Genomic DNA, 144,179 nt, shown 5'->3' with positions numbered 1-144,179 from the left:
CACTTACGTGGTAGTGAGTAGAGGGTCCCTAAAACCAAACCGAAGTGTCCCGAGGTCTTCATGTGGTCGGATACAGAGTCCAGAATGAATTTAATCAAGCCAACCTTTCCGGAAATGTGTCTGCTGCAGCTGCCGCTACAGACCGTGGTGAAGTTGGTTTGATATTGGATATTCGACAGATATTCACAATAAGGAAATAAGGTGTCTTTTTTTTAAACCAATATCAAACCAACTGATCTACAATCACCAGAATATATTCATAGCCGCCTTTACGCTTGTCAAGATGGAGGAAGTCCACTGACACTAGTTCAAAGGGCTGGGTTGTGACAATGTTCATAAGAGGGGCCCTTGTCTCACGGCAAGGTTTTTTTTTGTTTCAGACAAGTACAGCTCATTACATATTGCTCTGTTTCACGCTGCATGTATGGCCAGAAAAAGCGATCTCTGATCAGTGAAACCGTCCTGTCAGTGCCTTGGTGCCCCATCTGGTTGTGCAGCTCCTTTAACGCTGTCATTTTGTGTTTTTCCGGCAATACAAGTTGTTTTCTGTGAACTGTCTTTCTCCACAAGATTCCACTTTCATCTGCTTCCAGTTTATCCCATTCCCGGAGGAGACAACAGCTCTGTATGTTGAATTTTTCTTTTTCTTGATGCAAGGGCCTCACTCCAGACAATTTGCATTGCAAAACTGGTCCAATATACGAGTCGTCTTTCTGATCCTGCTGCATCTGTGCTGGTGTTAACGACACAACTGAGGTACCTTGATCATTGAACAGACTATTTACAGAGATGGCCATTTACCATGAGGCATTTGACTCCAGCTGTGTTTCTACTGCCTGAGCAGTTGTTCCCACTGCATCATAAGACATCTCCTCCGTGCACTCATCCATCAGTCTCTCAACATCCACTGGCATTCTAGATAAACTGTCAGCATCGATGTTCTCTTTGCCAGGGCGGTATTTGATGGTGAAGTTAAAGTCTGCTAGTTCTGCGACCCATCTACTCCCTGTGGCATTCAACTTAGCAGTGGACAGTACATAAGTCAAGGGGTTGTTGTCGCTGTAAACTGTGAAAAAGGGGGCATAATACAGGTAGTCGCGGAACTTTTCTGTAATCGCCCACTTAAAGGCCTACAGAAAGCTGACACTACACCCAATACATAATGATAATACATACACAGAGGAACAATAATGATCATTGGACCCTACACCAAAACATTTCATAAACGCATGAAATTTGCGATTTTGAATTTGCCGCTTTGAAATCCTTCCTGGAATTCCAGACTGGGGGCGGGGCTTCCGTGTGACATCACATGTGCCATGGTTTTTCCTGGCTGCCGCTATTGTAGTATGCTTGTTGAGTGGTGAAGGCAATAAAACGTTGGGTTCAGTGCAGTTTTTATTGCGAGTAGATGTACGAAGTGCTGTGGGTGCGTGTGTTGCCCTCAGCACCAGCAGCTCACACCACCGGGGACAGAGGAAGCAGAGAGACATGCGGTCGGAACTTGTGTCTGTGCCTCCCTGTCCGCCTGCCTCCTCTCTGGTGAAACCAGCCGGAGCGCATCCCGCCGTGTTCAGCTCCCTGCGGTGCGGACACTCAGGGGGAATCCACCTGGCGGAGAGTGTGAACACTAGGGTGTCATCTAAATATGGGACACACACATTGTCTTGGATGCCCTCTAGACACTCCTCCATACAGCGTTGAAAAGCCGCCGGAGCATTCATGAGTCCGAATGGGATCCTGGCCCATTCATACAAACCTCACAGTGTCACAAAAGCTGTCAAGTGCTTGCTGTCTTTTGCTATGAACCCCTGATGGTACGCCTTTCCCTGATCTAGAAGTGAAAACATGGTGTTTCCTCCAAGGCCATCCATAATATCTTGGACTCTGGGGATTGGCTGCCTGTCAGGATGAGTCTTGCGGTTCAACTCTCGATCTATACACAGACGTAAAGAGCCACATTTCGTCCTTACACAAACAATGGGCGAAGCATAGGAAGAGTGGGATTTCTTTATCCAGCCTTGCGCAATCAAGTCTGTTAAATAGTCCTTCATTTCCTCATATAAGGGCTTGGGGACAGACATATAGGTTCATGCTACAGGCTCAGGATCTTTCAATGAAATTTTCAACTGCAGCTTTTCAATACAACCTATGTCACTATCTGATCGGGAGAATGAGTCTGACTCCTCCCTCAGCATCTCACAAACAACCTGTCTCTGACTTTCATCTAGATGGCTGAGGTTAATGGGCGGGTCCCAGGGCTCTGTACTCGTTTCCTTGTCTTTGGTATGTTGAGCTTGAATGTTATTTACATCAACAGCTGAGTGTGCTTCCTTAGCAGTACTGAGTGGATACACGGATGTGACTGACTGTGCTGTACCAATAACTACCTTTCCTGTCAACATGACATCATGGTCAGTGGGATTTTGCACACTAAGGAGGATATTTGTTTGTTCCCTTTTTCTCACCTGAACAAGTGTGTCACAGAATTCAAGTCCCTCTGGCCACTGGGGATTGTCATCAGGCTCAAAGACTAATGTGGTGTCCTCTTTAAAAGGTTTGACATGCACTCTACATTTTATTTGGACAACACTATGACTTGGTATGCTCATCTTCTGACAGGCTGTTCTCACCAGATACTCCCTTGTTCGCTCAACACTAACTGCTTTGATAAATGCCTTGGCTGTATTTTTCTTTAACTTTGGGAAGGCCATCTTAACTGTGTTTATCAGTTTCTCTGCCTCTGCATCATTTGTCTGTTTTTTCTGGCTGTTAATAACAACACGCTCAATAACATTGAAGCCAATGATTGGGCGGGGCTGCTGGCTGCCTTTCAGAACAAGTATGGGGACAAAGAACTCCACAGCACCAGCAGCTAGCCTAAAGATCACTTCTACCCACCCCACATATGGCATCTCAGTACCATTAGCAGCTTCAATCTGCAAGGGATCATCTGGATCAACTATCTCTGCTATGTCCCTCAGTTTAATGTCAGGAAGATGGTCTGCTTTCCATACCTCATCAATTGCACACACCTGTGAGCCAGAATCCCAGAGCACTTCAGTTCTCTTCCCTTGTAGGTAGCAGTTGAGGAGACATTTTTTCCCACCAGTTCTGTCACTGTTGAATGTTTTTTTGTCAGGATGTTTCTTTTCTTGTCAGTCATAGTCTTGCAAGAGTGTGTCTGTCGTGTCTTTGGTTTGTGGGGAGTGAAAGGTTTACAGTTTTCTTTATGTTCCGGCCAGTGATTATGCTGACATTTCTCAGAACAGTAAAGTGTTGTTTTACACACTGAGCATTGTTGAAACTTCTGATGTTTCTCCATTTCTCCACAGTTAGTGCATTTTTGGGACACCATGGCTGATCTGGTCACTCCCTGTCCCTCGGGGGCAACCATTCCTCGTTTAAATGAGTCTCTCTTGCAGCGCTGGGTAGTCCTCTGTATCCTCTGCAGCCTGCACGGAAGTGTTCACTACTCCCGCACCTGGTGCAATGCTGGCAGTATTCTTCTCCTCGCTGCTGGCACACAAAACATCTCGGTCGGGGACGTGACACTGGATATCTCTGTGGTGCAAACCCCTGCTGAAACTGGGCGGTTCCTGGCATGAACCTTGGGTGACCAGCAGCTCGGTTCTCCTGCACTGGTACACCTGGCTGATGGAAAGCTGGTACTCTCTCTTTGTTCCAGGCCATGAACTGTGGCTGGTCATAAGCTGGATGGTTGAGTGCCCCATAGTCTGTCCCTTTGCAAGCAGGAGGATGTGGCTTTGGTACAGCTTCTGTCTTATGAATGCACTCTCTGATCTGTGATACCTCTGCCTTGAGATCTTTCAACAGCACTAGATCTGCTTTGATTTCCTTCAGGTCTGACAGAACATCTGAAGGTAATGTGGTGATGTTTTGTCGAGCCGGACATTTCTTTTCTCCACTTGCATCGCTGGACTGAACAGCGTGGACACCTGTGTGTCGCTGTGGTGCCGTCTGTCTCTTTTTATCTCATCTCTCTTTCTCATTTGCGCATGCCATATTTAACCTCTCCAAAAGCAACTCGTCAGGTGTTGTGGGCTGCAGCAGATAAGGTTGGAGATCAGTTTTGATGTTGTCATTTTGTAAGCCTGTGAGTACAGTGTGCATGAACATGTTCTGCACTAGTGCAGGGTCATACTTGAGGCTAGACTCAGCGTCCTGTGATGCAAACAATATTTTCTGTCTTAGATCCATTGCTCTGATTAAAAAGTTCTGTGGAACTTCTTTATTGCTCTGAACTTCTGTGGTGAGCTGTTTGTATAACTCAGTTGCGCTCATCTCTTGATAGTGCGAGCGGAGGATCCTTCTAAGGTTAGGCAGAGACAGATCACTTTTACCCTCAAGATAGCTGCGCAGCTGCAGGCCAGGTACAATGGCTCTGATAACAGCGTCCACTATGTCTGATTCAGGGTACCCTTTACTAGTGTTGTGACGTTCGCGAATGAGCCGGATCTTTTGAACGGCTCTTTGATATGAACGAAGGGAGCCGAGTCGCGGCGGCGCGGGAGCCGTTCTATTTCTCGTTCTTTTTTTTTTTTTATTGTCATGCGTGTTTCACGCAGCTCCCAGGGGACATCTAGTTGCGGATTCCCCCCACATAGGACAACTACGACTAGGGGGGGGTAGGGGGCGCAGGCAGCTTGCACGTGCCCTTCACATGAGCAGTGAGTGTCTGAGTGAGCAGTGGTTATTTACAATGCGTGCATCGCCATTTACTGGCTACTGGTGCCTCCCAGTGGAAGTCAAGGGAAACTTGGCTTTCTCAGAATTCTATAAAATGGCAATAACAAACGAACCATATTCATTGATCAAATACTGCAACTTAACATCCAAGATTCTACATACTATGTTTTCAAGCATGCTACATTTGATTTCAAATGGAGATGGCGTGTTAAAATTACAGTTCTTCTAATATGTATGATTTCTGCCGCATTCCCAGATGTGTGCAGGACTTTGCGTTTGTGGAGTAACCAGAGACGGTCAAATAGGACTAAGAAAATCTTTGGAGTAACCATGGGTACGAGCGGACATGGCGGAAATTGATTATAAGCCTAAAATACTTTAAAAAAAAAAAAAAAAAAAAGAGCCAAATGAGCCAGTTTTTTGAACGGCTCTTTGAAAGGAACGAGCCATAAAGAGCCGGATCCCCCAAAAGAGCCATAAATCCCATCTCTACCCTTTACTGAGACCGTTCTCAATTTGGCGAGCCAAGCTGGAGAAGGTAAGTCTGTCCTTTTGTCCAGGTTCGCCAATCTGACCTGAAATTTTATAGTCTTTGCGCCATGGTGGACTGTTTGCGCAGGCAGAGGCATTGTGAACTCGGACAAATTCACTGTTCACTGTACTCTGTGCATTTTTGTTAGCTTGTTCTTGCATTTGCATTTCAGTCTCCTTCTGTTGTACCATAAGTTTTAGCTGCTCTAGTTCTCTCATTAATTTCTCTTGTTCCCCATTTCCTCTTGCTTTTCCTGGCGTGTAGTCTTTTCTAGCTTCTCGCAAGGTGTTTATCATGTCCCCAATGCACAACAGTTCTGACATACCTTCGTCTTCCAGTTCACTCAGCGAATCACGTTCAATATATTTGATGATGTGGGACACAAGAGCATTTCTAGTTTTGCCAATAATGTTTTCTTGGTCCTGATATTTTCAAAAAGTCACTGATTTGCATTAGCTGGTCTGTTGTAAGTTGAAAAAGAGTTCCTTTCACCTCAAACCGAAGGTTCTCCACCTCTGGGTCCATTTTGACAGGTGAGTGATGTGAACAGTTGCGGGATCCCTACTAACAATTTTTCGTTCCGAGAATGTTCCTGGAACGTTAGCCCTTGGTTGTTTTTAGGTTCTGAGTACGTTGATTTATTTATTTTTTTTTTCAGTTCTAATTTGGTTAGCAGGAAAGTTTAATTTTGGTTCCCAGAACGTTATGTGTGTGGTTCCCATTACGTTCCCTTGCCGTTCCCATATGGTTCCCACAACGTTGTTGGTTAGATATTTGGTTCCCTAGACGTTCTCATGAGGTTCCCCCAACCTTGTTTATTATGTGTTGGTTCCCCTATACAACCAAAGGGAACGTTTTTAAGTAGTAGATTTTGGTTTGGTTATAACCAAACCTTTAGAGAACCAAAGTCAAACGTTTTATTTCCGTTCTCTGTAACAAGGTTACTAGAATGTATGTACATTCTAGTAACCTTGTTGATTACATATTTGGGTTCTTTCCCACAATGTTGTCGTATTTCTAGTTTGTAAAAATGCACAACAACTATTTACTTCAGAGTAGGGGTGTGACGATACACTCATCTCACGAGACGATACGATACACGATATTGGGTTCACGAGATCGATACGATACGATATTTTAAGAAAACTAAAATGACAAATTATGACTGGATAACAGACTTTTATTTAACTGAGTTGCACATGCATTTATAACTCTTAACAACATGCATGATGTAAGCATGAACTTTGAAACTTCTTCCTCTACAAATTGAAATAAAAATAAAAATGTATAAAAGTTCAAATAAAATAAATAAAATTAATTATTTCTCCTTTTTTCAAGTGCAAACAATATTATATGCAAAACAAAAAGTTATTCTCTGTCAATACAGAGTGCAAATAGTGCAAACAGAACCTGAACAAGTATGTCACTGACTGTCAATTTGCTGCAACTACACAGCCATGTTCTTTTTTAAGAATATTAGCATGTCCACATTCTCTGGCTGGATAACAGACTATTATTTAAATGAGTTGCACATGCATGTATAACTCTTAACAACATTTGTAGTGTAGGCCTAATCAAAGATTTTCTTAGTTTTCACCGTCTCTGGTGTAATGAAAATAAATAAATAAGTGATCAAGCAAAAAAAAAATCACGATACAGATTTTTGAAGCGACGAGAAATATCGCAGAGTTTAATATCGCGAGATCTCGTGCCACGAGATCTCGTCACACCCCTACTTCAGAGCTAAGCAGTGATGGCAAATGTTGCAGGACGAGAATGTTTAATACCAAATCAATACAGTTAAATACAAGAATAAACATCAAAAATGGGTGTGGGTGCATGGTTTTATTTGAATAAAACAACTGTAATAAAATATAAACAAAAAAAACAATATGAATAAAATACAATTAACTACAAGAATAAAAAACTTCAAAAATGGGTGTGGGTGCTGGTGCTGGTGCTGGTGGTGGTATTTGGTGTGTGGTTCAGTCTGTGGTTCCGTCTTGAGGAGCTGGCCTAAAAAGAATATGAAACGGTTTAATCCAACTTAGTACCAATATTTCATTTCATTAATGTGACTATTCAGAGATTGATATGACAGACTAAAGTTTACATTTACCTTCTGTGCAAACTTCAGTGCATGGCTAATGCACTCCTCAATGTCAGCGACCTTCATTAGCGGGTAGTTCTGCATGCAGGCCTCTACAAATGAAATGAAATGAAGTTAAATGAAAGTTAAAAAAAAGTTACACATTTAAACCTCAATCAAACTTGGCATAACACTGAATTGGAAAAAATACCTGTTAAACTTACCGGTAATAACGTTGCACAGGGCCAGGCCCTGGAAGGGCTTTTTTGCCCTCCTCCCCCTCAGGCTGTACTCCCCCAGGACCTGATTAGTTGCCACCTGGCGTAAAATGCGCCGAACGGCGGCCCCCGGATTCGCCCCACCCAGGCTTCCCAGGAAACGTTTCTAGAAAAAGACAAAACAAATTAAATGAAGTGAAAACAAATGCAGCGCTTATGTGGTCTACTTTCATTATTCAAATTAAACACATTACATGCATACATCTTCATATATAATTATAACCAATTAATTACCATTTGGTTCTTTCTCTCTGGTTGGGCCAGACTCCTGTCTAGCTCCTCCAGCTCCTCCACTGTTTGACATTGACTCAGCAGGACCTCTTCCTGCTGAGGAGGCTGATGCTGAGGCGGGTTGGAGATAACAGCAGCCTCCAACGTGTCCGACTTCTTCTCCAAACCCTCAATCCTCCTCTCGATAGCCTCCATCCTTCTGGTCACACGCCCCATGTGCTCTTCCATTGCTAGGTGTATTTATTATAGAATTGATATTATTTTTTTTAAATTAATATACTTGTTATATGTGAAAATGTGTGCATGTAGTACTTACTTCTTCTTGTTTGAAACTGGATGGCCTTCTGTTCCTTCATAACTAAAGGTAGAATTGAGATGAAATTCATTGTAGTTTTACACTCAAAACACTTTTGCTGTGTGAACATCAATTGTGTATCAAGTGCTTACGCTTTATTAGGACAGCCATGCCTGATGCCCCCCGCTCATCGCCATGGGTCATTCCTGAAGTTTTTGAAAAGAAAATTGTTAGCTTGCTTTCTTGGTTAGGAGCTTGTAATCAGATAGTATAAATATATAATTCAAAGCAAATATACCCTCGACTTCCGGGAATAGTGATTGTTCCTCAATATCCGAGTCTTCACCCGTCTGACAGCTGGGTGCATGGCTGGAGGGACTGGCGGCTACACGGCTCTGAGGCCCTGCATAGAAAGATGACACAGATGTCAATTATGTTATGGCGAGATTCTTATGAATGTAATTTGAAAACAGAAGCCTATGCCAATACATCACACAATTGGGAAAACGCTTACATGATGATGGTGAAGGAATGTGTTGTTCTGAAAAGAAAAAAAGAACCAATTAGATTAGTCACATAACATGTAATGGGTGATTTCTGTGATGTTGGCACCAAGATACGCAAAATTATTTGACAAACTTACCAACTGGGCTTTCACATCGACCCACATTCCTGGCCTGCTTCCTTGGCTGAAGAGCTGACTCATCTGCAACGAAAGACCATCATTTGTACTGACAGGGAAACATTTATTTAATTTTGTACATAATTCAGTCTGTACTGAAGAGGCCTTACCCTCACTGGAGGAATATCCCCGGGGGGGCCTGCGCACTCTTTTCTGGTTAATGGCTGTGCCATCATCTGTCTCTGTGCAGGAATTGACCATATATTGCTCATATTTCTTCTCTGCCAGCTTGTAGTTATCTGTGTGAGGAGATGATTTTTCAGCAAGTAGAACAAAACTGTATTTCCATGCATAGAAAAAATATGAACCGTTTCAATATAGTGCATAGCAAATAGTGTATAGCTCACCTAACAATGGAACTCATTATCAATAGGCCCTTGACTTACTTGAGTGTGTCTGCATTTAACTGAATTTAAAACAACAACTTATTTTATTGTAGCCTATTTTACTTATTCCATTTCATCTTTGGTTCAAATGATATGCTATATAAACAATGAATGGAGAAACAATGAATGAAAGCTGCACTAATAAAGTGGTATGCTTAGTCCAAGAGATTAGGAGAACACATATTTCACTGATTTTGAAGAAGAAAAAAAACGCCTTTACTGCCATCCTACATAGTGCAACTTTAACTAGTCAACAAAAATGAATGTTACCTTTTCAAGAGTGAATCACAGGTCCTCAAGCAGAATCCAAAAGGTGCCCAGCTGCGTCCAAAGGGAATGATCCTGTTCACTGCGCTCGCAACCTGGTGGCCAATCAGCAGACTATTTGGAATTCAAACTGAGTAGGGCGGTCCAGAGCCATAGATAGATGGCTCCAGGGCGGTCTTTGCGATAGCTTACTATCTAAACTTTAGATGGTAAAGTCTTTAAAATGACTAAAATAGATAAATAAAACCATGTTTTAAAAATACATTTTAATGTTCTATCCACATACAGTAGCCATAAAGTTTGCAACAACAACCTTTTATTCTAGTAAATAGAGACGTATCCCTTATGTGAATGTTTTCCTACAGGCAGGACGGCAGTGTTCCCTGTCCACAAAATTGCTTTCTGCATTAAAGTACAGAGCTGTTGTAGTAAGCTTATGCTCTTTATTTGAATCCAAACTATAGCATTTACTTCTATTGTAGGCTACTACTATGTCGTGCGTTCGCGCCAAAAACGCGAACCTAAAAACATCCATAAAACTTATATTAACGGTAAAAAAGTAACAGAAGACCTTGACTTACTAAAGCAGCTTCATAACAAAAAAGGTGCCACAATACAAATATCAAATACAGTGCTATTAAATTAAAGTATAAAACTATGAAGGATAAAAAACATGTGAACAACACAAGTTTTGAACCACTAAAGATGAAGAACTCACTGTATTAAATCACTCAAAGACGATTGGCGTTGAGAAACACCAGGTGTTTAAGCTTTTTGTTTTTAAGTTTTTAAGTTTTAAGGTGTTTAAGGGAGGGAGAGGGAGAGTGAGGGGGGCAGCGAAGCGCAACGACAGGGAGGCGGAGAGACAGCGAGTTACTGAAAGAAAAAAGAAAAAACGGCTCCCAAATAGGATCCCAAAACGGCTCCCATTGTGGAGCCGGTTCCTGTCGTTCACTTCAAAGAGCCGGCTCTTAGAGCCGGATCGTTCGCGACCGACACATCACTAGTTTCAAGGCCATTTACAAACTATTTAGACAATTTGGAGACTGAACAAGTTTGGCTTATTTGAAAGGATTGCCTGGAGAAAGCCTCTTTGCTCTAAAAGAAAAAAAAAAAAACCTGGCAACACGGCTTTGGTTTGCAAAGTTGTATCTGAACAAACCCAACCTCTCTGGAACAATTTCCTTCAGACAGACGAGGCTAAAGTGAAGATGTTCTGCCAAAACTTGGCTGAAATTGGAATGACTGAAAAAAAGAAAAGAGTCTAGATGTTGCAACAGTCCAGTCAAAAACAAATGCCCACAAACCGCAAAAAACTCAGGCAGCATTGTAACAAAGTCGGGCCAAAATTCCTCCGCAACAACGTGAGAGACTGATAAGTTATTGCTGCTAAAGTTGGTCCTACAAGCTTTAGATAAGAGCCTCACTTTAGGGCCTTTAAAACAGCTTCCGTGTCAGTTTTTGTTGAATAAACAATGACACGGTGTCTGTTGTTGTTCATCAGCGGTTGTATTTACCTCATTTCGATACCTGTGTTTACAGCAGGATTCTTTATTCCACCTTCATAAAACCTCAGAATGAAAAGAACATGTTTATTTTTCACATGCACACCCACAGAGCAGAAAGTGTGCTACATTGACGTTGTGGACTCAGCATTTTAAAGACAGTCTGTCACTGAGATAAATTAGAAATAGGCTTTGTTTATAGTTTTAAGTCTATGTGGTCCATTAAATACCCATCTTGCCTTTACTTTAAATTAATAAGTAATTAATAAATAATTATTTAAATTTAAATGACTGTGACATGGAAAATGTCAAATAAGTTTTTCTGAGAAACATCCTGAAAAGCAGTCAGCAATAGCTCCACAACTTTAAGACCATCAAAAATAATGTTGGTTCCATATCTTTTACATAGATTTGGGAATATACCAGGAATATTTCATATATTCTAATCTTTTATCCACTTTATATGACGCTGACAGTATCTGTAATCCAGATTTGACAGTATACTCACCGTGGCTTTCTGTTCTACTTATCTTTGTGACTTCTTCCCACATCAATGAGGGAGAGATGGAGATGATTTGTGCATATTTCCATCCAAAATATCTTCAGTGATTCCAAATTATGTATGAGAAATGATTCAATCAGATTTCTTTGTTGTTTTTTTTATTAATTTGCAGTATGTAAATGTCCGGTTAGAACAGCTAGAAGACAACAAAACTGTTGAATAAAAGCACAAAAAACAACTTCTAATATTTCTGTAGGATTCACTTTTGCTTATTGATGTGTATTTACACATAATGGTCAAAGTATTTCCCCCCTATTATGTTGTAGAGCAAACTTTAACATAACAGCTCCATCTAGTGGTGGATGTTGTTAACCTTGAACCAACACGAAAGGTTGCTGTATCAGAGCATGAGATGGAAAACTAGAAAAATAAACCAAGCTTTAAAAAAAGAAATCAAAGCTAAAAGACTCATTTTTGACCAAATGAACCACTTTTAATGCTTTCTTACAGTATGCAGAGTATGATGAGTGGTCTGTCTGAGAGGGTTATTTTAAAGTGTGATAGTGACATGGGGTGCCCGAACACTTCTATGAGAATAAATGTTCATAAATCAATCACATCAAAACACACCAATTGAGAACAAAACAGAAGGGTAACAGTGTGCAAATTTCCGAGCCTTTCAAAAGCAGCATATTCACAATCGAGCTGAGAGCGGAAATCTCTCCAGCAAGGCCTCTTCAGTTTGAGCTCACCAAAAGGCCACATGTGGCACAAGCTCTTTACCCTGAGAATACCATCCTCTGAATAAAGCTTTGGGATGGTAGAATCTGTGTGGGTGTGTTGTGAAAATGTTGCCATAATGAAAGGAATGATGGATGGTGCAAAAAAAAAAAATGTGCAAATGTTTCAGTCCTCCTAAAATTAAGACTGGAATGAAGTTTTAGTGTCCAGTGGTCCTGTCAGGCCCAGAGAATGGAGGACGCAGGAGCAGGAGATGTTTAATCCACAAGCTTTTATTGGAGGAGCAGGAGTTCACAAAACTCTCCAAGAGAGAACAAAGCAGCCACAGAGATTTGGATGAGGTTATATAGACTATATGTTTGCACCTTGATGCGTTGTTTAAGGAAGAAACACACATTTAACCACCTCCAGGGTTGAGGTTGTTCGGAACAAAGCAATCTACTTTATGCCTGCCACCAGTTGGCCTGCACAGTCCAGCCCTTCTCCTCGCACTCAGAGATCTGTTGAGGAAAATGCCCCCTGGCCTCAGCCTCATTCTGTTCCTCCCGCAGGTAGCGCATGTCCTCTGCAGCACTCAGCTCTGGTATGCCTGTGAGCAGCATGAGGGAGAAAAGAGTGATCAGCAGATGAGAGTGGGCGCGCAGTGACAGGTATGCTTGGGTGCAAGTATCCTGAAAAGGGCAGGCGTTGAGAGCAATAAATAGCAGACAGAACAAAGATAAAAACAACAAATTAGTGTCACTAATTTAGAAAATAAGACTAAACTTGTATTTACATGACGAGCAGAATAAATGGGAATCTGCTAGTTCACATTCATGTTCATTTGTCTATGCAAATCATTTAATTCAGAAGCCCAAACATCCATTTCATGAGTCTTGAGTTTATTTCTTCATTAATCACACAATAAAGAATGAAGGTTTTCAAGTTAAGTCCGCCGTGGGCAATACTGAAGTCACTATTGCATACAGTGCACCTCGCCACGGTGTCATCATTCTTCACCTTCACTACACATGGATATACTTTAGTATATTCTGCTGTAAAATGAGTCTTATATTTTCGTTTTTCACTCGAGGATTCACCCTCTGCCATTTCGCAGGATGCACAGTTTTGAGCGGTAACTTAGGTGACTGTCAGAGAGTAAATCGAAGCCCTCCCACACCGAACGTTATTGGCTTATTTTGCTGACCAATCAGCGCGCCCCCTGACAAGCAGTCGCCTTGAACGCTCGTTGAACAGAGCATCGCTTTGGACAGATACGCACAGGTTTCACTAGCAATCTCTCTCTCTCTCTCTCTCTCTCTCTCTCTCTCTCTCTCTCTCTCTCTCTCTCTCTCTCTCTCTCTCTCTCTCTCTCTCTCTCTCTCTCTCTCTCTCTCTCTCTCTCTCTCTCTCTCTCTCTCTCTCTCTCTCGTGCCTGCGCAGTCGAAACTAGCATGGTGCACGGGTAGGCGTCCACTATTCCGGCACGTCAAGCCGTATCCAACGCATTCAATTCATTTTCAATGAAATCCGGCCGATCGTTGTCGCCGTGCTCGCAAAGCATGCTGGGATTCCGGCACGGCGAGCGGCGGACCTGCGGCAAGTCAAAAAGTTGGGCTCGGCCAAACTTTATGCAAATTTGCCACGGCACACGGAGTGCGTTATCCAATGGCAGTAGATCATGTGATCTCCTGTGTCTCAGCAGCAGCAGCAGCACAGCAGCTCTCCTCGCTCGCAGATCCGGATCCATGGTACAATATGAAATAATGTTCCATTGCTGACGATTTATACACATTCATTTCCCTCCAAAACTCAAATTTTTAGAGGGAGAAACTTCGGTTGGTTAAAATCACAAGTTATTTACTTTCCCCCGGAGCCATTTCACACGCCCCTCTGTACACACCCACTGTAGTAGCAACACGGCGACAACTAGGCATCCAATCCGGCGAGTTACGTTGACGTGCCGGAATAGTGGACGCCTAATTGTATTGCCTGCACGCTCTCACTCGCATTACTCACTCCCAGAGTAGGCCTACAACGCGACTACCGGGAGAACTCGAGTGTTTTTAAACATGGCAGAAGCAAAGAAAGGACCACACAAATGTAAGTAGCTCTATTTTTTTTGCCATAATTTAACTGTTTTAACCGTTTTAGGTTGTGATAACTGGTGTATTGTGTGAGTTTAACATGGTGGCAATGTGTAGTTATTTTCTGTTATAAACGCATGGGAAAAGTCGCTATTTACATGGAGTAATCGGTCAATGCATGTGAAGGTGCTGCGAAAGAGTTGTCGTTTTTTAAATTGTAACTCGACTATTTACAAGCAATGCCTTTGGTTAACCACAGAGAAGTTCCTTTTGAGTGACGTGTGCGTCATTTCGCTACCTATTATCACAAGTATTCATATACGTGACTGTGATTCACAGGGACTCAAGCACAAACAAAGAGCCTGATCAGGTTTAGCGCCGAAAACGAAGATCGGTTTCTAAAGTCATCCCCATCCCCAAAAAGAAGTAGGAAGTCCAATCCCATAATGGATTACCTGATACAGGAGAGCCTGAAGGAGCAGAAGCGCCACGAGGAGACGGAGCAGAAGACGGAGCGCTTTTTAGCTCGGTTTGAGCGCATGATGGACAAACTTTAAGGTGAGTTGATGCGCCATGCACCTATTGTACACACAGCCACCACTACCGCATTCTGAAACACCTTTTTTTTCTTTTTTTTTTTACAATGGATGAAAGTGCATGCTATAATGTCATGTCGTGTCTTGTTCCCCCAGAACATCACTGAGTGAGCACCTCCGATGTGCCATGCACCTTCGCTGTTCCTGCTCCGGTCATCTTGTTCTCGATGATTGCACTGTTGCCCGTTTATGTTCATATTGTTTATATTCATACTGTTTATTGTCCATATTTGCACCACACACTTTACAGCAGACACTTTAAGCTGTTATTTGCGCTATTTCTGAAAATAAGCTGCCTTACCAGTCTGTAATGTGAGTAGCCTAATAAAAGAAATTAAGGACAAAAGGTTTGTGAGCATGATTATCACATCACACCGACGTGTTTCTTTTTCAAATTTAACATTCTGCAGTTTGACACCGATTTCGGATTGTTTTGCATTTGATTTGATCTTAAAACGATATTAACAATAATTATCCATTAAATCATCAGTTGGTATTTTTTCACTGGGGTGGCAGACCCCTTTTCAGGGGTGGCGGCTGCCCCCCTGGTAGTGCTTCCTCCCACTGTCCAAAAACATGCATGTTAGGTTAATTAGTGTCTCTAAAAAATGGTCCCTATGAGTGAGTGTGAGCGTGTGCGGTTGTTCGTCTCGTTTGTCTCTGTGTGGCCCTGTGATGGACTGGCGATCTGTCCAGGGTGCACCCCGCCTCTCGCCCGATGACCGCTGGGATAGGAACATTTTTGGCGAGTGAAAAAGCCCATTTTCTGTTCTTGTTTGAAAACAAATCACATGTAAGCTGAAAATTAAAGGTAAAAATATCATGAAAGAGCTGTAAAGAAATATGACTTACTGTTTTCATGAAAGTAACGCTTCAACATATTTTCAGATGGTCAGTGCAGATGTCCTGTTCTGTTTTTTTAGTTCATATTGCAGTTCGTGTTGCTTCCTATTATGCTAATCTGTTGTGTCTTTGTAAAGCTTACTTCTTGTTGTTGTTTTACCCCTAAATTCATTTAGCGAATCATCACCTGACTTCTGTTGGACGTCTACTCCCTTGAGTTTTGATTTCTTGTTCATTCTTGATAATTAGTGCTGTTCTTTTCTTGCTCTAGCAGTGCTAGTTGGTTCGACCAATAAAGTCCCTGTTTTCTTCACCGACCTGTCAGGAGCCTCATGGATGTCGGCTTTTGGGTCCTTTCCCTCCTTCTGCCACAGCCATGAATTTCATGAAAATCAGTTGATTTTGTAGAGTAATACAGGTCCAGTACTTTTGAGAGCTTGATACAAAATACAAAACAGTTACCACACAAAGTGACAGGTATCGACTTTATTTTGATTGGCTTTCATAGCTCTTTTAACACAAAGTGTTAACAAACAATCAAGTTTTTCATACATTTACTGGACAGATACAAGAAACAAAATCATTTTCTTTAGTAATATGTTAAAACCTCAGCAGTCAGGGACTGCCTCAGACCCAAATACATCAGGATGCACTGCATCTTCTCTGGTGATGCTCTCCCAGGTCTTCACTGCAGTCCCTCAGACTTCAACTAAATCAGCTGTCCGGCTCAAACAGTCTCAGATAAACCAGGTCCTTATCTCAATATGTTTTTTGTTTTAGCATCTTTATTACTCTTTCACTTACATTGTCATCTATTCACTTCCCATGTTGACAGACAAATCTGACTTTTTATCCTAGGCACAGGTGAGTTTGTGCATCCTTATTTTCAGAAACACTTTTCATCAGCGGAAATGTAGAGAATATGCTGCGTGATTTTAGGGCTGTTTTTGAAATTCACAAAAAGTAACCAATTAGACAATGCAGTTTTTCTAAGTCTCAATTATTTAATTTAGAATTAAACCTCTAACACTGCCCAAAACAAAAACTGGACCACAAATCCGTAACTCCACTTTTGGCATCTATGCTTCTGAAAATAAAGCAAAAGTCAAAGGTTCACACAAAAGCAATGTACCGACAACAACTTATGGCACAACATTGTTGTTTTTTTTAAATTTTTTTGGTTCTTTTTATTTTCATTTTGGTTTTTATGTATAAAAACTGGATAAACCAGGACAACTCATCTGTTTTATCACATTTCAATGTACTGGCTGTACAAATGCTGAAGAACACTTAGGTAGCAGTTTTACATTATTTTTCTTGCATATTCAAAACTGAACAAAACAACACTTAAACAGCACATCTGAATCAGAGGCATTTTCTTCTGAAAGATGTGTTCCAACACATTATATACAAGGTGTCTCAAGGGTTTGCACAGTATGGATTTCAATTTGTCCAAAAAACTAACCAAACTAATAAACGTAAACAGGTAATATATCGACTTTCGACTAAACATGGAGAAGCAGTATTTAGCTGTTATGCTGCAAACAAGTGGAACAAACTGCCAAATGTAGACATTTTTAAATCCAGGTTAAAAACATTTCTTTTCTCATGTGTCTATATATGAAATCTGCACGATATATTTTAATTTATCTGGACTGTTGCTTGTTTTTAAATTCATTTAAATGATTTTATCTGTTTCTTTTTATATTCTTTTATGTATTTTAATGCTTCTCCCACTCCCTGCTGCAATGCTTTTATTTTATGTAAAGCACTTTGAATTGTTTTGTACATGAAATTTGCTATACAAATAAATCTGATTTTGATTTTGATATATGCCTCAACCTCCTCTGCTTTTCCTGATTCCAGCCACTTTGGATCACTGCCAAAATAGTCGTGTTGACGAGGTAAACAGTGACTTAATGGCATGGAAATTGCAGAGAATAAAGAAGGCTAATGCTTTTTCTTGCCTCAGTGTAAGGCATCAACCTGGTTTTGATTTACTATGTATCTCATTCTTATTCTCTCCAACGGGAGCTCGACCCTGTTGTCTGCCCGCCACCGGAACAGGTTGGTCAGCGCCTGCCTCATCTCCCTGACCCTATCCTCTGCCGGCCACCGGAACAGGTTGGTCAGCGCCTGCCTCATCTCCCTGACCCTATCCTCTGCCGGCCACCGGAACAGGTTGGTCAGCGCCTGCCTCATCTCCCTGACCCTATCCTCTGCCGGCCACCGGAACAGGTTGGTCAGCGCCTGCCTTATCTCCCTGACCCTATCTTCTGCCGGCCACCGGAACAGGTTGGTCAGCGCCTGCCTTATCTCCACGTTTCTCACTCCGTAGACCAGCGGGTTGATGCATGATGGAACCAAATTCATGATCAGCTGGGCCACGTGAAGCGCGGCTGCTGTTGGGGTCAGCTTAAGTTTGCAGTATGATAAGTCAATCATACTGTTGTCCTGAAACTCCCACAGCACGTCCAAACTGACTTTAAACAGCAGCGGCAGCAGCTGCACGAACAGCATGCCACAGTAAAACAGCACCGTCTTACGCGCTTTGTCGCTGTCCGCGTTGAAGTTCCGCGCGGTTCTGTACATCTTGTAGTAGGAGAAGGCGTGTGCCAGCAGGCACATCAGCAGAGTGATGGAACCAACGACTTTACGGAATATGACAAGAGCACGAGGGGAACCTACGTGTATTTCTGTTATGTCCGGTTCACACAGAAGCCCCAAAGTGACCAGTCCATTCTTCTGTTCCCTCTGGTTGTACAGCAGCGGGGTCATGCTGATGATGGCGATAAAGATGGAATAAACCCAAATCAGTGTGAGCACCTGTCGCAGGCGTTTCTCAGTGAGGATTACGGGGTATTGCAAAGCATAGCATATGAACACGTATCGCTCCAGCGCCATGAAGGTGATGGTGACGAGGCTCGAGAAAACACTCACTGCCCCAAAAAAGATCTGAATGTAACACCAGTGACTGAACGCCATCGTCCGGCGTTGGACGAGTGAGTGGATGACAGCCGGACCTATGATGACTGTCTGTATGAGATCGCTGAGGATCAGGTTGATAAAGAGGACAAAGCGCGGCTGACAGGAGATGTCGTCGGACCGTCCGACGCAGAACAGACTTGGCACGTTTATAAGAAATGAGAGGAGAGTCAGCAAAACAAAAACGACAATCAGCGCTGGAACTACCTGTCCATCAGGCAGTACTGAGTGAAAGATTTGAGCAGCATCGTCCAGTTGCGCGTAAAGGCGCGTGTGGTTGTCTCCGCACCCTCGAGTGATGTTGTCCGCAAACGGGATCACTCCTGGCATTTTCACCTTTGTGGATTCAATAGACTGTACTGTTCCAGCCTTCTGCCACGAATGATGCGCCGTGAGCTTCAGCGTGCACCTTTTAACAGCTTCCCTCCTCCTTCATGAGTCCGCCCACAGCCCGCCCACAGAAAGCTCAGACGCACACATCTCTCTTTGGCAAACTCTTATTAAGCCTTAAGATAACTTAAGGCTTAATAATGAAACTGCATGAAAAATATTTGTATTGTGGGCATCAATTAACTTTTAAAAAGAGCTGCGTCCACATCAGTGCAATTAAATGCTACTAGTGAAGTGTTTCAATAAGTAAATGTTGCTTTTGCTTTTAAAAAAAGTTTCACCTGTGGTAATAATGAAGTAACACATGCAATATTCTTCATCCATCCCTCTTTTCCATTTTTCAAGAAGCCCTGCCTACATTGACAATGACATGAAAAAAAACCGGAGTGTCTGATGTGATTTAATTATTTTTTGTTAATTAAAGGCTCACTCCTCAGTTGGTATAAAGGGAAATAATCCCATTAGTATGGCGTGTTCTTTGTGCCACCAGGTTGAGCGCGCAGTGACACTGATTTGAGGGCACAGATCTACAATAATTTTAAGCGTGTGCGTATGAATCTCACACACGCTCGCTCATAGGTGCTCGGACACGCGCTCAACTCTGACAAACTGCTCGCTCGCGGCTCTGTCTCTGCGCTGGCAACTCTAAGTTGTATGTAAATGAGCCACGCCACCAGCCAATCACTGCAGAGTCTGCAGTGCAGACTCAATTGAACTTCTACCATCACCCTAAAGGAATTAAACTAGATGTTATATTTTTTTGTCAAACCAGCAACCATTACAGATTAAACCAATATAACAATTGATCAGTTTAAAGTTTAAAAGTTTAAAAAACCCCACTGTGGGTCAGCTGCTATAGTTCATAACTTACTAGGTAAAAACAACCACTTCAATACTTCAAACATTTAATTTCCTAAGCTGGTGTAGTTTTATTTTTCTACCATTTTAGATTTTGATCAAATCAAAGTCAAATCAAATTTATTTGTATAGCACATTTCATGTACAAAACAATTCAAAGTGCTTTACATAAAATAAAAGCATTGCAGCAGGGAGTGGAAGAAGCATTAAAAATACATAAAAGAATATAAAGAGAACCAAATAAAAAAGTTGATGTTAGGTTTCTTTCTCTAAAATATTTGTGACCTATCCCTGACACCCTACAACAGTAATCAGTAACTAGCTGGCACCCAACTAACATGATTATTACAATTCTTCCTCTTTATTTTTTTATTATTTATCACACAAGTACCCGTCTGTGAAAACTACCAGTCTGTGATTGGCTGGTGGCATGGCTCATTTACATACAACTTAGAGTTGCGAGCAGAGAGATAGAGCCGCAGAGACAGAGCACCTATGAGGGAGCGTGTGTGAGATGGCTATGTAGCTACACACGTAGCCGGGTATTTTTAAAACCGAATATTTCCCCCCCCCTCCGTTTATAAAATAATTTGTATCCACATTACCTCGTTTTCGAAAAAAACAGCTTCCACACAGGACCGAACATCTGCGTTTTCACCTGTCTTGACAACCCAAATGCATTTGCTGTTTTGCGCCATCTGCCCTCGTCAGCTAAATAATAAAGTGTGCATGACACTGGACTGCCCCTCGATATGAGGACGTAATAATTCCGACAGCGACAAATTCTGTTCCCCCGTGAAAATCTGTTCCCCCTGTGTCTGGAGCGCGAGGTGAAGTTGGTTTCATACTTCTGAACAACGGCAGCCAGAGCGCTTAGGGACCGTCGCAAAAGTGCAACGCCTTTTTTTGTTCTCACTGGATATTCAACCAATGAACACCAAACCACTTCTGATTGGTTTGTGAACTCACTATAAAGCTTTCACAGCCTTTTAGTTTCCAGAAAAATCATTTTAGGTAGAACATTTACTCAGTGTGCATAGTTAATTCCATTTTAGACTTTTATTTTATTATCTCTTGTTTTTATAGATATCAACACCAAACCACTTCTGATGTGTTCATGAACTCATTGTGTACTTCCCACATCCTTTATTATCAAGGAAAACCTTTTCCAGTTTCTAAAAAAGGCACAAGTATTCAGTGTACACATGGAAGGGGCAGAAACGACATCATAATGCGGACATCCTTAATTTTGTCACCTGAAAGTGTCTACTTTGTATTTCGATGATAAAACAGATGGCCACAGACGTGGTGGAGGCTTTTCCTGTTGTCCCCCAGGAAATAGAAATAGCCACATCACGAAAGGACTTAAAAGACTTGAGGATCACCATGACAAAAACCATACTGCAGTGCTCTGGTTTGTTGAATGAAGAATGATAACAACAACTTGTACCGTAGAGTAACTCCCTAAAAAAACAGTTATATTATTATTAGTCTTAGTAATAATCCATTTAATTTGATTTGTTACACTATCCACCAATATGAAGGGAGCAGGATCAATGACATGTGATAGGGAGTTGGCTTGGCATCTATGTCTCGTGCATTCAGTGGTATCTACTTCTGTGGATATCATTTTACTTGGCTAGACATGCATATTTGTGTTGATATCCATTATTGACCCCACCTTTAATCTACAGTGAACGTATAATTTGTAAAGTCCCTATATTTTAGTCTTCAGTGAAACAGACCATTGCTCCAGTTGTGCCAGGGAGAATCCCACTGAACAGAAAGGAAACACAAAATGGGTAATTTATCAATTTAATATTAAGTTCAGTTAGACTTTTTAAGATGCAGAGTAGCACTGTAAAATTGCCCCTGCAATGGGTACAGTTTTTATAAAACATATGATATCACATATACAATTAGCAGTTTGCTGGAAAGCCTGATCCAATGATGTTCAAAATGTATTTCAGATTGAATGCACTAAATGCAGGAGGTGGTACCATATGACCTGCGTATACATGTCAGATGAAGATTGGGAGAAAGAAAAAGAGGGAGTCACATCGACATGGATCTGTGGCCTTTGCTGACTTCACATATAAGGTGGCTACGTCATGTAAGTAACTTTGAATGTGTCTGTTATGTGTGTAATCTAAAAAAAACATTGTAAATTTCAGAAAGCATTCCTTCCAATGTCTCACCAATCTTAAGATTCCACTGTAAGCCAATAAATGCAGCCCAATCTATATGTGACTACTATTCTAACAAAAGACAAAAACTGCTCTTAGTTTTTTAACTCCTCACTGCAATTACTACAATGCTTATTACAAATGTTCTCAATTTTATGTTTTGAAAATTTTTGGTAAATAACTTTGCTTTTCAAACTCACAATTAATGTTAAACTGACAGAAAGGTTGTATGTTTCATGCATGAATAACAATTTGCATGTTTGATCTGAATTATCAGCAGCAATTTGGAAGAAAAAGAAGAGTGAAGAACAGTGATGAACAAAATAAAATTGTGAAATAAAAACAAATGATGCTCAGTGTTATTATTCTCTCTAAGAACATTATGCGGTCTTTAAGAAAAGCAAGAAGCTGTGAAGTCTTCATAGTGAGTCCATGAACACATCAGAAGTGTTTTGAGGTCGATATGTAGAAAAACAAGTGAGTTATTACAAAATAAAAGCCATAAATATGACTGAATCATATACAGTGATTACTTATGCCTTTTTTAACAACTGGAAAGGTTTTCCTTGATAACAAAGGGTGTGGGAAGTACACAATGAGTTTATGAATACACCAGAAGTGGTTTTGTGTTCATATCTTTAAAAACAAGAGAGCTATTACAAAATAAAAGCCATAAATATGAATGGATCATATACAGTGATTACTTATGCCTTTTTTTAAAAATTAAAAATGTTTTCCTCAATAATAAAGGGTTGTGGGAAGTACACAATGAGTTCAGGTACATACCAGAAGTGGTTTGGTTTTGATATCTTTAAAAACAAGAGAGCTTTTACAAAATAAAAGCCATAATTATGACTGAATTATATACAATGATTACTTATGCCTTTTTTTAAATACAATTTAAAAGGTTTTCCTTGATAATAAAGGGTGTGGGAAGTACACAATGAGTCCACGAACACATCAGAAGTGGTTTGGTGTTCATTGGTTGAATATCCAGTGAGTTATTGAAAAAAAAAAAAAAAGGCGTTGCACTTTTGCGACGGTCCCTAAGCGCTCTGGCTGCCTTTGTTCACTTGGAAGTATATTCGGCGCGGTTACTCTGATCTTTCGCCAGACTTGCTTACTTTGGTGAGTTGATAAAGCCTGTGGTATGTTAGTCTTAGTTTTCTGTACAAATTAATACCATCCTTATGCTAATTGGTGCTGTTTTCGTGACGCTATTACAATTACACCGGCCGAAAATAGGCGAATGTCGAATATAAAACCAACTTCACCCCGCTTGGAGAGCGGCGCGCTTTGCAGCCAGAGAGGCGGATCCGACCATATTTGCGGCGCTTCTCATCGATTTCTCAGTTAAACGACTCTCGTAATCATGTTGTAACTTTCAGTTTAATCGACGGTTTCTGTAAAAAAGAAAAACAAACCTGTAAAATAAACTACAAATAAACCTACTTGTGTGTGAGTTCTTCTGACACGTTTTTTTAATCGCAAAGAGAATCAGTCTTTTTCCATCTTTTGTCATGTTCACTTTTGCCTGACAAATATCAGTCAGCCAGCAAACACCAAATATTTCAGCTGCCTGAAATAATCTGTTCCCCCTACCATGTTATGTAGGGGGAACAGATTATTTCAGGCAGCTGAAATATTTGGTTCCCCCCTGGTAACTTTGGCAAATAAAGAGCAAATGTTTTCAAATTCTCAAGGATAGTTGTGTATGATGGTATAATTGAACGACCTAAATCTCCAGATGATTAGTTAATCCCTGCCCATGAGGTAACAAAACAGTACAAGGTATGAGCTTCAGGCTTAAACATTGTATTTGATGTTTCTAAAAGCAGTTTTTGTCCTTTGAAAATAGAAGAGGTATGTCCTCATACATTACAGAATAATAGAGAAATATTTTAAGATATTTATTATAAATGCTAGAGCTTATTATCTAATTTTTTGTGTCCTGCTAACAGCTAGCTTCCATCCTTTTACATCATCAATAAAAATAATAAATACACACAATGTGTTGGAAGACAGTGTTTGCTGGCTGACTGATATTTGTCAGGCAAAAGTGAACATGACAAAAGATGGAAAAAGACTGATTCTCTTTGCGATTAAAAAAACGTGTCTGAAGAACTCACACACAAGTAGGTTTATTTGTAGTTTATTTTACAGGTTTGTTTTTCTTTTTTACATAAACTGTCGATTAAACTGAAAGTTACAACATGATTACGAGAGTCGTTTAACTGAGAAATCGATGAGAAGCGCCGCAAAAATGGTCGGATCCACCTCTCTGGCTGCAAAGCGCGCTCCCGACACAGGGGGAACAGATTCTCACGGTCACGCCATTCCTCTGGGAGTACGACTTGGGCGTGTAAAATCAAGGCAGTAAACAGCGCCTGCACAATAATAACCACCACAGTTCTCAAGGCATCCATGCTTCTTCAGTAAACAAAGGTCGCACTTTAGACTTTAAAGCAGATTTGTTGTTGTTTTGGCGCATATTGTGACGTTAGAAAACGCAAAACTCCGGTTATCTCTGTCTACACGCAAATGCATAAACGGAGTTTTCAAAAGTCTAATTTGCCCGGAGTTTTTAAAAACATTCGTTTACGATGCGTTTTTATGCGTTTTCATGTGGATGACAGGTCCAAACGTAGAAAAATATATTCGTTTGAGCAGATACCCGGCTATGGGGCCTCACGCACACGCTTAAAATTATTGTTCCTTCAGATAGATCTGTGCCCTCAAATCAGTGTCACTGCGCGCTCAACCTGGTGGCACAAAGATCACGCCATACATTAGTAGCAATGGTGCATATTTTATTGCATGGCTGTTCATTTGTTGGCAGTGAGATGCAGTTATTCGTGGTTTTCAGGGAGTTATTCCTGTGATGTAACACATTTAAGAAGTTAAACTTCTACTTTTATCCAAAAAAAAAAACTATTCCCTATGTTTATAAATATCTTTTATGATACATATAATTTGTCAGAGTTCAATTAATTTAAGATGAACACAGTTTTATTTTATTTTTAAAAGCTAAATCACTGAAAAATGTCATACAAAGGCATTTAAATGGGGAAGTAATTCTCTGGTTGCATGAGCTTGAAAGGTAAAAGCTCACAAACATTGGTTAGGCTTTGAGAGGGAGATACATGCATGTGTTGCATCAGGTCTGAGTGGGTTGAAGGGGAGAAGACTATGGAGGTAGATTTGTTTCTTTATTATTCAATCAAAAAAAAGGTTGCTTCAATCAAAAAATATATTTTCAATCAAAAAAACCCGTTTCAATCAAAGAAAAAAAGTGTTTGAATGCAAAAATATATTTGAGACTCAAAAAAATGCATTTGAACACTATTTTTTTTTGCTTGAAAATGTTTTTTTTGATAGAAGTGAAGGTTTTTTTGTTTGAAGCAACTTTTTTGATTGAAGTATTGTTGTTTTGTGTTTGGGCCATATTATGGGTAGGACATTTGTGTCTTTATAATTCAATCAAAAAAGAAGTTGCTTCAAACAAACAAAAAATATTTTCAATAAAAAAATCACTTCAATCAAAAAATAAACCTTTTCAATCATAGAAAAAATGTTTTTGAATGCAAAAAAATATTTGAGACTCGAAAAATTGCACTTGAACACTTTTTTTTTGATTGAAAATGTTTTCTTTGATTGAAGTAATCTTTTTTGTGTTTGGACCATGTTATGGGTAGGACATTTGTGTCTTAATTATTCAATCCCAAAAAAGTTGCTTCAATCAAAAAAAAAACATTTTCAATCAAAAAAAAATATTTTCAATCAAAGAAAAAACTGTTTAAATGCAAAAAAAAAAAAAATCATTTGAAGTGTTTTTTTTTTTGATTGAACTTTCTTTTTTTTTGAATGAAGTGAAAAAAGTTTTGAAGTCGTTTTTTTTTTTAAATCATTTTGACACAAACGTACCGCAGTGGGCGGGTGCTTCCCCATTGGTCAGACATGTTTGAGTGACAAGTGTCTACACCAACGACGTCTTTCTGACAAGCAAGTCATGGTCGCCACTCGCCAGCGAGCCAGGAAGCAGTGGTCAGGCAGTGGTGGAGTTGTTGTTAAGTAGATAAAACCGTATTAAAATGATTGGTGTCACGTTATTAGCCTACTCTGTTTGATATTTCGATTAAACATACAGCTTGCTAACTTAGCTCACGTTGACTAATTTGTGTGATTGTGTTAGATATCTGACGCCTCATATTGTCAGGCAGGCTAGCAGGGTGCGCTAACGGCTAATTGAATTGTTTATTTCACTTAAGTAACGTTACAGAGGCTTGCTATGTGCTAGTGCTATATTGTGTTATAATACGTAACGTCATTAGTGGTCAAACAACAGTCCACAGGCCAACTGTTGCCCACAGCGCTGCCTGTTTAGCAGCAACAGGTCATGCAGAGCCTGAGTCTATCTTCTCACACAGCCCACAGGATTACACGACGCTGAAGTTGGCATCCGATTCGCCAGCCTCCGATTCGCGCATTAAAGGGGTGGGCATAAAGGGCCATTTCACTGCTTTTTTGCATTTTGATCGACCAAAACAAGGTCCTATATGGAAACTACAAAAGTTACACTGCTCAAATCTGGATGGAATTATTCTAAAGAGGCTATAGATTCATTAAAATCTTGTTTGGGATTTGTGAAACCTTTTTCTGATTTGTAAAAATACAGAACAGGGCCATTTCACTTCTTTTTTGTTATTCTGATCACCCTGAACTGGGTCCTGTATGGAAACTACATTACTTAGACAGCTCAAATCTTGATATAATTATTCTAAAGAGGCTATAGATTCATTAAAACCTTGTTTGGGATTTGTGAAACCTTTTTCTGATTTGTGAAAATACAGAACAGGGCCATTTCACTGCTTTTTTGTTATTCTGATCACCCTGAACTGGGTCCTGTATGGAAACTATATTACTTAGACAGCTCAAATCTTGATATAATTATTCTAAAGAGGCTATAGATTCATTAAAACCTTGTTTGGGATTTGTGAAACCTTTTTCTGATTTGTGAAAATGCAGAATAGGGCCATTTCACTGCTTTTTTGGTATTCTGATCACCCTGAACTTGGTCCTGTATGGAAACTACATTACTTAGACTGCTCAAATCTGGATGGAATTATTCTAAAGAGGCTATAGATTCATTAAAACCTTGTTTGGGATTTGTGAAACCTTTTTCTGATTTGTGAAAATAAAGAACAGGGCCATTTCACTGCTTTTTTGGTATTCTGATCACCCTGAACTGGGTCCTGTATGGAAACTATATTACTTAGACTGCTCAAATCTTGATATAATTATTCTAAAGAGGCTATAGATTCATTAAAACCTTGTTTGGGATTTGTGAAACCTTTTTCTGATTTGTGAAAATACAGAACAGGGCCATTTCACTGCTTTTTTGGTATTCTGATCACCCTGAACTGGATCCTGTATGGAAACTATATTACTTAGACTGCTCAAATCTGGATAGAATTATTCTAAAGAGGGTACAGAGTCTTTAAAACACATTTTATTATTTGTGAAAACTTTATTTGGTCATTGAAAATTCAAAAAGTTCCTCTGAGCTTTCTTTCTTCTTTTCATTTGGACCATCCAAAACCAGAACCTGTATGAAAAATGATTAAATATGGGTTTAATCATTGATCACATGATATAAATGATATCAAACACACTTTAGAATTTGTGAAACCTTTCTTTGTCCCAAAATTCACAGGAGTCCTCGCCTCTCCATGTTCATTTTAATTTCCATGAGGATCTCCTGTCTTTCACTACATAGGAAAAAGAAAAAGTTCATGCATTTTACGTCACTAACTACTTACAAGAGTCTTCTTTACTTGTTGACTTTATTATCATGTTCTTTTATCTAGAAACAATGACTTCTCTCACCTTTCTTCCATCTGCCCGTGGTCAACCTCTGCCACCGATTCAATCCGTTTCATTTTTCTGACTACTTCCAGAGCCTTTATTGTTGCCTGCATCAGACATCCCATAGTCCAACCATTAATATGCTCTATTCTGTATTGGATGCTTTGATGAAATCTGCATCACACATTTATTGCTGTCATCTCATGAATCTTTCCACTAACATGTGCTATCATTTCAGACCCTGCTTGTCTTCTCCTGCTCCCATCATAGTCATCTTACCTCCCATCTGAGTGCAGACAGGACCTTCTTCATCCCATTATTAACACTATCTTAGATACTGTACCACAACTTCCTGATTATATCGTCTATCAAACCTGTAGTATTTTGCCATTATGTGTTATGTGCACTGATGAATTGGATATTAAACATTACATTTTGCTGTTAGAGTTCACCCTATACCAGACAATTTGTGAATGTAAGGTTGAAATACATTTACTTAATCAAGATTTGTCTTTCTGGAATGTTGAAGATGTCTTTTGGGTTAAACTATTTCTTCATATCTCCAAGTGGTTGCCAGTGAGAAATAAACTTCTTGTTAAGTTGTTGTAATATAGATAGAACAGTGTGTAGTTTGGTCAGTTAAAAATGTGTAGTGTTGTTGTGGCTCCAGAGTAGAGTAAAATAAATTACAATGGGAAAATGGGCTACTGTAATGAAGGTAATCTTCATTACTGACTTTTGGTCTTTGAGGTCACATGAGTAGTATTTTTAATAATGTGGCATAAATAAATTGTCAAATGTTTTATTGAATGTGTATATTAACAACAGGTGGGTGTGCAGGTCCTGTGTTGCCCTCAGCGGGGAGTGAGGGGGGACCAGGCCTGTAAAGGGAAACATCCAGTCAGTTAGTAGCCTGAAATGCTCTGTGATAAGGATACGTGTAGCTAAAGGATGTGATAAACTGTGAGGTGACTATGCTGTTTGGAATTGTGAATTCTGAAATTTGTGTGTAAAGTCATTCACCTATGTCTCCTCTCCAGGGTGCTCAGTCAAAAGAGTCCCTACATTCAGTCTGCAGCGTTTGAAGGTTCCGGGTCGTACCATGTGCTGATTAGTGTAGGGGGGAGTGCACCAGAATCAGTTAGGGGAAGTCTTTGGTAGATTTGGTACTTTTGTTTAGACATGCTAGGAATTGATTGATTTTATAATAGAGGGTAAATGTATTTTAAGGTTTTTGTGTGTTGTTGTTATGGGGATGTGTAATGGGAGGAGCAGAATCCCCTACGGGTTTGGTTGGTGGAGCCAGAGTAGGATATAAGGCTGCCAGTTGGACCACGTGAGAGAGTTGGTCCTGTTACTACGAATGCTGCTAGGACCACAGTGCTCCTGGTCCGCAGTATGTGTCCATGTTAAAGTGTATGATTGATGTAAATGTTGGTGAATAAAACACCCGGTTGGTTCATCACTACCTCTGCCTCAAGCCTCCTACCTTGCGTATCCAGCTGCTACATGGCCATCCTAACAGATACATATGTCCATGTACAGTATTCTAAATCATGTAAGCACAACCTAATGATTACTGTTGGTCTTAACCACCCATTATTTTACATTAAATATGTCAAATAAAATTAATTTTTATTTTCTTGACGTGTCTTGTAAAATGGCAACTGGAAACAAACTTTAGCCAAATAGACAGTTTTTAATCTCATTATTACAATGGCAGGTTATCACATTCACAAATAGGCTAAAGGGCTGCAAGGCAAAGACAATGTTGAACAGTTGTTTTACAGACATCTAAGATAGTGTTAATAATGGGATGAAGAAGGTCCTGTCTGCACTCAGATGGGAGGTAAGATGACTATGATGGGAGCAGGAGAAGACAAGCAGGGTCTGAAATGATAGCACATGTTAGTGGAAAGATTCATGAGATGACAGCAATAAATGTGTGATGCAGATTTCATCAAAGCATCCAATACAGAATAGAGCATATTAATGGTTGGACTATGGGATGTCTGATGCAGGCAACAATAAAGGCTCTGGAAGTAGTCAGAAAAATGAAACGGATTGAATCGGTGGCAGAGGTTGACCACGGGCAGATGGAAGAAAGGTGAGAGAAGTCATTGTTTCTAGATAAAAGAACATGATAATAAAGTCAACAAGTAAAGAAGACTCTTGTAAGTAGTTAGTGACGTAAAATGCATGAACTTTTTCTTTTTCCTATGTAGTGAAAGACAGGAGATCCTCATGGAAATTAAAATGAACATGGAGAGGCGAGGACTCCAGTGAATTTTGGGACAAAGAAAGGTTTCACAAATTCTAAAGTGTGTTTGATATCATTTATATCATGTGATCAATGATTAAACCCATATTTAATCATTTTTCATACAGGTTCTGGTTTTGGATGGTCCAAATGAAAAGAAGAAAGAAAGCTCAGAGGAACTTTTTGAATTTTCAATGACCAAATAAAGTTTTCACAAATAATAAAATGTGTTTTAAAGACTCTGTACCCTCTTTAGAATAATTCTATCCAGATTTGAGCTGTCTAAGTAATGTAGTTTCCATACAGGACCCAGTTCAGGGTGATCAGAATAACAAAAAAGCAGTGAAATGGCCCTGTTCTGTATTTTCACAAATCAGAAAAAGGTTTCACAAATCCCAAACAAGATTTTAATGAATCTACAACCTCTTTAGAATAATTCCATCCAGATTTGATCAGTGTAACTTTTGTAGTTTCCATACAGGACCTTGTTTTGGTCGATCAAAATGCAAAAAAAGCAGTGAAATGGCCCTGTTCTGTATTTTCACAAATCAGAAAAAGGTTTCACAAATCCCAAACAAGGTTTTAATGAATCTATAGCCTCTTTAGAATAATTATATCAAGATTTGAGCTGTCTAAGTAATGTAGTTTCCATACAGGACCCAGTTCAGGGTGATCAGAATAACAAAAAAGAAGTGAAATGGCCCTGTTCTGTATTTTTACAAATCAGAAAAAGGTTTCACAAATCCCAAACAAGATTTTAATGAATCTATAGCCTCTTTAGAATAATTCCATCCAGATTTGAGCAGTGTAACTTTTGTAGCTTCCATATAGGACCTTGTTTTGGTCGATCAAAATGCAAAAAAGCAGTGAAATGGCCCTTTATGCCCACCCCTTTAATGCGCGAATCGGAGGCTGGCGAATCGGATGCCAACTTCAGCGTCGTGTAATCCTGTGGGCTGTGTGAGAAGATAGACTCAGGCTCTGCATGACCTGTTGCTGCTAAACAGGCAGCGCTGTGGGCAACAGTTGGCCTGTGGACTGTTGTTTGACCACTAATGACGTTACGTATTATAACACAATATAGCACTAGCACATAGCAAGCCTCTGTAACGTTACTTAAGTGAAATAAACAATTCAATTAGCCGTTAGCGCACCCTGCTAGCCTGCCTGACAATATGAGGCGTCAGATATCTAACACAATCACACAAATTAGTCAACGTGAGCTAAGTTAGCAAGCTGTATGTTTAATCGAAATATCAAACAGAGTAGGCTAATAACGTGACACCAATCATTTTAATACGGTTTTATCTACTTAACAACAACTCCACCACTGCCTGACCACTGCTTCCTGGCTCGCTGGCGAGTGGCGACCATGACTTGCTTGTCAGAAAGACGTCGTTGGTGTAGACACTTGTCACTCAAACATGTCTGACCAATGGGGAAGCACCCGCCCACTGCGGTACGTTTGTGTCAAAATGATTTAAAAAAAAAACGACTTCAAAACTTTTTTCACTTCATTCAAAAAAAAAGAAAGTTCAATCAAAAAAAAAAACACTTCAAATGATTTTTTTTTTTTTTGCATTTAAACAGTTTTTTCTTTGATTGAAAATATTTTTTTTTGATTGAAAATGTTTTTTTTTTGATTGAAGCAACTTTTTTGGGATTGAATAATTAAGACACAAATGTCCTACCCATAACATGGTCCAAACACAAAAAAGATTACTTCAATCAAAGAAAACATTTTCAATCAAAAAAAAAGTGTTCAAGTGCAATTTTTCGAGTCTCAAATATTTTTTTGCATTCAAAAACATTTTTTCTATGATTGAAAAGGTTTATTTTTTGATTGAAGTGATTTTTTTATTGAAAATATTTTTTGTTTGTTTGAAGCAACTTCTTTTTTGATTGAATTATAAAGACACAAATGTCCTACCCATAATATGGCCCAAACACAAAACAACAATACTTCAATCAAAAAAGTTGCTTCAAACAAAAAAACCTTCACTTCTATCAAAAAAAACATTTTCAAGCAAAAAAAAATAGTGTTCAAATGCATTTTTTTGAGTCTCAAATATATTTTTGCATTCAAACACTTTTTTTCTTTGATTGAAACGGGTTTTTTTGATTGAAAATATATTTTTTGATTGAAGCAACCTTTTTTTTGATTGAATAATAAAGAAACAAATCTACCTCCATAGAAGACTCCCCCCTGTTGCTGAAGACTGATAACTGCAGTAGATGGTTCAGTTCTGTCATCTATGGCAGGACTCTGGCAGCATGGGGCCATTTCAGCCACTGAAACAGAAAACATCATGTTGCAGATACATGATGTAAACATAAATGTTTATTCTGCATGAACATTTGCAACTAAATTTAAAAAAGCTGTGAATAATATACTGATAAAACCATATAAGCCAAACCTTGAATAGTTGCACACCAGACTGTGCATCATATATAATTCCAGATTGTTTAGCATTAACAAAATTATGTCTTTTTTTCCACGATTCTCCCATATCACATTCTACTTTCTGGATCTGGATCAAGAAAAGATTTCCCTCACCTCTGTAACCCTGACTGTTGATCAAGGTGAAACACTCACCCTAAACTGGATTAAGCAGGTAGAAAAGGAATGAATGGATGTATGGTTGGAATGAGGGGATCCAGAGTAAATGCTGATAATTAGATGTGAAAAACTGTGGGTCTGGAGTCCGGAAAAGACCATTTCAAATCAATCATTTTGTTGAAAGGAGAATTATTTACAAGTTATGTAGACTTTAACTGATTAAAGGCAAGTTTAGCCCAAGAGCTTTTAATGCACAATATGGAGAGAATTTAGTCACAAAATAGTCACAACTCTGTGTTACATTTACAAATATGTCCCAAAATGTACTCATCTCTTCTTTATTTTTTTTTTTCACTTTACAATGCAATTTAAATTTATAAGTGTTTTTATTTCTGGTTTATTCCCCTTTTTCTCTCCATATTTATTTCCCCGAGCAATAACTCCAGGAAAGAGACACAAAATTATTGACTACAATGTCTTTAAGATACAATAATACCACCCAAGCTTTAGTTTGATTAAACATAGCTTAAAGGCTATAGCATAGCCTTTAAGCTATGTTTAATTTTTAAAAATTAAAAAAATTAACGTTTTAATTTTGTTTGTTCTTCTGTTGACATTTGAAAATAATGCTAGCTTGAGAGGCAACTTTAATGTTTTTGTGGGGTAAAGGCCTTTAAATTAAAAAAGGAATCAAAGTCATTTTCATAAATGGGATAAGAAAAATTAATGGTATAGAAAGTGTAATACCAAAGTCATTGTATGCCCCTTTTAGACATGAAACCATTTCTGTTTGATGGCAACCAAACATTGGAGTTTCATGTATTTCCAACGTTTTTCATACCACTTAGGCTAAATGAAATCATCCATCATGCAGTGCCAGGAGCTGAAAGAGCTTTGGGGATGAGTCTTGTGGTTGAATGAGTCTTAGACAGCTTGAGAAAACTAAATGGAAGTCAAAGATTTACAATGGTACTGGGGTTTCCATCTTGTTCATCACCGTATGAAGATCTAAACGACTACTTTCTCACCTGAAAATGTTTCAAATGTTGCTAAAGTTTACAGAGTTTAGAGCTTAAGCTTAAAGCTTTGAACATTTGCCGCGATTCAGTGTATTCAAGGTGGCTGAAGCCCCGGTTCATGTCCCCGTTCTGCACGTATTATACGTTACGAACGGCTCTCGTTTCTTGATATTCAGAGTTTTGGATTATTCTGTCATGGAGCAACCATCGAGGAAGCGTTCCCAAGTGTGGGAATATTTTGAGCCAAACAGTTCCTGGTCACACCAGCCTCCTCTGTTCCCTGTGAAAGAGTATTTTCCAAAGCTGGAGAAATTGTCTAAAAAAAAAGAAACCGTTTGAGCTCTTCTACTTTACAAAAACTACTTTTCTTGAATAAAAACACCTGAAGTAACACAAGCACCCTCTTTATTACACCAAGCACACTCCCAAAGAAAATATGAATGACAAACCAAAAATTTTCACATTGTTTTTAAATTATTATTGTTTCAGGGGTAAAATCAATCTTTAATGAGGTACTAAAAACACATATGTGCAACACACATACATACATAAGTGTTATTATAGTGTTATTATATACACAAGAGATGCATCACATTCGCAGGGTTTCGTATGGTGCAGCAATCGCTACTGCCAGTAGATGTCACCCAAGGGAATTGAAGGAAGCTTCGGGTAGTGAACCACTTTATGACACAATGGTTCAAAAATGATTCAATGCTTCAAAAAGCCTCATTTTGCCATCACTAGTAACCAGGCTTGGCTTAACCAGGACGGGAAATAACCTCAGGGAACAAAGACAGGACAAGTAAATACTCATGGAAGGATCACAAAAAGGGTAAGAGACTTGAAGTTACCACATATGGCTAACACTCAGGCGCGGAAGGACTGGCAGCATGCTCCTTAAATGCTTCTCCCTGATGAGGGGAGACAAAACAACTCCTGGAAACCCAACACAAGTAGCTCAAAGGAACGCCAGTTTTATAGCTTCTCTCACCAGCAAGAGTTTTCAGCTGTGATAACATAATTGAACAAGGGTTTTCAAGGGTTTTCTAATCATCCATTAGTCTTCTATGGCAATTAGCAAACACAGTGTACCATTAGAAGACTGGTGTGATAATTGCTGGCAATGGGCCTCGATACACCTATGCAGATATTTAATTAAAAAAACAAACATTTCCACCTAGAATAATCATTTACCACATTAAGAATGTATAGAGTGTATTTCTGATTGATTTGATGTTATCTTCATTGAAAAAAAACAGTGCTTTTCTTTGAAAAATAAAGTGACCCCAAACTTTTGAATGGTAGTGTATATTTCCTAAAAGATATGTATTTTTATTAAATCTACTTTAAAGAAAAACTCTCCCGCTCCACCCTGTTCTCTTGTTCAGATTTTTGTTGGCAAATGCTAAACTCGAGCCATGAAACACAAAGCTTAGGGGACATGGTGGTTTTTGTCCTATTGGATGATGCTAAAGGAGAAACAACCGTATTGTGACAACAATCACATGTCATCCTGAAGGGAAATTTAGAAGCACCTGTTAGTTATCGAGATAAATCACCTATAATCACCCTGTGGTTGCGTTAAAAAAACAAAAACTCAGAGGACCATTGTTTGCTAAACCAAAAGAGACTGCACAGAACTCTGTCCTAATACATCTACAAGAAGAGGATAAATGCTAAAGTTCAGCCTAAAATCAAATAAATTCTAAATAGACAGCTTTAATCCCGCTCCTTTCGTTTCAAAATCCACTGTGACATTAAATACGTGTCATGTAAAGTGTCTGAAATGACATCAACACAAATTTAAGAAACCGAAAGCCTGATGAGATGTTTCACGTTCTTTTAACCTGCCTCCTTGGTTGGGAAACAGTTGGGAAAAGGCAGAGAAAAGGGCAGGAGACATTAGAAGAGCAAAAGGATCACAACGGAGGGGCAGAGAGCTCAGGGGGAGGAGCAATGGCATAGCTCCAGCCTTATTTAGGGGGTGTTTGTCTAGAAGGCTCAGCTGTTCGGGGGAATGTCCAGGAATAGAAGGAGGTAGAGTAAGAGGGTGGAAAGAGAAGGAGAAGAAGATAGAAACAAAAATATATAATAAGAGGGAGAGCATTTTTCTCTCATACCTCATCTAAAGTCCTCTCACATATTTACACCTTTTTCTTTCACCCAGCTAGAGAAGGACTTTTTCTGGAAAATCTGAGTGCAGTATCAGCTGCTGCCGTCAGTCAGGCACCAAACAGGCATTCAAGGAAGGGGTGACATAAGTTGGAGGGCATGGAAGCTGAATTTGCTCTGTAGCTCTCCGGGGAAGAAAGGGGTGATGACTGGGAGAGGAGGTGAGGATGGAGAAAGGACATGGTGAGGATCAAAACACTAAAAGTAGAAGGAGGGAGGTATGAAATGTAAGTGTTGCCCAGAGAGGCAAGAGTAAGGAGGTGTGTTGTGGGAAATGCTGTAGATTTGGGGTACGTAATAAGAAGAGATTAAATGAAAAGTAAATGCTGAAAAAGAGAGCCATTCATGTTCTCCTATTATCCAAGTAATATTTAGCATAACTCTTAAGTGGTTTTGTGGTTGGTGACTTTGAACTAAATAGAGAAAAAACTGATGTGCAGTATAATTCAGCCAACAACACTATTTTAGCCTTTATCAGAATCAGAATCAGCTTTATTGGCCAGGTTTGACTAAACAAACAAGGAATTTGACTCCGGTAAACTTCACTCGCAAAGTACAACACTCAACAATAACATAAAAGAATAAAAATTAGAAATGCAGAACAGTAAGAATGGAATTGAGTATGGGTGGTAAATAGGGATGTGTATGAGAATAATAAATACAGTATGTACATTTGCAATAAATAGACACTATGGGTGGGAATGCTGGGAATGTCCGCCTTCTTCTTGTCCCTGTCAGTGTACTATGGTCATGGACACCTCAACAGGTACAAGAAAAATGCAATAATGCAATTGATATAATTGAAGAGGGTGAGAATTGTGCAATAGTGCAATATTGCAATATCAGAGTAGGCAGGTTAAGGATTAGGTATAACTGTAGTGCAAGGCAGTTCAGTGCAATAACAGTGCAATTACACGCAATGCATTAGCTTTCACAGACTTTTAAGGGGAAGTTTGGATTTTTTAACCCCTGGACCTTATTTCTGGCATAAAATACGTTCATCTACTCACCGATAACAGTTTGGTGAAAGTTGCCGTCCTTCGGAAGATATTTAGATCACTGGCGATCGGCATATATCCATATAACGGGAGAGAACAGGGCAGAGACAATACAGCCTCTAAATAAGGCATTATCTGTCTTTGTTTCACCAATACTTTAAGACCAATGAATGAATGAGCGCGTACTATTGCACTGTTATTGCAGAGCTGCCGTGTTGTTGTTATCGGGGGCAGCACTGCTCCGGTAAGGACGTCCATCGTACTCAAAAGTCGTCGTCCATGTCGTCAAAATCTGATAAATATCTCGCCATGTTGCACAAAACTAGCAGTAGCAAACTCTGTGTGAAGTTAGCCGACCGTCACAGAGCACGGAGTGAATGAGCTGTAAATAAATAAAGCTATGCTCCCAGTTCTTAGCCCAGCTTATGGCTCTGTAGCACTTGGCCAAACAAGAGCAGAGGGGGTCTTTATAAGTAGAAGGTGAGGTTTAGATGTTAAAATGCTCCTCTATAACCAGCATTTATTCATACTTCATTTGTTAAAAATAGTTATGTTAGAAATAGGAGATGGTTGAGACCTCTGATAAGGTTTTAAGAAGACAGTTTTAAATAATGGGATGGAAGTGAATGACTTGAAAGGTTAGCAGACAAGAAGACCTTTGGACCAGAATTGCAATGACAGAGTTAAAGGATAAGACCATTTTTTTTTGACATTGGGCCCTTGATTTCACATTATAACATGATGTTCTACTCACCCCTGCTTGTTGTTGGTAATTTGGAGCTGTTCCGAAGATATTCGTGAGGCGTCTGGCTGCTCTCTTGAGATATTCCGCCATGAAATGGTTTCCTATGGGCAACGTTACACAATATTTTATTAATTACTCTACATTAGCACTGATAACGTGGAGGTGCGTCGCTTACTTAAAAAAATCCTGGTTACTGTAATTTTGAATTTTTGTCGTAAAGTGGGTGTTACTGACGTCCTCGTCGTGCTACTGCCACAGACAGCCCACAGACCTGCTGCCTATTTATTCATTCGGGTAAAATTCAAAATTACATTAACCCGGATTTTTTTAAGTAAGCGACGCACCTCCACGTTATCAGTGCTAGTGTACAGTAATTAATAAATTATAAACAGCATAGTTTGTGCCTGTATAAGCTTGCCCATAGGAAACCGTTTCATGACCGAATATCTCAAGAGAGCAGCCAGACGCCTCGCGAATATCTTCGGAACAGCTCCAAATTACCAACAACAAGCAGGGGTGAGTAGAACATCATGTTATAATGTGAAATTAAGGGCCCAATGTCAAAAAAACGGTCTTATCCTTTAAGTATGTGGTGAGTTTGACAGTGTAAACTGGGATAATCCAAAAGGCTTGAGCCAAGGTTGGATTTTTATTAGGTTTGGGCAACGATTAAAGTTTTTTAATCTAATTAATCACATGATTTCCCTGATTAATCACGATTAATCGCATTTGTACGCAAAATCCAAAAATTAATTCAAAAGTAGTGTATAGCCTTTAGCATTTAGTTTTATTTTAAATGTGCTGCCATATGAATGAAAGTGCCATAACATTTGTTGTGCAAACACACTTTTAACATCAGCATCTTTCTGTAGTTTTTATGTAGAAGCCTCGCTCCACTGTCTGTTTCCTTGAATGACTTGCTGCTATCAGTTGTGTGTTTTGCCTTTAAGTGATATTTTAGACTGGAACTACTACGCTGAGAAGACAATTCAACTTGGCAGTGTTTACAGATGACTTTGGTTCTGTCGACTCCGCCGTCTGGAAGAACTTTAAAATGAAAATGGCCGAGTAAAAGTTCCGTACCCTTCTCCATGTTTGGTGGATCCGCCAATTACTTTCTTTTCCGGTTCCGCAGCAGACAGCAAGAGACTTTTACAATAATAAAATAAATTTAAAAAAAAATATATATAATAATAATAATTTAAAAAAACTGCGTTAATGCGCGATAAAATATTTATCAGCGTTAAATAATTAGCAAGTTAACGCGATAATAACGAGTTAACTCGCCCAGCCCTAATTCTTATCTATTGGTGTAGACCCAAAGGTTTTCGGTTTCACATCCTCCATCCATTGTCTATACTCACTTTATCTAAATCAGGTTAGCAGGATGGCTGTAGCCTAGTCCAGCTGCTATGGGTGGGAGGGTTCACCCTGGATGGTCCATCAGAGCGCCTTGTGACTGACTGACATGCTGTGCTAACTACAGATTGCCTGTTTGTGGTTTCATTCAGATGTAATTGTTTTGTTTACCTGTTGATAGAGTGAGGAACAAATGGGTGCGGTATGGAGTACAGCCTTGTGAGATAATAAGTCTCCTTGCACTCCTCTTAAGTTACTGGAGACATAGGTGAAAGGGCACATCAACAGCAACAAGGACTGTGAGGCAGATAGATGGATTACCAGCCAGTGGGAAATCTGTGCATGCAGACAGGTGTAAATCTGTGTGTGAGTGCATGTGTGTGAGTCTGTATGCTCTTTGGATCCTGATCAGAATGTGAAATCAAGAGTCCATCTGCACCGAGATGCCTGGTTGATCCTGTGCCAAAATAACCTCCAGCTGCCTGATGCCTGTGCAGTGTTTTCTTTTTTTTTTGTATGACTGTCAGTGAGCTTGTCTGTTATCTAAATATGGGGGATTGGCGAGTGTGCCACACTGGGGGATGTCCATCCGGATATTGTAAGAGGGTGCCATCTAAAGTTGGATTTGATTGGCCAACTCTGATCTAAGGAGGGGTCCCTGGTCCAATCCTGATCATTTTCAGTAAAATCCCAGTTGGATGAGAGGGTACTTATTGAGTGGAGCAAAGTTAAAGAGCTACCTGAACTGTGCAGGAGGGAGACTTTCTTTCCCTATCGACTCGTCCTCTTCCTCGTCTTAGTGTCTGTTGTTCAGCACAGCCTGCCGCCATGGTAAGAAACCAAAAACTGAGAAGGAGGTAAAAGGAGACAAGAGGAATACAATTTAGTTTGATTTTTATCTCTGCTGATGACGATGAAAGCAACATGACAGAAGATGGAGATGATTATCCAAAGCAAAGGCAAAGTTGTTCTGCTTACCCACAGTCGCCCTTCAACTCTTTGTCTGAAGCACAGTTGGATTTATACACGAGCGGCGTTTTGTTTCTTGGAATTCTGGAAATTCTTGGGAATTCAACTTTGGGGAACGCGCTCGCCACAAACAGACATAGAAGTTTCTCTGCCTGCTAACCTGCTTCTGAAAACTTGTGTTGACACGTTTAACCTCGTAGGGACTTAACACTGCTTTTGTGCTCCATCACTTTGTATCTCAGCTCAATGCGATTGATATTTAGATTCAAGAGAGCGATACTAAAGATAGAAAGCACACAGCTGAGTAAAGTGAGAAGACATGCGTCTTTTTCCGACTGTCCTAACTTAGGCATTCACCTTGAGAAAATCCCTCTCAAATCCTCGACAAAGCCTCACCATATAAATAGCTTATAAGTGAACAAATGGGCGGGTTCGTGTGACCTTAAAAATGTTAGAATAGTTTAAAGGTCCTCTCAAGTAAAGTGGGAAAGAGTAATGTGATTTCATTTAATGGAAATCACATTGAGGATTACTCAAAAAATCTCCCAAACTGAACTTACACTTGTTTCTTATCATTCTAAAGAAAAACTAAACATATGAAGAATGACTCCAGTTCGATATACCGTATGATCGACACATACAGTTTAAAGATGTCTGCCTGATAGTCTCAATCTCTGGACATGAAAACAAACTTGGAAGACGCTAAATGTTACAGGGTCCAGACTTGAATTGTCATCCCGAAACTCCTCGGTTTGCAGATGTTATGTTTTAGATGATTCCACTTTAAGATCCATCACTAACAAGTTCTGCCAGATGGTTGAGGATTAAACATGACGTCTTCTTGATACGAGGCTATTTCCAGTTCTTGGCTGTCACCTTGTCAATGATCTCAGTGCGTCGGGTTCATCTTTCTATAGATTGAAGTGTGAAGAAAAGCTCTTTTGTTAATTCTGGCTCAATAAGAAAGGAAAATAAAATGTTTTATATTTTCTACAACTCATTTATACTTTATATTTCCCACAGAAATGTATTCTTTACAAATGTTTGGTCTTTTCAGCAGACGCAGCCCATCCTCCGGTTTTACCGGAAATGTGTAAATGTGAAGAAAAAAAAAGTCAGAATCGCACCCTGATAGTCATTAACACAGAATTAAACATGTAAAAACTTTAAAGTTGGAAATGTCGTTACTAGTATGGAAAAGACAGACACATTGTGTTCCTGTTTGAAATGCAGACAACTTGTTAAAGTCTAACTTCAGTCCCGGGTCAGGGCCTAACTCCAAAAAACAAATTAACAAGCCACTTGGTCCGGGAAGGTTGCTGGGAGAGGTTAGGGAGAAGGAGTGATGGCCACTACCTAAGAATGCTGACTTTTCTCCTCTGAATCCCCTCCAGCAGACAATAGGGTCTTAAATAGACTTTTCACTTTTACCAGGGCTGGGCGACTTCACTCGTTATTATCGCGTTAACTAGTTAATTGTTTAACGCCGATAAATATTTTATCGCGCATTAATGCAGGTTTTATTATTGTAAAAGTCTGTTGAATGCATCACATTCACACAGTTACAGCAAACCCCACGAAGCATGGAGTAATAAAATAAAAAATAAACGAGCAGATAACAACATCGTTACAGGTGCTCCTCGGTCTCTGTGTGAAGCTCACGAGCTAACTGGCGCTAAATCCTGTTTTACTAGTTTCAACATAAAAGCACGTATTTCAAAATAAATTTAAAAAAAACTCCTGCATTTACAGCCAAGTTGAATTGTCTTCTCACCGTAGTAGTTCCAGTCTAAAATATCACTTAAAGGCAAAACACACAACTGATAGCAGCAAGTCATTCAAGGAAACAGACAGTGGAGCGAGGCTTCTACATAAAAACTACAGAAAGATGCTGATGTTAAAAGTGTGTTTGCACAACAAATGTTATGGCACTTTCATTCATATGGCAGCACATTTAAAATAAAACTAAATGCTAAAAGCTATACACTACTTTTGAATTCATTTTTGGATTTTGTGTACAAATGCGATTAATCGTGATTAATCAGGGAAATCATGTGATTAATTAGATTAAAACATTTTAATCGTTGCCCAGCCCTATTAATTTTTTCACTACAAGCCACACTCACCCATTCTCACACACACTCTCATAGAGCAGGTCTCAGTCTGTACAGTGCTACATTCACACACTAACCGACGCATGTACAGGTGGTTCTGGGAAGCCGGGATCATCGACCTTCTGATTGGCAGACGACTGTGTCCATAACACGTTGTTCTGAAGCTGTTCCAAGAAAAAGTGTCGATGGATAGGTTTGTCCAAAGGTTCGAAGTGTTGTAGCGTCACAGAAAAGAATGTTTTTCATCCGCTGTTGTCGCTGTTTGTATCAAGAAGCATTCAGGTGATGTGAACCTGTAACCATGTGTTTTTCATCCCCAACTCTAACTCTAATTTAAATATTATCTCAACTTAGCCCGTTTTTTACGACTAACCCAAACCAACTACATCTGATAGAAAAGTCAAAAAGTGAAAGGTTCTTGGACAATTTAGGTCAGATGGGACTAAAACTTTGTTCTCTTATGTGACAGTCCACCCCAGTCTACTGTACCTCCTTACAAGTACTTTTTCAACATGTAATAATTGGGGAATATCACATTTGGGCAGTTTGACATAATGCAGAGTGTAACATGTTACAGTTTGAAAAGGGTAAAGGCGGGGATATAACATTTCTGGAGCATAGAATATTTATCATTTTAAATTTTTTGAGCATGGATGACATTTTTACTAAATCCAAAACAAAGGCATGTGGTGATTTTAAAAGGTAAACGTACATTTTTGGTGACCGGAAAATCATAAAGTAGTGAACTTGTTGTTGAACTGCTATATTTTGAGGCTGAAGGTAATGGAGAAACACAGTGTGGTGTGGTAATTAGCACCGTCATCTCACATGTTCTCCTCATGCATTAATAGGTTTTCTCCAGGCACTCCGGCTTCTTCCCACCATCCAAATTATGCCTTTTCTTTTTGACACGTTATTAACAGTAATCTTGGCATTTAACTGCTACTATGCATGAAGGTTAAAAGCTGTGGTTTTCTTGTTCACATAATGGAACCTGGTACCTTTTAAATGAATGTACATCGAAGATTTCTTTGCTATGGAGGCTCAAATACCTCTAAAAGGGTCAATTATTTCTCAACGTTTTACAACTGAATCTGTAAGTACTCCATAAGTACTTGTACTGTACTCTCACCATTTATCTTTCTCTGACCTTTTTTCATTCTCTTCTTAAGCCCACTGACGCACAAAGTGACGCCCGCTCCTTCCTGACTGAGGAGATGATTTCAGGTTTATCTTTTAAATAAAGTCACTCCACTGACTCTCAGATGGACATCACGGGGTCAGATGCATATAATTGTGTGCATGAACAAAGGCAGAAACGCGCATTAGCAGAACTTTTGACAGATGTATAAAGCTGTCTACAGTTTTTTTTTGCATTAAAACCTGTACTGGAAATGGGTTTAAGGAGGATTTGATGTGGGGAACAAAAACATTCTACAAATTATAGTACAAATTGATGAAGTAAAATGAAAAAAAAAACAACTTGTGTATGCATATGTATCCCCCCTGCCCTGAAAGGCATTACCTTGTAGTGCTGCACATCTCTCGTTATCAGTGCACACTCATCCCTTTATGGATATTATCTTGCAGGCAGGTAAAGTGTAGACATGTCTTCTTGTCTAAAGGCATCGTTTATGCATCTGACCGCTGGTGTTTATTTAGATTAAAGTTGAGAAATGATTATAAAATTATTTAAACTGAAAAAAATGTTTGCGTTATCCCTGAGGCTCTTTGTCTATTTTATTATTTTACACTTGAAGAGATGCTGTTGACCATAAATTAAAGTATTTAGGCCAAGCATTTTCCGTGCTGCTTTCTACGTATCTGACTTTCAACTATTTTCCTCTTTCACTCAGAGTTCAAGGCTGCCTTCGACATGTTCGACACAGATGGAGGCGGTGACATCAGCACCAAGGAATTGGGTCAGGTTATGAGAATGCTAGGCCAAAACCCATCAAGAGAGGAGTTGGATGCCATCATTGAAGAAGTTGATGAAGATGGTGAGAACACTGTCAGATCAAAAATATATATATTTCTCTTAACTTTACCCCTTCAGCCTTGATCACATTGTTTTTCAAATGTCAGGAAACTCCCAAACATATTATAATATATCTTAAGAACTGTATATGATAATATGCTTTGTTATAGGTGAGCTGATTTGTCCCTTTAATCAGAGCTTATCAAATGCAATAAGTGGACAAAACATAAAAGTGTTATGTTGCATATCATGTCAGAAGACCTCGAAGACTGCAGTAAAAAAGATTTGAACAAATAAACCCTGTATAGAACTGTAGCAGCTCTGCAGGTACCTCCTGCCTCTTCGCTGATTCACTCCATCTCCCCTCAGGCAGCGGTACCATCGACTTTGAGGAGTTCTTGGTCATGATGGTGCAGCAGCTAAAGGAGGACCAGGCTGGAAAGAGCGAAGAGGAGCTTTCTGAATGCTTCCGTATTTTTGACAAGTATGAGACTTTACAGTAACACAAAGCTAAATGCAAACACAGTAAGGTACTTCGTGCCGTCTTCTAATCTTTGGAAAGACTTACTTTTTTATCTATGATCTGATCTCAGACTTTACATGAAGTTTTTTAAGGCACTATTAAAAAAATACCTCTTTAAAGGGATAGTTCGCCTCTTTTGACATGAAGCTGTATGACATCCCATATTAGCAATATCATTTTTGAACATTTTCTTACCCCCTGCTGCGTCCTGTGAGCAGAGTTCCAGTCTCGTTTTGGCGTTGACGAAGGTAGTCCGGCTAGTTGGCTGGGGTTTAAAAAATAAAGCGTCTTGCTTCTCAAAACAATATGCATTCAAAAGAGTAATACAATTGTATCACAAAATCGTTCCTCCAGAAAAAGTCAGACCTCACAATCGCTTGGCGCTATTTTTGCCTCCCTTCATATCAATGCATTCAGCCACCTAGCGATAGCCGCACCTGTTACGGTGTTTACTGCTCGGAAGCAGGGGAGTGCTCGGTCTGCACTTCGGTCTGCATGGTCTACACAGCAGGCAGTGATACGAAGGTAGAGAGAAATAGCACCAAGGGATTGTGAGGTCTGACTTTTTCTGGATGGACAATTTTGTGATGCAAATGTATTACTCTTTTGAACGCATATTGTTTTGAGAAGCAAGACGCTTTATTTTCGGGACCCCAGCAAACTAGCCGGACTACTTTCATCAACGCCAAAACGAGGCTGGAACTCGGCTCACAGGACGCAGCAGGGGGTAAGAAAATGTTCATAAATGATATTGCTAATATGGGATGTCATACAGCTTCATGTCAAAAGAGGCGAACTACCACTTTAAGAGCTATGCACTCAGCCTGCAGATCTGTCACGTTACGTAGTAGTAGAGTTAGAGAACCCTAATAGCTTTTAATAAACAAAGCAGTGACAGAATGTCCAAAATCAGAGATCCAAAACGTAAGGTCAAGTCTGGCAAGAGCAGAACATGACTTACCTTTGGAAACTACACACAAAAATGACAACAAGGATCTGGGTACTGAACAAAGCAAAGCTGGAACTAAAAATACTGAGGGAGCTAATGACAGACACGATGCAGCTGAGGCATTTAGCAAACTGGGACTTGGTGTGAATCCACAACAGGAAGTAAACTCAACAGTTTACTCAACAGAGACAGCTCTACAAAACCTCAGTATCTGCCAAGGATACCAGTACAGCCACACCAAGTTTTAAAAGTGGGAGACAAAATGCTAACTGCTCTCTCTTCCTCGTTTGGATCCAAAAAAGATCCCAAAGCAAGACCCTTCATCTATTGTTAACTTTCAATGGACTAAGCATAGATTTAGAAGATGTAATCTCCACCCACTCTTTTAAGCTTAGAGATTGATCGACTTTCCAGTGTAAAATAATCAATTTAACTATAATTATTATACTTTTTAAACAGTTGATATTTGAGGTCTGTGCCCATGAAAATTTCCAGAATTGTAAGGAAAAGTTAACATTGTTTTTATCCACAGGAACGGGGATGGTTTCGTCGACCGGGAGGAATTCGGAGATATCCTCCGTCTCACTGGAGAACCCGTCACAGAGGAGGATGTTGATGAGATGTTTGGTGAATCAGACAACAACAAGGATGGAAAGATTGATTTTGATGGTGAGATTGAGCTATGCATAGCAAAAGGTAACATGCAGGCTAAATACAATATGTCGAAGGAAGACTTTATTTTCAGATGCACTGATATTTTCAGCAGTTAAGCTTGACTGTGGCTTATTTATGACTTATTATAACTTTATTCATACAGCACCTTTTAAAAAACTTAGTTTACAAAGTGCTTTACAGAACAAAACAGAATCCAAACAAGATAAAGTTAAGACAACAAACGAGGGAATAAAAGTACCACATTAATGGATCAAAGGATCAAAATGATAATAGCAGTTAGAATAAATATGTAAATAAATCAAAAATAAATAGATAGATGAATAATGGATAAATAAAATGAGTAAAAATAGACAATAGAACCCACAGTCACCTGAATGCCAGTCGATAGAAATTTGTTTTAAGAAGTGATTTAAAAGAAGATACTGAATCTACAAGCCTTATTTCCTAAGGCAGGTCGTTCCAAAGTCGAGGAGCCCTGATGGCAAAATTACGATTTCCTCTGGATGTGAGTTTTAACTTCAGAAATGACAGAAAAGTCCTGCCCGAGGATCTAAGGCTGCGGGGTGGCTCGTATAGGGTCAACAGCTCCATACAAGCTTTAAAAGTGATCAGCAAAATTTTAAAATCAATTCTAAAACAAATACAGGGAGCCAGTGAAAGGCAGTGAGAACCGGGGTGATGTGACAACGACTTTAAATGGCTTCTCACTGGCTTAAATATATGTTTGAATATAGGTCTAGTGTAGCCTGTCAAGTATTGTGGAAAACAATTTTATAATCCTTGTTAATGGGAGTTGGTAAACTTGTATTGATTCTTAATGAGTAGTAAATATGACGCTGGAACCATTTAGCTTAGCTTGTGCAAAAATACTTGCTGTTCCAAAATGAAAGGACATAAGAAATGACAATTTGTTTTTTGTATTTTTATGAGTAAAAGAAATCTCATCTGGCAAATTCACAATGACTTCTGAAAGTCTTCTCAGTTTGCCAGAGAGGCTTACAACTGATTCAAAGTAGACTGGTAGTAAAACTGAAAAATGTTTCAGGGAACAATGAAGATTTTTGCACAGATGAAGTCACCACAATAGAAATTGTTGGAAAATTTGCTGTTCCTATTAGGCTACATAAATTTGTGTTTTTGGTGCCCAAGTGACAATATTTTAACAAGATGGTGGAGAGATCTGGACTGGACAAAATAAGCATCTTTTGAGGCCTAATTATCTTCTTAATTCTGAATTTATTTTTGAAAAGAACCACCAGCACATTAATAAGAATATGACAAACTTAATGGCTGAGAATTTCATGTGAGAAGTTCATGGTTTTTGATGGGGAAGAAGCTTATCATTGTCGGTCCTTTCTCTTTGGCTTCATCTCTGAAAAGGGTTGCGAGATATATCTTTCCTATATGCTCTATGTTTGCATGCACACAAACCCTTGTAAGAATAGCAAAAAATATAGAACTTATTGGATGAATTTGAAACCCACTCCCTCAATTAGGATTTTTAAACTGATCTGCATTGAAATTAAAGTTATTGTGAAGCAAAAAGAAGCACTGGAACTTTGGCCTTAGTTCTCAGATGCTAATTCACGTAGCTGACGGATGCCTAGATTATATTCTTTTGAAGTCAGTCTATCAATAAGTAGTGTGCATTTGACTCTGGTCCATGAGGTGATGATAACCTTGTTAGTTTTTTGTTACCCAAACAACATTTGCCATGTCAATCAAGCCAGTCAGGCCCCCAAACATGCCTCATTTTTATGCCAAATAAGTTCTTAATTTATTCTTGCTTTATTGATTCATTTTCAACTACCTGTATATTGATCAGAAACACTGAATTTATCTAATGTCACCGAAACGACTTGTTATTAGAATATAAATGCGCATTTCCTGAGAAAAGCTGATGCACTTCAATGGTAGACAGAAAGGTTTCAGAGCCAGTGTTCGTCACTAGGTCTACAATTAAAGGCACTTCCTGTGCCCAGCTTCACATTGGCTTAATATAAGAACAATATTAATTGTTCTGTAATTAATTTTATTGCTCTAATCAGTAGCCAATTGCAAAGTAGTGAAAAAAAGTGCTATGCCTTTACAAAAATCCATCACACACAGGAACTTACTCTGCTCTCACAGTATATGACCTGACATGGAGTGATTGGATGAATAATGTAATCTTCATGTATATTCATCCAACTGCTTTAGGTTTATGGACTGATTGAAACTTGCTGTTGCTTTCTTCTTACAGAGTTCCTGAAAATGATGGAGAACGTCCAGTAATCAAACCAGCTCTACATTCCTTGGCGATCCTGACTTGGGGAGAATATAAATCTGTAACGGAAGTGCATAAAGAGCAAATTCTAAATGCTGTAAAAAAATATTTAGCAAATATAAATTTTATAGCAACTGCCATGTCAAAATGGATACAAATTTGATACCTTAAGCCCCATTTAATCCCCCACCTCCTCACATGAAACCAAGAGGCTTCTTGAGTATATCTATAAATATCCATTCAAACCTTTTAAGACGAAGGCGCTTGTCCCCTGGCCACCTCCTTGTGTTGACCACCCAGACCCAGCTGTCTCCTTGGCAGCTGCTGTTTGGCTAGAAATGTCACACCAACAAGCTTCTGCCCCATCCCTCCTCCTACTCACCCTCAAAACTGAATGTCTTCTCCACCCTGAAACGTGTTTTCTGAATAAACCAAATTTCTTCTACGACTCACTGTTCATCTTTGCCTATTATTCTGAGTTCATTCTTGTTAGATTACTACAGTCTTTCTGGCTTTTTCTCACACACATGACCGCATGACAAACAAATCCATGCACTTTCTGTGTCAGACTCCCTTCACCTAAACACAGCTGGTCTTATCATTCTAGTCTTGTTTCAAATTCAAAGAGGCCTCTTCACTACGCTTTCACCTTGGTTTCCACAGACCGAGCCTTGTAACCTCCCGGTCTCATTCAACAAACATGAACTGTTATATCTAATGACATTTTAAGTTGCCAGTTCAAATTGATATCATCCAATTAGCTCTCCACCCGTCTCATAGCTGTCTGCTCTTCACAAAGTAGTCTCCCCCGGCAGAGAAATCAGGGACCCCCAGAGATCAGCCCCCATTGTGAGAGGTGAAGCTGAGCCGGCTGGCATCAGTGGCTTGAGACGGGCAGTCACAGAGCGGATAAGTTCATTCTCCCTTTGGAAAATGCTGGTCTCTCTCAGTACAGGGTACAGAGCCTACAAGCCCCCCGCCACCTCTCAGAAGCAACATCCCTCCCCTCTCCTCACGACTGCTCTTCTCCTCTTCCTCGTATCTTCTTGTCTCTCACCCAGGGCCCCTCCCCTCAGGAACTGCACTCCAAATTAGGAGCATCAGGTTGTGTTTGTCAGGTGATGCGGCAGAGGGATGCACGGTCGCTTAGCCCCTTCTCAGTCTGAAATTTGCCTGCTATTCATGGCACAGCTAAGGAGGGGTCAGGAATGGTGATCTGGGGTCAGAGCCCCCAGCATTTTTCTCCTGGTTTAGAGTTTCATACCCAGATTGAAACTTCATCGTCACAAAAGCCACAACCTACTTATAAATTGGGAGAATAGGTGAATGAGGAGGCCTACTCCTCCTTGTTAACTGTCATATGTTTACAAGGTCTGAACAGATACCCAATGTGTGGTGATCTGCAGTTTGGCCTGCTTTTGCACTGTGGTGGATCATTTAGGTCGTCACCACGAGAAGCTGCATTCGGGGTCTTTTCTAAATAGTATCTCAATGTATGATTTAGATTTTAAAGCGTATGTTGCTTTTGTGGGTGATTTTTTTTATTTTTTTCACCTCCCTCTTCTAGTTGTCTGAGCTTTATCAAATCCAATGCCATTAACACTGAAGGACCTCCAAAATTGTTGAAATCTCCCCAAAATGTTGTATTATTCCTCTTGTTTCCCCCTCACATTTGACTTATTTTACATTTCTTAAACATGCCACATCAAGACATTAGAGCGTCACTCTTCAAGGTGTGATTGGCTTGTCCTGGCCCCAGAACCCTAAAAGTTCAGGATACTAAATCTGGAGGCCTGTGAGAAGCAGTGGGCGGGGCCTAGCTGTCCCGTTTAAAGTGTCTCTGAACCTTGTCTTGACGTCTAGTCTCTCTGTTGGGGTGCACACGGATTGACCACTCCTTTGGGCTTTTCTGTTTTCCTTGGATATTTGGGGAGGAAAAGCTAATCCACAAACATGGTAAGACCAATTAGTTGTGAAAATGACCAGTTGAACTATTCCAAGTTTATCAGTAAACCAGCCATCCATCAGTCAGTAATCCACGTGAAGAGCATCTGTTAATGAAGGATTAATAAAGCCATGTGGAAGTATAAAAAAAAATGTTCTGCTTGCTTGCTGAGATGTAGTTTTCTTCAGTTGGTGACATTATTATGTTGACTTCACTTACATCACATTGTGTGTTTCATATGATCCACATTCTAATCGTCTAATCGATTTTCTCTTGGATTTTTAATATAATTCCCAAATATCGATTAATAAATATCTGCAAATACTCTTAATGCCGAACACTGCTGATGGAGCAGGGTGGGTGGATTCTGCTTAGGCGTCGAATTCCAGGGGATTGGATGTCTGATGGCCTTATACAGCGAGCCTAATGTGTTGAGCCTGAAATAGCCGGACTAATTTTCACCAAGCTCAAGAGTCCTTTTGAGACTACGCCACTTTGTCCTGCGTCACATGACTTATTAAAGAATGTTATTTTGTTGACATCCCTATCATTAATTGTAACTATAGAATTAAAATAAGATTTTTTTTTTAATGTCCTTTCAGTATTTCTAAAAAGTATCCTCTGCGCCGTGTGTAAAAGTATCGTAAATTTGCATCTTTCTAGCTTCCACCAAAGTATTGCATGTTGATAATGGTCTGCTTTAAACATTCACTGTATTTGTGGTAATACACAAATCACACAAAAATAAAGTTTTATTAAATTAGATTTTGAAAGGAATTGTGACAATTTGCCTGAATGTTGAGAGTTTATGTGGAAAAATCCCTGAAGCCTAAATGAAGTCTGAAATAAATAATGAGTGTTCACTGTTTTGTTGCAGACTGACGCGCAACAAGAGGCCCGCTCCTACCTGAGCGAGGAGATGCTGAATGGTGAGTGCAGTATCTTGGAAACATAATGCATTTCGCCAGATGTAGCCTTTGTAAGAGGTTTTCAACAACATACATAGCGGCCAATTGTTTCCGCAATTATTCTCAATCACTACTTGAAAGGAACATTATTAAGCGAATCCCGCTGTTCCCCCCTCATTTTTACTAACAGTGTGAGCTCCATTATTGAGGTTGACCTTTTTATCCACTGCGTGAAATCGGGCAGGTCGAATGCTTTCCTTTGAAAAAAATCACAGTCCTGGTCACCTCTGCGGCGATAGAACATTTGACTTTTTTTTTATCAACTTTCATTTGCTTTTGTCTGGAATTCTGATAAATGTAACTTTGCACCGCGAGAACAGTATGGTACTGGGCCAATTCTGACTGTCACTTCTTTCAATTCATATTTCAACAGAATTCAAAGCTGCCTTTGACATGTTCGACACTGATGGTGGCGGTGACATCAGCACCAAAGAGTTGGGTCAGGTCATGAGAATGCTGGGTCAGAATCCGACAAGAGAGGAGTTGGATGAGATCATAGAGGAGGTCGATGAGGATGGTGAGCCACAAAAAAAAGTATCGTTTTTATCAGATAGCAACCCATCAACTTACTGTGCGTAATAACTTGTACCCACGTGTGTTGTAGGCCTACTTTGTCGCCCCAACGTCATGAGCGCGTCCCAATTTCTGCTCGGCTCTGTTGTGAAAAAATTGAAAGTTTTAATAATGATAGTTAAAAAAAATGATGCGGCCTCTTGTTGACACTCAGGTAGCGGTACCATCGACTTTGAGGAGTTCTTGGTCATGATGGTGAGGCTGCTCAAGGAGGACCAGGCCGGCAAGAGCGAGGAAGAGTTGGCAGAGTGCTTCCGTGTGTTCGACAAGTACGTTGTCTCCGATCTGTACACAGCACGATAACTTTCTCATGTTATGCAACTGTTTATCTGTAATGTGCCACATTTTTTTGTCTGTCTTTCCCAAAGGAACGCCGACGGCTACATCGACAGAGAGGAGTTCGCTTTAATCATCCGCAGTTCCGGTGAGACCATCTCAGAGGACGAGATTGATGAGCTGCTGAAGGATGGAGACAAGAACGCCGACGGCATGCTGGACTTTGACGGTACGTTTGTGATAATAATGATGGTGGAAAAACGTGTTATGTAAAAGGTCACAAGGTATAAATTACCCCAGCTGAGTACTTTGGAGATGAACGTAAACCTAAACATTTACATATTTTTGTGTTACATATGTTACCTCAGTCCAGTCCTTTATTATTAATATACAGTCCTAGTTTATAGCCAGTGAAGCATTTATGGTCAGGTTTTAGTTACCTTATTTTGGCTACTTGGCTGTATTATTGTATGTATTTAATCATTTTTAGGCCTTAATCCTTACCTTGCAATCCAATCACACAAGTTTTAAAGGAACATGTGCGCTTTATTTGAGCTGCAGAATACATTTTACTTACAGATCGCTGCCGATTATATCAAGAAACATTTTCCATCTTGGTGACACTGTGCACCCTATGTAATTTTGCAGAATTCCTCAAGATGATGGAGAATGTGCAGTAAAACAAGAAAGACTCATGGACATTCCTCCACCCTCATGTGAACCCCCTTTCTGAGTACATCTGCACCATCCCTGCCCCTTCCTCCGTCCCACTGACCCAACCACACTCCTGTCCATCTGGTTCACTGCTTCTCTTCTCCATCCTCGTAAACATCCTCAACAGACAGCTAGGACACCTGACGGGAGGGTCGTTTGGTGGGCTACACCCCGACTTGCTAATGAATGCAGATAGCCCACTGATGCTGCGCTGACATGACCATGTGACAGGAAGGCGAGGCTGCAGTGAGGAAATTCACTGCGCACTCTTTCTGCAGCATGCATGGCATGCAACGTCACCCCCCCCTGCCTTTCTGCTGGTAAAGCTCTGATCTAGATGTATTCTAGATAGATGGGCAGTCTCTTACCTGCTGCTTAGACCAATTAATTCAAACACTTCACTGTACAAAGAAGTAAATTGCTTGAACAGAATAAATGAACTAACACATGCTCACTTGTAGTTGGTCTGTCATATTTATGGTCTATGTAAAAAAAAAAATTTGTTTTGAGGAATTTAAATAAAATCTGTTTGTTTCTTCTTTTTGTCCATTTTGTTTAAAACACAGCCAGTTTTGCTTTTACTTATTTTTACAGAACATTTAAAATATTTCATCCTCTTATCTGGTGTCAGTACTTTTGTCACCACTAAGTGGCATCGGTTACATTTGGGGTAACAAAATAGGTTATCTGTGTCCACTGTGCTGGCTGTGAACATGAAGGGGGATCCTTAACTTGTTTTCAGATTTATTTCCAATATTTTGTCATTAAAAAGTACCAAGTTCCCATGAGCTAACAGTTCAAAACCCCCTAATTTATTTTTTCTTAATTAAAAAAACACACTAAAGAAACCATCAAAAAGTAGGAAAGCTGGATCCAGGTAATTTAATTATTTTTGTGTGTCAAACTAAAAGTAAGCCTTCTCAAAAATTGCAGGGTTTGGATCAGAATGAACAAAGTGCCAACTTGAAGCAGATGGTGCAGCTACACACATCCTAGAATTATACAAATTGTAAAAACCAGAGGTTTGATGATGCAGCTATTAAATAAAATCAAAATCAAATCAAATTTATTTGTATAGCACATTTCATGTACAAAACAATTCAAAGTGCTTTACATAAAATAAAAGCATTGCAGCAGGGAGTGGAAGAAGCATTAAAAATACATAAGATAATATAAAGAGAAACAAAGAAAATAATTTAAATGAATTTAAAAACAGGCAACAGTCCAGATAAGTTAAAAGATATCATGCAGATTTCATGCATAGACACATGAGAAAAGAAATGTCTTTCACCTGGATTTAAAAATGTCTCCATTTGGTGAAAGTTTAATCTCCACTGGCAGTTTGTTCCACTTATTTGCAGCATAATAGCTAAATGCTGCTTCTCCATGTTTAGTCTGGACTCTGGACTGGACCAGCTGACCTGAGTCCTTGGATCTAAGAGCTCTGCTGGCTTTATATTCTCTGAACATATCTCAGATGTATTTTGGGCCTAAACCGTTCTGGGATTTGTAAACCATCAGCAGGCTTTTAAAATCTATTCTGTGACTGACTGGAAGCCAGAGTAAAGATTTTAAAGCTGCTGTGATGTGTTCAGATCTCTTAGTCCGGGTTAAAACTCCAGCAGCAGTGTTCTGGATGAGCTGCAGATGTTTAATGCTCTTTTTGGGAAGTCCAGTTAAAAGAGCATTACAGTGATGCAGTCTGCTGGAGATGAATGCATGGATGAGTTTCTCCTGGTCTTTTTGGGAGAGTAAACCTTTAATTCTGTTGATGATTAAAGCACAACGTGCAGCAGGACAGCTGCATTTTGAATTATTTTGTGCTTGTGAAGATATGATGGTTGCTATTTATTTCTAAGCAATGGCGTCTCATTTGTACTATGGAACACACAAAAAAAAAACCTTAAAAGGATGGTTAAAACAAAGTTTTAGTTTATTTATACAATCCGAGACAAGTTTGTGTACAACCGAGAATAAAAACCAGGATAGAACACAATAAACACGTGGGAACAGGACAACTGAAGCGTGAATTGTAAGGAAATGATCCACCAAATTGAATGCCTGACTAGAATGTCCTAATGCGAGTTTAAGAGCCATAATTGGCCTCATCGAAAGCTTTCCGGGCTCTCTTCAGCTCCTCGTTCATGGTCAGCAGGTCTTTGACTCTGGCGAACTTTCTGGGATCTTTACGAATAAGGAAGACGATGTCCTCCACCTGGACGCGGCCCTGGCGTCCAATAGACATCGCTTTGTGGGTCATTTCCGTGATGAACTCGATAACCAGGTCCTCCAGAATATCCACAGACTCCGTGTACGGGTTCTGGTCGTCTCCGAATCCGTACATCATACACCGGAGCTCCTTGGAGAAGAGCCTCTTTCTCCTCCCGTGGCCGACATCCACTCCACTGGTGCCGTCGTCCAGCTCCTCGTCGAAGCCGGTCTCATCCTCCTCTTCCGCCATTTTTGCTGAAAAGCACGCGCACACAGCGGGTTAACAAACACCGATTGATTTATCTTTGATTTACAGAGAAGAAACTTACTTAATTACTTACTGACTTTGTATCTGCACACAGGATCACAACAAACCCCAAGTTTGTTATGGACTTCCGCTTCTGATTCGTTGACTAAGGCAGTAATTATTCTGAGTTAAAGTTAGCAATTATAAAACACTGCCCCCTACTGGTACCTCCTGTTAACTTCAAGCAGCTCGCACACCTCAAAGTTTACCACTCAGCCATGTAGTCAGCACGACTGTTAAGAAGTGTCTCTCAGCGGTAAGTTTTAATTGTTTCCTTTTACCTGGTTTTTGTGTGATGCGAAGGTCGAAGATGGCCACTGAGGTTAGATTTGATTAAAAAAAATAAGTCCGAGTGGGTCGCTATAACTTACACCTGCTAGCTTGAAATATTAGCTACATCCACGTGTATTAAAACATCATTTCACATTTTTCCCCTCTGTTTATTACTTTAAAGTAACGCAGTGGTGTAAAAACGTGAACCGATACAGAGATCATCTCCAAAGCTCTTTCAGTTTGAGAACAGTGTTTAATGTGGGTTGCATGTGACCAACAATCTGGAAGTGCTCACTTTTAATGGCGTGATTTGTTTTTTTTGGAGTTGAGTGTGAGGCTATTGCCGATTGAAAGTGACAAAATTAGATGTGTTGTCGATTGTCAACTGTTTTCCTGAGGGCTGCAAATTAGTAAGTGATAGTGGAAGCTAACTCAGGGCTCTGTTTTGCCGTTATGTGAATGAATAGAGTCAGCGCTAGCAATTAGCAAATTAGCCAAACAACGGTCCTGTCAACATTGCAGGTTTAGGGAGTGTAACGCCAGCCAGCATACAACACAGCTGGCCCCGGCTAACTTTGCCAAATAACCATCGACCTTTATCACAGTGCCCTCAGCCGCAGGTTGATAAAGTTCATAAAGTAGCCGAAGATGTTTATAGTCCTGGGTCAGTCCCTGTGTAGTTATGCGTTAGCAAACAATGGGAAAGATTAGCAGGACAGTTGGTGTGGCAATGGCTAGCTGACGTGGTTAATGTCCAGCTGCTGATAAGGTTGATCCAACATGAGCTAACACTGCAACTCTTTAAGTGTAGACATTTTTAAATCCAGGTTAATTTCTTTTCTCATGTGTCTATGCATGAAATCTGCACGATATCTTTGAATTTATCATGACTGTTGCTTGTTTTTAAATTAATTTAAATTAATTTATTTGTTTCTCTTTATATTCTTTTATGTATTTTTAATGCTTCTTCCACTCCCTGCTGCAATGCTTTTATTTGATGTAAAGCACTTTGAATTGTTTTGTACATGAAATGTGCTATACAAATAAATTTGATTTGATGTGTTCCACCTACAGATTCATCTTCCTACAGGACACAGCATGGGTGGCAGAGGGGGGTGCAGAGTCAGTTTGGAGAGGGCCTCCCTTCTGTAGCTGTCTGGACTGGACAGCTGATCCTGGCAGTTCTGAATGGCGTGTCCGGTTCATTTCCTCTGCCGGGGACTTCGCACTGTTGGACTAGTTCTCCTCTACTATGTCTTCTCCATAGGCATCACATTTTATAATAAATGGCTGATGAAGGTAAGTGAATCTCCAGTTAAATTTCCCAACTGGCCTGAGTTATATATTTTGTTTGCTCCTTAAAGTTAGTGAAGCCATGTCCTATAAGGGCCTCTCGTGTGTTTTTTCCAACCTTCTCAGGGCTTCCATTATCCCCTCTTCATGACATTGGTGCATCTCACCGTCAACTTCTATCTGTCAGCTCTGACTCGGCGGGCCATGCAGTGCTATACAGGAAAACCCCGCGTTGTTCTGAGCTGGAGAGACTACCTCCATAAAGTGGCTCCCACTGGTAGGTTTTTCTTTTTTTGGTGGAGTCTCAAAAGTGTCGACATTTGGAGAATAGACGAAGAGTCAGAACTGATGATCAACTCTTTATCACGTTCAGTGATTTTTCTTTGACTAAAGTCCATGTTGATAGATAAGCAACACTTGATTGGAAACATGTAGACCAGAGATACTCATTGCGCGGTTCGCGGGCCACATGCGGCTCCTCAAGCTCTAATTGGCGGCTCGCACTCGCATAGTAGCTTATAACAATATGGTAACAATAACAATACATGTTTTCAAATAACACACAGTGAATACTGCACAGTATTAAGTATTTTTATTAAGTATTAATTAAGGCTTAATGGTGTTTCCTAAAGGGGAACTGTTAAACCTGGCAACGCAGCCCAATTAAACCACCGTCACACCGCAGTGCACGCTAGCTCCTTTAGCCAGCGCTAGATGCAGGCACAATGGATCGGTGTTTTTTTTTTTTTTTAATAAAAAAGGGCAAAAACCAGCACAAAAACCATGCCCATCTTGAATGTCTCACTATGATTACAACAACAAACTACAAATACAACATGAAGAAAGTCAAGGACATGCATGCCAGCTTCCGCTCATCCCAGTATTAAGGTAAATGTGGTCTTAATTGAAAATGTATTGGCTGTGTTTTTTCTTTTTTTGTGGGATGTAGATGTAGAAATGCATATTTGCAAAAGGGGACTTAGTATGTTGTCGTAAAAGTGGCTCTTCCCTTGATTTTGCTCTGCCAATGTGGCTCTTGTGAAATAAATAGTGAGTATCACTGATGTAGATGATAGATTTAGGCCCAATCTTGACCATAACCTTATTTTTCTTTATTTTAAGGTGGCACATTTCTTTTGGGAATCAAAGAGTAAGAGCCATCTGGCTTTCAACTGGAGTGTTGTGGGCCTTCTTAGATGGCCACTACTCCTTGAGCCCCAAAAGAAAAGGAGCCATTACCCCACCTGGAAGAATTATAAACAAAGGATTGGAGCCTAAAAGAAGACTTGGGATTGTTTATTCATGCAACTTATTCCAAAACATCTCCTGTCTGTCAGGGATCTGTTGGGCTTTTCCTTTTCTTTTCTTTAATAACAGGGCCTCCATGCATGGGGTGTCCGTTTAACCAGTTGAGCGACACTCCTTTTTAAAGCACGTAGCATAAAATCTATAGAAGTGATGATAAAAGAGTAGCTACTTTCTAATGAAGTGGCTCACCAGAGGAGCCCTCACTTTGCCTCCTTCCTCCTCCTGTGAGTTAACTTCATCAGAACCCCTTTACATTTGTAAGAACCTGAAACAAATCGCAGCGTTTGTTGGCGGTGATCTTCTGAGACGATGTCCCATTTGTAAAATCAGTGAGTGCTGGCTAACAGTAGATAGAATGCAAATACTGAGAATAATGTTATTATCAGTTATGAAATGGTAAATCAGGGATCTGCAGAAATGCTGTCCAAATATTGGTATTCGGCTTCTATTCCGCCTGTTGACCGCACTCAGGATAACATCAGTCATTTGTAGGGCTGGGCAACGATTACAATTTTTAATCTAATTAATCACATGATTTCCCTGATTAATCACGATTAATCGCATTTGTACGCAAAAATGAATCCAAAAGTAGTGTATAGCTTTTAGCATTTAGTTTTATTTTAAATGTGCTGCCATATGAATGAAAGTGCCATAACATTTGTAGTGCAAACACACTTTTAACATCAGCATCTTTCTGTAGTTTTTATGTAGAAGCCTCGCTCCACTGTCTGTTTCCTTGAATGACTTGCTGCTATCAGTTGTGTGTTTTGCCTTTAAGTGATATTTTAGACTGGAACTACTACGCTGAGAAGACAATTCAACTTGGCAGTGTTTACAGATGACTTTGGTTCTGTCGACTCCGCCATCTGGGAGAACTTTAAAATGAAAATGGCCGAGTGAAAGTTCCGTACCCTTCTCCATGTTTGGTGGATCCGCCGATTACTTTCTTTTCCGGTTCCGCAGCAGACAGCAACAGACTTTTACAAAATAAAAGCCTGTGAGCAACAGACTTTTACAAAATAAAATAAATAATAAAACAGGGGGGGTCCGTGGCGTAGTGGGTTGAGCAGGCGCCCCATGTACAAGAGGCTACAGTCCTCACTGCAGCTGGCCCCGGTTCGAGTCCCGTATTCTACGGCCCTGTGCTGCGTGTCGTTCCCCCTCTCTCTGCCCCCTGCTTCCTGTCTCTCTGAACTGTCCTATCCATTAAAGGCACAAAAGCCCCCCCCCCAAAAAAACAAAAAACCTGCGTTAATGTGCGAAAAAATATTTATCGACGTTAAATAATTAGCGAGTTACCGCGCCCAGCCATAGTCATTTGCAAATGTTAAAATGAAGTGTTTTCGGTATATTTTATGAATGAATTTGTGCTCATCCAAAGGTAGCGGGTTGAAGAGCTGAGACACTTATTATGAAACATAATTAGCACTTTACTGTCTGCCAGGCATTTGAGGGAAAATAAATCACAAAGCATCAGCTTAGAATTACCCAATCTGTGAATCCCTGTTGCCAGTATGTGTTTTTAAAATAATAAAAAATAAAAAAGCCAAGATGGATATATATGTGTGTACCTAATTCCCGTATTTCATCTTTGCATGCAGTTTGATCCAAAAGTCCTAACTTCTGTTCATCCCATCCACAGCCTTAGCAACGGCACTGGATATTGGACTTTCCAACTGGAGCTTCCTCTTCATCACCATTAGCTTGTAAGTTCATGGCATTTTAAACAAAATCTATGATTTAAGACCACCTTTAGGTCGTCAGAGTTGCTTTTAATCATTCATTGTACTGTTCAGCTCTAATATTTGTCCTTTAACTTTGTCATTTGAGGTACACCATGACCAAGTCCTCGGCCGTGCTGTTCATCCTCTTTTTCTCTCTGGTGTTTAAACTGGAGGAGCCGGTGAGTGACTATTCCTACACGTCAAACGTGCATGTTGACCTCATGATGACTGCATGTTGTTTTAGAGTTGGACAGATTGAGTGCAACTCTTAGACAGACTACATGCGGTCAGAGTAAATGTTCCTCTATTGTTTTGTCGTATAATAAGACGGAAATATGTGGAAGCTGTTGCAGAAGAAGTGACATTCCTAATTGCATACGTGTGCTCCATAGGCAGCCGTGAAGTTGGTATTGTTGTGATGAAAGCCAACCTCTTTCATCGCATTTGTTCTCACTGTGGTCAGAGAAAGTCATTTTTCACACATTTAGACACAGCAAGTCATTCACAGATTTCTCTTTAAAGCGATACAATGTAACTTCTCAAAAAGCCCACTCTGGAGCTCCCCCTACAGGCTTGGAGGTAATGTACGGTTACACTGTCGTAAATACAACACCCTTTTACTTTCACTTTTCACGTTTGTTAACGAACCGGCGAGGAGTTAGAAGGTGCAAGCTATGTCGACCGAGAAGGTAAGAGTAATCAAATGTACCTGGGAGCGTGAGAGGGGTCTATTTGTTTTTGCGGTAGGTGTGCCAGAAAGCAAGTCGAAGTACTTCTGCTCAGCTCCCGGGCCGGTCCAGCAAAGTTACATAGCGCAGTTTTTCCAACTCAGACCCCCGAAGGGCATAGGAGACAGGCCAATCGTAATATTAAAACTCATTCTAGCCGCGCAATTTTTTTCAAGCTGTTATTTTAAGGTAGAAATGTTACATAGTATTGCTTTAACAGTGTTTTTTCATCCATATGCACATCCATAATCATACTACTGGCATTATTCTGATTAGGATGATATTCCACATTGTTTACATGATTCCATTCATGTTCCTATTTACATCTTACTTAGTGCAGCTGGATTCAAAACCCCTCCAAAACCCACCATTATGTCCGTATTTTTCAAGAAACAGTGTATTACTCTGCTGTCGGCAGATCTTGTGACAAAAACAAGCAACTTTACATGTGAAAACAAGCCCAAAGTTGCATATAATAAGCAGATTTGGTATCTGTGGAGACTAAGGCAACATGCGCCGTAAAGTAGCCGCGAATGTCGCCACTCCAATGGGATGTAATATCGTGATTGAGGTTCGTATATGATATGGTAAATTGGTTATTGTTAACTTCACATATGACCTTAATCGTGTTAAAATGCAATTTAAGTGGCTACTAAAGTCAAGTGTTGCTGATAAACTGCAGGAATATTCTTTTAGAAATCATTTAAATTTGTTTGAATGTCGTGTTTCTGAGAAGAAAAAAAACTCAACGGAACCATTCTCTCCTAATTATCTGTATTTGTTTCAGGGTTTCATGTTAATTTCATCCATTGTTGCTCATTTTCTTTGGATAATACAGTTAAAAGCAACTGATTTTATGTACTGCATTGTTATTCTACACTTTAACGAACTGTACAACAGCAGCAGAATTCCCTACAAATGAGGCTGTTGTTGTTTTCCTTGTTTTCCTTATCAGTGATGAGAAAGAGAGAATCCACTCTGATGTAAGCAAGGACAGTAGAGACATGTCTCCATGCATCTGTGGTGGGAAGAGGACAGAGTGTCCTTATGCCCCTGCTGAGGCACTTTGAATCATAATCTCATCAAACGCTTGTTTTGTTTTTTTTTACCGTCAGAACCCTTTCCTGATCCTGGTGGTCCTGTTGATCTCCAGCGGGCTCTTTATGTTTACTCTCGAGTCGACACAGTTCAACTTGGAGGGCTTCATTATGGTGCTGCTGGCATCCTTCATTGGGGGAATCCGCTGGACCCTCACTCAGGTCCTCATGCAGAAAGCAGAGCTGGGTCAGTCATGAGTCGTGTTCAAACTGAAAATGTTAGATATTCAGTAAGTGGAGCGACCCTGTTCAGCATCAACTGTGACTGTTCTTGCTTCTCCAACCCGACGCAGTCCGTCCAACGTGATTTTTCGTGTTCTTGTGTTTGGAACGGTGCACATCGGTTGGATGCATCTAAAGTTGTTTTAGTGTTTTCATAGCAGCAAAGTTCACGCAAGCTCACACGCTTTGTTTCAGGCCTTCAGAACCCAATAGACACCATGTACCATCTACAACCGCTCATGTTCCTCGGCCTCTTCCCCCTCTTCCTGTACAATGAAGGTGAGTATAGTCTTAAGTAGGGCGGGGCAACGATTTAAAAATTTTAGTTTCAACAATTTTTATTGATTTTTCACAATGAATTATCGAACAGACACACAGACAGCAATAACAATAATGAAATAAAATAAGTAATGAGTACATTCAGATATCTTAAGAAATATACATATACAGTATATATTTAAAAAGGATAAATAAAATAAATAAATGTGTAATAACAATAGTAGTAATAATAATGATAATAAGGGTAAAATAGAATCTGTTCTCACTTCTGTATTGGTGTCTTAATCCTCATTTAACTTTAGTTTGTAAGCTTTCGTAATATTGTAGAAAAGGGGTCCAAATCCTCTCAAATTTTTGCAAGGAGCCTTTAAGGGTATATCTGATTTTCTCAAGTGTAGGAAAGTGCATTATATCTTTTATCCATTTTGGAAAGGTGGGAGTAGTGGCTTTCTTCCAGGAGAGAAGAATGAGCCGTCTTGCAATCAGGGAAGTAAATGCTATGACTACCCCTGCTTTGCCTTTAAGGCCACGGATTTCAGCGGTGCATCCAAATAGAGCACATATGGGGTTTGGGATGATAACTTTTTGAAACATTTTGCTGTAGGAATTAAATATGTTGGTCCAGATTGTGTTTAACTTGGTGCAGGAACGATTAAAATTTTAAATCTAATTAATCACACGATTTCGCTGATTAATCACGATTAATCGCATTTGTACGCAAAATCCAAAAATGAATTCAAAAGTAGTGTATAGCTTTTAGCATTTAGTTTTATTTTAAATGTGCTGCCATATGAATGAAAGTGCCATAACATTTGTTGTGCAAACACACTTTTAACATCAGCATCTTTCTGTAGTTTTTATGTAGAAGCCTCGCTCACCTGTCTGTTTCCTTGAATGACTTGCTGCTATCAGTTGTGTGTTTTGCCTTTAAGTGATATTTTAGACTGGAACTACTACGCTGAGAAGACAATTCAACTTGGCTGTAAATGCAGGAGTTTTTTTTAAATTTATTTTGAAATACGTGCTTTTATGTTGAAACAAGTAAAGCATATTATCCGGGGCTTTCTACTGGGATGACATCATCAACACGCGCCGCTGCAGCACAGCTCATTCACTCCGGTAAGGACGTCCATCGTACTCAAAGTCGTCGTCCACATCGTCAAAATCTGATAAATATTCTGCCATTTTGCACAAAACTATCAGCAGCAAACTCTGTGTGAAGTTAGCCGACCGTCATAGAGCACGGAGTGAATGAGCTGTGCTGCAGCGGCGCGTGTTGATGATGTCATCCCAGTAGACGCATGTGTAGAAAGCTTCCTATCGGCCCCCGATAACAACAACACGGCAGCTCTGAGCTAACAGTGCAATAGTACGCGTTCATTCATTCATTGGTCTTAAAGTATTGGTGAAATAAAGACAGATAATGCCTTATTTAGAGGCTGTATTGTCTCTGTCCTGTTCTCTCCCGTTATATGGATATATGCCGATCTCCAGTGATCTAAATATCGTCGACTTTCACCAAACTGTTATCGGTGAGTCGATGAACGTATTTTATGCCAGAAATAAGGTCCAGGGTTAAAAAAAAAAAGAACTTCCCTTTTAATAGAAACCAAACTACTGTCTCAAGCTCTCCTCATTGCTGTCTGCTTTCTGTTTGTCTGACAGATCTGAAAGATCTGCCGCAAAGCGCCTCTGAAGGCCTGTTTATGGTCGGAAACCAGGTCGTCTGCGTGTGTGTCGCAGTTAACGCAGACATGCCCCCCCCCCCCTTCCGCAGACACTCTGGTGCACCTCCCCAAAATTGTAACTCACCGCAGACAGTGCCGCAGATATCGTCGCAGGGAGGAGAGAAAGGAGGCCTCTGATTGGTCAACTCTACATCCGCTCTACACTATGCGTATTTCCGGTTTGCTAACCGGCTAATGGTGACGCTAACCGTGACGCTTCTTTCGCATCTCTGCCAGCTCCAGTAGTAGCAATAGTTCTTCTATTTCTAGATCGATCAGCTGCATGTCAAAGTGCGCATTCGTCCAGTCGCCATTGTTGTTGAATGACCTCCGTAACCGGAAGAGAAACACGCCACCCACCACACCCACAATCCTAGCTTGTTCGTGATTGTCCCTCTTGCGTTGTGGCATGGGATTAACATAGCGCAGACAGCGCTTCAAAATTGGGCATAAATCAAAAATAACTGTGTCATGTCTGCGACAAGCTCACTGCGACACACTGCTGCGAGAATATACACGGCCCTTCATTGTGTAACTGCAGCAGTTCAACGTAAATGTTACTGGATCCGACCAAAATGACCAGGCTGCTCATTCGCTCATTAAGCTCACAAGTTCATTTGCTGTCTGATTAATGGAAAGGAGTGCGCGTCTAGACAGATGATAAGGAAGTCAGAGAGTGACCCCCACACCTTTATGGCTAAGTGTAGACAGATTTTTCTCTCCTGGAAAAATCAAAGATAAGATTGTCCAACACCAAGAGAGTTATGGGACCAGAACCAGTGTTTGACATTGTATCCCAGGGATTTAGCATTGCTTTTTGTTTGCATCATTTCTAAAAAAAACAAAGATTTCTGAAATGACTGAAGTGCTCCAACCGTTGTTGGACGGAGACACAGGTTACTAGGGTGGGACGATATGCTTTGGTCACAATTCGATTGTATCACGATTCTTGATAATTGCGATTCAATATAATCAGTAATTGCAATTTTCTTCCTCCTTTAAAAACAATCAAGTTGAATCATACACTTCTAGAATGAACGTCGTTCCCATAAACAATGCATATCAGTCTGTGTCAGTCAGTCCAGCAGCTGACGTTTATTTCAACTGAGACAAAAAGAGGTACTTAACATGTACAGCACTTTTTAAAGTTTACAGTTACAAAATTAATTGAAATGTCCACACAGCACAAATGTGGGCTAGTTTTAACATAACTTAATGTAATGAATTGATGAAGTTTTTGTGGACACGGATATGACGTAATATAATCGATTCAGGGGAGAAAAATCGATTTTTAAAATCATCCCATAAAAAAAATCGCGATATGTACATGAATCAATTTTTTTTCGCCCACCCCTACAGGTTACTGACCTTAGAAAACCAGACATAGGAGTGGACGAGCCAGCCAAACAAACCACAGTTACTGCTTGACTGCATAATTACTTTTCTTGGTCTGCCGTCAGTAAACTTTGTCTAAATTCTTTCCCGTCTCCCTGCAGCACTGAGCCTCAGTACCTCAGAGAAGTTATTCCGGGTGACTGAGCTATCTCCTCTCCTGTATTCCGTCTTCACGCTCAGTATTGGCGGCTCGCTTGCCTTTGGTTTGGGCTTTTCTGAATTCCTGCTCGTCTCCCGGACCTCCAGCCTTACATTGTCCATATCAGGGATCTTCAAGGTACTGTTAAGCTCTGTGTGTCATGTTGTTGTTGTTGAGTGTTTACAGTAGATTTACAAAACCTAACATTGATTAGACGAGAAGGAGCTGCCTGCACTGTTTAAGATAGTCGGGATGTGAAGTTTTTTAGCCAGAAAAGTTAACAAGACTCTATTTGGGGGCTTTGGAAGAATAAGTAAAAACAAAAGAACGGTGAAAGCAATAAAATACAACAAAATCGAATAAGATAAAAGTGTCATCATACTACTGGGTATTAAAAGCCATCCTAAATAAGTAGGTTTTTAGCCTAGATTTGAAGAGGCCCAGGTCAGAAATAAGACGCAGCTGGACGGGGGGCTTATTCCAGAGCCTGGGGGCAGCGACGGAAAAGGCTCGCTCACCCCAGGGTTTGTATTCTGACCTGAGCACTTCCAGCAGAAACTGATCTGTTGACCTCAGAGCTCTACCAGGACTGTTAAAAGCTCAGATAAATGTGATGGGGCGAGGCCGTTAAGAGCTTTAAAAGGAGTTAAGAACAGGAGTGATGTGCACACGTCTGTTGGTGTTGGTTAAAAGACGGGCAGAAGCGTTCTGCACAAGCTGAAGGCGACTGAGAAGACTGGGAGACGCCGACATAAAGTGCATTGCAATAGTCTGACCTTGAACTTATTAGGGCAGTGGTTCCCAAACTTTTTTGGCCTGAGTACCCCCTGAGCCTTCTTGTCACACCACGAGTACCCCCTCACACATACAACGCGTGTGATGATTCTCCAAAAGTAGAGCAACACAGTGGTTATTACATGAAAATCATTTTATTTAATATCCTTAACTTGAACATAAAATTCTCAGGCTTTCTCTCTTTTTTTTTAACCTCAGTTGAATTCAACATAAGAATAAAAAACATTTTCTTGAAATATAAATAATTAACCAAAATAGCATAAATACTAAATCAAAATAATCTTCCTTCGTTATCTAACTTAACTCATTGGCTGCCAGCCATTTTCATTTCAGAGAGACCCATACTGCCAAGTGTTTTACAGTATTTTGACTGATTTTCCAAGACCCACAGAAAAGTGTCTTATGACTATGTACACACCGAAATTACCAAACGAAAGAGTAGACTCTCTTCTTTCATCAGGAAAAAAAAGTTTGTTTCTACCATTTTCAGTCCTTTAGTAATAGACAGTAGAACATAGGTTGGTTTCACCAAAAACAACTGTTTGACCCAAAAAACGGAGAAAACACGCTTTTTCTTTTTTTGTGCAAAGTGGCACTGCTGCCACCTTGCGGGTAATTTTGCCAGTATATTCTCTGTTTAGTGTTTACAAGCCTAAGATTTAGTGACGAACTCCGCTAGATTGTCCCCCAGCCCGCTCCGTTAAAAAACGCAATTGACGTCTATAGACGTCTTTGGCAGTCAGCGTTTTTTTTAAATTGACGTCTATAGACGTCAATGGCACCGAAAGAGTTAAACAAGTAACATTTCTCTTCTTTTTTTTTTTTTAAGAATACATGAACATAACTCATTTCTCTCTCTTTTTAAGAATACATTAACAGGCCTAACTCATGTAACATTCATCACAAAACTGGAGTCTCCTTCATAAACAGTCCTCCATAAAAGTGTGACGCCTAAATAAAAAAAATAAAAAATAAAAAAAACTCCCTGTGCGCCGCGTACCCCCTGCAGTACCTCCGCATACCACAGTTTGGGAACCACTGTATTAGGGCATGGATGGCTTTCTCAAGGTCATGATGACTTAAAAACATTTTAACTTTGGTCAGGAGACGCAACTAGAAAAAACTAGTTCTGACGACATTGTTAATTTGTTTGTTCAACCTCAGATGACTGTCAAAGGTCAAAGGTCACTCCCAGATTTCTGACGGTTGAACTAAGCTTTGAAGACAAGGTGCCAAAGCCAGCCGTCACAGTATCCCCAAACATATTATTATAATATATATATATATAAAATATTCATGCCAGGAAGATGCTTGTAGTAAAACGTCGGACACCCCTGAAACGGACTGTACCATTTCATTGTCACTGGCTCACGTCCAAGTCGGCTTGTGCACGAAAAAAAAATTTGCGCCAGAATGCTGTGTTGCAAGTAGCTGTAGATGAATGTAAGTAGCGATCTAAGTGGTTTGTTACACTCGAGTTTCAGACTTTCAGAGTTATATTGTGTCAGGTGACATCTAAATGCAAAATGCCATTATGTGAATGTTAGCTTACATGCTATTAAATGTTAGCTTTGTGCCCCGTGTATGTCACTCGAGTAACCTGCAAGCGTGCTGCGTTGCCAGGTTTGACAGTTGCCCCTTTTTTTTTTCTTTTTTTTTTTTTTTAACACCCTGGAGGAAATGCTGTCGCTGTACACTGGTCATACCTTTTTATTTCTTTGTGCTGCTGTAGGAGGTGTGTACGCTGCTTTTGGCTGCGTCTCTGATGGGAGACAAAATGAGCGCGATAAACTGGCTGGGATTTGCTGTGTGTCTATGTGGCATTTCATTACATGTGGGACTCAAGACATATTATTCCAAAAGTAAGTTTTATGTGTTTGAACTTTCTTTCCTTTGTAGGTTGAGGGTCGGGCTTAGGGGCTGCCAGTTAGCAACCTTCAAAGCAAAACAATGGCTAATCCCAGCAGATGCTGGAAGATGCAGAAAGGGGTTAAAGGGATAGTTCGCCTCTTTTGACATGAAGCTGTATGACATCCCATATTAGCAATATCATTTCTGAACATTTTCTTACCCCCTGCTGCGTCCTGTGAGCCGAGTTCCAGCCTCATTTTGGCGTTGACGAAAGTAGTCCGGCTAGTTGGCTGGGGTTTAAAAAATAAAGCGTTTTACTTCTCAAAACAATATGCGTTCAAAAGAGTAATACATTTGCATTACAAAATCGTTCAACAAAAAAAGTCAGACCTCACAATCACTTGGCACTATTTTCTCTCCCTTCATATCAATGCGTTCAGCCACCTGCCGACAGCCGCACCTGTTACGGTGTTTGCTGCTCGGCCTGCACTTCGGTCTGCAAGGTCTACACAGCAGGCAGTGATACGAAGGGAGAGAAAATAGCGCCCAGCGATTGTGAGGTCTGACTTTTTTTGTTGAACGATTTTGTGATGCAAATGTATTACTCTTTTGAACGCATATCGTTTTGAGAAGCAAAACGCTTTATTTTTTGTCCCCAGCCAACTAACCGGACTACTTTCATCAACGCCAAAACAAGGCTGGAACTCGGCTCACAGGACGCAGCAGGGGGTAAGAAAATGTTCATAAATTATATTGCTAGTATGGGATGTCATACAGCTTCATGTCAAAAGAGGCAAACTATCCCTTTAAGTCCACTGATGTAGCATTTCACATCCAGATTTAAGTTTGGTTTTATGGGATTAAATGTAGAAATCATGGCTGTTTCAGACTCTACGCTGCAATGTTACAAAATGGGGGAAAACAAACCCGTTACTTAATTTATTAATGACGATAATGTTGTTGTTTTTTTGCTGTCTTCCACCAGATAAGGGCCCTTCTATAAGGGAGCTCAACAGTAAGAGCACAGAGCTTGAGTTTCCGTTGCTGCGGCAGAACGGAGACGAACACGAGGATTCGGATGATGACGATGCCGACATCACGGCTCATGGGCACCACCTTCATGCCACCCATCCCTTTACTCATCCGTCAAAAAAAACCCAAAAAACTGTTAAGTTTGAGAAACGCTGATCCAAAAAGATGAATTAAGGGTTCTTTTCTTCCTTGGATCATGTCCTCAGGTCAGGAAAGGGCCCCCTTATCAGCTGTACATTCGCTGTGGACTTTGAACATAACACAGATTATGTTTTTGCCTTAGGGAGACTCTAAATGTAGCAAATACACGCAAACGTCAACAGAGTGTGATATATGGTGTGTTATAGCTTTAAAGGGAATATTTGACACCTTGGAATGTGGAGGATCAGTTTTCTCCGCCTGCCTGCCACATTGGAAATATCTTCTTTTTTTTTTTATGTGATAGGAATCAGAAGGGCATTGTCAAAGGAACATTTAATACTTTCTTTGTCTGAGAAATTAAATTCCCAAGAAAAGAACATTTTTAATTTATTTTATGTGAAATAAGTGTGTAATATTCCTCCTCGAATCTCTAAGTTTTTGCAGCTGGCTTTGCTTTTCTTCTTCACTTGGACATCGAAGCTAATGTGACTTTTTTTTATATATATGTGTATATATATATATATATATATATATATATATATATATATGGTTGTTTTCCATAAATCTTCAGGTGACTGTCTTGATTACATCAAACAGTTAACAGAAGAAAACTGTCCTGAATCTTAAGGCCTTAAGGCTCATTTGAAATCCTCTACTAAAAGTCAAAAACACGTCTTTTTTTTTTTTATTATTATTTGAGCCGTTTTAGGTGTAAAAATCTGCTATTGAATACTAAGTTATTCAAGAGACATTCTAAAGTTGATTATGTGGACTGTATTAATGTGATTTCATATTCTTGTGACCCAACACTGGCTCATAATCTAATTTAATGTAATTTAAAGGAGACATATTATGCCCTTTTTTTTTTTTTTTAAGAGAATATCAGTATGTTGGACCGTGGACAGCTGCCGGGCTAACGGTCCCGCTTAGGTGCAGTCTGGTCAGAAGCGGTGTCGAACTGGCCCGAGTTTTTTAAAACCAACTGCAGAAAAGCAAAAAGTAAGACCTGAAGAGTTTCAACTTCCCACTTCTGAGGTACAGAGGATGCAACATTATCTGAAATCTGAAGGCTCACTTTTTTTTTTTTTTTTTTTTTTTGAGTGGGCAGTGACTTCAGACACCTAAATTTAAGCTCTCAACCACAGAAAAAAAAGTTTTTTTCCTGAATGTGTCCCCTTTAAATTGCTATAAATATTCCTTAACTGGTTTGGAGACTGTTGAATCAAATATTAATGGTGTCTAACCTTATGAGTCTAAGTTAAAGAGATGAAATTACCTTTTTTGTGCCTTATTAACAGTCCAAATGACTTTAAAGAAGAGCTATTTTTAATATCCATCTGGAGATGGTGGTTATGGAGGCTAATTATTCAAGTTTATAAAAGCTATTTCTTAAAGATTTTTCAGTAAGACAGTGTTGTCATAGTTCTCATTTTTTAATAAATCAATTTGAATCACCTTGGATATTTTCATGTTTTATTACCAACACCCTTGTGTCTTACAAGCATCCAACCTGAGTCCTAGATGCTCATGTAGCAGTAAGACGATGAAGGAGTCTGAAGATGCTGCAGACCCACAGATCAGGAATAAGGTCCTCAAACTTAATGAACTTTAATCCACCATCCCTGAGACAAAAGGAACTGTGGCTTCTTCCTCGAGGAGTGTAAAACAACATAGCTGGCTGAAAGCTGCCTGAGAAAACCCAGGATTGGCTGGTGCATACTTACATTTTTCTGATCTCCTTGTTCCACTATTTGTGCCGTTAGTTTAAAACCCCCGCCCCCACTTTTTATGCAATGCCTCAAACTTTATTTGTGTCACACTGAATCTTTACATTTCCAGTAATTGAGATTATAAACACTTTAATGTTTATTCTAACCTTTATTTGACAGACAAGGACAAAGAAAAGCATTTTTTTTTTAATCTTCACTGATCAACTTAGGTGGATTTAGAAAATTTAAACAAATCTAGCAGTATTCCCAGTATTTCATCTATCCACTAAACAGTGGACTACAGACAAGTGGTATACTCAAACTTTACGGTGCATTGGTTTTAATAAACCATATTTGCAAACTGGAGCAGGCAGCAATGCAGCCAATGGACTGTGCCAACATTAACCTCTTCAGCTCGTTATTGTGATCGTCATAAATAAGAAATACTTCAAAGATTCTTTTCGGAAATTGCTCGTGTCACCGGTGCTCCAGCCTGAAATTCAAAGGAAATTAAGTAACATGTAATAAAAGCACAGAAATATGTACATTAAGATGCAAATTGCGCACAATTCTGTTGCTCAGATGTCTCATCGGCACCAATAGCCTCACCCTTGTCTGCAGGATTTGGGAGATAATTTGTAAATACCAGAACTAGTCTGACCCATAAACACGTCAGGGATACTGTACTGCAGCTCACTTTTGAAATATTTCCACACGTCTCATGGTTGTAAAACAAAAAGCTGTTTTGCTCTGAAAACGATCAGGTACAAAGACTGGAATGAAAATGAGCTTAAAAAAGCAGCCAGTGTCCAAAAAAAAAAACCTTCAGAGAGCCTGGAGAACTATATTGTTCAGGACCAAATTGAAAGAGTACGTCTTGCAGCTTAGAGCCAAAATATAAAGAAACGAGGAACGGTTCAAGACTTTTGCGCAATACTAATGATGGCAAATCTAAATCACACTTGTCATGTGCCAATGTGCCACCTGCACCATCAACACTGTACCTGGCTGACCTGCCAGCCAAAACGCGCATGTTTATCCATTTAAATTTGAATCCACTAATGAGCTGAATTATGCTCATAACCCCCCCATTACTTCTAAAGATGTGTCCTGGAAGAAGCTTTATGCTCTTTTTTTTAAAAAAATCCCTATATACGAGTGGCAGCTGGTCTGAAAATGCTCCTGTAGGTGGCAGGTATTGTTCCGCATTGCCTGCAGTGGCCTTGGCCTCCCTGTGAAGTTTTCCTTTCGGCATTCTTTGGAGTACCACGCCCATGTCAGAGCAGCAGGAGGACCGTTCGTCTCGAATTTCACCCCCTTCAGATACGAACTGATGAGAAGAGCTTGTCTCACAGTTTAGCGGAACTTGCGCATGTTGACATCCCACCTCTGGAATGCCGTGCGGCGCCATTCTGAGGGAATAACTTGGACTCACCGAACCGCCAGGTAAGACATCACCTGGCTGTCCTGAGAGCAAAGAGCCCCGAAAGAGGGCTGAACGAAGTTTATTTTATTCTGTTGGTCCGCTTCAGGTCCCGAGGTCTCAGCTGAACAATAGAAAGAGGTTATATACTTCGATGGGTGCTCTGAACCACTGGAAAAGGCACCTGTAACCTCAAAACCCATGAAGATTGCGATGCGATTAATCCGTTTTAACAAACATAGGCCTACAGTTGCTTGTGCGTCGCTTTACGTCACTGAAACTACCCCTTTTACGCAAGACACTCATCAAAGCTGTGTGTATTTAACTTAAAATACGAACGTATTGATCTATTATAGTTTAAAACAACGATTTAGTGTAATTTGCGCAGTTATTAGCGCTGATTTGCGTCGGTTTTAACGCGACTAAATGCTTAAGCACTAAGAAGTGCACATGAAACATACTTTCTATCATAATCAATGCAGAATATGGCAATCTTTAAGTAGACAGAGTTGCACACATGCAGAAACAACCTTAAAAAAAAATCAGATACCTGAACTGAAGTCCAGTGTTGCGCATTTCTCCCGTTTCTTTGTCATTAGACCACCTGGGTACTTCACAGGTCAACTGGAGTTCAAGTTATTTCGTGGTGGTGTCAGTTTATTTTTTTACCTGGTCAGGTCTTTCTTGTCAGTAAAAGGCATCGATGAATATGATGATGTAACTACCTTTGGAACAATTGTATGGTGACTAGAGCATTAAGAATCACAGAGAAAATCTTTAATGGGAGATTTTTGTGTTTTCCTAGAAAGATCCACAAATCCACATAAAAAATGTTTCTTGTGAATTGAGTAAAAACCAGTAAATGGGCTCTCAGTTTTTGCAGAAAAACACGAATGTGCTTCCCTTAAACTGGAATGGGGGCTAAACATCTTCAGTTTCTAATGTTTTTCACCACCACAAATATAGATAAAAGAAAAAAGTCCTAAGACTCAGAAGGTCAGAGGTCTTAAAATGCCTACGAATAGGTGTCATTGTTCTCATTTAACTGGGTTACTTTACTTTTAAATGGACCACAGACACCACACATGCTTTCCCCTGTATTTATTTTATTTTGCACCTTTTATGTCACCAAGAAAACTGTTGAAATTTAAAATCTATTTTCCAAAAGTTTTGTCTGACCAAGGCAGCATCTCAAGGGGTCGCTTTGCTGGACATTTTTAAAGCCGAACATCCCTGAATCGTCCGAGTAAAAACGGAATTTGATGTCTGTGTCTGGGGGGCAGGCGAGCAGGTGTGTGTGTGTGTGTGACCTGACATCAGCGTTAGAAAGACAGCAACATACTTATATCATGTACTGCATATGATGGTTGTAAATCAGGTGGTCTGAAAGCCTGCAAGGATGTTGGATATTTGTCTCAAACTCTCTTCTGTGGTGGTCTGTAGCCCCGAGGATGTAAAATACAACCAGGAAGCTCAGAGACGCATTTAAAACAAAACACAACAGCTTGACTTTTTAGAACTGCTGTGAGTCCGGTTTAGTTTTGTCAGCTGTCCTTCATGTCACTGGTAATTTGTTCTGATCACTTCTCTCAGACGCATCTGGTCACATGTCTGTAAACTTCGGCTGAACTACCAGGAAAGCTTTGCTCAGCTCATTCCTGTTAAACAATGTTCTTATTCGCGATGATCAAATGTCAAAGTTTTCGACCCAGATTTCTAAAGTTCACCTGCCTACAAATGACAATCTTTTCCCCACGTGTTTCTAGTGTGCTTAAAAAAAAGCATAAAGTTAACTTAGCTTTATTTTGTTGGTCACAATGAGCTGTAATAATTACCCTCATTGAGTTCTTCACTTTAGTAACGGTGTGTAAACTCCTAATGATCTAAGCAGCTGTTGTAGTTGATAATATTTCAAGGCCTCAAATTAAATTTCTTGATGAGAGTCAGAGCGTCAGGTCATTACATTCATGAGATGCACGATATTACCAAAAGTGTTCGCTCATCTGCCTTCACACACATATGAACTTCAGTAACGTCCCATTCTTAATCCAGAAGGTTTAAAGCTGCAGTCTGCAGGATTTGTTGTTGTCATACGTAAAGTCCTACTTTTTGGCATTTTAAGAGTTTACATGATCTATCAGAACGCTTGAAGTTGAAAACGGTGACCTCCGTAGTCGCAAAATGCAAGAAATGCTTATTTTTTAACCGAAAAATAAAAAGTTATTCAACTTCCTGTCCCGCCCCATCAAAACACATATGAGAACTCGTGCACGTCTACGTGCACGCCAGATGCGCCTACACGACTCCTCATTCATCAACTCACCTGTCATTTGCGATCATGGAAGACACAGTAAGTAGACAAGCCCGTAATGAAGTTCAATAGTCTAGATAAATAAGCGTGGGGACGAGCCTACCTTGTATCGCGCGTGCACAATCGGTGATTGACAGGCAGCAGAGCCCAGCTCGTAACCTGATTGGTTACCTTTTACCGGTCCGGTCTGCAATTTTGTAAACAAACCTGCTGGCTTTGGAGGGACCTAGCGGGACATATAGGGGACCTAGAGAACTCATTTTTTTGTATTGGGGTATTTAATGTACTACTTTCAGAATCCCCGGACAGTTCCAGGCATTATGCTTGAAAAAGAGTTGCAGACTGCAGCTTTAATATGACGTCGGGCCACCCTTTGCAGCTGTAACAGCTTTGACTCTTCCGGGCAAGCTTTCCACAAGGTTTAGGAGTGTTTATGGGAGTTTTTCACCATTCTTCCAGAAGCGCATTTGTGAGGTCAGACACTGATGTTGGACAGAAGGCCTGGCTCGCAGTCTCCGCTCTGATTCATCCCAAAGGTGTTCTATCGGGTTGAGGTCAGGACTCTGTGCAGACCAGTCAAGTTCTTCCACACCAAACTGGATCATCCAGGTCTTTATGGACCTTGCTTTGTGCACTGGTGCAGCAGCCATGTTGGAACAGGAAGTGGCCGTCCCCAAACTGTTTCCCCAGAGTTGGGAGCATGAAATGGTCCAAAATCTCTTGGTCTGCTGCATCATTCAGAGTTCCTTTCCCTGGACCTAAGGGGCCGAGCCCAGCTCCTGAAGAACAACCACACACCATGATCCCCCCCTCCACCAAACTTTACACTTTGGCACAATGCAGCCAGACAAGTACCGTTCCCCTGGCAACCGCCAAACCCAGACTCCTCCATCAGATTGCCAGATGGAGAAGCTTGATTGGTCACTCCAGAGAAGGCGTCTCCGCTGCTCTAGAGTCCAGCGGCGGCGTGCTTTACACCGCTGCATCCGACGCTTTGCATCGCACGTGGTGATGTTTGGCTTGGATGCAGTTGCCATGGAAACCCATTCCATGAAGCTCTCTAGCGCTGTTCTTGAGCTAATCTGAAGGCCACATGAAGCTTGGAGGTCTGTAGCGACCGACTCTGCGGAAAGTCGACGACCTCTGCGCACGATGCGCCTCAGCATCCGCTGACCCCGCTCTGTCGTTTTACGTGGCCGACCACTTCGTGGGCCAGTTGCTGTCGTTCCCAATCTCTTCCGCTTTGTTTTTTTATTTTTTTTTTATTTAACCTTTATTTAACCAGATAAAAGCCCATTGAGATCAGGATCTCTTTCACAAGGGTGACCTGGCCAAAACGGGTCAGCAGCACGAGACATAACAGCAGTACGTGTCAAACCAGATTACAAAGAATGACAGATAGAATAAAACAAACAATTTAGAGATGCAATCGTGATTTCATACAGAGACGTGGGAGCTGTAGCACAACCAACAATTTAGGATTTGAAACACAGGCACTGTTTTAACACCACTGACAGCTGACTGTGGAACATTTAGCAGCGAGGAAGTTTCCCGACTGGACTTGTTGCACAGGTGGCATCCTATCACGGCACCGCACTGGAATTCACTCCTGAGAGCGACCCATTCTTTCACAGATGTTTGTAGAAGCAGTCTGCATGCCGAGGTGCTTAGATTTATACACCTGCTGCCATGGAGGTGACTGGAACACCTGAATATAATTATTTAGATGGGTGAGTGAATACGTTTGGCAAAATAGTGTATCTTAAAGTGAATGGAAAGAGAAATGGTTAACAGCATGCATTGTGCTTTAAGGTTTACCCTCTCTGGCACCGCTGGACTGATAGTAAGGCATACCGGGCATTTGCCCGCTGGCCTGATGACTTACTGGCCTGCGCTTTTTTTTTTTTTTTTTTTTTACGAAATATTATATAATAAAGATTTAAAACATAACGCAATATGTGGATAACGGTATATAAACCCTCCTATTGGTGCATAAACTGGTAGATCGGCCCTTTAGTCATGATTGATTGAAGCCTGGGCCAATGAGGTGAGGGGCAGGGCAGGCCAATTAGGCCTACCCCTCCATCTCGTCCTCGGTTGGTAGGTTGGTAGTGCCAGGCACAGCAATAGCGGGCAATATCGATGTTAGTGGAAAGAAAAGGAAGGGTGGCGCTGAAAGAGCCAGGGATCAAAAGAAAGCAGCCCTTCAGGCAGATGCTGCGAAATGCCTGACAATATCGGGCATAACTAAATAATTAGTTAATATAATTATTTATTATAATTATATTAACTAAAATGAATTAATGAATCTTTTAATATAATTCCTTAACTTAAATTTAAGTAACAAGGCTGAAAGAAATGACACGTGTCTAAAAAGTAATGTGACCTACGGTCAATAGATCATAATTTTGACAAGCCTATAATAACAGTATTTAGGGAGAACTTTTCACAATGCTTCTCAAAGTGTTAAAAATGTTTGTGTCTCCTGGTGCACATTGATCGTTTAAGGCAGTGATTCCCAAAAAGGGGTCAGGGGTACGTATACCACCAGAGGTACGCAAGCACACTGCAGGGGGTATGTGGCAAAATTAACAAATGTGTGCAGCATAGTCACATAGAGCATGAGTGAAGGGGTACTCATGGTATGACAAAAAGGCTTAAGGGGTACGCACGTCAAAAGCAGTTGGGGAAACAGTAGTTTAAGGGACCAAAAAAAAAAACATGCTGTCACAGCGCACTTAATTTTTTCCCCTTCAATACCTGGTGGTGGCCTGGTCTTGGTTAAAAATGCCCGGCCTGAAAAATTTCCCCAGTCCAGCCCTGGTCTCTGGAGGCTTGTTAGTTTTATGGTCTCTTAAAGAGCGTTGTTAGATGTGTGAAGTCTGACAGTCTGTGACAAGTGCTGACAAATCTGCAGTCAGTCAGTCCAGAGTTCCCATGGGGAAAAGATGCGTAAATGGGTCGCTGATAGAGATGAATAAATGATTTGAACGTTTTTGAAGAGGAAACCAAACATTTCATTTTGGAGAAATGATGAGAATTCACAAATTAGAGGATTTTTCACTTTTAGTTTTTAATGCTTTAAATGTGTCTAATCTTGTGACGGTACAAACTAAACATTAAGGGAAAAACCTGTTGAATTGCCCATGAAATCTCACTCGATATTTGGTTTTCTGAAATATATCTGATCCCATACGTTGCCCGTTTGCCAGAATCTGTCCCAACACCGATGAATAGCATCATTTTATCCTGCACTTGTGGATTTATACTTTTTTTTTTTTCCACCTGAAAACAATTGGAAATGAATTATTCCGGTAGTTTGTACCAAAAATAGATAAGTGTAATACTGTGTTGATGCTTTTTTTCTTCGTGTTTTTAGGCCCCACTCATGTCTCCTTCCTGGGGAATGCTGTGTATCCTGCTCAGTGTCCCTCTGCTTCTGTCGTCAGGGGTCCATGGCCAAGGTAATAGCCTAATATAACTGTTTTATTCCCACTGAGAATACAGAGCATAGAGATTAGAGGGTCTATACAAACGTCTATATTGTGTTGTTTTTGGTCTTGGATGAAATGTGTCTTTTAAGCCTGTTGACAAACTGGCACAAGGGAACCAATCATATGCATATGTCTGTGTCACAAACCCACGATAAAACACTGTTTTTTTTTTATCCCTAAAAAATTCATTGTAAAGGAATATAAAAGAGTATTATACTCTGGTAACATCTACCTCTGACATTAAATTAATAAAGAGTCTTTGTGTTGTCACACTCTCTAAGTAAATACGTCACATTGATTGAATTAGATCCTCTCCTCCCCACATTTTGTGCTCTACAAAGGGAAACTTCCATAAATACATTTGCAAAAATGTACCAGTCCCTTTTAAATGTCGATCGCAACTATTTAACGCCAAAACAGGCAAATATATAACGCAACAGAATATTTGCCCCAAAATGTTCACCAATGAAGCTTCCCTTTGTGTTCTGTTTTGGTTTTAATCTGTCTTAATCTGATTATTTAATTTAGTTTATTGTTGTTATTGTGTCCTGATTTTCTGCTCAGCACAACTGTGGTTATTTTAAATGTGCTTTATAGATTAATTTGATTTAGTTTTCTGTCATAAACGATTATAAATTAACTCTGATATTGTTATACTTTCATTCTTTTTTTTTTTGTGGGCTACCTTTATCCAAAAACTAAAAATGTTTGCATAAACAGTAATCGTAATATAAAATAAATTAAAAAAGCTTAATCAGGGTTATCATTACATGCATTTTAATTAGGGCTCTGATTAATCACGATTAATCGCAATTGTACGCAAAATCCAAAAATGAATCCAAAAGTAGTGTATAGCTTTTAGCTTTTAGTTTTATTTTAAATGTGCTGCCATATGAATGAAAGTGCCATAACATTTGTTGTGCAAACACACTTTTAACATCAGCATCTTTCTGTAGTTTTTATGTAGAAGCCTCGCTCCACTGTCTGTTTGCTTGAATGACTTGCTGCTATCAGTTGTGTGTTTTGCCTTTAAGTGATATTTTAGACTGGAACTACTACGCTGAGAAGACAATTCAACTTGGCAGTGTTTACAGATGACTTTGGTTCTGTCGACTCCGCCGTCTGGAAGAACTTTAACATGAAAATGGCCGAGTAAAAGTTCCGTACCCTTCTCCATGTTTGGTGGATCCGCCGATTACTTTCTTTTCCGGTTCTGCAGCAGACAGCAACAGACTTTTACAAAATAAAAGCCTGTGAGCAACAGACTTTTACAATAATAAAATAAATAATAAAACAGGGGTGGTCCGTGGCGTAGTGGGTTGAGCAGGTGCCCCATGTACAAGAGGCTACAGTCCTCGCTGCAGCTGGCCCCGGTTCGAGTCCCGCATCGGACAGCCCTGTGCTGCATGTTGTTCCCCCTCTCTCTGCCCCCTGCTTCCTGTCTCTCTGAACTTTCCTATACATTACAGGCACAAAAGCCCAAAAAATAATAATTAGAATTTTTTTTTTTTTTAAATAAAAAAATAAATAAAATCTGCGTTAATGCGCAATAAAATATTTATTGGCGTTAAATAATTAATGAGTTAACGCGATAATAACGAGTTAACTCGCCCAGCCCTAATTTTAATACTTAGCAATCAGTTCTTAATAAGTCACTTCGGTCACGGCTTGAGCACAAGCCGCCAAAGAATCCGGACTCAACTGCAGACGGAAAAAGATACAGGTAAAAGATTTTTTAAAATTAGTGTGGTGGATAGTTGGGGTGGGAGGGTGCTGGCTGTGTCGGTTTTGGATCAGAGTCGGCGGCGGGGCGAGCAGGCAGGTTGTTGGTAATGGCTGGCCAGGATATCTAGGATATAGGCGAGGCAGGTACGAGGAAATCAGGGTGATGGGAGAGAAGGCGAGGAAGGCTGGTACTGGAGGAAAAGGGAGTAGTCAGAGACACTTTGAGATCAATACGTAGAATCATATAAAGAGCCGATTTACCACTAAAGATAGTGAGACGATCTGGTGAAGACTGCTTTCTCCTGCAGCTCCTATAAGGATGCCTTAATGAGTACAGATGAGGAACAGGTGTAGTTGCAGGAGCAACTTCCAAAGCCGACATTTAGACATTGGCTTTGAATATAAATAGTGTTTCAAATTTAATGTGAGGAGAAATGCAACATGTAAACCTATCTAAACACATTTAAGAGTTATTTTAAGACTCAAAGCCTGTTGTCCATAAACAACAAAGGCGCACACTGTCATGTATGTTAGGTTTTTAACCACTCACTTTAACATTTTCAGAATTTCGTCTGTAAAGTTGATTTCAAATGCAGCTCTCCTGCTTTAAAGACAGACTCTAAGATAGCATCAATGAATATAGAGCGCGATATGAAGTTATTAACAGGAGCTGTTGGTGGGAATCTCTCCTCTGAGTTAATTAAACAACTGCTGTATCAAACAGTCAGCCAAGCAACAGGGTTGCAGACTTTTCTGCAGGTGATGCAACAGGAGCATTACTCAGAAATGATCTCCAACATGTATACAGGCTCTAATGGCTAATTATAATATACCAGGTTTCGCAGGGTGTTAAGAGCACACTAGCATGATTTGGCATCAGATTCAGACAGCCAAGATTGAGAAAAAAGACTTGAATGTTAGACTGTGCCTAAGTACAGCAGGTTTCACAACAGGTTGGCAGAGGCTAGCTATAGGCATTATGGCAAGGTGTATGATTTCATCATTAACAGTGGCGATGGAAATAATTATTAGAGCTTCCAATTGGGTTGTAACTGGAGAGACACGCCAGGATGGCATGCGCCTTACACCAATTAGGGCCTACATGGATGATATGACGTTGGTGACTACAACAGTGCCATGTATGAAGAGAATACTTGAGAGACTTAACAAAAATCTAAAGTGGGCTGGTATGAAAATCAAACCTACTAAGTCTAGAAGTATCTCAATAAGTAGAGGGAAATTGAGTGATAGAAAGTTTGTAATAGATGAAGAAAGCATTCCAATAATTAGGGAAAAGGCAGTAAAGAGTTTAGGCAGGTGGTGCCAGGCAGACATGAATGATGGAGAGCGGGCAGTGCAGTTTCAGAAAGATGTTGCTGAGGGACTGGATAGAATAGATAAATCGGAGCTTCCAGGAAAGTTGAAGCTGTGGTGTCTGCAGTTTGGATTGTTTCCTAGGTTGATGTGGCCACTGTCTGTGTATGAGATTCCATTATCTGTTGTAGAAAAAATGGAAAGATTAGTTAGTTTTTATATTAGGAAGTGGCTAGGTGTTCCTAGATGTTTAAGTACTGTGGCACTGTATGGGAAGGGCATACTCCAGCTCCCAGTATCTAGTCTAGTAGAGGAGTTTAAATGTACTAAAGTTAGGACAGAGCTCCTGTTAGCTGGGAGTAAAGATGTGGTAGTTAGTAAGGTGGTTCCAAACCCAACCAAGGGGAGGAAGTGGAAACCAAGAACGGCAGCTCAGGAGGCAGAAGCAACTCTTAGACATACAGAGATTGTGGGCAATGTGCAAATAGGCCGGGGAGGCTTGGGGCTTGGCCCAGGCAAACCAGTGTGGAGTAGAGCAGGTCCCAAGGAGAAGAGAAAGCTAGTTGTTGAGCAGGTTCGTAGACAGGAGGAAATGTTAAGGGGTGCAAAGGCAGTGGCTCAGGCTAAGCAGGGACGGTGGGTGAATTGGGAAGGTGTAGAGAAGAGAAAGCTTAGTTGGAAAAAAATGTGGAGTATGGAGGAAAGGAGTATTAGATTTTTGATATGGGCAACATGTGTTGTATTACCAACTCCCCAGAACCTAAAACTCTGGGTAAATGGAGACCCGTTATGTTCTTATATGTTCAGGTACTGCAACTCTAAGGCATATTGTGTCAGGTTGTAAGGTTAGTCTGTCACAAGGCCGGTATATGTGGCGACATGACCAAGTATTAAGAAGCTTAGCTTCAGGTATTGAAGAAAAACGAAGGCAGGTAAACTTAGGAGGGTCTAAGGTAAAGAGAGTTGCAATTCAGTCTCACACACAGTCTCATTTTATATGCTGCAGTGGAACCATTGATCTCCTATTGAGTCCTATTGAGCTCCAAGATGTTCAGGTATTTTCATTTTAAGGTTAAAAAGTTATTCAAAGTCTGATTTGTTCTCTATAGTCAAAAACTGTGTCTATCAATTTTTTTGACAGATTTTTCCACTTAATTTTCTCAAAGCTGGGTGTTTACAGCACTGACATTGCTTGTGTATTCGATCCATTCCCTTAACTAGACAAAGACAGCCTAATAAAAGTGAAAATGCATTTTATTGCACCATTAGTGGCTGTAAAAAGTTGGCAAACGTTTAAAACATTCCATCTGTGGACACCGCAATAAGCAAAGCATATCTCTCTACATTTAAGGGTATATTATGTTTATTTGATCTTTTTTCTTTTTAATAAAACAAAACATTATCTAATTAATTTTGTGAAGCATATTAGTTCAATTTAAGTTTCACCAGTTTACATGAACAGAACAATCCAGCAACTTCTGCATTTATTCTTATATTTAATGGTACTTTTTACCCCATATCGCAAAAGAAATAATAATCGGAACACAAAGAGCTGATTAGTTTAGTGCAGAGTTTGAAATGAAGGCCACAACAGCTGCTCTCACCACACACACCAGGAAGTACAATGCATGCACTGTACGACTCTGCATATCTGCCTGGCTGTCTGGAAATGCTGTTGTTGTTAGCGGGTCTGTAAGACCTTGACCCTTTCTCTACAGATTCCCATCAGACCCTTCTGATCATCCGATGAAGACCCTCCAGAGGCCCCTGGTCCTCTCCGACCGTCACACGGACACAAACGCACACACAGACACACGCATTCAAGGCAGAAAAGGATCTGTGGAGCGCAGGGGGTCATACGACCACGGAAGTGATGAAAAGCAACGTTTTGTGATTCACGATGTTCATTTCAACACCCCGTTGTCTTCCTTGCTTCTTTTCCTCCCCTCCCCCTCATCATCCTCTCCATATAGTACCCCACTACATATTACATAGAGTACCCTGCCCCACTGTAAGTCTGTAACACTCCTCTGACGTGACCTTTGGCCCAGAGGTCCTAAACCAGCGTCCTGTTCCTGTTTCTGCTGCAGTCGCGAGGACAGGGCTGGCTTTGATGAATGTGGACGGGATGGTAGAGACATGAAAGACATTGCTTGTTAGGAAACCCCTTCTGGAAATTATGTAGATGAAGTCAGAACAAGAGATGGATTTGATTTGAGGAGGAGGAAGTCAGCGGGGTTAGACCGCCCTGACGAGCGAGAGGAATGAAGACGGGTTTCCAGCTTGTGTCTTTGATCTTTGAAAATCCTCGAGCTGTAATTTTTAACCTTTTCTCTTGACCTACATAATTGACACGAACATTTTAAATCCTAATTTGAATTTTTCTTTCCTTTAACCCTGCCTAGGTCGTCTGAAGTTGACGGTTCTGTCTGAAGACAGACTGCAGATGAAATGGAAGGAGGCCGATGGACCCATTCAGGGCTATAAAGTCAGAGTAAGACCACTTTCAGGTGAGACATTCATATTCATTTTGGAGAGATACATTTCATAGATGAAATTCATCAGATGAAATCATAATTTAATTCATTTGACAGTACAAAACATGCAGAGTTGACACAAAGTAAGTCAAATGCTGTGTTTATGTCTCTCAGATAGAAATATATCATGAAAAAGAGTCTGATGTCTTTGTACTCATGTTTGTTTTCATAAAGCAAGCCCGGACCTTCCTTCTCCAGTCCGAAAGTGGATATAAATGTGGCAGCAAAGTTGCTGTAATCCAGACTGCCATGAATGTGTCAGCTCTCTTCTTCTTCAGTTGATTATCTCCTCCTATCATCCTTCACATCTGTGATTCTTCCTGTGTTTCTAACTCCTTGTTTTCTCTCTGTGTCCCTCTTATCTTCCAATCCACTCTCTGCAGCTAAGCCCAGGCAGGTCTGACAGAGAGAAAGGGGAAGAATTTAGTCCTACACAAGACTTGCTGTGCCTAAAGGTGTAGACTCAGAGTAGCATTACAAGGATGAAAAGGTGGTGCTTAAGATTTTAAAGGAGGAAGGAAGTACAGTTCTGAGAAGATATGCTGAAAGGTGGCAACTTATAACTGCAATTTAGGGAGCAGAAGTGAAGGCAGCTGCAGGATCAAGTCGGATCCTGTTTAGTATCAGCTTCACAACAGTGACAGGAAAAGGTTGCTCTACGGTGCTTATGAAGAACTCACACATACGGAGGGTGGAGGAGGAGAGTCGGATAAACACATCTGGTTTCCAAGCATCGGACAAATGTTTGAGTCAAACCTCGATGCTAAAGTTTCTCACTTTCTTTTATTTTTGTTAGGGCTGGGCAAGTTAACTTGTTATTATCGCGTTAACGTGTTAATTATTTAACGCCGATAAATATTTTATCGCACATTAACGCAGTTTTTTCATTTTTAATTAAAGAAATAATAAATTTAAAAACAATTTTGGGGGGTGCTTTTGTGCCTGTAATGTAATGGGCCAGCTGCAGCGAGGACTATAGCCTCTTGTACATGGGGCGCCTGCTGTACCCACTACGCCACTATTGTAGAAGTCTGTTGCTCACAGGCTTTCATTTTGTAAAAGTCTGTTGCTGTCTGCTGCGGAACGAGAAAAGAAAGTAATCGGCGGATCCACCAAACATGGAGAAGGGTACGGAACTTTTACTCGGCCATTTTCATTTTAAAGTTCTCCCAGACGGCGGAGTTGACAGAACCAAAGTCATCTGTAAACACTGCCAAGTTGAATTGTCTTCTCAGCGTAGTAGTTCCAGTCTAAAATATCACTTAAAGGCAAAACACACAACTGATAGCAGCAAGTAGGGATGGGAATCAAGAACCGGTTTTTGCTGAGAACCGGTTCCCAGTGTTTCAATTCCTTGGAATCGTTTGGCGATTTTGCAAACGATTCCCTTATCGATTCCAGTGGGCGCGAATGACGTCACCACGCAACGTTGCGTGGCGAGTCCAGTGCAGCCAGCAGTCAACAGTAAACATGGCGCCCAAGTGGTACAAACGCTCAAATGTTTGATTACACATCCCTAAAAAAGACGACAACAGGGCAACTTGCAAAGTGAATATTTCACCAAAGGGAGGAAATACTACCAACATAACTATGAATGAATGTCGCGTTTTCGATCTGCTCCGGACTAACGTTGGTGAATCTGAACCCAGCAACGTTAGCATGTCCTCGGCTAACACTGCAGGTAACTAACTAACAAACTAACACTGCATATCATGTTAGCGCCATTTGCCTCATTGTAAAACCTGCTCTTAGTAACGGTTAAGGTTAAATGAATGCCTTCTCATGCATTACATTTAGATGAAATCATGAGAGACAGAGCCTGACTGGCTCAGAGCCAGAGGCTGGTGGTACTACCCCCAGTTCACGTCTACCTCCAGCTTCTCCTTTCACCAGAGCAGGGAAGAGTTAAATTACCCAGGCCATGATAGACCAATGTGGACCTCACCGTTGTTGGGTTTGTAAGGTCATGACTCGTGTTACTTCTAAACTAAACAAAGTTGATGCTAATCGACCGGTTTGTTGTCCTTTTTCTCCAAATGAGAATCGATAAGGGAACCGATAAAGAACCGAATCGTTAAGCAGAATCAAAAATGGAATTGGAATCGTAAAAATCTTATCAATTCCCATCCCTACCAGCAAGTCATTCAAGGAAACAGACAGTGGAGCGAGGCTTCTACATAAAAACTACATAAAGATGCTGATGTTAAAAGTGTGTTTGCACAACAAATGTTATGGCACTTTCATTCATATGGCAGCACATTTAAAATAAAACTAAATGCTAAAAGGTACACACTACTTTTGGATTCATTTTTGGATTTTGCGTACAAATGTGATTAATCGTCATTAATCAAGGAAATCATGTGATTAATTAGATTAAAAATTTTAATCGTTGCCCAGCCCTAATTTTTGTTAACTTTGGCTACTTCATCATTATTTTCCACTTGCAACGGTGCCCCACCGGTTGCTGTCTTGTTGCCAGCTTGGGAAACCCTGCATGTCCAAAATGATCACAACAAAAACAGGTGCAGCGGGCTCTCGTCAAGCAACAATATGTGATCAGTTCGGAGTGAAAAATGGGTTGGGCTTTGGCTCTAAATTTTTGTCAGTTTAGTTATTTGCTATTTAGAAAACCAATTAACTCTCAGTCAAAACAATTAAATTCCCATTTTGGCCTGTTAATGAATGATATATTTAGAAGTTTTTTGCCATGAATACCCTTTTTAACCTCATTTAGTACAGCCCCAATTCCAGAAAAGTTGTGATTCTGTGTAAAACCTCAGTAAAAACGAAATGCAACTATTTAAAACTCTGATAATCTGATATTTTTTTTCCACAATAGAACATATAAAACATATCAAATGTTTAAAGTGAAGCACGTAAACTATTCAAATGAGAAATTATAGCTGATCACAGCAATACATCTCAAAAAAGTTGGGACAGGTCCATGTTTACCACTGTGCAGCATCCCTTTGAGCATCTGAGAACTGAGGAGACCAGCGGCTGGTCCTCTGGGAGTGGAATATTGTCCCACTCCTTTCTGATATAGGATTCTAGCAGGCTCAACTGTCCTGGGCCTTCTTTGTTGTATTTCATGTATCATGGTGCTCCAAATGTTTTCAGTATGTTAAAGGTCTGGACTGCATGCAGGTCAGGACTCTACTATAAAGCCATGCTGTTGTAATGGATGCAAAATGTGGTTTAACATTGTCTTGCTGAAATATGCAAGGCCTTCCCTGCATGGGAGCAGATGTTGCTCTAAAGCCTTTCAGCATCGATGATGTCTGTCCAGATGTGCAAGTTACCAGTTCCATTGGTGCTAATGTGTCAGATGGGAGGATGCCCGGTCTTCTGTTTACCTGAGTGATCCACATCTGTGTCTGTTTTTCTTGACTCCATATTTGCGCTTTTTCCTTGTGATGCACACAGAAACGCAACTCCAGAATCACATGCATAAAGGTGACTGTTGCTCAGGAGGTTGAGCTGTCATCTATCAATCAAAAGTGATCTCGGACCTCTGAGGCGCTGATCAGTCGTTGCATTTCTATACGATAGAGGAAAAAAAATCCTCTTGCAAACGCTAAAAAAGTGCATGAAGATTAAAGAAAACAACATGGCAGCAAAGCAGAAACGGAGGCTTACAGAGTGAACTGAAGTGAAAGGATCGCAAACGGATAAATTGAGCAATTTGGTGTTAGTCAAACATCAAAGCAGTCGTTTGTCATTTAAGATACTTTTCCTTTCCAGAGGTGCCACAACCAGAGCTGATGCTGACCACCACCCGGGGCCGGGCAACAGTGGCAGGACTGGACTCCAGTCAGGAATATTCCCTCCAAGTCCTCGTACTCAACGGGACGACAGAGAAACTTCTCGCAAAGAGACGATTCACCAGTAAGAAACATGGGGGGAAAAAACAGGGCGGCCGACTAATTTATTCAGGATTTATTATTTAGAAAATGTCATTCTAGGATGTTTTATCTGCACTGTGGAATAACTCAGCCATACATAGTCCGCAAATTTCTTTAACAGAGTTATATTACTTCCTTCTAGATAAACTTCTTCTCTGCCATCCATTCATTTTTATTTATCTAGACATGAAGGGATGTACAAAAGCAACAAGAGATCAAAGGAAATACTATATTTATATATGTATGTATACCTGCTGTTGACTCGGTTTGTACTGTGAGATAATATGGGCAATACAACAAAATGATTAATAAAAGTAGTACCAAATTTTACGACAATAGCTCCTTCAAAATCCCTCAAACCCACAGGGAGTAGGTATAAGTACTGCCACAGTCCGATTACAGGCTTAAAGCAGGCTGTTTGAAGCTACTGTGTACTCTCATGGAAGTTAAATGTGTAATGGGTTGGGAATTTGCTATCCTGGGCCACAAAGGGAACCTTAATAATGGCTTCCTCCCCATACTTTGTGACTGTTTTTAAAGGAGCAGGGAGGACAACAGTTTTCAGAGGAAAATGATAGGATTGGGACATCGTGCATCATTGTCTTATGAGCCCCTGTCACTTTTGATATTTTATTGTCAGCCCGTTTCATTCTCTCCCAGAGCTCGAATGGGATTGTATAGCATGTGGATGCAGCCTGCGGTTAAACCGTGGCAAACCGTGCTAGCATGATAGGAGGTTACTGTGTCGGGTTGAGCGTGTCCAGGCAGGCAAGAAAAACTCCTCGACTTGGAGAAATTTGCAACACCGGCTGTCATAATGGAATGATGGCAGTCTGGGATTCCTTCCTGATGCGTCTTTGTCTTTCTCGTTTGCTTTGACGCCCTTAGGGCCCTATACTTAGTCCGGGCTGTAGCAGCATTGAGTTACCAACTCTAGGCAATTCTTACTTCTTAAAACAATTTCACCTCCAATTTGCTGTTGTTCACCTTGTCTCTTAACTCCAGGCAAGGATTTGCAAAAGCCACCTGGTGAGATGAGTAATAAGGTACCAAACGCCCTTGTTTATCTCTAAAGCGGTCAGTTTTTTTTCTAAACTTGAAAAAAAGTAGAGTAGAGCACAGAAAACCTCTCCACAAATAGATAATTATGTTTCCTATCAGGCAGAGCAACTTCTGAAAGGGATGACTGGCAGTGTTGTTGTGCAACTCTGATTAAAAAAACAAAAAACATCATTGCCCAGAATTTCAGTGTGTCGGATATAATTGAAACAACAGAAAAAACTTTCCCTTTTATTGAAACATTAACCCATCAGGTTAATGTGAAAAGATCATATTTTAATCATGCTTTGTGTAGATCAACATTTCAGCCACTGGTCCAAGAGTTCATCATAGTGGTTTCTTTAGAATTAATATGGATTACTACACTACACTTCCTGTCTTCCAGTGGAGGGTCTGCGGGAGGAGGAGACGCTCCGCAGTGGCAGCCGCGAGCAGAAGAAGAAGATGTTGCCAGGCGGGTCGGGGTCAGGGGACCTGGACGATGCAACAGAGGTTCTATTGGGTCTGCCAACAATTCTGTATCCAGACCCCATGACCACGACTGCTGCTGCCACAACCGCAGGTATTCAACAACACTACACACACACCCATATTCCTCCTATTACTCTGATGATTTGGGTCCTGGCAAGGAGGCGAGTCACACCCAATCCCAGAGATAATGGTCGCCTAAGGGCCTAATTATGTGAACAATATAACAGTGTAACTACAGTGGTACGTTGGAAAGATTTTAGAGCTGTTTTTAGAAGTTTTAGAGGTTGTAAAGTATTATGTTTTACCAGCTATTAAACTTTTAATCAGGTCGTGTCAATTTTCAGTTAAAAGTAAGGAGAAGCAGCAGTGCCTGGTGTGGCAGTGGCTCTGGTTGTGTTGTGTAACCCCATCTTAAAAGCTAATTTAGTTCTATGTGAGGAACAGGAGCCACGTCCTTATGGAACCTGGAAAGGAATGTGAGAGTACTATGATCCATTGTCACAGGCAAAGTTGGTTTAAAGAATTATAAGAAATAATCTTAACAGAAACCACAACTAAAGACTTTTACATTTTTTTTTTTTTTTTTTTTTTTTTCACGGAAGAAATGATTTTAAAAGAAGAAAGTTTTGAATCTCCCCACACAGACGAAAGTTGTTTGTCAGGAGTTTGTCTAAGACGGATTAATTAGGAGTTGATTGGTCATATCTGTTTGGAATCATCACACAAACATCTGAACTATAAAAGGGGGGAAATCATCAATATTCACTTTGTTATACAGCATGAAATCTCTCAAATCTCATCAGCAAAAATAGATTTTTTTTTTACTATAATTTAGCTCAGTTTATAGGAGAAAATCAACAAATAAAATTTAGAAAAACAACAACAACTGGGATGGATGGATGGATGGATAGATAGATAGATAGATAGATAGATAGATAGATAGATACTTTATTCATTTGAGGAAATTTTGGAATCCAGCGGCAGGGAATAGACTCGGGACTAACAAAAGCACTTGTCACATATAAAACACATTATCACAATACAATCTTTTTTAGATTTTATTTGCTCTGGCTCTTAGATGAGTAATTTTCTCATGCAAACTTTTTATTTTCAATTATCGCTGAGCTGAGCGTCATACTACGTTAAGTAGGATCAGCATTTAAAGCAGGGGCAGAATCCACGACTTACACTGCCTCTGTCACGTGAACCATTAGCAAGACAACCAGGAATTCACTGCTGATTCAAGATAGTTTCGCTATTCAGAATATTCCTAAATGCTCAGATAGCTAGGTATCATATTCAACCATCCTGGGTGAGGGATGGAGGGAGCAGAAGTGTATAGATATATAGAAACTTTCCTGTCTGGCTCAAATTAGAGCGGCTGATGCAGTCATCTCTATAAGAACATTAGTACTCTGCTACCTGGATCAGGCATCTTATTCCACAATAATACCCCAAAAACGTTAATGTAGATGCAGACAACCTTGAGAACTCAGTAAGTCGGGGATGAAAACATGAACGAGATGGGTTATAAGCAAGGCACTGGGTTTTAGAAACTGTTGATGCCATGTTTGCCAAACAAGGACAGTCTATATCTCTTCATTATCAGAATTTCTCTAACTTTCCCTTTTATACTTTTCTGTCACGTTTTGCTTATCTCAATGTAACCCCACCCATGTGTGCTTGCCATTACCTCTGGCCTCCAGAGCCCTCAACTACAGAAACCCCTTCTGAAGTCACTGATGAGGCCCCAGAGAAAACTACCAAAGAGAAGAAGAAGAGGAAGAAAGAAAAAGGCCGACATCGTTCCACAGTGGAGAATAAGGAGGAGCAGGGGACGAAGCAGGGCAAAGTTACTGAGTACAAACCCCGGAAGACGCCCTTCCCCACACGGCCAGTCACAGGTAACCTCTGCTCCCCGGTGTTCCAAAAACATGCTGTAATCTCAGACTTAAACTACTGTTTATGATGATATCAGTTATTTAAATGAACCAAAACACAACAAGGGTGATAAGGAAAAATCCCTTTGAAGCAGGAAGTTAAGTTAAGCGAGTTCGGTTAAGTTTAAAGGCACGTTCGGCTCCACTGCCAAGCTGAAAAAGGGTTCAGAGCAGTAAGTGTTGGTTTGAGATGTGATGACAGTGTTTACATGAGGGAGAGACCTGTAATGGGTAATGACAGGCCATCTTCTTCAGCTGGAGGGCACATGTGTCCTCTCTCCTTTATAATCTAAGGGGGTACACAGAGCCTCACATGCATGGAAACTCAGTTCCGTTCATGAATGCACCATGTCAATACATGTTCACATGGTATTTACACACCTACATGTTTCCCTTCCTAAATACGCGCTCATCTGTTTCTTGATTGAAAACCATAAAAGTGTACAGACAAGAGATAAAAAAAGAGATGAACTCCAGTGCTCTTCGAACTCAGTTTTCAGATTATTCTCATCCTGTGTCTTTATTTTAAGGCTCGTCTCCAAGGAAGCCGTACCAGTGCGACAGCGATGCAGCTGCGGACATCATGCTGTTGGTGGATGGCTCATGGAGCATTGGACGAACCAACTTCAGGCGGGTCAGAGACTTCTTGGAAGGGCTGGTTACACCTTTCCACATTGGTCCCAATCACATTCAGATCGGTGAGGACCAGAGTTCTTGGGATCTCACGATTCCTCTGTTCCTTCCACATCATCATTCCCGTTGCATGTTACAGAGGGATAGACTGTTTAAGGCCCACAGGCAAAGCAAGCTGCTGACTGCCTCAGTATGAACTTTATTAATGGGGAAAAGATTAGGGAAATAATCAACTTCAGCAACTTTGTAACTTGTAAGAGACTTGGAGGTGAGGCGGGTCCTCCTGGGCTCTTTTCAAGTCCTGGGAGCCGTCTGCAGAGCCAAGGACAGAAACCTTCAGCTTCAGAGACTCGTGCAGGGACAGCAACAGGGCTTGGGTGGATGTCGTCTGCAGACCTTGTCACTGGTTTGCCTTTGACCTGGCCAGGGTCCATGGTGGCAGGGGCATGGACCTGAGCAGGGACACTTGCTCTGGACTTGGACTCTGGTCCCAAGGCTTTCAGTCTTCATTTTCTCATTATTATAATGTGGTTTTATAAACTATGGTCCTCGGCCAGAAAAGGGTGGAATGCCCTCTCCGGGTCGGGAATGAGATCCTTCCCCAAGTGGAGGAGTTCAAGTATCTCGGGGTCTTGTTCACGAGTGAGGGACGAATGGAGCAGGAGATTGACAGGCGGATCGGTGCGGCGTCTGCAGTGATGTGGGCTCTGCACCGGCCCGTTGTGGTGAAGAAGGAGCTGAGCCAGAAGGCGAAGCTCTCGATTTACCGGTCAGTCTGTGTTCCTACCCTCACCTATGGTCACGAGCTGTGGGTAGTGACCGAAAGAACGAGATCGCGAATACAAGCGGCCGAAATGAGTTTCCTCCGCAGGGTGTCTGGGCTCTCCCTTAGAGATAGGGTGAGAAGCTCGGTCATCCGGGAGGGGCTCGGAGTAGAACCGCTGCTCCTCCGCATCGAGAGGAGTCAGATGAGGTGGCTCGGGCATCTGGTTAGGATGCCTCCTGGACGCCTCCCCGGTGAGGTGTTCCGGGCCCGTCCCACTGGGAGGAGGCCCCGGGGAAGACCCAGGACACGTTGGAGAGACTATGTTTCTCGGCTGGCCTGGGAACGCTTCGGGGTCCCCCCAGAAGAGCTGGAGGAAGTGGCCGGGGACAGGGTTTCTCTGCTCAAGCTGCTGCCCCCGCGACCCGATCCCCGGACAAGCGGAAGATAATGGATGGATGGATTTATAAACTAATTACTAGTGTGCCCCCTAAAAAGTTCACAGCTACCACAGTCTTGCTTTTAATTAGATCTGTTGCATAAAAGAACCAAAAAATGCAAAAAAGTAAGATGCTAAGCATCACATCTCTAATGAGGTGTTTTTGTTCCAGGTTTGACCCAGTACAGTGGAGACCCCCGTACAGAGTGGCAGCTCAACAGCTTCACCACTAAAGAGCAGCTTTTGGAGGCAGTGAGAAATTTCAGATATAAAGGAGGAAACACCTTTACAGGTACAAACACTAAACATTTTTGCACCTTCAGTACTGCAAGTGCACTGTTTTCTGTCGGCACATAAGCAGCCGGCGGTCTCCCAGGACAGGCACTGCTCCACGTCATGGAGGAGAACATGAGGGCCGAGGTAGGCGCGAGATCGGACACGCCGTTTTTCTTGGTGTTGTTGACTGACGGGAAATCTCAGGATGATGCCATTGCTGCGGCAAACCGGCTGAAGAACGCAGGCGTGGAAATCATCGCCGTAGGTGAGACTGAAAGGTAGAAGAGATGAATGTTTCCCTGTCAGGAGTTTTGTGAGACACTCGTGTTCCCGTCACATTTTATCGCTATTTTTAAGTTCTCATTCTTATGGATATATATTAGGGCTGGGCAACAGTTAAAATCTTTAATCTAATTAATCACATGATTTCCCTGATTAATCACGATTAATCGCATTTGTACACAAAATCCAAAAATGAATTCAAAAGTAGTGTATAGCTTTTAGCATTTAGTTTTATTTTAAATGTGCTGCCATATGAAAGAAAGTGCCATGACATTTGTTGTGCAAACACACTTTTAACATCAGCATCTTTATGTAGTTTTTATGTAGAAGCCTCGCTCCACTGTCTGTTTCCTTGAATGACTTGCTGCTATCAGTTGTGTGTTTTGCCTTTAAGTGATATTTTAGACTGGAACTACTACAGTGAGAAGACAATTCAACTTGGCTGTGTTTACAGATGACTTTGGTTCTGTCGACTCCGCCGTCTGGAAGAACTTTAAAATGAAAATGGCCGAGTAAAAGTTCCGTACCCTTCTCCATGTTTGGTGGATCCGCCGATTACTTTCTTTTCCGGTTCCGCAGCAGACAGCAACAGACTTTTACAAAATAAAATAAATAATCAAACCTGCGCTAATGTGCGATAAAATATTTATCGGCGTTAAATAATTGAAGAGTTAACGCAATGATAACGAGTTAACTCGCCCTAATATATATATGAATAATTTTAATACGAAAGAGGTTTATCTATTTTTCAACTTTGTGTTGTTCAGGGGTGAAGAACGCAGATGAAGCCGAGTTAAGACAGGTGGCATCAGAGCCGGTGGATCTGAACGTCTACAACGTGAATGACTTTCCTCTGCTCAGCAAACTGGTGGCACGACTGGTCCACATCCTGTGTGGTAGAATAGAAGACCGTGGCATCACAAAACGTAATCCACCCACAGCCATGTGGAAAAAGCACAATTCTGAAGATTGATAAAACAGGACACAATAAAAACATCATCTGGTCCCTACCAGTTTTCAAATATAGTAAATATAACATCAGATGAACAGCAACAAATGTGATTTTGCACTGTGTCATTATTTACTTCTGACAACTAAGCCAAAACTAGCAAAGTTTTGTTAAAAACTAAGCACACACTTACTGCTCCTATTAATATTGAGGGCAACTACCAGCCAGGTATGGCTCATCACTTCATTAATTGATCATCAGCATGTGAATAGATGAATAAAACCAGGCGTTTTTGGCCGTTTTCTGGTCTGGAGCACTCAGGTGTGTGTTTACAAAATACAAAGGAGGAAAGAGAATGATCTTAGAGAAGCAACTGTTGCTGCCCATCAATCTGGGAAGGGTTGTTTTCAAACTATTCTTCACTGCATCACTCTGTGGTGGGCAAGGTTATTTATTCAAGATTGTTAATAATGATCAAAAGAGTGGACGTTTCCGGAATTTCACCCCAAGGTCAGACCGCGCAAGCTCAAAAAAGACCTAAGAGCTCCATCTCAGACTCTGCAGGTCTCAGTTAGCATGTTAAAGGTTAAAGTTCATGACAGCACAGTTAGAAACAGACTGAACAGGTATGGCTTGTGTGGAAGGGCTGCAGGAGAAAGCCTCTTCTCTCTAAAAAGAACATGGCAGCACAGCTTAGGTTTGCAAAGCTGCGTCTGAACAAACCACAAGACTTCTGGAACAATTTCCTTTGGACAGACCAGACCAAAGTGGAGATGTTTGCTCATAATGCACAGCAGCACGTTTGGAGGAAACCAAACACAGCATATCAGCACAAACACCTCACACCAGCTGTCAAGCACGGTGGTGGAGGGCTGATGATCTGGGCTGGTTCTGCAGCCACAGGACCTGGGCACCTCGCAGTCACTGAGTCCACCTTGAACTCCTCTGGATACCAAAGTGTTCTAGAGTCAGATGTGAGGCCGTCTGTCTGACATCTAAAGCTGGGCTGAAACTGGCTCATCAACAGGACAAAGATCCCAAACACAGCAGCAGATCTACAGCAGAATGTGTGAAAAAGAGAAGAATCAAGGTGTTGCAACGGTCCAGTCAGAGTCCAGACCTCAGCCTGACTGAGATGCTGTGGTGGGACCTTCAGAGAGCTGTGCAGAAACCAGAGCTGCAAACCTCAATGAGCTGAAGCAGCGCTGGAGAGAAGAGTGGGCCGAGATTCCTCCTTTAACCATGAGAGAGGCTGATAACGTCACACAGGAAACCATTACTTCAAGTTACACAGTGTGATATGTCATGTGTTGCTGTTCATTTGAGGTTGAATTCTCCTAATTTATTAACATATTTCAAGACTTGGCAAGGACCAGCTTTTTTTTAAAATTATCATTATTATGCCCTGACACATAAAACTGTAGAATAGATGGAGTGCATCATTTCATTTTCATAATCACTGTACGTACAAACTAATGACACCAAAGCACTCGGCTTTCAAATGATCTAAGGGCTGATGTGTTGCTTCCAGGAATGGAGCCTGGGCCCACAGCAGACCCAGCCCTCTCCTACCCAAGCCCTACTGATCTCCGGTTTTCTAACCTTGGATCCAGAGATGTGAAGCTGCACTGGATCAATCCTGCTAAGCCAGTCCAGCAGTACCGGGTGGTGTACCACAGTGCTGAGGGTCAGAGTCCCCACGAGGTTGGATGTAGTCTCGCTTCACCTGCACCGACAGCTTTAGCCGCAATGCAGTCCGTCATATTTGGCTTATTTGGCAGCAGTTTCCTTCATCAAACTTTATGCAAAAAAGAATGATATTTTGTGGTTCTACCAGAAAAAGACTTGATAGATTTAAAAAAAAGTGTAATGACGGCAATATGTTTTATTATATATAAGTGCAGGAGTATTATGTATGCCTGTGTCTGATTATTAGTCATGCTTGTGCAGGTGGTGGTGCCCGGCTCTGAGTCCACTGTGGTGCTTGACGGCCTCTCGTCTCAGACGCTATACCACGTCTCCATCTTCCCTGTGTATGCAGACAACGTTGGCCTGGCGCTCAGAGGAACTGTCACCACTTGTAAGCATTAAATCACTGATAAATATTTTCTTTTTGTTTGTTTGTTAATCCATATTTATTGTTTCGTGTTTTGTCATCCCCACAAACATAATGCTGTACAAGTCTGGCTGAATCAATGAGACGCATTGTTTTACACTTATAAATTATTGTGAAGAAGTCACATTTTATCAGGCTTCAGAGGGCTTAAAGATCCAATTAAAAAATGGCTTCTTTGCTAAGTTGTCTGTTATGTGTGGACACAACACTGGATCATCCCTTGAGTTGGGAGTCTTTTTTCTGCTGGAATGATTCATAGGTCAGAGTTAAGTGGCTTAAAGTGATACTCCGGAGTAGATTCAACCTGGGGTCATTTGAACCGTGATATCCAGCCAAGTAGCCCACCCGCAGTTTTTTCGATATTGGCTGAACATCAGCTGAGTTACAGAGTTATCCCGAATAGCTTCGTACAAGGGTTAATGGATCCTGGCAGTATCTCCAAAATTACCACACTAAAATCACATGCCATGACACCAAACTTCTACAGGAGTACAAATATGGTCTGTACTCACCAAACGATGCATTTGGAAGTTTGAAAATAGTCCAGGAATTTATTATTATCAACACAAGCCTGATAGCTTTTCTGCTGCTAAAGCTGCGTCGACGTCACTTCAGAGAGCTGGGAGCTTCAAAATAAGATGAAGGTTGATCTACTACTGTAGACAACAAAGCAAGGCTGCTCAGTTTCTCCATTGATAAAATAACTTCACAACTCTACAACATAAAAATTCATAAAAAAAACATGTAGAATATAGCATATACTTTGTTGTCTACAGTAGTAGATCAACCCTCATCTTACTTTGAAGCTCCCAGCTCTCTGAAGTGACGTCGACGCAGCTTTAGCAGCAGAGAAGCTATTAGGCTTGTGTTGATAATAATAAACTCCTGGACTATTTTCAAACTTCCAAATGCATCGTTTTGTGAGTACAGACCATATTTGTAGTACTGTAGAAGTTTGGTGTCATGGCATGTGATTTTAGTGTGGTAATTTTGGAGATACGGACCAGGATCCATTAACCCTTGTACGAAGCTATTCGGGATAACTCAGTAACTCAGCTGATGTTCAGCCAATATCGAAAAAACTGCGGGTGGGCTACTTGGCTGGATATCACGGTTCAAATGACCCCAGGTTGAATCTACTCCGGAGTATCACTTTAACGAAGAAAAAAACACATTCCTCTGTAAATGCTCGGGTACAAGGACTGAAAATGACTGAAAAAGCAGAAAATGTCCAAAGAAAAACTTTGTAAGACTTTCGGAAAGCTGGAGAACTGTTAATCAATTAAAAACATTGCAAGAACGTCTGACTCCTTGGAAGCAAAATACTAAGAAAGGACTGGTGGATAAAGACTTTTGCACAATATTGTACATAATTCTGCTCAATGTAACAAGTGTATGTACAACGAACTGCATCTGATGCTTATTTTCTCTCGTCCTACCACTATTTCCCCCTCCTTTAGTACCACTGGCCATGCCGAGCAGCTTGGAGGCGACTCCTTCCTCTTACAGCGCGCTGCGAGTGAGCTGGAGTGCAGCTCCTGGTGCCTCTCAGTACATGATCCTTTACTCGGCTCTCAGCCACGGAGAGCCTGATGACGCCAAGGAGGTGAGACCTGCTCACGGGACAGGACTGCTCCTGGTCGAGGCCAGGTTTTGTTCCGAGGCCCTGCCTCTGCGTACAGAAACACAGACAGCATGACCATTTAAAACCAGGGCTGGGCAACGATTAAAATCTTTAATCTAATTAATCACATGATTTCCCTGATTAATCACGATTAATCGCATTTGTACGCAAAATCCAAAAATTAATTCAAAAGTAGTGTATAGCTTTTAGCATTTAGTTTTAGCATAAAACAGGGGTGGTTTGTGGCGTAGTGGGTTGAGCAGGCGCCCCATGTACTAGAGGCTATAGTCCTCGCTGCAGCTGCAAAAGCCTTTTTATAAAAAATTATTTAAAATAAAATTTATAAAATAATTTTCTTTTTTAAATAAATAAATAAAACCTGCGTTAATGCGCAATAAGATATTCATCGGCGTTAAATAACTAACGAGTTAACGCGATAATAACGAGTTAACTCGCCCAGCCCTAATTATAACCAAATAGCCGTAATCAAACCTCAGATTCCACATCTGTGCTTTGTTTCTGTGTCTGCAGGAGAAATTCGGTGCAGATCAGACTGTGGTGGAGCTGGCAGGGTTACTGCCGGCAACGGACTACTCTGTCACACTTTATGCCCTCTATGACGAAGAGCCAAGTGATCCTGTCACTTCTCTTGCTACCACATGTAATTTTTTCCCACTTTCACTTTTCCTGTGTGCTGCCCCTTTGTCTTTGACCTTTGTTTTTTCTGCTGTCCTTTTCTTCTTTCCATCCAATTTACACCTTTCACTCCCTGCTTTGTTCCTTCTCTTAAAGTTCTGCTGGTCAGACAGATTCATCTTCCCTCTTGAACGATAGATCTACCACTCTGACATTTAATTGGCATTATGAAATCAGTTATTTCCGTACTGTAAAATTTGATTTAATTTCTTTCTACTTCTCACCTTTTATTAACTTTCTTCCCCTTTAGTCCCTCTTCCAGCACCGGTGAGTGTTCAGTTCCCGACGGTCACCCACAGTATGCTGAGGGTGAGCTGGGTGCCCGGCGCCGTGGATGTCCCCGGCCACAGAATCACCTACAGCACAAACCACGGCAGCGACATCAAGCAGGTACCCAAACTGAAAACCCTGGACACATATACTATTTATGTTAAGTTCTTTGTAGTTGTGCTGCCTTTGATACTGTGAGCCGCACCATCCTTTTTATTAGACTTCGCCACCGAGCTGGTGCCCTCCTGAATTGTTTCAGGTCCTATCTTACGGATAGAGAATTTTTTTATTGGCACAGAGCATCTAAAAGAAATAAACTGACTTATTCCCCAAAGTTTAATTTTAGGTTCGTGTCTTTTTAATCTTTGCCCCTTGGGGATGTCACCAGCAGACCCGGCATAAACATTCATAGTTATGCAGATTACACACAGCTTTATATTTCTGTGTCTCCTGATTTTATCTGAAGAATATTGCCAGAGTGCGACTGCTCCTCTCTGGAGCTCGTGCAGAGACACTGGTCAATGCTTTCAACATGTTAAAATTGATTACTGTAATTTTCTTCTTTCCGGGCTTTCTAAAAACGACAATGATCCATCACAGCTTGTCTGCTGACGACAACTACAAAGGGATTTTAAGATGGACAGTGATTTTAAATTGGACTAGCAAATTGGTGCAGTAGGGAAGTGCAGCTTTTATTATCTTACGCAGCTGGCAAAGGTGAAGTCTTTCCTCGCACATATATGCACTTTGAAAGAGTAATCCACGCCTTCATCACATCTCGGCTGGATTACTGCAATGCACTTTATCTTGGAGTCAGCCAGTCCTCCCTCTCACGTCTCCAGTTAGTCCAAAATGGTGCTGCTCGCCTCATAGGAGCTTCTACTCCAGGATTTGTGCTGGAAGCTCCTCCTACGAGATAAACCAACATTAATTATTAACATTAACATTTGCATTAATAGAAAATCACCACTAAAACCGTCAGATGTCCTACATTTCTAAATCTTCCAGGAGTATTCTTGCAACAACACGAGGAACACCCCTATGTAGTGTCTTACTCTTGGTACATCCCGTGCTCCTTGCTCTATAAGAGCATTGGGACACTCCTTGCTCTGGTTAAAATATCAGACCAGGAAACTGTGTGCAGGTGAGGCAACAAAACAACACATGCATCGAATCCAAACATTCAAATAAATGTCTTTAAAGTACTCTGTGCCATTGTTATGTTTCTTCCACCTGGATTTGGCCATTTACAACATACACTAGAGCAGAGATACTCACTATTTTTTTCACAAGAGCCACATTGGCAGAGCAAAATCAAGGGAAGAGCCACTTTTACCACAACATACTAAAGTCCCCTTTTGCAAATGTGCATTTCTACATATAAAACATCCCACAAAAAAGAAACAACACAGCCAATACATTTTCAATTAAGACCACATTTACCTTAATACTGGGATGAGCGGAAGCTGGCTGCATGTCCTCGACTTTCTTCATGTTGTGTTTGTAGTTTGTTGTTGTAATCATACTGAGACATTCAAGATGGGCATGGTTTTTGTGCTGGTTTTTGCCCTTTTTTAATTAAAAACCGAACCATTGTGCCTACATCTCGCGGTACACCCGACGTTTCCCTGCTCGTCCCCTCTCTAGCGTCTTCATGCTGATTTTCGTTTGGTTTCTGTGCTGGTTTTTGCCCTTTTTTAATTCAAAAACCGATCCATTGTGCCTGCATCTCGTGCATCTCAAGCGGGCTGTGTTGCCAGGTTTAACAGAGCCCCCTTTTGGAAACACCATTAAGCCTTAATTAATACTTAATAAAAATACTTAATACTACAAAAATGCAAACTTAATAAAAATACTTAATACTGTGCAGCATTCGCTGTGTGTTATTTGAAAAAATGTATTGTTATTGTTACCATATTGTTATAAGCTACTATGCGAGTGCGAGCCACCAATTAAAGCTTGAGGAGCCGCACAATGAGTATCTCTGCACTAGAGGGTCAGCTAAAATGATTTAGCTGCTTAAATCAACATAAGCTATGTATTTCAATAAGCTAGCCACGTGGTAAAGATGTAATCATTTTAGCAAAGTTTTCAAACTGTGTGCAACATACTTATGAAAAGGCACGGGGTGACACCATTACAAGCATATTAGAGATAACATAGATGATATAACATTACTTTTGTATCAGCGTTTGTGACTGAAAAATGAAATAAATTATCTCCTTTCTCTCGTAAAGGATGGTCCAGTGTAACCTACGATGCAGGAGATCTCAAACAAAGCTTTGGAGCTTCTTTTATTTTGCATTAGGAGAATTTGAGCAGCTCTTACCACGGCCGTCACTTAGACACTTCTTTAACATTTCGCTCAGTGAGGAAGGTTCCAAAGCAGAATGGATCATTTCACCAGACCACATGGCCAGGTGCATAGAAAAGACAAGAAGTAGAACTGCATATGATTACAAAGGAACAAGCCCTCTCACAAAATAATACAGGGGATAAGGATACCTAGAAATATGGAAACAAGACAACACAAAGACACTTCACACAGAAGAAAGCCGACTATGAAACGGAGGTAAAGAAGACTACAGTTCACAACCTGGCAATATAAAGAGCTAGATTTACACTAAAACAACGACACTAACAACATAAGTAACCTTATAAGGAAAGACAAAGAGGTTGTGTCTAATTTTGCCAGTAAAATTGTCGCCCACATTAAGAGAAAAGGTAAAACGTGCTTTGTTCTAACTCTAAATATTTTGCATGACGACTTTTTAAATCTGAAGGTTTTACAGGGAACGTGTAATTTCACCAGCGACATACTGAATGTCACATCATTTTATGCTTCGTGCAATCTGTTCAGGTGGAGGTGACGGGGCTGAACTCAGTGCTGGTGCAGAACCTCTCATCTCTGTCCAGATACCTGGTTTCAGTTCAGTCTCAATACCCACAAGGACTGTCTGCAGCACTCACCAGCAACGTCACCACATGTAAGACACACAGAGAGGCTTAAAGACTTAGATGCATCAGAACTGTTTCTCTCTACATTAATTATCTCTACATTATATCTCTCCTAGTGAAGGTGCCCTCCCCATCCGACCTAAGGGTCACTAATTTCTCAGACAGTGACATCACCGTGCGCTGGGAGGCTGCAGCTGATGATGTCGTATCTTACCTCATAAAGTGGATTTCTTTAAGTGGAGGAGACCTGAGACAGGTGGGAAGGGGTCATTTGATATTTTTGAGGGCTGATTATTAGAAAATGTGTGTAAAAAGTTGCCATTTTTGTGTGTCTTTAGCTGAGAGTCAATGGAGACGGTGAAGGGGCAATTCTGGAGGGGATAGAAGACGATAAAGAATACCAAATATCTCTGTCTGCACTTTATGGAGACGGAGCTCAGAGTGAAGCTGTGGCTATTCGCTATAGCACCTGTGAGTATGATGCAGGTTTATTTACACTACACATGCTAATTAATAAAATGCTATTAGCAGCACCAGGACGGGATTTAGTGTCCTGCCTTGTCTGGATTATTGTCAGCAGTGCATGAGGACATCAAAATGAACTCGTTCATGAGAGGCATTCACGTTTTCTGTTTAACTGACTAATATAAGCACTAGGGCTGGGAGAGTTAACTCGTAATAATCGCGTTAACGCATCAAGTATAAAAAAAAATTGTGCATTAACGCATGTTTTTATTTTTTAACATTTATTTATTTATTTTTTTTAATTAAAAAAATTTGAGGGCTTTTGTGCCTTTAATGGATAGGAAAGTTCAGAGAGACAGGAAGCAGGGGGCAGAGAGAGGGGGAACGACACGCAGCACAGGGCCGTCCGATGCGGGACTCGAACCAGCTGCAGTGAGGACTATAGCCTCTTGTACAAGGGGCACCTGCTCAACCCATTACGCCACGGACCACCCCTGTTTTATTATTTATTTTATTATTGTAAAAGTCTGTTGTTCACAGGCTTTTATTTTGTAAAAGTCTGTTGCTGTCTGCTGCGGAACCGGAAAACAAAGTAATCGGCGGATCCATCAAACATGGAGAAGGGTACGGAACTTTTACTCGGCCATTTTCATTTTAAAGTTCTTCCAGACGGTGGAGTCGACAGAACCAAAGTCATCTGTAAACACTGCCAAGTTGAATTGTCTTCTCAGCGTAGTAGTTCCAGTCTAAAATATCACTTAAAGGCAAAACACACAACTGATAGCAGCAAGTCATTCAAGGAAACAGACAGTGGAGCGAGGCTTCTACATAAAAACTACAGAAAGATGCTGATGTTAAAAGTGTGTTTGCACAACAAATGTTATGGCACTTTCATTCATATGGCAGCACATTTAAAATAAAACTAAATGCTAAAAGCTATACACTACTTTTGAATTCGTTTTCAGATTTTGCGTACAAATGCGATTAATCGTGATTAATCAGGGAAATCATGTGATTAATTAGATTAAAAAGTTTAATCGTTGCCCAGCCCTAATAAGCACAGCTCTTTCCTGTGGCAATGTTAACAATGAACGCATCTTGCACGCACCCTAAAATCTTTGGAGGAAACCAAAGATTTTGCAAGGATTTCTGCACCCGTCACAGACATAGATACCATATATAAAACTAATGGAACTGTATTGGTGTGTAGTACCACACAGCAACACTCCCACAGCAGACAGCACGGCAGAAACTGACAGAAAGTGGCAAACGAAAACAAAAGAAGGTCTCAGAAGTCATTTATAAAGGAGGGAAATAAGAATGAGGCCTGTCATCTGATATTTAAGGATGTAATAGATTACTTTACACAGCAGAAAGCCAGAAATGAGCACGTCATATCCCAGGTAGGGTAAGGGGGTCTTGCCTAAGGACCCAAACTGGAGGTAGTACCTTTCATGCAGGGGGGAGGTCAGGATTCAAACTTTGCTCACCCACATGAAGGGCAGCAATCTTACCACTACGCTATCCAATCAGACAGCTGTGCGTTCACCAGCTTTGTCCTCGCATGTATCACTCACTGCCACAAAGTATCCGCTGTCGAGCACCAGATTTAGTCTGTTTTTTTATTTTATGTTTGTTCTCCATTTTATCCCATGTTTACGTCTTATTTCTCTGCTTGAACATGTGATCTCTTCCTGTGTTTATTGTGTAAGGAGCACTTTTAAAGTCCTGAACTGTCTAGTTTGCTTTATTTGTTCTGCCTTTGTGCAGAGAGGATTTCCTTTCGTGGAACAAAGCAGATCTTGTGTGCATTGAGAATGCTCATCTCTTCTTCTGTGGTGTTGCAGTGTCTGGCGGAGGTCCTTCTGCTGTGGCCATTTCCGAGGAAACTGCGGTCAGCTTATTGGTCAGCTGGGTGCCTCCCAATGCTCATGTCCTCCAGTACCGTGTGATTTATACGGCACTGACTGGAGCTGAGACTCAGGACGGCACTGTGAGTGGGGGACTGTAACCATAACATCTTATTGCTTTTAATTCTCTTATTGTATCCATTGTGAAGCACTTTGTGAGAGTGCTGTGTTATTTAACTTTAATTACTTACATTTAGCTGCTTTGTTCCTCCTCCTGCGAGACAGAAATCATGGTGTCGTTGAGTGTCTCAGATGAATCCAACGGCTTCAAATTATCCCCATTTGTGATGAGAGCCTTAAAAGACTGGGTTGGTGTTTACAGGTGTTGGTCCCAGGTGCTAATAAGCAGGTGCTGCTTGAGTCACTACAGCCAGATACACGTTACAGCATCTTGGTCACTGCAGAGTATCGCAACAGAGAGGGAGGCAGCGGTTCAACACAAGGCAAAACTGGTGAGTCAAAGACTCACCGGAGATTAAACTTTCACCAAATGGAGACATTTTTAAATCCAGGTTAAAAACATTTCTTTTCTCATGTGTCTATGCATGAAATCTGCACGATATCTTTGAACTTATCTTGACTGTAGCTTGCTTTTAAATTCATTAAAATTATTTTATTTGTTTCTCTTTATATTCTTTTATGTATTTTTAATGCTTCTTCCACTCCCTGCTGCAATGCTTTTATTTTAAGTAAAGCACTTTGAATTGTTTTGTACATGAAATGTGCTATACAAATAAATTTGATTTTGATTTGATTTGATTATACAAAAACACAAATACGATGAAACTTCATGCCTGTAGGATCTTATAGGAAGGTTACTTGGTTCAATGTGGAGCAGAGACTGAAGTGATGTTAGAAGGATAATTGAATTACCAGAGATAGAGATAGAGATAGAGATAGAAGCAGCCATTGTCACAACAGGCGTAAGTGTGCTGTGCTCTACATTTCGGTCATATGTTTGGGTGTATACTGACTGTTTGGAGACAACGAATTAATTTCCCTGTAACACAAGGCTTGTCTGTCCAAAGGAAAAAAACAGCCTAAGTAAGAATCCATCTAATTTAGTTACTTACATTAAGTCATTCAGCAGAAGATTTTATTCAAAGCAACTGCAAGTAAAGGACAATATTCAAGCTCTTGTGTCGCACATGGCTAATTCATTCATGTGAGTATTCAGCTTTGTGTTTAAATACCTTTTGTTCATCTGTGTCTGCAGCCAGTTTGCGGGTGAGCAGCGTAAGCGTGGTCAGGTCAGACCACTCGAGTATTTGTGTGTCCTGGAGGCCGGTGTCTGCTGTTGATGGATATCAAATTGTCATCCAGTCTGTCAAAGGTAATCCGTTGTAACGTCTCCAGAAGTTTACACTTAAAGGGATAGTTCGCCTCTTTTGACATGACGCTGTATGACATCCCATATTAGTAATATCATTTATGAACATTTTCTTACCCCCTGCTGCGTCCTGTGAGCCGAGTTCCAGCCTCGTTTTGGCGCTGACTAAAGTAGTCCAGCTAGTTGGCTGGGGCCACAAAAATAAAGCGTTTTGCTTCTCAAAACAATATGCGTTCAAAAGAGTAATACATTTGCATCACAAAATCGTTCTCCAGGAAAAAGTCAGACCTCACGATCGCTTGGCCCTATTTTCTCTCCCTTCGTATCACTGCGTGCTGTGTAGACCGTGCAGACCGAAGTGCAGACCGAAGTGCAGACCGAAGTGCAGACCTAGCAGTCCCCTGCTTCCGAGCAGCAAACACCATAACAGGCGCGGTAGGCAGTGATAGGCAGAGAAAATAGAGCCAAGCGATCGTGAGGTCTGACTTTTTCCTGGAGAACGATTTTGTGATGCAAATGTATTACTCTTTTGAACGCATATTGTTTTGAGAAGCAAAACGCTTTATTTTTGTGGCCCCAGCCAACTAGCCGGACTACCTTCATCAATGCCAAAACGAGGCTGGAACTCGGCTCACAGGACGCAGCAGGGGGTAAGAAAATGTTCATAAATGATGTTGCTAATATGGGATGTCATACAGCTTCATGTCAAAAGAGGCGAACTATCCCTTTAAATTGTCTGAGATTGAAACCACACTGACTGCAGTTGATTTAACTGTTGGTGTTTATCTATGTGGCTTCTGTGTGTGTGTTATTATATAGACAAGCAAACAAAGCAGGAAGCGGTCGATGAGTCCAGCAGCAGTCACTGCTTCACTGATCTGGAACCCGAGACTCTGTATCGCATCAGCGTGCACTCACTACTCGGCTCGGCGGAGGGCGCCGCTGTCTCCATTCTCCATCCAACAGGTTTGGTGTGATCCTGAATGACAGGAATTGTTTTCCGTGGATAAATTTGTACAACGTGCAACCTTTGTCTATGCTTGAGACACGTTCAAAGGTAAAATAAAACAAGCAAATAAACCAAATGTACAATCAAGTGAATAAAAGTAGAGAAAGTGCATTAGACAATTACAGGTTTTAGTTGAGGGGTTTGAAATCTAATTTCTCAAATGTCCAAAAGGTATAACTGTGGTGATTTGAAGGGATTGCTGTATTTTGCACAAAGAATAAAGTATTTTTTCCGAGATCAGATCCGTCATGTGGAACGTTTAAGTAACAGCCTGATCTGTGGAGCAAGTTCCGTAAAATCCATCCATATGTTGAAGCAAATCTGAAAGGAAACAACTTGTAATTTACCATTACATTACGGTCATTTTGCAGATGCTTTTATCCAAAGCGACTTACAATAAGTGTGTTCAACATCAGTAGGAGAAAGAATTTCAGGTCACAAGAAATCATAAGAGCATTTCCTTCCAAAACCAAACCGCTAAGAGCATAACTAGTGCTAGAGTAAGTGCAATAAGTTAGGTACCGAGATAAATGGGGGAAAAAAAGACAATTTAGGAAACAATTTACCAATAAGGGTTTTATTTATAAAGAGGTACCAATGAGTTCATGCCTTTCTTGAACAGAGGACCACCCAACTCTACTGTATAAAATACGATAATGTTAGCCACAAGCATCACCTGTAATGAACCTCAGGGCAAAATCATAAAGTAGAGAATGGGTGTCCATCGATCACATCACCTCAGTCTTTGACCGACATGAAAACTGCCTCAGAAACTTTTTTCCTGTGGAACAGTTGTTTAATTTCTATAGAAAAAGACAGATTTTTGCCTGAGTCAACACACCATATTATCTTTGAGGGACTTGACTGTAAGTTTTACCATCAATCCAGATGCCAAGATATCTATACACTCCGACTCGCCCTTTTATAAGTCAGTTTGAGGTGAAAATATCAAGATAATTGTAGTTTATGAGGGTGTTATATCAGCTTTCAGGAGAGAAGAACATTGTTTGAAAGCAGTGGCACATGAAGTTTGGATGCTTTCACCGTTACTGTGCCATGATGGATTTTATCTTTGTTTTACAGCCACAGCTCCAGTGAGGATTTCCATCCATCCCCGGCTGTACCCAATCCACAATGAAGGTGACTTTTTGTATCTCACTTGGCTTCATCTTGTTCTTTTTTTTGATACTTTCTTTTTGTTTTTCTTTAGAACATTATGCAAGGGTAAGGGGAGTGGGGGGGAAACAAATAAAAGACAAAAAAGTGAAAAAGAACATGTTGGATCACCATGTTTCTACAGTTTGATCAATTTTCGATGTTAAAGGGGAACTCCGGGGCATTTGAAGCGCATTTCCATTGCTAGAGGTTGTCAAATACTGATAGTAGGACACAGAGAGGTGCAAATCTGCGCTCCCTGTGTGGAGATAGCGCTGTTCGCACACCCTGTCATTCGAGGCTAATACGTGGTGGCTAAGGGGCAAGCGCTAACCCTTCCACGTAAAACAACAACTTGCACGCTACAGAAACGTCACACCACTTTATAAACCATCCGACAATAAAGTCACAAGCCTTACCATCAAAACCATATGCATGGTTCTCACATTACTGGCATGGGGACGTTACAAAACAACTTTATAAACAGCATGTAACTCACCGGCTGGTTGTAGGCTCGCGCATGTGAAAGCCCAAAAGAGTCGATGGAGAATAATCCCATATACAAAACAATTATATTCTCTAGAAAAACTGCGTTCAAGTATTTAAAACATTACAACAATACATGCCCAGTAATATTGTTTTAATGTTTTAAATACTTGAACACAGTTTTTCTAGAGAAGATAATTGTTTTGTATATGGGATTATCGTCCATCGACTCTTTTGGGCTTTCACATGCGCGAGCGTACAACCAACCGGTGAACCATGCATATGGTTTTGATGGTAAGGCTTGTGACTTTATTGTCGGATGGTTTATAAAGTGGTGTGACGTTTCTGCAGTGTGCAAGTTGTTGTTTTACGTGGAAGGGTTAGCTCTTGCCCCTTAGCCACCACGTATTAGCCTCGCATGACAGGCTGAGCGAACAGCGCTATCTCCACACAGGGAGCGCAGATTTGCACCTCTCTGTGTCCTACTATCAGTATTTGACAACCTCTAGCAATGGAAATGCGCTTCAAATGCCCCGGAGTTCCCCTTTAATGTGATTGTCCTTGACCTGTCATTTTTATGTATTCAGTCCATTTCTCCCACTTCCGGCAGTATTGATCTTCTTGAGTCCTTATTTTATAAGTCAGTTGTTCCATAATATGTATTTCGTCCATAACTTTCAACCAATCTTCCTGGGATGGTGGGTCTGTCTTGTACCATTTTCTTGTAATTGACTTTTTACAGGCTACAAACATAATTTTCAATATGTATTTTTTTTTAACCTTTATTTAACCAGAAAAAAAGCCCATTGAGATCAGGATCTCTTTCACAAGGGTGACCTGGCCAAAACGGGTCAGCAGCATGAGACATAACAGCAGCACAGCAGTACGTGTCAAACCAGATTACAAAGAATGACAGGTAGAATAAAACAAACAATTTAGAGATGCAATCATGATTTCATACAGAGACGTGGGAGCTGTAGCACAACCAACAATTTAGGATTTGAAACACAGGCACTGTTCCATGGATTGACGCTGCCTGTCTTTCAGGATAGAGCGGAATGCTCCAAGTGCGACTAGTTCAGAGAGTTTCAGCTCAGTCTGTAAAGTATTCCATGCCAAAGGGGCGGCAAAGCTGAATGCTCTTTTTCCAAATTCGGTCCTTACCCGGGGAGCAGATAAAACAAAGGTCGAACTGGAACGCAAGGCATAACAACTGGTTGTTTTTTGCAATAAAACACACAAATAAGAAGGTGTCAAACCTAAGAGAGTCTTATAAATTAAGTTCAGCCAATGTGCATATCTGCGTGCACTCAGAGAGGGCAAGTTCGATTTCCAGTACAATTCACTATGGTGGGTGAGGCGACTACACCCTGTGACAAATCTCAGTGCCGAATGAAAGACAGTGTCCAGAGACTGGAGACATTTGGATGACACATTCAAATGTATCTATCATCTTTCACCGCAACATTTTCCGTAATAACACCAAGATATAATAATGTACAAGACTTGGATACAACATAGCCCAAAATTCTGCACATGACCAAATGAACATCTTCCCAGAATTTTGTGATTTTAGGACAGAGCCAGAACACATGTGAATCTCCACAGCTTCTCTAACATGGTTGTGGTAATGAAGTATGTTTATTCCTAATTTTGGGTGTTAAAAAAAATCTAATTAAATTTTTCCAGCAATGTAATCTCCAAACACGTGATGATGTTGTTGACTGCTGTGTTTTCCAAATATGTGACCATTCATCATCAGATATGTTCACACCTAGCTCTGTCTGCCACTTCAGTTTTACATATGTCGTTGTATTCCCCTTGCCTCCATTATATGCCCATAAATTGTAGAGATTATTCTGAATTTCTTTGCGTTATAGGGATTTCATCTTGTTCTTAAGTATCACTCTTAAGTATTTTTTGCTGTTTCACATTCAAATTCAAGTGGAAAATGAGCAGAAAAGGTTTTCTGTTAATTGAGAGGTTTTCATGAGGCCCTTTAAAGTTCCGCAACATGTGTTTATTCCATAGATTGGATTAAACACGTGTTAATTTCAGATGAAGAAGATTCAACAGAAAGATGATGTGTACAAAGTCACATCCAAGGCAATGCAGCCATTATTTTCTGACCAAGTTAACTAATGTCTCAACACTGCCCTCTTGTGTTGCAGTCTGTCCTGAAGTCACGATCAGAAACAGCATTGTTAAAGGTGAGAGCTAATACCCAACTTCATTTACCTCCAGGGTTAACACATGACTAAAAAAAAAAAGGAAACTGCCTCCGCATGGTCTGAAAACATGCATCAGACAGTATTTTGTGTGTGTGCTGGTCAGGGTTCAACATGATGGAGGCGTTTGGTCTAACACAGAGAGCTCACTCATCAGTGGAGGGCGTGGCAGCTGAGCCTTTCGTCTTCACCACGCTCCCCACTTACACTCTGTACAGAGATGTGCAACTGACTCAGAGCACCAGGTGAGACACTGTTTTATTCATCTGTCAACAGGTAACATTTCTAATCAAATAATCAAATGTACCACTTTGAACATTTGAAAGTCTAAAGCTAATGTCTTTGCTTAAACTAGAAAGTTTGATCATATAACACTAATTCTGGCCTTTAGGACTGAAATTAAAGTTAATGCACACGCATCTAGTGGGATGACGTCATCGCCGCGCGCCGCTGCAGCACAGCTCATTTACTCCGTGCTCTGTGACGGTCGGCTAACTTCACACAGAGTTTGCTGCTGCTAGCTTTGTGCAACTTGGCAGGATATTTATCAGATTGTGACGACGTGGACGACGACTTTGGCTGTGTTAGAAACCGCATTCTACATACTACATACTTGCAAACTGCATACTTCCATACTGCATACTCATCAATCAGACAGTATGCAGAGCGTTTACCCACAATGCATTTCGCTCCTGCCCGAGCCGAAATCAGCCGGCCTGAAGCTGATTTCGGCTCGGCTCGGTAATCTTTAGCAACATTTGCAACATTTTCAGGCGAGAAAGTAGTCGTTTAGGTCCCCAACGTGTTGAAAATCTGACAAAATACCGGCTATTTACAATTTTGTTCCTAATCTTGGGTAGTTTGAGTATGAGTAGTAACCTCATGATGCATACCCAACATTTCGGCCAATCTAGTATGCATCCGGGAACTTCTCGCTTACTCAAACTGGCGTACCAACTCAAAAAGTTAGTATGAGTAGTAGGAGAAGTATGTGGTTTCGAACACAGCATTTGAGTACGATGGACGTCCTTACCGGAGTGAATGAGTTGTGCTGCAGCGGCGTGTCGATGATATCATCCCAGTAGACGCATGTGTAGAAAGCCCCGGATAACAACAACACGGCAGCTCTGAGCTAACAGTGCAACAGTACACGTTCATTCATTCATTGGTCTTAAAGTTTTGGTGAAATAAAGACAGATAATGCCTTATTTAGAGGCTGTAGCCCTTTTTCCATCAGATTCTGTGGCGAATTAAAAGTTATATCGCATTACTTTGTTGCGATATAAGATGCGTTCGGTTGGTTTTCCATCAAACACGACGATTCTAGCGAAATAAAATGACATCACCGGAACGTGCTGATGCGCATTATTCTGACTCGACCAGATGATTTTCCATTACAAAAGTGGCGAATTGTAGCGAATTAGAATGCTCGGTAGCGGGAATTTAATTGCTCGCGCTGTTATTGTCAGCCTCCTGTTATAACAGTTGCTATAACTTTCAAGGCTACGTACCTTTTCACCACCGGCTTTCGTTTTATTTATTAGGCTAGTTACTTATTTAGAGTTATGGACCGTAGGATAGGACTAAACATGCTGCTAGTGCTGCTGTCAGCTTATAATTGCCGTCAGAAATTTAAGAAGGAGGATCCTTCATCCGCAGGATCCGCAGCATAATTAATTCTCGCCTCGCTCTCATCGATGAGAGCGAGGCGAGAATTAATTATGCTGCTTCAGGACCTCCCGAATTGTGTTTAAAAAAAGCAGAGTCTCTGCTCTCGACCAGTTGTTTCTTTTATCATCGGACATTGTTGTTACTAGTTGTTGCTGCTGTTTTGATACCGACAGGATAGGTGAAATGGGGCGGCTGAGCGGCTCAACAACAACATTCGAATCCTCGCGCTTTACCAATACCATCTGCGCATGCGTGGCTAGTCTGAATCGCATTAACCTTTTCCATCACTTCTGTAGCGATACAACTTAGCCCTGAACCACCTATTTCGAGCGAATTGATTTAATGCGACAAAACAGGCGTTCTAGCGATTTAACCGTTTTTCCATCACATGTATCGCACTAACTTCTGATGCGCATCAAATTAAAGCGAATCATGTCGTTGATGGAAAAAGGGCTTGTATTGCCCTGTTCTCTCCCGTTATATGGATATACGGCGATCTCCAATGATCTAAATATCTTCCGAAAATGAACATAGATGAATGTATTTTATGCCAGAAATAAGGTCCAGGTTTAAAAAAAAAAACTTAAAAAAAAACTGAATTTCCCCTTTAAGGACTTGCGTGATCTTGCACCCCCTTATTTATCTGATCTCATTACTTTGTATGTGAAAACGTGCCCTCTTTGCTCTCTCAGATCCATTATTCAGTTCACAAAAACATTTGGCTTTAGGGCATTTTCCTTTTGTGTCTCTAAACTCTGGAGTAGCCTCTCATTACATCTTTAAATCAAGATCAAAAACACACCTTTACTGATTCTATTACGCGTACCTTTGAAACTAAAACCCCAGTTTGATTCAACTCCCATAACTAAAAATGCTCAAAAAGGTGTTTTTGATCAAAATTTCTTACTGTTATAATACCTAATTTTATTCTTTTTTTGTTTGTTTTTCTGTTGTTATTAATTTGTATTATTCACATGCTCATTTATTTGTATTGCACATTTCATGTACAAAACAATTCAAAGTGCTTCACATAGAATAAAAGCATTGCAGCAGGGAGTGTAAGAAGCATTAAAAATACATAAAAGAATATAAAGAGAAACAAATAAAATAATTTAAATGAATTTAAAAACAAGCAACAGTCCCGATAAATTAAAATAAATCGTGTATATTTAAATCATTGTACAGTGTATTGGGACCATGCTGTAGGTGACTCTGGTGATTTATACAAAAATTTATTATTTTGTTGTTACACAACCTCCTGCAGCTGTGCAGAGGCTATTGCGTCCCAAACTGCGGAGCAATGAATTGAGTAAATCAAACACCGATCAGTGTTGGTCCTTTCACATCTTTTGTCACATTATAGAGATGCGAAGAAGAAACATGAACAAGGAGAATGTGCTCAATCCCAGGCAGAACATGCTGATCTACCTTTGATTAAAAAATAGAAATTGACATCAGTCCTTCAGTCTTAATACTCTGTTTCGTCTCCTTTTTCCCAGATTTATTCACCCTGCGGGTTTCTCTCCAGAGCACACCATCAGCATCACCTTCCGCCTGTTGCAGGACACGCACAGAGAGCCCTTCGCTCTCTGGCAGCTCACCGATAATGACTTCCGGCCAAGAATGGGAGTGGTGATTAACCGTGAGTATAATTTCTACAACTCTTCCAGTCTTAGCAACTTTATAATCCCTTTGGAATCGATATCTTCCCCTGATGTTCTGCGTCTTTGTTGCCGTCAGTAAATTCCATAAAAAGACCAAAGTGTCTGTCTCGTCCTTCTAAGTTTCCAAACTATATTTTCTAAGAAAGGCCGTGGGTGGCAACAGGTGGTTTGATTCTTGCACGCACTTCAGACTTGATTGTTACGAAACTACAAAATATATGTAGTTTTTTTCCAACAAAAAATATGAACAAAACAATAACTAAAAATCTCTTACAACTTAGATGAAAAACGAAAGTTAACTTAATCTGATTTTACAGGCTCAAAAAGTGGTCAAAAAATCATTTTACCAAAACCTCCCGTCTTCACACCGGACATTTGACAAACAAAAAGCTCCTCCAACACGCCCCCCCGTGTGTTCTTAATCTCTCTAATTAATGGGAGGGTCTAAAAGCTACCAAAATAATCTGAACAATTTCATATATAAAAATGAATTACAGATTTTGATTCCAAACTAACTAAAGTATGTTCTAACTGCCCAAAGAAAACTAAATTGATAGAACTTATGATTTACAAACATAAATGGCCACAACAGTGTCTCTTAAAATGTTGCAGGTGGGAATCTTAGTATTTTTAGTATCCTTGGTTTGTGTCTGTATCCTTGTCTGTTACAGTAGAGAACAAAATGCATGGAACAAAAACAGGGAAATTAAGCGCTTTATTGGTATTCAAGTAATATGTCAGCGTGTGTTTTGTAGTGTATGAACAACAGTGGAGTTCTGTGGCTCGGAAAAATAAGATATAAGCATATTCAGTACTCATGAGAACTAAATGTTGGTTGGATATCAGAATAAAAATGTGCTCATTCACGTGGAAACCGTACAGTACGCTACTCAAGTCCAGTCTAACAGGTGTAATGTCACGTGTAGGAGGACCCAGGTGCAGAGACAGATGGGAAACCGGAGGTAGACAAAATTTAGACTGATTTATTAAAGCTAAACACGATGAAAAACTAAACCCAGGAGCTGACAAATCCGACGAGGAACAAGAGCAAACTGGGGAAACGAAGCCAAGCAGTAGTAGCAGCAAAGACGACCTGAAGAGAACAGAGGATCTGGCCAAGAGCGAATGAAACCGGGAGTTTAAATACAGAGGAGGGTGATTGTTAAAGGAGACAACTGAGGGAAATAAGACGGGTGAAGGGAGTGGAGCTGACGACTGAAGAGACTGAAGAGAGACGACACAGAAAAAAAACACAAAAAGACACAGATCGTGAAATTTAAAGCAGTTTTCTCCTCTTGCTTGGGCTTTTGTAGGTTTTTTGGGGTTTTTTTTGGAAGACATAAGGTGAGAAATGACTAAAGATGGCTGGATGTGTTTGTGTTTTCCACAGCGTCTACCAAACATCTGCTGTACTTCAGTCTGGACTACAGGGGAGAGGTCCAAGAGCTGACCTTTGATCAGCCGCAGGTCCACAAGCTGTTCTATGGTAGTTTTCACAAGGTGAGAAAGAAAAGGACCATTTCAGCTTCATTGTCATTAATTGGAAGATTAAACAGTTATGGCCTCGTCCTCATCTACCTTTTTGCACCCTGAATTAAATGGTGGTAAAAGGAAAAAGAAGAAGGTGTAAAAGTAGTCGATCTGCAGCTGAAACGAGATGTTGATCATCTTTGGCTCAAACAGCAGTCATTCCTGGTCTAATATGATTAAACTGGGATGTCTCTTTTCCCCCACATCATTCATGGCTGTTTTATGTGTTAATCGTTTCCCTCTCTTCTGACTGACAGGTTCACCTGTCTGTTAGCCAGGTGAGCGTCTCCCTGTCTGTGGACTGCCAGCATGTGGGGGAGCGGCCGGCCCGCCCTCTCGGCAGCCTGCCGACCGATGGGTTTGAGATGTTGGGAAAACTGACAAAGACCCGAGGACCCAACAGTGGATCAGCTCCAGTAATTTTTAATCTTTTCTTTCAGTGCAGACTTGGTTTATGAATGGTCTGGATACTCTGTCATTGACTTAATTCAATTCAATTCAATTCATTTTTATTTATAACGCGCCAAATACAACAAATGTCATCTCAAGGCACTTAAATAATAAAGTCCAATTCAAGCCAATTGGAATTCAATTCATTGTAATCATAATTATTTTCAAAATAATCCAATTCATTCATATAGAGCCAATTCAAAAACAATTTCCTAGCTAAGGAAACCAACAGATTGCACAGAAACTCGTCTTCAGTCCAATCTCCCGTCCTAAGCGTGCCTGAGGCGACTGTGGAGAGGAACGACTCTCTTTGAACAGGAAGAAACCTCTGGCAGAACCAGAACCAGGAAGGGTGGCCATCCGCCTCCACCAGCTGGGGTTTGAGAAGACAGAAAAGAGGGAAACAACCACTGTAACACCATTCAAAGGATACCTGTTGGAACAGGGAAACACGAGTTAATGACCACAATAATGTCACATGTACATACTATCATTTGAGAAATTAAACGGGGGAAAAAGAGAGTAAAGTGAGGAAATGTGTGACAGATGAGCTCCCCAGCAGTCTGGGCCTATAGCAGCTTAACTATGGGATGTTTCAGGATCACCTGAGCCATCCCTAACTATAAGCTTTATCAGAAAGGAAAGTTTTAAGTCTGGTCTTAAAAGTGGAAAGGGTGTCTGCTTCCCGGACATTTACTGGCAGCTTATTCCACAAGAGAGGGGCCTGATAACTGAAGGGTCTGCCTCCCATTCTACTTTTAGGGGCCTGATAACTGAAGGCTCTGCCTCCCATTCTGCTTTTAGGGGCCTGATAACTGAAGGCTCTGCCTCCCATTCTGCTTTTAGGGGCCTGATAACTGAAGGCTCTGCCTCCCATTTTACTTTTAGGGGCCTGATAACTGAAGGCTCTGCCTCCCATTCTTCTTTTAGGGGCCTGATAACTGGAGGCTCTGCCTCCCAATCTACTTTTAGGGGCCTGATAACTGAAGGCTCTGCCTCCCATTCTGCTTTTAGGGGCCTGATAACTGAAGGGTCTGCCTCCCATTTTACTTTTAGGGGCCTGATAACTGAAGGCTCTGCCTCCCATTCTTCTTTTAGGGGCCTGATAACTGGAGGCTCTGCCTCCCATTCTACTTTTAGGGGCCTGATAACTGAAGGCTCTGCCTCCCATTCTGCTTTTAGGGGCCTGATAACTGAAGGCTCTGCCTCCCAATCTACTTTTAGGGGCCTGATAACTGAAGGCTCTGCCTCCCATTCTGCTTTTAGGGGCCTGATAACTGAAGGCTCTGCCTCCCATTCTACTTTTAGGGGCCTGATAACTGAAGGCTCTGCCTCCCATTCTGCTTTTAGGGGCCTGATAACTGAAGGCTCTGCCTCCCAATCTACTTTTAGGGGCCTGATAACTGAAGGGTCTGCCTCCCATTCTACTTTTAGGGGCCTGATAACTGGAGGCTCTGCCTCCCAATCTACTTTTAGGGGCCTGATAACTGAAGGCTCTGCCTCCCATTCTGCTTTTAGGGGCCTGATAACTGAAGGCTCTGCCTCCCAATCTACTTTTAGGGGCCTGATAACTGAAGGGTCTGCCTCCCATTTTACTTTTAGGGGCCTGATAACTGAAGGCTCTGCCTCCCATTCTTCTTTTAGGGGCCTGATAACTGGAGGCTCCGCCTCCCAATCTACTTTTAGGGGCCTGATAACTGAAGGCTCTGCCTCCCATTCTGCTTTTAGGGGCCTGATAACTGAAGGCTCTGCCTCCCATTCTACTTTTAGGGGCCTGATAACTGAAGGCTCTGCCTTCCATTCTGCTTTTAGGGGCCTGATAACTGAAGGCTCTGCCTCCCATTCTGCTTTTAGGGGCCTGATAATTGAAGGCTCTGCCTCCCATTCTGCTTTTAGGGGCCTGATAATTGAAGGCTCTGCCTCCCATTCTGCTTTTAGGGGCCTGATAACTGAAGGCTCTGCCTCCCATTCTACTTTTAGGGGCCTGATAATTGAAGGCTCTGCCTCCCATTCTGCTTTTAGGGGCCTGATAATTGAAGGCTCTGCCTCCCATTCTACTTTTAGGGGCCTGATAACTGAAGGTTCTGCTTCCAATTCTACTTTTAGGGGCCTGATAATTGAAGGCTCTGCCTCCCATTCTGCTTTTAGGGGCCTGATAATTGAAGGCTCTGCCTCCCATTCTGCTTTTAGGGGCCTGATAATTGAAGGCTCTGCCTCCCATTCTGCTTTTAGGGGCCTGATAATTGAAGGCTCTGCCTCCCATTCTACTTTTAGGGGCCTGATAATTGAAGGCTCTGCCTCCCATTCTGCTTTTAGGGGCCTGATAATTGAAGGCTCTGCCTCCCATTCTGCTTTTAGGGGCCTGATAATTGAAGGCTCTGCCTCCCATTCTGCTTTTAGGGGCCTGATAATTGAAGGTTCTGCTTCCAATTCTACTTTTAGGGGCCTGATAACTGAAGGCCCATCACCCATCTTCTCCTCGATTGTGTTCTGACTCCCCCTTTCCCCCCAGTCCTCCCCACCCCTTTCCTTCCCTTCATCTCCCTCTCGCCTCCCTCCCCTTCCCCTCCCCTTCCCCCTTGAAAGGCTGTTAGGCGCTCCTTCTGCACTCAGCACTGCAGATGAGGCCTCCGCCTCCCCCACAGTCTGCCAGGCCTCTCTCTCTCCTTCAGACTCCCCCACCTCTCCTCTCCTCTCCTCTCCTCTCCTCTCCTCTCCTGCCCTCCCCTCCCTCCCACTCCTTACAACAGCATAGCAACACTGACTAGCCAGCCAAGGAGAGTCTTGCCTCCTTCTTGCACCGACCGGGGTAATTTCCCTCCATTTTAGATTCCTTGTCCCACAGAGGCAAAGCATAAGAGTTCAAAATATATAAAAAGAGAGAAAAAAAAAAACCATGTGCTGTTTTAACTGGACTTCCCAAAAAGAGCATTAAACATCTGACGCTCTGAACACATCACAGCAGCTTTAAAATCTTTACTCTGGCTTCCAGTCAGTCACAGAATAGATTTTAAAAGCCTGCTGATGGTTTACAAATCCCAGAACGGTTTAGGCCCAAAATACATCTGTGATATGTTCAGAGAATATAAACCCAGCAGAGCTCTTAGATCCAAGGACTCAGGTCAGCTGGTCCAGTCCAGAGTCCAGACTAAACATGGAGAAGCAGCATTTAGCTGTTATGCTGCAAACAAGTGGAACAAACTGCCAGTGGAGATTAAACTTTCACCAAATGGAGACATTTCTAAATCCAGGTTAAAAACATTTATTTTCTCATGTGTCTATGCATGAAATCTGCACGATATCTTTTAACTTATCTGGGCTGTTGCTTGTTTTTAAATTCATTTAAATGATTTTATTTGTTTCTCTTTAAAATTATTTTATGTATTTTTAAAGCTTCTTCCACTCCCTGCTGCAATGCTTTTATTTTATGTAAAGCACTTTGAATTGTTTTGTACATGAAATGTGCTACAAATAAATTTGATTTGATTTGATATATACCGTGAATGTGCATCTGATCTCCCACAGTGTACGGTGGTAGTTACAAAAGTGGGACACATCTGATTAGTCCCTAACTTTTCAACTTAACTCCCAAACAAAGTTCTATTTCTTACTAATGTTTCTCCACACATCATCATTTGTGGCATGCAGACTGGGCCCAATAAGTACACTCGGATTGCTAATGCATCGGGAGACACGCACTGCAGAAGCTCCCTGACCAACACACCATGGGTTGTGTCTCTAAGGAAGATGCTAACAGCGTAGAAATGAGGTTTTTTCTGTCTCAGGTAACATCTTGAAAGGTACGCGTTTTCCTCTTTTTTTTTGAATGATTAAATTCATCCTGATAGTTCTTTGATAAGCACAGAGCTTTTTCTCTGCACACTTTATCCCAGGTAACAAAGAAAAAAAAAATATATATATTTTTTTTATGGTTACCAAGCAATGCTGGAATTTTCTTGAACTATTTTTGGCCACTCAGAGACACAAGCTGTAACTGCAATAAGAAAACCCCCCTTTCACCTGGTTAATGCGGTATTGTGCATAAATCCCCTTTTCCAGGAAAGTAAGGGAGTTTTCTATTAAATGGAGCAGAAAATGTCATTTCAGAGTCTTCATTAACCAGCTCCACTGTATTTGCATGATAATGGGGGGAAAGAGAAAAAGACAATATACAACTAACACTGTTCAGGGCACTTCTCCAACCAGAAGATCAAGTCAGGGTGCAGAAAAACTAGTCCGTGCATTTGTTACTTCAAGACTGGACTACTGTAATTCTTTATTATTGGGCTGTCCCACATATTCTCTGAAAAGCCTTCAGCTGATCCAAAATGCTGCAGCCAGAGTTCTGATGAGAACTAACAGGAGAAATCATATTTCTCCAGTTTTAGCTTCTCTTCATTGGCTCCCTTCAGCATAGAATTTGAGATTCTTCTCCTTACATATAAAGCTCTTAATGACCGAGCTCCATCATATCTTAAAGATCTCATTGTAAGATATTTTCCTAACGGAGCACTTCGTTCCCAAACTGCAGGTTTACTTGAGGTTCCCAGAGTTTCTAAAAGTGGAATGGGAGGCAGAGCCTTCAGTTATCAGGCCCCTAAAAGCAGAATGGGAGGCAGAGCCTTCAGTTATCAGGCCCCTAAAAGTAGAATGGGAGGCAGAGCCTTCAGTTATCAGGCCCCTCTCTTGTGGAATAAGCTGCCAGTAAATGTCCGGGAAGCAGACACCCTTTCCACTTTTAAGACTAGGCTTAAAACTTTCCTTTCTGATAAAGCTTATAGTTAGGGATGGCTCAGGTGATCCTGAAACATCCCATAGTTAAGCTGCTATAGGCCCAGACTGCTGGGGGAGCTCATCTGTCACACCTTTCCTCACTTTACTCTCTTTACTCTCTTTTTCCCCTGTTTGATTTCTCAAATGATATTATGTACATGTGACATTATTGCTGTCATTAACTCGTGTTTCCCTGTTCCAACAGGTATCCTTTGAATGGTGTTACAGTGGGTTTTTCCCTCTTTTCTGTCCTCTCAAACCCCAGCTGGTGGAGGCGGATGGCCACCCTTCCTGGTTCTGGTTCTGCCAGAGGTTTCTTCCTGTTCAAAGGGAGTCGTTCCTCTCCACAGTCGCCTCAGGCACGCTCAGGACGGGAGATTGGACTGAAGACAAGTTTCGGTGCAATTTGTTGGTTTCCTTAGCTGGGAAATTGTTTTTGAATTGGCTCTATATGAATGAATTGAATTATTTTGAAAATAATTATGATTACAATGAATTGAATTCCAATTGGCTTGAATTGGACTTTATTATTTATATTTATATGATTTCTCCTGTTAGATCTCATCAGAACTCTGGCTGCAGCATTTTGGATCAGCTGGAGGCTTTTCAGAGAATATGTGGGACAGCCCAATAATAAAGAATTACAGTAGTCTAATCTTGAAGTAACAAATGCATGGAGCAGTTTTTCTGCATCACTCTGAGACAAGATGTTCCTGAGGACTTGATCTGTTTCTAATGTTCTTCGTTGTTTTTAGTTCCAGCTGCAAACCTTTGAGATCGTCTGTAACACCACGTGGGCTTCAGAGGATACCTGCTGTGACCTGCCTGGACTGGTCAGTGCGTTAATATTCACAGCCACCTTTTTTTATCTGTAGAACAGTGCTTGCTTAAAAGGACTCTGTTTGATGACACTGTCTGAAACCCTTTTATTTAAAGGTAGAACCTGCTAAAAAATGACTCGCATCGATACATTTCGTCCATCCCGATCATATTGCTTTTATCATTTTTATGAAGGGGTTGTGCACTATTGAGCAAAGCTTTATGTTCAATATATTTACTGTTAATTCTGTGCGTTTGCCTCAGAGAGATGAGGAGAGCTGCCCTGCCCCTGCGTACGCCTGCACCTGTTCCTCTGACATTCCCGGAGCTCCTGGGTCCCCCGGACCGATTGTATGCCACCACAAGCGCTCAAATAAGCCCAGAGTCTCTCTTTTGAATCATTTCCTATGTGACTGAGGTTGATAAATTGAGTGGCATTGAGTTTGTTGTCCTCTCTCCCAGGGGAAGCCGGGTCCTCGAGGTGAGAAAGGTGAGAAGGGAGAGCAAGGGCACAAGGTGAGATGAAAACGATTTCTCTGGACTGTGACAAGACACGGGCAACATGTCGGGTGTATAGGATGTTGTGTAATCTAGTGGCTCATACTGCAACGGGAGAATGTGAAAGGCTTGGTCTAGCGTCAGGTTGACATGATGAAGCTCAGTTCTGCAGCAAGTTGTTATTTGTTAATAATATTACAAATATTACAAAATATTACAAAGATTCTCACACAGAGTTTGATTTTTCAGCCAGAGGAGGGATGCTGGGTGCAGAGTATGCAGGTCTTTTATTTGAAGCCACAGCAACATTGCTTTATATAATGGCTGTCAGGAACTTGACATATCATGGCACCGTTTGACTCCGTCCCCTTAACAGTAAACGCACACGGGATCATGTTGACACACAGCTGGACTACCATTACCGCTTGATTGCGCCATTTAACAGAACCTCCGCCCTCGTAACAGTAAACGCACACGGGAGCATGTTGACACATGACTTGAGCTGTGTGACAAAAGAAACTGAAAGAAATAAGTGAATGAGAGCAGCTTTCCAATAAATACGCCTGCATCTATATCCACTTAAGAAATGAAAGTTATGGGTTGTTGTTTATTGTTGTTTAAGCATTTGGCAGACGCTTTGACTTAAGGGGGTCTTGCCTAAGGACCCCTACTGGCGGTAGTACCTTTCAGATTTGAACCCAGGTTGTCAGAATGCGGGATGGCAGGACACGGATGCGGACTTCAGAGGTGTAAGAGCAAACTTGGTTTATTAACAAAACGACAAAAACATGGATATAACTGTGACAAGAAAAACAAAACAAAACACTTGACATGGCATGAAAAAAACCACTTAACTTGGCAAGATGAGGGAGATGATGAATTCAGGGAAAGAAAATCACAAACTGAAAGGGGAGCCTGGGAACTAAATACTAAACTGGGAGTGATTGACAAATGAGTGCAGCTGGGGAATATGAATGCAGGTGACGTGAGTGAAACTAATGAACTGAACATGGGAAGTGAGGGAAAACAATGGCAAAACTAAAACCAAACATGGGCTGTGTTTGAAACCGCATACTACATACTTTCATACGGGATACTTCCATTCTGCATACAGCATACTGATCAATCAAACAGCATGCAGAGCGTTTACCCACAATGCATTTTGCTCCTGCTCGAGCCGAAATCAGCCGGCCTGAAGCTGATTTCACTTAAGCTCTAAACTCTGTAAACTTTAGCAACATTTGAAACATTTTCAGGCGAGAAAGTAGTCGTTTAGATCCCCAACGTGTTGAAATTCTGACAAAATACCGGCTATTTACAATTTTGTTCCCACGAATTCTCCGCTACTAAAGCTAGCCGCAGTGAGCAACGCACTTCCGGTTATTTTCACAAAATAAAATACCCGTTGCCTTTTATCATAGGGAAAGCCATTACGATACAATTGGTGCTTTTGTTTTGAAAATACATAAAACTAAAAACTTGGGGAAAACCCCATGGACGTGACACAGGTCACCTACACGAAAGGGGGCAATCTTACCCCTTCACTATCCTACACTTACCCCTACACTATCCAGTGGGCATATGTGTAAGGTTAGTCAGGTTTTCAGAAGCTTGATTTTTGTACAATTTCGGTGGTTTTAGTTGAGCAAAAGTAAAAATTCCCCTTTTTGAGATGCTGGTAACAAAACAACCTACATTCATGAGCACAGATTTATTTCACTTTATTTGTATTTAATGAATTAAAACCTATACACGCAGTGCAGCTTACAGGTTGGCAGACAAGCTTTCTCTGTGAACAAAGACCTTTTAAATTCTATATTTACTTGATCAAACATGACAGTTCTGTCACAGCCACTTTGCTTACATGATACACGATGTAAAAAGAGCAAAGCAGTGCAGAAAGCTACAAAAATGTCTGAGATTAGAGGTTGTTTACATCAAATTAGTCTCTTTTTTACATCTGTCCTGACTCTAGATCGTTTTGATTTTTTTTTTTAATAAATTGCTGTAGCTGGCAAAAGTTTAAATCTGCCGCTGGTATTTTTCTGTCCTTTTTGGACATAACGGTTTTGTTTTGTTTGTTTGTTTGTTTGTTTTATTCAGTCACACGGTATACAACAAAAGTGTTCAGTACAATCATAGCATTTTTTAAGTGACTGAAAAGGCACAGGCTGAAGCGTAATGCTTATATTTAAGCCTGTCCTGTTGAACAAAATTAAGCTACCCATGAACCTATATTTTTTACAAATACTAAAGTAAGAAGAAAAATAATATTAAAAAGAGAAAAGACAAAAAAACAGAATTGCATCCAATAAAGTAAAAAAAAAATAGAATAATTAAGCAAAATCATAAATAAACACAAAATCCTTCACAAATTATAAATACTTGTAGCCCTCAAAACCATCCTTTTGAAAACCAAAAATGTACTACAATTTCTTACATTTATATTAGCATCATTCCATAATGAAACCCCAACAACAGATATGCATCTCCTTTTCATTTCTTTTTTGGCCTTTGGTACAGTAAATTTGCATATGTCTCTTAAATTATACTTTGTTTCTTGAGATGAGAAAAACCTTTGTATGCTGATAGGAAGTAATTTGTATTTAGCTCTATACATTATTTGCATTATTTTGTAATATACCAGATCATTGAACTTCATAACATGTGATTTCATAAACAGTGGGGGAGTATGTGCATAGTAATCAACCTTTTGAAGCGACACTTGACTAACTCCCTCTCTTGCTCTCGGTGGAAGAGGTCGCATTTTCTCTCTGCTCCTCCCTCCCTTTTTTTTTGCCCTGCTTCAGCGTGTCTGTGTCTGTGTCTTTTGGAGCATCTCTTTACATATCAGACGAATTCCGTTCTCCACGTTTGTTATGTAAACATGTGCTCTTCCCCATCACCTCTTCACTTGCTTGATGTTGTGTGTATGTGTTGCTTTTTTGTGCTGAGGTTTTTTTTTGCGATCTCAAACTGTATCCTGATAAAGGGTAACGTGTGAAGTAGGATTTTTTTTTTTCTCTTCCTCTCACCTAATGTGGTTCCTTTTTTTTTTCCCTTTATCAAATGAGCGGCTGCGCTCTTCAATGAGCTGCGTGCCCTCTCCTCCTGGCAGCGCACAGCAGTGAGCGCATGGCCATACTCACCTGTCTCCCCTGTCTGCTTTCCATGTTGTCTGTCCGGATGTTACAGCATAACATTTCGTTATGCTGTAAGGTGTAATGACAATAAAGCTATTCTATTCTATTCTATTCTATTCTATTCTATTCTATTCTATGTTGACCCTCTCAGGGCGAGGTGGGCCCCCCTGGAAAGCCTGGATTTGAGGGAGGCCTTGGACCTGTGGGCGGCGCAGGGCCTCGGGGTATAACGGTGCAGGGCAAAATGGTGGGTTAAACTCTTAGCCTTGCATTGCACCTGTTTATAGTGTCAGTAACAATTTGTTTTTAAGCTGGTTAGAACAACAAAAAAATTTAAAAAATTTCTGTTTTGATATGGTCCTGATCAGGGTCCACCAGGAGCAAGAGGAGAAAAGGGAGATCCTGGGCGACCTGGAGTACAGGTGAGTTAAAAGTGAAATTTTTAGATCCATTCATCTGCCTCAAACCTTACTCTTCTTTTTCCCTGCAGGGTTTACCAGGACCTCCGGGTCCAAAAGGAGAAGAGGGGATCCCAGGTCCGAAGGTGAGCTGTTTGATCTTAATGAATGGTAACAGCTGACCTGTGTATCCGTCCTCATGTCACTCCAACGTGTTTCACAGGGCATCAGGGGTGTGGAGGGCAACATCGGTGCGCCTGGTCTCACAGGACCCAGGGTAAGGTTTAATTTAATTTTCTTCTGTTTACTTTGGTGTACCCTTAAGGTCAACATTCTCCCCAAAACACAAGATATTCGAAATAGTGATAACTTGTGAAATTAACATAAAATATTTATTGAGTCCTGATGTACGGAATTAGGAGACAGTTTCCACTTAAGACGCACGTAATATTTAAAAGTAAAGACATTAAAATGACTAAGAATGAACCTTTTTTCACTGAAGATGCAATATATAATATTATTAATATTTACAAGTATTTACAGATTTGATTTTGCTTTGAAAATGACTTATTTCTATGTATTTGTTGTTTACTTTTTCCTGGAAGTTATTAGCTTCACAATATTTCCATTACAGTAAGAAACCAGATTAATAATAATAATTATTATTATTATTAATTATTATTAATACTTATTTTACTTAGTAATTTTTTTATTATTATTTATTATTATAACCAAAATTACTGTCATTTAAGACCAATTTCTTCCACAGTAATTATATGACTGCATATTAATGCAAGTACAGCCTGTCAAACAATAATTAGATATTGTTAAAGGGGAACTCCGGGGCATTTGAAGCGTGTTTCCATTGCTAGAGGTTGTCAAATAATGATAGTAGGACACAGAGAGGTGCACATCTGCGCTCCCTGTGTGGAGATCGCTTATAAACAGCATGTAACTCACCGGCTGGTTGTAGGCTCGTGCATGTGAAAGCCCAGAAGAGTCGATGGAGAATAATCCCATATACAAAACAATTATATTCTCTAGAAAAACTGCGTTCAAGTATTTAAAACATTACAACAATACATGCCCAGTAATATTGTTGTAATGTTTTAAATACTTGAACGCAGTTTTTCTAGAGAAGATAATTGTTTTGTATATGGGATTATTCTCCATCGACTCTTCTGGGCTTTCACATGCGCGAGCCTACAACCAGCCGGTGAGTGACATGCTGTTTATAAAGTTGTTTTGTAACGTCCCCATGCCAGTAATGTGAGAACCATGCATATGGTTTTGATGGTAAGGCTTGTGACTTTATTGTCGGATGGGTTATAAAGTGGTGTGACGTTTCTGCAGTGTGCAAGTTGTTGTTTTACGTGGAAGGGTTAGCGCTTGCCCCTTAGCCACCACGTATTAGCCTCGCATGACATGCTGTGCGGACAGAGCGATCTTCACACAGGGAGCGCAGATGTGCACCTCTCTGTGTCCTACTATCATTATTTGACAACCTCTAGCAATGGAAACACGCTTCAAATGCCCCGGAGTTCCCCTTTAACAGTTGCTCAAAATATAGTCAAAAGGCTTTTGTGTGTTTGAGATGACTTAATTGTGTTGTTGAAAAGTATTGTTCATTTGAGTACTTTGTTGTCAGGTTTTCTATCATGTTAATTTTTTCACAGCTATTTTATTTTATTTTATTTTTTTATCCATAAGAGTTTTCATCATATCGCTCTGTCCTCTGCTGCTGTTCTGGATGGCGAATTGCTGCCACCTAGTGCTCATCCTATGTAATAACCACTGTAATGGATGGAAATGCTCAAATCCATCCATCCCATTATCTTTACCCGCTTAATCCAATTTTGAATGGATCCAATTTAGCTGGAGCCTATCCCAGCTGTCATTGGGCGAGAGGCAGGGTATAACGTTGACCAGTCGCCAGTCCATCAGAGGGCCACATGGAGACGATGCACCCTCACACTCACTCCTAGGGACAATTTAGAGTCACCCTATAAATCCCTTTAAAACAGCCGTGGCTGAAATTATTTACCTTTTTTTTAACCAGGCAAGCAATTAAGAACAAAAATTCTTATTTTCAATAGCAGCCTGAACGAGCAGAGGCTCGATAAAGGGAAGGGGGAGGAGGAGCTAACAGTTAAAAGAATAGGGTTATATAAAATACACAACAAAAGAAATCAGTAAAAATAATAAAATAAATAAATACAGTACAAAACAAAATACAGACAAACAGTAAACAGTATGGCGGGAGGGCATATTAACAAGTGCAGGAATCAACTGTGGCTTGGAGCAGGTTTGTTTTGAAGACAGAGATTGGGGTGAGGACAGACAGTTTCAGGGTGTGTTGAAGTGCGTTCCAGTCATATGCTGCAGCAAAACGGAAGGCACCACGTCCAAAGACAGTCCGGGCTTTGGGAATAGATAAATTGAGGAAGGCATTGGATCTTAAGATATATTATATACAAAGTGTATATAATATATAATATTATATATTATATTATTAATATTTACAAGTATTTACAGATTTGATTTTGCTTTAAAAATGACTTATTTCTATGTATTTGTTGTTTACTTTTTCCTGGAAGTTATTAGCTTCACAATATTTCCATTACAGTAAGAAACCAGATTAATAATAATTATTATTATTATTATTAATACTTATTTTACTTAGTAATGTTTTTTTTATTTATTATTATAACCAAAATTACTGTCATTTAAGACCAATTTCTTCCACAGTAATTATATGACTGCATAGTAATGCAAGTACAGCCTGTCAAACAATAATTAGATATTGTTAACAGTTGCTCAAAATATAGTAAAAAGGCTTTTGTGTGTGTGAGATGACTTAATTGTGTTGTTGAAAAGTATTGTTCATTTGAGTATTTTGTTGTCAGGTTTTCTATCATGTTCATTTTTTTCACAGCTATTTTATTTTATTTTATTTTTTTATCCATAAGAGTTTTCATCATATCGCTCTGTCCTCTGCTGCTGTTCTGGATGGAGAATTGCTGCCACCTAGTGCTCATCCTATGTAATAACCACTGTAATGGATGGAAATGCTCAAATCCATCCATGCCATTATCTTTACCCGCTTAATCCAATTTTGAATGGATCCAATTTAGCTGGAGCCTATCCCAGCTGTCATTGGGCGAGAGGCAGGGTATAACGTGGACCGGTCGCCAGTCCATCAGAGGGCCACATGGAGACGATGCACCCTCACACTCACTCCTAGGGACAATTTAGAGTCACCCTATGAAGCCCTTTAAAACAGCCGTGGCTGAAACAAAGTGCTGTACATGAATAACAACACAAAGTATAAGGCATAAAACATAAGAATATATTAAAGGACTGTTTAGGTGAGTTTGTCTGCTGAATCTGCCAGTGTGTCTTGTCCTGCCTCCACCTCTGACACCCTCTATACTTTCATTACCCCCTACCCGAACAAGGGTTTGCATCCCCACCCCGCTGTGACTGGTGTGCAGTTGGTGAGAGGCTGAGATAGCTTGTGGCTGTAAAAAAAAAAGAAAAGAAAAAAAAAAAGAAAGATGGTTGTTGTGGTGTGAGGAGCAGTGATGGCTGGCATTAGGGGGTGACTCTGGGACGCCAGTGGTCATTGTCTAGCCTCCTGGAGGTGTCGTGGGCCCAACTAGACGAAACACTGATGAAAGGAGGTTCCCACCTGATGACCCCAATGACATGTTGGTCAGCACTGCTCACTGATCTATATTATAGGGAGTAAAGGAAATTATTCACTGAGTCTGGTCCATTTTTTTTAATTTCCTTTAGCACAAGTTTCTTGTGTTTACCTTGAAGAGAACAATGTAAAAACAATAATAAACAATAACAATATTAAAACAATAACAGAAACAGAGTCTCATGCTGGGTTAAAAGCCAGGGAAGAAAAAAGGGTTTTAAGACGGGTTTTAAAAATGGGCAGTGAAGGGGCTCGTCTGATGTGAAATGGGAGATCGTTCCACAGTTTAGGCTCCGTCTCCTCTAAGCTTTAGTTTAGCCCTCTGTGCCTCCAGGAGCAGCTGATCAGCTGACCTGAGGCACCGGGCAGGAACATTAGGATGGAGCAGCTCAGAGAGGGCGAGTCCCTTTATTAAAGATTTAAAAACAAGTAAAAGAATCTTAAAATGGACTCTAAAATGCACAGGCACACTGGAAAAAATCAGTCTTACCAAGTATATTTGTCTCATTTCTAGTCAAAATATCACACAACTGCCTAACAAGTACTATTTCAGCCAGATATAGGGACTTGTTTGAAGACAATACATCTGGAATATCTTGTTAAATGAAGAAAACAAATTGTTTTGAGTCACATATCATATGAAACAGGTTTTCTTTTACTTTTGAAGAGATTTTCAAGCTAATTTCAAGATCACTTTTATCTCAAAAGTCCTAAATATCACATCTTATTTCAAGAAATCTTGACAAGCCGATTTTCACTAGTTCCATTGGCAGATTTTTTTTGCTTATTTCAAGCAAAAACGTCTTGTATTTGTTGTTTTTTTTTACTTCTATTTGGAGGGGCATTTTATCCAGTGCAGCCAGTGGAGGGAGGCTAAAATGGGAGGTAACGTACTCCCTCTTACGTGTTCCAGCTAGGAGGCGAGCGGCAGCACAGCTAATCAGACACTAGAATTAGAGAGTTAAAGAGTATTTGAATTTTTTTCCAAATATAAAAAAAAAAAAAAACTTCAGAAGCTAAAAATTGGACTTAAAACTCATTTACCAAGAACTGCTGTCAGAACGAATAAGAAACATTTCTCAGAGTCCAGTTTCTCAGTCATCGGGACTTTGTTTAGTGGAGCTTGTGGGTTGGTGGTGTCTTCCCACGCAGCAGCTTTGAAACCAAATCCATTTGAACTTATTCCTACAAACTTGTTGTTTCTGTTTGAAGGAGTCTTTGACACCAATGAAAGAAAGAAAAAAAAGGTGTCTTAGGGTGTCATTTTTCCTGTTTATTCATATTAGCGGTGAAAAAACTCTTGAGGACTGCACCCAAGTTTTATAATAGCAGTGTTAGCATCCAACGGCTCTGTACGTTTCTTCTTTTTCATCTATTTCTATTGTGTAGGGTTTCCAAGGAATGCCAGGACACCCAGGACCCATTGGGGAGCGGGGGCACTCAGGAACTGTTGGACCCTCGGTGAGACCAGAGGGTCAGATGCAGCAGCAGTAGCGTATCTCCACACATTTGGTGTTCTAACTTTACGCTCGTATATATATTTGATTTCACAGGGTTTGCCAGGAAATAAAGGGGAGCGAGGCGAAAAGGTGGGTTATGCCTTCATGATCTATTCGAGGAACAGTTTATCAAATTCAGTTCAGTCGCTGCTTTTCAGTGAAGCGCTAAAAAGCATTATGAGGCATCTCAGCAAGTCTGTCACAGAATAGATTTTTAAAAGCCTGCTGATGGTTTACAAATCCCAGAATAGTTTAGGCCCAGAATACATCTGTGATATGTTCAGAGAATATAAACCCAGCAGAGCTCTGAGATCCAAGGACTCAGGTCAGCTGGTCCAGTCCAGAGTCCAGACTAAACATGGAGAAGCAGCATTTAGCTGTTATGCTGCAAACAAGTGGAACAAACTGCCAGTGGAGATTAAACTTTCACCAAATGGAGACATTTTTAAATCCAGGTTAAAAACATTCTTTTCTCATGTGTCTATGCAGGAAATCTGCACGATATCTTTTAATTTATCTGGACTGTTGCTTGTTATTAAATTCATTTAAATGATTTTATTTGTTTCTCTTTATATTCTTTTATGTATTTTTAATGCTTCTTCCACTCCCTGCTGCAATGCTTTTATTTTATGTAAAAGCACTTTGAATTGTTTTGTACATGAAATGTGCTATACAAATAAATTTGATTTGATTTGATAAGTTCATAGCAAGGTTAAGATTGTATTGGATTGCTTTTTATTGAAGCAATAGTGGGTGAATCTGCTGGTGTTTTACAGGGAGAACCTCAGTCGATGGCCATGATCTATCAGCTGGTCACACAAGCCTGTGAGCAGCTAGTACATAGTAAGTACTGTGTTATTGTGCAGGTGTAGAAAAAAAAAAATCAAAGTTTTCCAAGTCCCCATAAGATGAAAACCACATATGCAGCAACATGTTGTTGTTTTTCAGAGGAGGTGTTGAAGCTTGACATGTACATTAATGAGATTAGTCGTAAGCCGGCTCCTATTGAGGAGCCTGTCGGACCCCCGGGGGAACCAGGTATACCAGGTGCCAGGGGCCCCCCAGGTGGCAGGGGCACCCAGGGGAATGTTGGCACAAGGGGGAGGCCTGGCAGACCTGGATATCCTGGTGAACAGGGTAAGACTTTGTGTGGCAGATGGTTAGTTTCAACCAGAGATACTCACTATTTACCTGTGTGAAGTTGGCACCCCATCTGTTGAAAATATGAATAAAAGCATTTTGGTTCGTTTGTGCATCGTTTGTGCACGATTGTGCAGGCAAAATCAGCGTTTGTGCACAAACCGTCTTGAAGATATTTAACTTTTAAGAGGTTGGTGACCTTAGGTCACTCAGCACCCCATTAACATCCAAATGACTTGAAAATGGTTGGAATCGTTTGTGCACGTTTGTGCAGGGAAAATTAATGTTTGTGAACAAATAGTTTTTTTTATAATTTAACTTTTAATTTTTTGAAAGTAGGTCACTCACCACCCCATCAATATGTCTTGGCAGTCATTATTTACCAGAGGTGTAAAAATGTTGAGTATTGTAGCCCACTGTTGTGATTATATACCCCTATTTTGCACTATTGTGGCCATAAACATAAGTTAGCATTGGTCAACTGATCAAACATTAGTATTTATGCAATCACAAGGGTTGTCTTCATATTTTCAGATTGGTAAGGCATGATTAAGTTTAATTTTGGTAAATAGGTCCACCTTTTGCAGCTATTACAGCTTCAGGGTACCAAAACATTTTTGACAATTCCATGCTCCCAACCTTGTGAGAACAGTTTGGAACGGGCCTCTACCTCTTAAAAACACACTCCTCAACCTTGTGGATGGCCTTCCCAAAAGAGTTCAAGCTGTAATAGCTTTCAAAACTTTCAAAAACTTAAAAGTCAAAAAACATGAAAATGGTTTGTGCACAAATGTTAATTTTGCCTGCACAAACGATTTTGTGCAGGAAAAATTAACTTGATTTTCAAGTCATTTGGATGCTAATGGGGTGCTGAGTGACCTAAGGTCACCAACCTCTTAATAGTTAAATATCTTCAAGACGGTTTGTACACAAACGCTGATTTTGCCTGCACAATCGTGCACAATCGTGCACAATCGTGCACAAACGATTCACAAAAGAAACCAAAATGCTTTTATATTTATATTTATATATATTTATATATTTTCAACATATGGGGTGCCAACTTCACACAGGTTCACCACTATTTGTCTCACAAGAGCCACATTGACAGAGCAAAATCAAGGGAAGAGCCACTTTTACGACAACATACTAAAGTCCCCTTTTTGCAAATATGCATTCTACATATAAAACATCCCACAAAAAAAGAAACAAAACAGCCAATACATTTTCAATTAAGACCACATTTACCTTAATACTGGGATGAACGGAAGCTGGCATGCATGTCCTTGACTTTCTTCATGTTGTATTTGTAGTTTGTTGTTGTAATCATAGTGAGACATTCAAGATGAGCATGGTTTTTGTGCTGGTTTTTGCCCTTTTTTGATTAAAAACCGATCCATTGAGCCGCGCAATGAGTAACTCTGATCTAAACAGATGCTGTTGCACACAAGTCATTGGGTTGATTGATCTCTTCCGTTCCTGCAGGAAGGAGAGGTGTGGCCGGGGAGAAAGGTGGTCCTGGGAACAATGTCCATGGATCCCCAGGGATCAAAGGGTTTTCAGGTAGCTCTCCACCAGTCATTTGTTTCATGTGTCACTCTAGTGTCGAATAAATGACAGATCACAACCACAAAGTGGTGTCTGGATATAATAACTGTTTGATGTGTGTGTCCGAAGGTCCTCCAGGGGAGTCCAAGCTGGGAGACCCAGGTCCCAAAGGAGATGATGGCAAGTCTGGACCAGCAGGAATCCCGGGACCTCCTGGGCAGCCGGGCGAGATTGGACCCCCGGGTGTGTGTGACAGCAGTGGAGGCTGCCAAACTGTTCCCCAGCAACCAGGTTAGCAGCTGAGAGTGGCCTGTGATGACGAACATCGTGTAAATATTAAGGTGTGAGGACTCAGAGAATCGCACGGAGACGGGACATGATATAGTGATTCGGGTCGAGTTCCAGATCAGTTAAGATTGGTGAGAGGAAATAAGAATGCTCAGTTTTATTAAGCAAGGTATTAAAGGGATAGTTCGCCTCTTTTGACATGACGCTGTATGACATCCCATATTAGCAATATCATTTATTAAATTTGACTTCCTGCGTCCTGTGAGCCGAGTTCCAGCCTCGTTTTGGTGTTGACGAAAGTAGTCCGGCTAGTTGGCTGGGGCTTAAAAAATAAAGCGTTTTGCTTCTCAAAACAATATGCGTTCGAAAGAGTAATACATTTGCATCACAAAATTGTTCAACAGGAAAAAGTCAGACCTCACAATCGCTTGGCGCTATTTTGGCTTGCAGACCGAGCAGTCCCCTGCTTCCAAGCAGCAAATACCGTAACAGGTGCAGCAGGCAGTGATACGAAGGGAGAGAAAATAGGGCCAAGCGATTGTGAGGTCTGATTTTTTTCTGGATGAACGATTTTGTGATCCAAATGTATTACTCTTTTGAACGTATATTGTTTTGAGAAGTAAAACGCTTTACTTTTTAAGCCCCAGCCAACTAGCCGGACTACCTTCGTCAACGCCAAAATGAGGCTGGAACTCGGCTCACAGGACGCAGCAGGGGGTAAAAAAATGTTCGTAAATGATATTACTAATATGGGATGTCATACAGCTTCATGTCAAAAGAGGCGAACTATCCCTTTAAAGCGCTGTAATTCTTTCAAAGCAGAATGCCAAGTCCTGTCACATGTCCATAATTCACTGTATTTCGTAACGAATGATAACTACTAGCCCTGTGATGCCAGGTGACTGGCCACCTGTCCAGGGTGTGTGCTGCCTCTCGCTCAATGACAGTTTAATGAATATCCCGTTGGTCGGCTCATAATAATCTGATCCAGTCACGATTCTTATAGCTTCCACCTGTAGCGTATAAACTGGATTAGTGTTGGTTTTGTACGTGCTGCCTCCACACAGTTGGTGACGTATGGAAGCATGAGGGAGCAGAATAGCATGATCCATCACCATTGAGAAACTCCTAATTATATCAACTTTATAGTAGGGCTGGGCAACGATTAAAATTTTTAATCTAATTAATCACATAATTTCCCTGATTAATCACGATTAATCGCATTTGTACGCAAAATAAAAAAAATGAATTCAAAAGTAGTGTATAGCTTTTAGCATTTAGTTTTATTTTAAATGTGCTGCCATATAAATGAAAGTGCCATAACATTTGTTGTGCAAACACACTTTTAACATCAGCATCTTTCTGTAGTTTTTATGTAGAAGCCTCGCTCCACTGTCTGTTTCCTTGAATGACTTGCTGCTATCAGTTGTGTGTTTTGCCTTTAAGTGATATTTTAGACTGGAACTACTACGCTGAGAAGACAATTCAACTTGGCAGTGTTTACAGATGACTTTGGTTCTGTCGACTCCGCCGTCTGGAAGAACTTTAAAATGAAAATGACCGAGTAAAAGTTCTGTACCCTTCTCCATGTTTGGTGGATCCGCCAATTACTTTCTTTTCCTGTTCCACAGCAGACAGCAAAAGACTTTTACAAAATAAAAGCCTGTGAGAAACAGACTTTTACAATAATAAAATAAATAATAAAACAGGGATGATATGTGGTGTAGTGGGTTGAGCAGGCGCCCCATGTACAAGAGGCTACAGTCCTCGCTGCAGCTGGCCCCGGTTCGAGTCCCACATCGGACGGCTCTGTGTTGCGTGTTGTTCCCCCTCTCTCTTCCCCCTGCTTCCTGTCTCTCTGAACTTTCCTATCCATTAAAGGCACAATATATATATATATATATATGTAATGCGTGATAAAATATTTATCTGCGTTAAATAATCAACGTGTTAACGCAATAATAACGAGTTAACTCGCCCAGCCCTACTTTATAGCGAATACTTTTTCCGGATCAAAACTTTCTATACAGCGAAATACATTGATAAATGATACTGTTTTAAACTGTTGACTCTTGTGTGTGTGTGTGTGTGTTTCTTTATCCAGAGGACCCTTATTATGGCTACCAGCCCTAAGGGGGTATTAACACGCAGGCAGCTGTGGTACGCTGATGAACATCTGCATGAAAGGGCTGCGATTCGTTCCTTTGGAGCCGAATGGCAGACTGAGAATGGCATCGCAGAAGAAATTTGACATGATGAATGATGCTTAGGCTGAACCACACAGTGTGTGGCAACGTGAAACGATGCAGAAGGAATCGCTCCATGTCCCCTGATTGGTGTTTGCCTTTTAAAAACTGCAGAGAAGTTAGTCGTCTAGTGGAGGCTCAAATGTTTAATGATGAATGGAAAACATTTTCCTAGTGGGATCAGTTGAGTACCATCATTCGCAACATATTCGCACTGAAAGCTTTTGTTATTATTTCTATGTACTTATGCACTGTATCAAGTCAAACAATTTAGCCATTTGTGTTCTTTATATATTTGCATTCTAACCTCAACTGCCTCAGAGATAATGAAAAATATGTAATCCATGATATGAAAGCTTTTTTTTATGGTTTCAATGATACTGTGAGAGTGTCTGTTGTCATTTGTACATGTTTACTGTACTTGCTGCATCTTTTTATCCGTGTATATTTTATAACTTGCAGTTCATGTTTACATTTTCAGATTTCTTAGGGTGAGGGTGATGAACATTATATGTTTGAATGAGAAAGAGAATGCTAGATGTACGTTATATTTTTATTCTAAAATCTTTTTGGATTAAAATCCCATAATTTGTCGAATCAAGTGTCTTGTTTTTCTTTTTAGTCAAGTGGCTTTGGTGTTGAGAAACAGAGAATTGTGGGCGTAGTGTAGAGCAAAATCAGCTTGCAGTGGGAACCACGGTGGAGAGAACTGTTGTGTTTATTTTGAAGAGTATAAAGGAAGTTCCCACCAGCCTGTGAGAGACTTTGCAAAGTTACCCTCAGTCATATCCTCTCTGATAAAGGTTAGTTTATTTTTCAAAGCAAAGGTCATCAACTTCCTAAAAGACTGAAGCTCGATCTTGTGCTGATCAATACAGTTTTATAACTTACAAATACCCAGTTGAAATAAACTTGTGAGGATCCTGATGAGCAACGTTTGTCTCACTATTGTGAGATCTTTTTCCAGAATGTCAAACACTATATTACAAGCTCTCTTTTTTTTTTAAAGCACATAGAGCAAGTAGAATAGTTCTGACACAGCGGCAGCATAATGGGAAAGTGAAAAATATATATAATTATATTTTGCTTCAACAGACTTTCTTATTATCTTTTAAAGTGGTCGTGAGCAATAGTTCTCCAGCCTTCAGGAACGCTTACCCTATAATTATTGAAGCATAAAAACAGCACCTAACCCAAGGGATAAATCAGTGCTGTGTCGACACAGAACAGACAACTTCACATAATTAGTTTATATCTTTTTAGTTCCATTTACAGAAAACACCAAAGAAATCTCAGTGTGAAAACTTGGCATATCTCAGCATGGTGTGCTGTGTGTCCTTAAAAAAAACTGAGGCCTGAAAAACTATCTACATTAGATTAACAGTATCTACAAGTGATGTCCTGAGCTATTAGCTGAAAACTGCGATGATAATAATAATAATAATAATAAGTGAAAGTCATAAGTTGGCCTCCATAGAGCTCAACATTACTGAAGGGTGTGGAATCATTTTTAAATGAGAACTAAACAAAAATCAACCAAAATCTAAGGAAGCTTGCTGAAGAGGGTTCAGGCTGTGCTGAAGAAAGCATATTAAAGGATGACTATCAGGCTTGTATAATCTTAACAGTTTTCTATTACACTACACACTGTACACACTCCTTTTCATATATTGATGTTCATTACAGCTTAATTGCATTGTATGTACTATTTAAAACATTTTTGCTCAGATTATTCTTATTATAATACAGGGAAAAAGTCTTTAACCAACCATAATTTCTAAAGGACCAGGAAGCAAATTTTAAATGGAAATTCCGACTAACAAAAAGTCACACAGCACAAACTTACCTCGGTCTGTAGAGTGTAATTATGATCGTAGTGTGTAGAGGTGAGTTGACTAACGCTGAAAGCTGAATGATTCACCCAAGTGTTCTTGGAGTTGATTGGAAATGAGTTTTCTGGAGACAAGTTCTGCTGTCATTGTGCAGAAGTATGTCATGAAGAGGATGGGATAGTTCAGCATGCTATACAATTGTTATAAATTACAGAAGATGAAATGCAGCTATGAATGATTACAAATTAGTAAAAAGTATTTAAAGCATTATATTATATTTGTGCATCAAATGTTTTGGAATATTGTGATTCTTACTAAAATTACTGTATGATGCGGTCACAAATCTACAAATGATCAAAAAGTACACAAATAAGTACAATCTTTACCAACTTTGATGGTATTGATACTTAAAAATGTATCAAAGGATAATATTTATTCTTAAATGGCTTCTCTGGATATTTAATCATTTTATTACACTGTGCGTGTTGTACATAATTGAATAAAATCTTGGATGCAGGATTTTACTGTCTGAATAGTATGTGTTGAACTGATTAAGCAAGCAGAAACTACTGCCAACATTGCCAAACCTATCGTGGATTTGTTTTGAAAAATACCAGACCGGAAGTGGCGGAGCACTCTTTTAGCTTTGAGTTCTGTGATTACGTTTGTTTCATGTCGCCATGGCAAGCCGAAAAACTCCACAACCAAACCGAGAAAGTGGGGACAAATACTCTGTGCTACTGCCTACCTACAACGAAAGGGAAAACCTCCCTCTGATAGTGTGGCTTTTGGTTAAATATTTCGGGGAAAGGTGAGTTCCTGCAAGCTAGCAAAGCCGCTCGGCTGCTACAAGCTAACGTTAACGGCTGCCAGTGATGAGCTGTCAGTTGAGCTAACAAGTGTCGGCCGCTCGGCTCTGTGTTCCCAACTTAGGAGATTGCGTTTTTAAGGTTAAGTAGCTTGCCATAACGCTTCTCTGTTTGTACCTGTGTCTTGTGTGTGTTTGACATTGCTACATGGCCGTGACAAACGCTCCTTCTTCTGTTGAATTTGTTGAATTTACAGTGGATACAACTATGAGATCATTGTGATCGACGACGGAAGCCCAGATGGAACCCTTGAAGTGGCAGAGCAGTTGCAGAAAATGTATGGAGAGAACAAAATAGTAAGTACTAATGAATATTTTACTTTGAGGAGCACCAATTACTCATAAAGTCGAACATTTTAAGTTATAGGGCATTAAGGTACAATATTTTAAGATAAAGTACCCCTATTTTCTTTATATTTTGCTTCCAAGCAGCTAGATCTTTTAGTCCACTTTTAAAGCGGCCTTGAGTATAGTTCTCCAGATTTTCTTAAGTTCTTTCACTTTTTTGTCTTTGGACACCGGCTGCTTTTAAAAGAATCATTCTTAATCCAGTCCATGTATATGAGCATTTTCAGTTTGCAGTTTGCAGTTTGTTTGTTTGTTAAGCCACTAAATGCATAAAAACATTTTAAAAAGTCGCTTAACTCAAGGGACAAACCAGTGTTGTGTCAACACATTCATTTTAATTGTATCTTTAGCCACTTTGTTACTTGCAGACGGTCACAGAAACATTTATTCCCATTTCTTTTAGTTGCATCAACAAATAATACCAAAGATACCACAGTTTGACAGACAGAAAATAGTATTTTTTCACCGACAAGATGATTATTATTTAAGCTAATAGCTTCTTTATACAGCATTTTGTTTTAAGTATGCATGTTCCAATAAACCGCTGCACATATTTCTCATTTTCCTATCAGTATATAAAGAAATGAGGGCTGGTTCAAGACTTGCATTGTATTGTATCTACAGTAGAAAGTTGGTATATGTAATATCTGCTCAGACCATAGAAAATAAGATCATGTATTCCTTAAATCTTTTGTGTTTCAGCTTCTACGGCCGAGGGCAAAAAAATTAGGCCTGGGTAAGTTGGACTCTGTAAATTAGTGTATTGGCTCTATGACCTTCAACGGTTAATGGCGGGATCTTGCTTCCTTTTAAAGGCACTGCCTACATCCACGGCATTAAACACGCTACTGGGAACTACATCATCATAATGGATGCAGATCTTTCTCATCATGTAAGCAGCGTTGGTTTTCATTTTGTTTCAGAATAACTGCTCGCTCAGATATTTTGTTTTGTCCTAAAAAAAGAGCCTGAAACCCCCCCAAAAATACTCTTTTTTTATTTATATATATATATATATATATATATATCCTTTTTAAATTGTTAAATTTAGCAGATTCACTTCTGCACAGTTTGGTATTTAATTTCTTATTTTTCATTGCAGCCCAAGTTTATCCCTGAATTTATAGAGTAAGTGCTTTTTCCAGTTTGTGCACAATGAGACAATTCATGGCTGACAGAATGTAAATTTTGTTCCAGTGCAACAAGGGATCGTTGATGTCTTCAGTTGTGATTTTATTCTCATTTATCAGGAAGCAGAAGGAGGGCGATTACGACCTTGTGTCTGGTACGCGATACCAAGGCGATGGAGGTGTTTACGGCTGGGACCTGCGTAGGAAACTAATCAGGTAAACAGCTAGTCAACGGTGCTTTGTAACATCTTATTTTCCTGATTGTTAAGTAGCTGAGTTTTAATTTTCTTCGTGTTTTCAGCCGGGGGGCCAACTTTTTGACTCAAGTGTTGTTGAGACCGGGCGCTTCAGACCTCACAGGCAGCTTCAGGTAAGTGCTGCAAGTGGTTGGGGATGACTAGATGGATGCGTTTTCTCACACTCGTGCTGTTTTTCTTTTTTAAAAATCTCAGGTTGTACAAGAAAAAGGTGTTGGAGAGTCTGGTGGAGCGGTGCGTGACCAAGGGCTACGTGTTTCAGATGGAGATGATCGTCCGAGCCAGACAGCTCAACTACACGATAGGAGAGGTGAGGTCCTAGTTTACTTCCTTGTATTTTGAGGAAAATCGGTTCACAGCACCGGTGTTGTTGAAAGCTCTGTGTTTGACATCGCTTATGGGTGTGAAAACGTAAATGTACTTTATTTAATCAGCCCTTTACAGACAATCCTTACGGTGTACCAAAGCAGGTAATAAATAAAGAGAAGAATAAGTGAAAGCAATAAAATACAACAAAATCGAATAAGATAAGTGTCATCATGCTACTGGGTATTAAAAGTAATCCTAAATAAGTAGGTTTTTAGCCTAGATTTGAAGAACGTCCCTGAAATAAGGGCAAAACTTTAACATGATTTAAACTAGTGACCCAGAAGGGCATTTACATAGATTTATTATTATTTTTTTCCAACTACATCAAAACTTCATTGGAGGAGGTCTGCCTTCAGACCACACATCTGTCACACCTGGTCTACTTTGAGAAGTAGTTGTTTTAAATCTGAGTTCGATTTTTCAGACACCATATTCTAAAAGAACAGTTTCAGAGATTTTTCTACATCTGGACCAGCGGTCCCCGTACCGGTCCGTGGGGTGTTTGGGCCGGGCCGCACAGAAAGCATAAATAACTTACATTATTTCCGTTTTATTTATTATCCGAGTCTGAACAATGTTTTATTTTGAAAAATGACCGAATTCTGTCTGTTACATCCGTCTGTGAGTCACTCTTGACACATGTTACATTAACGCTAATATTAAACCCACAAGCTAGCAAAATGAGTAAAAAACAGAAAACAGTCTTTGGAAAGTTTCTTTGCAAAGGGGAAAAGGCCCAGTGAGGAGACAGAAGAAGAGCCTATGACCACTAAGAAAAAGAAGCTGCATTTAAAGGGATAGTTCGCCTCTTTTGACATGAAGCTGTATGACATCCCATATTAGCAATATCATTTATGAACATTTTCTTACCCCCTGCTGCGTCCTGTGAGCCGAGTTCCAGCCTCGTTTTGGCGTTGACGAAAGTAGTCTGGCTAGTTGGCTGGGGTTTAAAAAATAAAGCGTCTTGCTTCTCAAAACAATATGCGTTCAAAAGAGTAATACATTTGCATCACAAAATCGTTCAACAGAAAAAGTCAGACCTCACAATCGCTTGGCCCTATTTTCTCTCCCTTCATATCACTGCGTGCTGCCGACAGCTGCGCCTGTTACGGTGTTTGCTGCTCGGTCTGCACTTCGGTCTGCACGGTTTACATTACCCGTAGTGATACGAAGGGAGACAGAAAATAGCGCCAAGCGATTTTGAGGTCTGACTTTTTCTCTCGGCTCACAGGACGCAGCAGGGAGTGAGTCAAATTTAATAAATGATATTCTCACCTTAAAGGCCGGTCCATGAAAATATTGTCTGACATTAAAACTGGTCCGTGGTGCAAAAACGGTTGGGAACCGCTGATCTGGACCACATCATAAGGGGTCATTATGTTACACTTAAGAAGACGGTTAACGCAGCTTCACTTTTTCTTTTTTTTAAGTAGGAAAAACATCCTCTGAAAAACAACTGTCTCTTCTTCCAAACCACAGGTACCCATTTCATTTGTGGATCGAGTTTATGGAGAATCCAAGCTGGGAGGGAATGAGATCGTGTCATTTGTGAAAGGACTACTCACACTCTTCGCCACGACGTGATCAGCGACACACTCGTCTTAAGAGTGTCTCTGTCAGTCTCCAAGTCAACGTCTTTGATACAGGAGTTAAACCAGAATAGTAATCAGGGGAGGGGAAAACAGCTCCACCTCCACAAATGACAACGAAGACGTCCTCCCTGTTAAACAATGTAAAATAATTCCCAATCATTAGCCTTCCAGAATAGTGAAGAAACAAGTGCTTCGCAGTCCCGACTTCCTGCTTGATCGGTCGCAGGCTGAGCACAGTGATCATTCCCAGGCCAGACGGCTTACTGAACTCTGCTTTAAGAGGGACATCAGATGGGTTTAAGTTCACGTCCAAGTGCGGCTTTGTTGTTGTTTACATAAAAATTAAACGGCTTGTATTGCTGGCTCTGCTTTATCTTTGTTTGTTTTTTAATCCATAATCCAACTGAAACTTGAAACGAGTGAAGAAGGGATGTTGATACACTCAATGTGTGCAAGATTTGAACCTCGTAGAGCTTTTAGTACAAAACCGAATGCAAAGACGATTACCTCAGGCACCAGCTTGTGCGCTTCTCATGCACAAAATGGTTAAATAGGCCCCATTTTTATACTCTCCACCACACGCTGGCACAGGCCTGCTGGCGATGGACAACCTGCTCCACGGAACTTATTTAAAACAAAGACATTTAACATCCACTCAGGATGCTAGTTATCGTAAGAAAGGCAGGATAAAGCAGGCAAGGGGCTGCTTGGATCCTAGACCTCCCATGAAACAGCCAGGCTTTGTGGGTTTTGAAAGTTTAAGCATCTTGCAAGTGTTTAACTGACAAACAAGCAGCTGGTTAACTGTGTGATGTTGAGTGTGGTTTGAGGAGCCCTTTTTCAAACTGTTTGACACTTAAATAGACATAACAGCACATAGAAAACCATGGAATCAAAACACAGAAACTACCAGAATAGAATAGAAAAATACTTTATTCATTAAATTCAAATTAGTGAAGTAGCTCAAAAAATTGTTGATATTTACAATGATTGGATATTAACAACAATAACAATAATACCAATTCTAATAAAAAATACTACTACTAACTAATAATAATAATAATGATAAATGACTAAATAAATAAAAAATTAAAAAATGTACTACCAGGCCTCAGTCAGAGGAGGAATTGCCCCAGTTGTAGGGCAACTTTTACCATTACTAACCATGTGAAAACAGACTTTTTGGAGCTGCTTGTCTCCTGGCATAGTAAGTAGAAAGTAGTTCCGGTCGCTTTGGCAGAATTGGGCAGTTAGCCGCACTGCAGATTACAGCGCCACCTAGCGTAGGTCCAACGTCCAGCTGAGTGCTGAGGCACTGTGTGCATCCGACTCTGCAGGGGA

General features: G+C 40.5%; 5 protein-coding genes and 2 long non-coding RNA genes across 11 annotated transcripts; 5 read left to right on the top strand and 2 right to left on the bottom strand.

Annotated features, from left to right (window-relative positions):
- Positions 1-8,435: 8,435 nt before the first annotated feature.
- LOC142390197 (uncharacterized) lies at positions 8,436-8,842 on the bottom strand. The gene is made up of 3 exons (XR_012770436.1): positions 8,779-8,842; positions 8,650-8,676; positions 8,436-8,538 (listed from the first exon to the last, which is right to left on the bottom strand). It is a non-coding gene; the product is annotated as an uncharacterized LOC142390197 (long non-coding RNA).
- Positions 8,843-13,650: 4,808 nt separating this feature from the next.
- On the top strand, positions 13,651-15,213 carry LOC142390196 (uncharacterized). Its single transcript, XR_012770435.1, has 3 exons — positions 13,651-14,300; positions 14,624-14,842; positions 14,977-15,213. It is a non-coding gene; the product is annotated as an uncharacterized LOC142390196 (long non-coding RNA).
- A 24,617-nt stretch (positions 15,214-39,830) lies between these two features.
- LOC142390642 (troponin C, skeletal muscle) lies at positions 39,831-49,042 on the top strand. 2 transcript variants are annotated; one of them, XM_075476242.1, is made up of 6 exons: positions 39,831-39,951; positions 43,376-43,430; positions 44,060-44,203; positions 44,551-44,665; positions 46,186-46,322; positions 48,571-49,042. In XM_075476242.1, the coding sequence occupies exons 1-6, from the start codon at positions 39,949-39,951 to the stop codon at positions 48,600-48,602; spliced, it is 486 nt and encodes a 161-aa protein (XP_075332357.1). In that variant the 5' UTR covers positions 39,831-39,948; the 3' UTR covers positions 48,603-49,042. The 2 variants fall into 2 exon arrangements, with proteins under 2 accessions (XP_075332357.1, XP_075332356.1); XM_075476241.1 differs by lacking the exon at positions 39,831-39,951 and adding an exon at positions 42,173-43,299.
- A 1,398-nt stretch (positions 49,043-50,440) lies between these two features.
- tnnc2.2 (troponin C2, fast skeletal type, tandem duplicate 2) lies at positions 50,441-53,608 on the top strand. The gene is made up of 6 exons (XM_075476238.1): positions 50,441-50,550; positions 51,417-51,468; positions 51,881-52,024; positions 52,235-52,349; positions 52,449-52,585; positions 53,005-53,608. Exons 1-6 carry the CDS (start codon positions 50,548-50,550, stop codon positions 53,034-53,036), a joined length of 483 nt encoding a protein of 160 aa, XP_075332353.1. The 5' UTR covers positions 50,441-50,547; the 3' UTR covers positions 53,037-53,608.
- A 1,377-nt stretch (positions 53,609-54,985) lies between these two features.
- Positions 54,986-55,728, bottom strand: taf13 (TATA-box binding protein associated factor 13). 2 transcript variants are annotated; one of them, XM_075476239.1, is made up of 2 exons: positions 55,623-55,728; positions 54,986-55,536 (listed from the first exon to the last, which is right to left on the bottom strand). In XM_075476239.1, exon 2 carries the CDS (start codon positions 55,529-55,531, stop codon positions 55,157-55,159), a length of 375 nt encoding a protein of 124 aa, XP_075332354.1. In that variant the 5' UTR covers positions 55,532-55,536; positions 55,623-55,728; the 3' UTR covers positions 54,986-55,156. The 2 variants fall into 2 exon arrangements, with proteins under 2 accessions (XP_075332354.1, XP_075332355.1); XM_075476240.1 differs by having other exon boundaries at positions 55,627-55,722.
- slc35h1 (solute carrier family 35 member H1) lies at positions 55,354-137,039 on the top strand. 3 transcript variants are annotated; one of them, XM_075476236.1, is made up of 52 exons: positions 55,354-55,844; positions 56,936-57,160; positions 57,281-57,431; positions 60,105-60,168; positions 60,293-60,365; positions 62,030-62,198; positions 62,429-62,512; positions 65,736-65,911; positions 68,301-68,434; positions 71,884-71,914; positions 74,318-74,326; positions 78,415-78,499; positions 83,974-84,078; positions 87,850-87,993; positions 89,455-89,631; positions 91,247-91,444; positions 92,011-92,178; positions 93,488-93,607; positions 93,692-93,856; positions 94,641-94,799; positions 96,354-96,526; positions 96,773-96,902; positions 98,399-98,544; positions 99,094-99,223; positions 99,509-99,648; positions 102,389-102,515; positions 102,603-102,742; positions 102,825-102,957; positions 104,799-104,944; positions 105,184-105,313; positions 106,078-106,194; positions 107,011-107,157; positions 108,284-108,340; positions 111,013-111,051; positions 111,176-111,314; positions 114,240-114,382; positions 115,795-115,904; positions 116,192-116,350; positions 121,913-121,990; positions 122,241-122,327; positions 122,439-122,492; positions 125,769-125,864; positions 125,986-126,039; positions 126,108-126,161; positions 126,239-126,292; positions 131,111-131,182; positions 131,275-131,310; positions 131,997-132,063; positions 132,169-132,357; positions 133,846-133,923; positions 134,038-134,199; positions 136,301-137,039. In XM_075476236.1, the coding sequence occupies exons 2-52, from the start codon at positions 57,050-57,052 to the stop codon at positions 136,327-136,329; spliced, it is 5,739 nt and encodes a 1,912-aa protein (XP_075332351.1). In that variant the 5' UTR covers positions 55,354-55,844; positions 56,936-57,049; the 3' UTR covers positions 136,330-137,039. The 3 variants fall into 3 exon arrangements, with proteins under 3 accessions (XP_075332351.1, XP_075332350.1, XP_075332349.1); XM_075476234.1 differs by lacking the exons at positions 55,354-55,844; positions 56,936-57,160; positions 57,281-57,431; ... (6 more) ...; positions 71,884-71,914; positions 74,318-74,326 and adding an exon at positions 72,659-72,747; XM_075476235.1 differs by lacking the exons at positions 71,884-71,914; positions 74,318-74,326; positions 78,415-78,499; ... (38 more) ...; positions 134,038-134,199; positions 136,301-137,039 and adding an exon at positions 69,405-71,051 and having other exon boundaries at positions 55,356-55,844; positions 68,301-68,430.
- Positions 137,040-138,901: 1,862 nt separating this feature from the next.
- On the top strand, positions 138,902-143,209 carry dpm1 (dolichyl-phosphate mannosyltransferase subunit 1, catalytic). Its single transcript, XM_075475583.1, has 9 exons — positions 138,902-139,085; positions 139,340-139,439; positions 140,193-140,226; positions 140,306-140,382; positions 140,593-140,618; positions 140,741-140,836; positions 140,922-140,990; positions 141,073-141,187; positions 142,726-143,209. The coding sequence occupies exons 1-9, from the start codon at positions 138,955-138,957 to the stop codon at positions 142,828-142,830; spliced, it is 753 nt and encodes a 250-aa protein (XP_075331698.1). The 5' UTR covers positions 138,902-138,954; the 3' UTR covers positions 142,831-143,209.
- The last annotated feature ends 970 nt before the right edge of the window (positions 143,210-144,179 follow it).

This window comes from Odontesthes bonariensis, chromosome 10 (assembly GCF_027942865.1).
Source record: "Odontesthes bonariensis isolate fOdoBon6 chromosome 10, fOdoBon6.hap1, whole genome shotgun sequence".
In the NCBI taxonomy this organism is placed as follows: Eukaryota; Metazoa; Chordata; class Actinopteri; order Atheriniformes; family Atherinopsidae; genus Odontesthes; species Odontesthes bonariensis.
The sequence above is the reverse complement of the archived record's forward strand: the minus strand, read 5'-3'. Positions and strand labels throughout refer to the sequence as shown.

Coding starts and splice junctions, on each gene's coding strand:
- LOC142390642 (XM_075476241.1), top strand. CDS start 43,216: ATGTACATCGAAGATTTCTTTGCTATGGAGGCTCAAATACCTCTAAAA. Junction 43,300..43,375: donor AACGTTTTACAACTGAATCT/GTAAGTACTCCA, acceptor TCTCTTCTTAAG/CCCACTGACGCACAAAGTGA. Junction 44,666..46,185: donor TGCTTCCGTATTTTTGACAA/GTATGAGACTTT, acceptor TTTTATCCACAG/GAACGGGGATGGTTTCGTCG.
- tnnc2.2 (XM_075476238.1), top strand. Junction 51,469..51,880: donor GAGCGAGGAGATGCTGAATG/GTGAGTGCAGTA, acceptor ATATTTCAACAG/AATTCAAAGCTGCCTTTGAC. Junction 52,025..52,234: donor AGAGGAGGTCGATGAGGATG/GTGAGCCACAAA, acceptor GTTGACACTCAG/GTAGCGGTACCATCGACTTT.
- taf13 (XM_075476239.1), bottom strand. CDS start 55,531: ATGGCGGAAGAGGAGGATGAGACCGGCTTCGACGAGGAGCTGGACGAC.
- slc35h1 (XM_075476236.1), top strand. CDS start 57,050: ATGGCGTGTCCGGTTCATTTCCTCTGCCGGGGACTTCGCACTGTTGGA. Junction 106,195..107,010: donor TGTCATCCAGTCTGTCAAAG/GTAATCCGTTGT, acceptor GTTATTATATAG/ACAAGCAAACAAAGCAGGAA. Junction 126,162..126,238: donor AGGGGATCCCAGGTCCGAAG/GTGAGCTGTTTG, acceptor CGTGTTTCACAG/GGCATCAGGGGTGTGGAGGG.
- dpm1 (XM_075475583.1), top strand. CDS start 138,955: ATGGCAAGCCGAAAAACTCCACAACCAAACCGAGAAAGTGGGGACAAA. Junction 140,991..141,072: donor GACCTCACAGGCAGCTTCAG/GTAAGTGCTGCA, acceptor TAAAAATCTCAG/GTTGTACAAGAAAAAGGTGT. Junction 141,188..142,725: donor TCAACTACACGATAGGAGAG/GTGAGGTCCTAG, acceptor TCCAAACCACAG/GTACCCATTTCATTTGTGGA.